Raw genomic sequence first — 144,179 nt, forward strand, 5'->3', positions numbered from 1 at the left:
TATCATCAAGCAAAGTCATGATGCTAAAGTTTAAAAAGTATGATTTAGGTAGTAATTCTGAGATAGAATGATCCAAACCTAGTGGTTCAGCTAAGCCCATAATTGCATTAACTTCTAAGTAATGCCTTTTATAGGGGACCAAAAGGGAAAGAGAAATTTGTCTATTTGAAAATGATGATTTTTAAATTCTTCTGAATTATAAAATCAGAATGTATTTGAAGACAGTTATTTTCAAAAGAACATATGGAATATGTTTAGTTGTTTCTAGACAACCAAAATTCTTAAAGCTTACTTCCTATGTCTTACATATGTTAATGATGACACCAAGCCCTTCTTTGACGATACGTGTTGGTGTCACATGGACAGAGCAAGCTTAAAAGTTATATGAATAGACCTGCTGCTGGCACACCAAGAAAACATCTTGTGCTGGATTCCCCATCTACAGAGTTCACAAGCTGGGGTGTAAAGTCAGAAGAACTTCCAACTTTTGAACATTACTGGCTAGACCACACTGTTCTAGTAGTTATGCATTGAAAAAAATGTGTATGTGTGTGTGTGTGTATACACACATGTACCATATATATATATATATATATATGCATATATATGCATATATTTGTATGTATAGTATGTGTATACACATTTATGTATATGTGTATGTATATGTATATATAACACATACATAATATATTTATATATTTAACATACATAAGTTTGGTGAGAGTTGCTGTGCAATGCATCCTAACCGAAATTAATAACTAACAAAGGTTTTCTGAATACAGTGATGATGCATGAACATTCAGCTTATGCTATACACTGCTTCCAAATCATAGTACTCACTCTGATTTATGAGATGAAAATAAGAATGGAAAAATATGGGCTATCGTGTGCATCACCAATGTAAAAAAGCAATTGCAATCCTTTAATGGTGTCATAGTAAGCCTCCCACTAATGAACAGAAAAAAAGTTTAAATGGTGCCTGTCACTAATACAATTCACCAGCCTTTGTTGGCTGGAATCCAAGGTTCAGAGCTGCACTTATATGGTCGCCATATACTTCCCGCGCAGCCTGACAATAAGGCTTCTCACCAGGTCAAGGGAGCCCTGGGCACTGACTTCTCTGGATCTACTTTACAGATGGCCTTTCCTCCCATCCTTCTACTGCTTTTCCTGCTCCATCAGTTTTTTTTCTCAGAGAAGTAAAAACCAAGAAGAGCACTCAATATACCTTAACCAGGATAAATAAAACCTCTTGCTATTTACTTATTTCCATAGCATCCTTTATTTCTTGGGCAAAATGTTGTTGGTTATCTATATTGCTATTGTCTTGCTGAACTGTGGGGAAAAGTATTGCTTTTGGAGTTGATGGACATATATTCAGATATCACCTCTGCCTGTTAGTTATTTAAGCACATTATATAATATCTCTAAGCCCCACTCTCTTCTCTGTAAAATAGGGACAATACTCCAAACATGATGGATGTCATAAAGTTTAAATGAAATAAATTGTGCAAAGCATGTTGTTCAAAGCTTAGCACACAGTGGAGCCTTTGTAAAAGTTTGTGTTCCTACCCTTCTCATGGTCAGATGCCAGGTGTGGGCTGTTTTAAAGACAGAACTGCTCTGAACAGTCAGAAAGCAGATGGAAGCTCAGGCTTTATATTGCTGGCTCTTCTGTCGAAGCCCCAACCTAGGCCTCAGAAAATCAACCTCCTGATACCCTGGCAGCTGAGAAGATAGAAACTCCCAGAGCTGTGGTGTCTGCTGGAGAGGTTCCCAGGGAAGTGGGGGTAATTTCCTCCAAAGGGTCTTCTAGAATTAGACAAATAGGAACATCGACCGTGATTTTAGGTTACAGAAAACTGGTAGCTTTGGCCAGGCCTTGTGGCTCAGCCATGATTCCTTTGGCTCAGGCCAGTCCTCAGAATAGTATCCAGGCTCTTAAGAGGTTATTGATCTAACCAAATTCATCAAACACCAACATGTGACCCACATGCCAAACTACTGTTTGTTGCGATATTCTTTACACCTAAATCCCTCCTTTCCAAATGTTAGCAGTTAGTATCTGTTGTGGTTTAGATGTGAGGTGTCCCCTGAAAGCTCGTGTGTGAGACAATACAAGAAATATTGAAGGTGAAATTATTGAGTTATGAGAGCCTTAACCTAATCAGTGCATCAATCTCCTGATAGGGATAAACTGAGTGGTGATGGCTGGGTCACTGGGGGCATGCCTATGGGGTATATATTTTGTCCCCGAGAGTGGAGTCTCTGTTTTCTGGTGCCATGCCCCAGCTGCTTTTCTCCACCATGCACGTCCACCATGATGTTCTGCCTCATCTCAGGCCCCCAGGGATGGAGTCGGTCATCTATCAACTGAGACCTCTGAAACTGAGCCCCCAAATGAACTTTTCTTCCTCTGATTCTTCTTGTCAGATCTTTTTGATTAAAAAAAAAGCTGACTAAAATAGCATCCATTCTCACAATCCTCAGAATCACCATTTCTTGGAGCTCCGTGGCACAATCAGTTAGCATGCAGTACTTACAAGAATCATTATTTATTGCATGTCCACTGTGTGCTGAGTACAAACATTATCTTTATCTTAGGTTTTTGAGTTTCCTCAATAGCTTGACCTGGGACTAAGGCATGCAGTTATCTCTTTTGGAATAGGAATGCAGAGACTGGAAAGAATATAATAGGAAACAAGAGAAGGTGATCCTTGGTTATGTTTTTGGTCTGATTATTGTGGTGGACAACTGGGTCTCAATCCCACTGGAGATCCTCTAGACACAATGTGCTTCAGAATTGGCTGCCCAAAACAAAGCTGTGTTCATTCCCTGGTGTCTGTTCATCACTGGACATACATTACTCCAGCTGGTACTAATTTCCTCCAGCTTCTAGGTTTGTGCATGGGCTAGAATGGCTAAGTGGACTCCTACAGGCTTCCCACAACGAAGGGTATAGGAGATCCAAGGAGACACAGATGATGCTTGGTGCAGCTCAGCTCAGGTGCCCTGTGTCTGCTCTTACTCTGTGTAACTGGTAGCTGCAGCAATGGTCAGACCAAAAAAAGTGATCTGAAAAGATGTGTGAAAAGAACATACCCAATATTTAATACAAAATGTATCCTTATAGTAATTCCACAAGGTAGATATCACCACATTGCTTCACTGACAGAGTAACTGAAGCTGAGAGAAGTGAAATAACTCACTCACAGTTGTGCAGACAAAATTTAAACAAACTCAGGTTAATTTTAAAGCTCTTGCCATGATGCCAGACTCTATACCTGCTATTTGATCCTCTAAATTCCCTCTCCAGTGTTCTACAGAGATTTCATCCAAGTTTTCTCTTCTCCACTGGCTTCTGGTTGGGGTGGCACAAGTGGAAGTACCCACAAGTGATCAGAGGGAGAGAGGAGGGTATGACCCCAGTCATTGTTTCCTTGCCTCTCTCCCTGCCAGGTTGCCTGGGGACTGGCTTTGTCCCTAGATGGAAGAGTGCATGGAAGCGCTCCACAGGATGTGTCCTCTCACACTTCTCCCTTCCTCTCAGTTCCCATGAATGATTCCCTTCCTTACCCCTTCAGTCCTGGGAAGGGAGACAATGCTATTAGTCACTTGTGATTTTTTTCCACCCTACATGTAGTATGTATAATAAAACCGCCTCAGATCATCCTAGTTTAAGTGTTTGTACCTCAATGGGACCCTAATGGATATAGTTGCCTCCCCTGAGTGAAATTTAGGCTAAGGATGATCTCAGAGCGCTTGCCTAGCATGCACAGGGACCTGGGTTTGGATCTCCAGCACTGCCAAAAAAAATTAGTACTAGTAAAGTAAGATCTAGCAGGGGGTGGTCTCAGCTAGAATGGCTGAGTGCACTCTTGAAAGCATCCCACAGCATGGGACATAGGGGGCCAGGGCAAGACACAGGAGATGCCCTATATCACCCACAGCAGACAGCAATCTCTCCAGTGGCCAAGACCCATCAGAGGCTTGGCCCAATCTGTCTACTGGTGATGCTGAGAAACATATATTATTGCTCATGGTGCCCCCTTATCTATGATCCGTGCAGGCAAACATCTTTGCATACACAATTCCTCTCACATACATTAACAATTTAACAACGATAGCTTAACCTTTGGCTATGCGTTGCTTTGATGTCTAAGCCCATTTCTGCCTTCTTTAGTTGGGGTGACATCTATTCTTTGAGGTGCTCCTGCATACAGTTAATCTCTTTAGTTCTGGATAGGTTTTGCTCATTTTATCCATGGGGGAATCAGAATATTTCCAAGTACTAGTGAGACAGAGAAGAGCCCCCATCAATTTAATTCATCAGGTGGCAATCGTGTTGCGCTGATGCTCAAATTCTCTCTTTGCTGCCCAGCACCTCTCTTCTGCAGCCCCAGGCAGCAGCAAGGGGAGAGGAGAAGTGTGCCTAGGCTTTCCCCCTGCAAATTCAAACTTCACTTTTATGCCTCTCCACTCCTCTAGGTGATGGAGAACTCACTGCATTCGTTTTGAATAAAAAAAGACCAGCTCTGGGTTTGAACAAACATGTTTTTATTCAAGGTTTAAAGCATTTCTTTTATGGCTCCCCTGCGGTGCCTCTGATTGTTTCCCTTTCCTCCTCCGAGCATGAATGATTGTTTATTAAACATAATAATAATAATAAAGTGGAGGCAGGGTCTCTTAGCTGGCATTAGTTCAGATTCCGATTTAATCTTTCCCCAGCCTCACTTCATTACAACTCTATTCGGTTGCGTATTTCATAACCAGCATGTGTCACGGTGAATGAAGTCAAGCTTCAGAATAACATGTCAGTAAGATGATTGTTCATGGAACACACAGTACCTCTAGTCTATAATTAAAAAAAGAAAGAGAAAAAAAAACAACCTGGCTCAAAAATAACCATAAGAAATTTGCTTCCCTGCATAGAACCCAGGAGCTTTGAAGTAGCAAAGTCTGCCTTCCTGTGCTAAGGCCACCAGTCCCATTGAATACCAGGATGGGGAAAAATGTTTCCTGACCTCCTAACCCAGTGATCAGGTCTCTTTTGGACCACTGAAAGGTTCAGAGGGGCATAAACCTTGATCCTTATCCTTCAAAAACACTGTGCTTAGACCAATGATATACTCTGTCTTTTATTAATGATATAAACTCAGCTCTTTCAACTACAAAGTGGGAGTGATAGTAGTTACATCTTGCAGTTGTTGTGCATGTTACACAACATGATATACTGCAAGGAGTTACCAAAATGCCTAGCCCACAGTAGGTGCTCAATGCTTAGTCGCTGTTTTTATTATCCCATTTCAAATAACATTAGCAATTGTCTGAGATATTGATTGTCTCAAAAAACTTGGTTCAGGATTGTGTGAAAAGATAAAGATTATGCCATTCAGAAGGATATAGGTCTTCATGAGCACATTGGCCCCAAAATGGAAGAAAATGCCATAAAAATGGTTGTGGGTTGTGATGGGCAAGGATGACAACTTATGTTTTGGGGGTTGGAGTCAACTCCTCCACAACATGTCTGAATAAGGACAGTGCCAGATTAGTATGTCTCATAGACAAAGATAGGAAAGAAAAAGAGGCAGGAGTCTGAACTCTGGGATTGGGTGGCTAAGGTGGAACAGGTGCAGCTGGGTTGTGGGCCTGAGGTTAAGGGTACTCAGAAGATTGGAACAGACTATCTAGGGGATGCTTTAGAAGTCCTTTGGCATAGAGTATGTAAAGTCAATTTTCCCTTATCTCCTGCAGGACAGCCTTAGGCTCATCTACTGAGTTTACAAGTTCTTTTGTGTGTTTTTGCTTTTTAGAAGAACTCAAATAGTCCCTGGGTTTCATGCAAGAGGTGTTGTAGGGGAAGACTAGTTTTGTGAAAAGGCAGCTGATCTCCGTGTTATGGAAGAAACCCATCTTCAATATCCTAGAGGCAGAGCTGAGCACTGGTTCTCAACCAAGCTCACTTGTCATAGCTGGAGGTTGGTCAAGTTTAGTTCCTAGTGAAACAGGCACCTCCTACCCTATCATCCTTGTATAAGTGGTAATATTTTGAAATGAGGTGGTCTGGGCTAGAATTTGTATATTTTTTTGTACTGAGGATTGAACTCAGGGGTACTCGACCACTGAGCCACATCTCCAGCTCTATTTTGTATTTTATTTAGAGACAGGGTCTCACTGAGTTGCTTAGCACCTCACCATTGCTGAGGTTGGTTTTGAACTCGTGATCTTCCTGCCTCAGGCTTCCGAGCCACTGGGATTACAGGCATGTGCCACCACACCCAGCTAGAATTTGTATTCTTGAGAATTTTTATTAAGTCTCATGCTCCAGTTAGCTTAAAGCCAGGAAGCCTATTCAAGGAAGAGCTAAAACCAGGAAGGGAAATACAGCAGTTATCTGTCTCATGTTATGGCCAGCTGTGAGTCCTAGCTGTTCATGCTGCAGTTAAGTCGATGGCACTCACAAAGTTCAGGTGACATGCCTGGAGCCATGACCCTCACGGCATGCAGAAAGCCTAAAGGAACAGGAAGCATAATCCAGAATTTAGATTTGGCCCACCTTTCTGACTGCATGTGAGTCTTTCAATAAACCACAATAATCCTGAATAATATCAAGTTTTTTTTTTTGAATTCTGATGCTCTGAATGCTTTATAAAGGAGATGAGATAGATTCAGTGGTCCACTTTGACCACACATCTGTGATAATCCCCAGCTAGCTATGTGGCATACAGCCATACTCCTTGTTCTGAGAGGAGTACATTCCCTGACATTTATCAGAGGCCCTAAGAATTTTGTTCTAGCCTACTGATGGCCCTAATGTCTCATAGGACCCACATTTTTCTCGAGTCAAGTTCAAAGGTACAATTTCAGTAGAACCTGTTTACGGGAATTTCACCCTTTCTCAGTAGGTTCCCACTTGGACTGCTGCTCTGCTTGGCTCTCAGCAGCCTAGGCCAGGAGACAGGACCTGAGCTTTGAAAGACATTGGACCCAGTTTTGATCTCTCTCCCTCCCTGAAAGCCTTTCTTTCCCTGTGTTCTGGTATATTACATGTCTGTGTGGCCTCATGCCTTACTGGCCATTATTCTTAATTCCTCTTCTGGGGCTTCTTCATCCTGTTGACCCTACATGTGGGTATGAAGGGCTCATCCCCCATCTCCTCTCCTCCTCATCAACATACTTTTTTGTACCCTTGCTGACCTTGTGTAGTCTGATGGTTATAAATCTGTATCCTGGTGACTCTCACTTCTTTGCTTCTCCTAGCATTTTAGACATATTCAACATATTCAAATGTAACTGTATATGTTATATTTCTGCTTCAAAGTTGCTTCAAAGTTTTCTATAACTCTACTTACCTTGAGCTGCATACTCATCCCCCCAACATGTGCAAATCCCATTCTTCCAACATCTTCTAAATTATCGCCCCAGCTCATCCTCTTGCTCAGGTCCACATAGTAAAGTAATCATTTACTTCTGTCTTTCCTCTCAAGTTGCTTATCCAATTGATGAGGAGATTTCCAGAGTCTGAACTCATTCACTAGATCCTCTGCTGTACACCCTGAGCCACAATGCCCTGTTACCTGGCCACTGGCCGTAAGCCACAGTCCTAACTTGTCTTGCTGCCTTCGGGTATTGACTCACCCTGTAGAGTAAGTCCTTCACACAGCATTCTCACTGCAGGCAGAAGGACGATCATAAATTGAACATGTGGACATGGCTGTCCCATCCAATCCTTAATATGACTCAAAGTAAATTTCAAATTCATATCAGACCCTCCAAAGCCATAAATGATTTGGTGCCTGCTTTGACTCATCTTCTCTCCAGCAATGTTAGAGTCCTCCCTATTCCTTGAGAACACTGTTATGGTTTGGATGTGAGACGTGCCCCAGAAGCTCATGTGTGAGATAATTCAAAAAGGTTTAGAGGAGAAATGATTGGGTTATGAAAGCCTTAACGTAATCAGTGAATTAATCCCATGGTTAATCTTAACCAAGAGGTGACTAGAGGTGGGTAGGGCGTGGCTGCAGCAGGTAGGTCATTGGGGGTGTGCTTTGGGGGGGGTATATATTTTGTATCTGGTGAGTGGAATCTTTGTCTGCTTCCTGACCATCATGTGAGCTGCATCCCTTGACCACACTCTTCTGCTATGATGTGCTACCTCATCTTGAGCCCCAAGGAATGAAGCTGGCCCTCTATGGGTGGAGATGAAAGTCCCAAAATAAAAATTTCCTCCTCTAAAATTTTTTGCCTGGTCTTTTGCCAGAGCAGTGAAAAAGGTGATTAAAACACACGCCAAGTATGCTTCTGCCAGCCTTGGGCCTTTGCCCTTGTTCTCCTTCCTACCAGGGTTGATCCTTCATAGTTCAGTCCCATACTTCACTGGACTGCTACTCAAATGTCCCCTCATCAGAGAGTGGCCAATAATCACATTGTCTGAAATGGTACCTCCCATTGTCTTCCATCCTCTTACTTGTTTGTTCTTCTCAGCCATGATTCCTCTCTGTGCTTGCATTGCATTTTGATCTTCACCTTTTCTAGAACACAAGCTTTGTATATTTTGTTTACAGCTAATATTATCAATGCCTAGAATAATAGCTACAAAATAGTCACTCTATACACATGGATAAGGGTACAAGGAAATTAGAGAATACTATAGTTTGGATCTTGAATGTCCCTGAAGGCCCAGGTGTAAAAGGTGTGCTCCTCAGGGTAGCACTAGGGAGAGGGGTGGAGCCATCAGGAGGTGGAACCTGGCAGGTGCTCTTCAGGTCACTGATGTCATGCCCTTGAAAAGGATTGTTGAACCATGGTCCTTTCCTGTTTCTCTATCTCTATTTTGCTTCCTGGCCATGAGGTAAGCAGGATTGCTTCGTCACATATTCCCTCCATGATGTGCTGCTACCTCTTCACAGGCCCCAAAGCACTAGGGCCATTTAATTATGGACTGGAACCTCCAAATTTGTGATTCAAACCAAATTTTGTCTGTTTACAATCTGATTGTCTTGGGTATTCGTTGTAGTAAGAAAAAGATGACTATCACAGGGAAGGGACCCTCCACCCCATGCAAAGAACATAATATTCAACAGAATTGGATTCATTTACCTTTTTCTAAAAGCAAACCAATCTTTTGGGTGAAGAGGCCTTACTGATATTCAATAAGGTCCCTGCATCTGAAATGGGTGGGCAAGGGTGGGAGAGCACGACTCTGTATCACTCTAAGCTCCTGGCAGCAGAACTGCTGTAGGTGTTAGTAAGCAACTTTGGATGATACATAGAAGGGAGTGACAGATTCTCTTCCAGCTCATTCATCCACTGAAGTCCGTGTTTACCCTCCTGACGAATCAGAAACTTAAAGGCTCTGTCATGTTCACAGTAGGGTCAATGGTCCTATAATTCATTCTCTCCTTCTCCTGCCCCATCTGTAGTTCCTGCCTCTGACTCACTGTGGCCTTTGGTCTCCTCTGTGTGTGGCCAGCCATGCCTTTGTCTCTTCCTGTCTTTCTTTTTGTTCCTCTCCTTCTTATCCTTCCTGCTTTACCCCTCAATCTCCCTCATTTTTTCCCCTTAATTTTCCCTCTTCCTCTTCTTCTTTGCTCCTCACTTCTATATCCTTGGAGCACTTTTTATATGGATCTCTTTATGTCTGTAATGTGGCTCATCATGCAATTAAATGGAAGAGACTTGTTCTATTATTAAACCCACCCTCCAAAAGCAGGCATTTTGATATTTACCTACACATTTTTCAGGGGACAAATTTCTCCAAAATTTTTCATAAGTATTTAAATAATTATAGTTGAAAATTTCTCATAATATCCAAAGAAAAATATTCAAAATACTTGCTTTCTTTGGTATCTATAAAGAAAACCGCCTGCCTATTGGAACAAACAACTTGTCAATGATTTGTATAGAATTTTTCTATTATCTTCCCTTCTACATAAAATGCTATAAAACATTTTTTGATAAAAAAAAAGAAAAGAGACTTGAGTGGGTACAGCTATCTTACTGAATGAGAAATAATTTTTCCACTATCCAATTATTTCCATTCTGCTGGTCTCGTCCAGTGTTGGGAAACAGAAAGGTAGAATATCTTTATTTCAAACTATTCTGGTAATTTAGATAATGAAAATAATTATAAGACAGGAAAAGATTTTATAAAGTAACCCTTTCCTAACTTCTATAGAAGGGCTCAAAGAAAATAAAGGAGAATTGGAATAAGTTATTACTCCCAAGTCCTATGATGAGTGCTCTGAAACATTTCTTTACCCAATTGAGTCTTAGAAATAATTCTCCAAAAAAAAAATCCCTGTAAACAGATACATGCACATAGACATATGCAAAAACGTCTACAGTTCACATCTGTGAATGGAGATGTTTGAAGGGATCATGTCATATACTTTATCCCTTGACATTGCTACTGATAGGGAAGGTCTGATTGGGAAGTCAGGCAAGGCTCAAGCAATTCTGGCCCCAGGCTGGGCCTGGCTGTAGCACAGTAGCTGTCCCTGGTGCTGAGAGGAAGTCATTAGCAATACCCAAATCCAGGCTTTACCTCCAGGGTTCCTCATGGTTAGCATTGTTGGAAGGTCGTTTCCTTCAACTTCAATTCAACAGACAGATGGAAAATCCCGTGTTAAAATTATGTGTGAGATGGAAGGCCAACAACCATGCTCAGGGGTTCCTATGTGGATGGTCCCACTTGGATAATTACACAGGTCACTTCCAAGATCATAGCTCTTCTTTGAACCTTTGGGGAACAAGATTGAAAATAGCTCTAGCCTTGCTTTCAGGAAGGTATTCAGTCATCCTATGTATAGGATTGGCTACAGGAAGAGCAAGGGAGGGGAAGGAGGCAGTTTGACAGTATCTGTGAAGAGCAATTTTAGGTGTAAGTGGTGGGATGATGTGGGGGACAAAGAAACTAGCAGTTGGCATAGCCCTATCTTCAGATATCTCCTGTGGGCCAGGCTATCATCACAGAGGGGCTTCTCTGGGTGGGCTTTCAGCATTTCAGAGAGCATCACTATCTGCTGTGCTGTGAGCCTGGAGCTATTTGGATTTCCTTGACACAGGGGTATCCATGGTCCCCTGGAATACAAATGGCTTAGTTTGGATGACCCTCTTTCTCTTTCCTGGAGTGTGAACAATGGTGACAGAGCAGCTAAATGGTGGGACTCTGTAGGATATTTCCAGCCTTTTGGGAGGAAGAGCTCATAGCTCCGGGAGATGAGGAAAAGATGGAAATAGAGTCAGAAAGATATGAAGCCAAGGAGAGGAAGAGTGAGGGGGAGAGTAACCGTTCAGGGAAGAAAGAAAAGGAGGAAAGGAGAAGACAGGAAAGGAAAGGGAAGGGAGAGTTAAAGGGAGGACAGAAAGAGAGATGAAGGAACTAGCACAGGAAAGTAAAGAGAGATCTGGGGGTCTGCTTTGGGAGGCCTCTAGTACCAGGGACAGCTGTGTCTGTGTCCCTCCCCACCAGGTTGTGACATCAGCAAGCTGGCTTGCACATAGCTCTTTCCTAAAACTGTCCGCGGCTGGCTCCAGTTACATAAGAAACTAGAATGTAGTCTATTACTCATTGATTCGTGATGCAGAGACTGGGGACTCAGACAAGCTCATAATTTATGTGACCCCAATAAAAGGCTTTGTCCTCATGAGGCTGAGCCCTAGAAGCTGTTAGAACAGTACTCTTTGTGCATATAAGAAAGGGGCTTAGTGGGGCCAGGGTTAGACATGCTGCTCTAGTTTGTAAGGCTTGTCACTGGTGAGGCTTGGGGAAAAGTCCAAAGCCAAAATAAGCTGACAGTAACAGGTAGGGCTATGAGAGTCCTGATAATTACAACTCAGTGTGAATCAGAAGCCCATTAGGTGAGGGTGGAGGGGCATAGAGCCCTAGGGAGAGGGCTCTACTCAAATCTTCCCAAGCTTACTCAATTAGGGAAACCTACCTTCAGTCCCTAAACCTTCCCAGGGTTCATTTATCTTTTAGAAGTTTTCCTTTATATCATAATATTTAAAAAAAAAAAAACTGTAGTTTGAACCAGGGATACCTGAGACCAGAGCTCATAATATCTTTGTTGAACAGGAAAGTGTCCTGTGGTGCATAAAGAGATGAACAATGTGGGGCATGAAGCATATGGGTCACCCCTGAGATTGTTTTGTGCCAGATGGATGGTACATGCCATGAAAGCAGATAGTCAGAATGGAGATTATGAGGGTGAGAGAAGGGAAACCGTAGAAACCAGAATCCAAAGTTCCAGGAAACATCAAAGAGTGCTGGCCAAGAGGAAGTAGGAGAAACACACACTCAGCCTTCCTTAAAGATGTAGGCACATCCATTGTTGCATCAGATTCACCACCTCTTTAATTCAGGATTCCTGCTACTGACTCCACTAAACCCCATTGCTCACCTCAGCTATTTACCAGAAACCTGCATTTCTCCTGCTGTCTCTTTAGGCACTGGGGGATTCCACCTGCAGATCCAGTTGGAAATGAAATTGCCTTTTCAGAGCATCAGGCATCTGTTTCCATGGAAACCTAGGGTGGGAGGGGAGGGAGGCACTAAGAAAGGCCAATAGGTGCTGCAGGCTTGGAAAGGACCTTGTAAGTATTCCTTGGTTTATTCAGTTTGCTCTCCAACTCACAATATAAATTATATACCTCATCATGCACTAATGGTTCTAACTGGGAGTCATTATGAACAGTGCCAGCAGCCTGGGGTCCAATGAGGGACAGACAATGATAAAAGTTTTCTTCCCCAGGGAGATGATGTGAGTGGGCCAGCACTACTTAATTTGGGGGTTAAGTGACACTGAGCTGTGCACAGAGGATCCAGGAACTGCCCTTGGTGAATTTGGTTGTCAGCAGACACGTGGAGTGGTTTTGGGGGAAAAGCCCATACCTAGGTTTCAAAGAGACCTGTCTTTCCTCCAAATCTCAACCATTTAGCGTCTGAGTTCTTTCAGAGAGGTCACTTACTCTCTTAGGACCTTGGGTATTTTTTATTTGTAAAGTCGTTCTATAGCAACCCAATATACAACATGATACTCAGCATTGCCTTTTTTTTTCTTTTTTAAATTTCTTCAATATCTTGTTTTGCTGTAATTCTCTGAGTTGTTTTACAAGTTTATTTTTAGGAAGGCATGGACAGTCTACTGTACTTAATAGAATTTTTTTTTTCATCTGAAGTGACAGAGACCCAGTTTTAATTAGTTATCATATTAAGGTCCCCAGGAAAATCTTTGGGGCACCTGGAATTTCAAAAATAAAAAAAAAAAAGATCCACTTTGTAATAAGATATCTTTCTTTGGTCAGAGTTTGTTCCTTAAAGTAACTGAATCTTGAAGATCTTAAAGCAATTCTGAGGCTACCTGATAACAACTCAGCAGAGGCAATGTGTGAAAAGTGGCACAAGATGAGTATTCTAGCTTAAGGATAAAATGACATTTAATGAGGGATCTTCAGGGCATTCTTAAAACCAGTGTGGGAAGTCAGGGGTGCAAATGGTCCCCAGGTCAACCAGAAACAGAGGCTTGCATGTTGCCGGAATCCTCTGTTTGTTCCTTATTTCTTTATTCCCTTCAACTACAAATTGGTTTCCTTCAGATTTGAGAAATTCAGTTGCTTATAATTACCCAGTCTACTGCCAATCCCTGGGATGACTTGCATTTGTTAGTTCCAATTTGAAAAATCTGGGGGATATTTATTAATGGCCAGTGGCTGGGCCACTTAATTGTAACCAAGAAATCTGGGTTGCCTGGCACAGATATTAATACTGAGACCTACCTTTGTGTTTATAGACATGAGGGACTTTTCACTAAGCACTAATAACAATTGGTTTCAATTCTAGACCCTTACTAAGCATGCCTGTGTTATATCCACAGCTGCACTGGACAAAAAATCCTAGTATAAAATAGAAGACCAGGATTTTAGAAAGAGAATTCAGAAAAATACTGAGAGAGGTGTCCTAAAGATTTGCATATTTTAGGAGAACTCGGTTCTTTTCTTGTGACTTTTAGTTACTTTCAAATGACCAAGTGAGTCTTCCTTCTTATCAGAACAGTTCTGTGGACCCACCAGCCGTTCCTGTTCATCCATATATCCTCCTTAGAGACTCTGCCTGACTCATAGCAAGGAAGGGCCAGGCTTACAGACCATGTTATTTCATTATATCCGGAGGTGCTGGGATCAGAGTGGACCTTGAACTGGAACTGTTCTAAATAGTAGCACTTGTCCAGCATGCTAAAGTTTCATTGCTTCATAAAAAAAGTAACTCAAGCTTAATGAACTAACATAGCCCCACACAAAATAACTTTGTATAACCAGGATTTGAGAAAAAGGACAGCTGTAGTTTGTGGACATTCCTTTAAGAACAAAGTCTTTCTACTTTGGGGCCATGACTCATGGTAAAAACTACATTTTTTATTTGTCCCTGAACAGATATATACTCAACTAAAACATAAACTTTATGAAGCAATATTTATTCTTACCGTGTTCAATGCACTGCAATATATGTTGATGTGATACATATTATTTAGTTTTATTTTTTGCCCCCAAATTCTGGTTATCATGATCTAAAATTTGAAAGCCACTCCTAGTCTAGAACACTACTTTTCACATCATTCAGTGCCAGTTCTTAGTCCTTAATCTAAAGTTCTATCCCCAAAATCTCAAGAAAGAGAATGTGCTTAGTTGTGCTCCAGTCTGGGTCTCCATTTGTCTTATTAACTATAGTTGTATACTATATATGGATGCCGGTGCTCAAACTTGTAGATCATAGGGCATATTAAGAAAGACTCTTGGAGCTAGACAGACACTTCAGATGGTTTCAGTAAATGCAGATATTGGGAACTGAGACACAGAGCCTAAGTCAGTCAAATAGTAATGGGGACCATAGCTCTAAGGTTAGAAACAGCTAGGGCCAGAGTCAAAGCCAAGGCATTTCAGTTAGACAACATGCAAGAGGAGCAGATATAGTCATATAAGAAGAAATTAGAGTGCAACCACATGGATTTTCAGGTTGTCAGGAGGCTGGTTCTGAGATTTCCCTATTAAAGTGACCAGAGTCATTTGGGATTCTGGGTTTTGATCCCATCTCTTAGTGCTTGAATAAAGCTTCTGTGGACTTCCGATTATGCAAGACAGGAGGAGGAGCTTAAAGTATTTTAACTGCAAAAATAAAGTGGGAAATTTCTCTATTTTTCTCCTAAAGTGGAAGAAGAAACTCTGAGACTAAGAGAATGTGGTAGTGCACAGCTCTATCATTACCTTGATTTACTGATGCTCAGAGTCATTCCTCTCATAGCTACATATATGTGCAGTAGTGGTGACCAGGTATGGTCAAGTCTGGTTGTCATGGCATGAGGATCCCCTGTACTAAACAATCAAAATGCCCAAATACCTATAATGATGGTGGAGAAAGTAGGGATGGAAGACCGTGTTGGTATAGTTAAGGACTGCAGCCAGAATGCAGCATATATAAGATGGAACATCATTCAACAACAACAACAACAACAAAAAAGGAATGAGTTATTGAGACATGTTAAAATATGGTAGGACCATAAATACATATTGATATGTTTACATGTGAAAGGTACCAATCTGAAAAGTCTGTATATTATATGATTTTATTTGTGTGACATTCTAGAAAAGATAAAACTCTAGGGGAGATTAGATTATAAAATTCTTAGAGTAGAACAAAAGTGGAGACACAGCATACCAGAATCTCTGGAATATAGTGAAGGCATTTCTAAGAGGAAAATTTGTAGCTTTGGGTGCTTACATTTAAAAAATAACAGAGATATCAAAGAAACAACCTAGTGATGCTTCTTAAAGTCTTAGTGAAATAATAACAAACTGAAACTAAAGCTACTAGAAGAAAAGAAAGGCTAGAGTTGAAATTAATGGAACTGAAATAACAATACAAAGGATCAATGAAACAGAGAGTTGATTCTCTGAAAAAGTAAACAAGGTTGGTAAACTCCTCATTAAACTAAAAAAGAAAGAAAAAAAGAAGACCCAAATTAATAAAATTAGAGATGAAAATGGACGCATTATTATAGACACAACTGAAATCAAGAGGATTAGTAGAAACTATTTTGAAACTTACATTGAAATGTATTAGAAAAATCTAGAATAAATGGAAAAATATTTAAACACATAAGATCACAAAAACTAAACCAAGAGGATATAGAAAATATAAGCAGACCAATAACAAGCAATGAAACTGAAGCAGTAATAAAAATCTTCCCTGAAAAAGCAAGCCCTAGTACCAGATAGATTCACAGTTGATTTTACTAGATCTTTAAAGAAGAATTAATGCTAATATTCCTCAAGTTATTTTGTGAAATTGAGATGGATGTGTTATGGTTTGAATATGATATCCCCCAATAATTCATGTATGAGACAATGCAAGAATTTTCAGAGACAAAATGATCAGATTATAGAGGTGTAGTTTAATTAGTGGATTATTCCACTGATATGGATTAACTGGGTGGTAACTATAGACATGTAGGGCGTGACTAAGGAAATGAGTCACTGGGGGCATGGCTTTGGGGTTTTATTTTGCCCAGAACTATGGAATCATCTGACCATGAATTGAACTTCTGAAACCATGAGCCAAAATAAACTTTTCCTCCTTTACATTGTTATTTTCAAACCTTTTTTTCCACATCAATGAAAAAGCTAATGAAACAGGAGGGAACACTCATCACATAAAGCCTATATCATTTGGATACCAAACAAGGTAAAGATACTTCAAGGAAAGAAAACTAAAGACCAATATTCTTGATGAACATAGATGCAAAAGCACTAAATAAAAACCAAATTCAAGGGCTGGGGAATAGCTCAGTTGGTAGAGCACTTGCCTTGCATGCACAAGGCCATGTGTTCAATCCCCAACACCAAAAAAAATTCAAAAACACATTAAAAAGGTCATATACCATGAAATGATTTCATCGCATGGGTGTAAGGATGTTGCAACATACACAAATCAGTAAATGTAATACACCACATAAATAGAATGAAATATATAAATCATATAGTGAATCTTGTTAGATGTAGAAAAAGCCTGACAAAATTCAATACCTTTTCATGATTAAAAAAAACCCCTAAAAAATCTGGAGAAAGAGGAAATCTACCTCAAAATTATAAAGGCTATATTTGACAAACCCAAAGCTAACATCATACTGAATGGGGAAAAACTAAAAACATTTGCCCTAAGATCAAAAACAAGACAATAATGTCCACTCTCTCTACTCCAATTCAATATTGTACATGAAATTTTAGCTAACGCAATTATGAAAGATAATAAATGGGATTTAAATAGGAAAGGAAGTACTCAAATAATCCCTATTTAGAGGTGATAAGATTCCATACTTAGAAGACCAAAAACCACCACCAGAAGACTTCAGTAAGAGACAAGTGAATTAAAAAAAGGAGCAAAACACAAAATCAACATACAAAAACCAAATAGCTTTTTAAACACTAATAATGGATCTGCTGAAAGAGAAATCAAGAAAAGCTTCAAAATAAAGTCAAATAAAATATCTAGTAATAAACTTAACCAAATGTTAGGGTCTGTAAACAAGTCAAGATGGGCGCCTGGCATTTTGCCAGGGGGAGTGGTTTGTGAAGTAACGCCAGCGAGCCATTAAGTGTGTAGATTCCTTATTGGTTGACTGCTGTATCTAGTTTATGTTAATTAAGATAAGCTGTGTGGAATGTATATATACCCCTCCTTTCCTACAATAAATGGCTCCCACTCCTGCTGTATCAATCTACACAAGTTGCTCGTCACCCTCCGGTTATTTTGCTGCAGCCGGACTGCGGCAACCAAAGAAGTGAAAGATTTCTACAATGAATATTATAAAACATTAAAGGAAGAAATTGAGGAAGACACTGGAAAATGGCAAGATCTCCAAAATAAATAGATAGGCAGAATTAATATTGTTAAAATGGCCATATTACCAAAAGTGATCTACAGAATCAGTATCATCCTCATCAAAATACTAATGATTTTTTTTTAACAGAACTAGGAAAAACAATTCTAAAATTCATGTGACAGGGTTGGAGATGTGGCTCAGTGGTAAAATGCTTACCTGATAAATCCCAGACCCTGGGTTCACTCCTCATTCTGCAAATAATTATCATCATCATCCTCATCATGTGGAAGAAGTAAAAATTCAGAATAGTCAGAATACCCAGAGCAATCTTGAGCAAAAAGGGCAAAGCTGGAGGCCTCACAATACCTGATTTCAAATTATTCTACAGAGCCATATTAACAAAAAGAGTATGATACTGTTATAGAAACAGACCAGAGACCGATAGAATAGAAATGTAAAGACAAACCTACACAGTCATTTGATTCTTGACAAAAGTACCAAAAACATGCGTTGGAGAAAAAACAGCCCCTGTTTTTTCAAATACTGAGAAAACTGGATATCCATATGTAGAAAATGAAGCTATATCTCTCACCCTGTAAAAAAGACAACTCAAAATGGATCAAAGATCTAAGTATAAGATCAAAAACTTTGTAGCCATTAGAAGAAAAAACTAGGGAAACACTTCAACATATAGGTGCAGGAAAGACTCCCTGCATAGGACTTCTATAACCCAGGAAGAAAGACCAAGAATCAATAAATGGAATAGGATCAAATTAAAAAGTATCTGCACAGCAAAAAAAAAAAAATAATCAAAATAGTGAAGACACAACAGAATGGGCAAAAATCTTTGTCAGTTACTCCTCCAACAGAGAATTGATATTCATAATATAAAAAGAACACAAAAAGTTCAACACTGAAAGAACAAATAACAAATAATAAAAGAGCAAGTGGATTGCATAAATACTTCTCAAAAGAACCCAAAATGGCCAACAATGATATAAAACAATATTCAACATCTTTAATATCAGGGAAATGCAAGTCAAACATATACTGAGATTTCATCTCACTGTGGTTAGAAAGGCACATCAAGAAGACAAACAATAAATGCTGGCAGGGATGTAGGGGGAAAGAAACTCCTATACACATTTAGTGGGATTGTCAATTGACACAGCTATTGTGGAAATCAGTATGGAATTTCATAAAAAATCTAAAAATAGAACTACCATATGATTCAGCTAAGCCATTCTTTGGTATTTATTAAAAGTATTCAAGTCAGCATGCTTTACAGATACGTGTATACCCATGTTATCATAGTATAATTCACAATAGCCAAGTGATGGAATCAGTCTCGTTATCATCAACAAATAAACGGATGAAGAAAATGTGGTATATATACAAAATGGAGTTTTATTCAGTTATAAAGAAGAATGAAATTATTTCATTTGTGGGAAAAAACACACGGAACTGGAAACCATAATTTTGAGCAAACTAAGTCAGACTCAGACAAGAATCATGTTTTCTCCCATATGTGGAAAACAGAGAAAAAGGGGATCCCAAGAAAGTAGAAGGATGACCATTAGGACAGATGAAGAGAACAGTAGGAAGGAGAAATGGAGGGTAGGGAAGTACTGGGGAGTAAAATTGATCGAATTGCATTTATAAATATATGAAAATGCCACAGTGAATCTCACCATTCTATACAAATAATGGGCATCATTTAAGAAAAAGAAAGAATACCTTGACCCCTTGGGAGAGCAAATGCAGAGCATTTGAGGTTGCCTTGAGAGTTTCAATTCCCATTAAACAATTATGGCATGCTTTTGACCATTTATTGCAATTTGAAATAGAAAAGTATTCTCCCTCTGTGCTTCTTACATTGTTAATTCTTTGTTTTCATATTGTTTTAACTTAATTTTGTTCTTCCCCTCATTAGTACCTTGTTTATGAGTATATAACTGACATTCTGTTACTGATTTTCTCCTCTCACCATTTACATTAATTTCTTTATTCCTAGGTTACCCTGTAATTGCTGTTGCTGTCATTATTTCAGCAAACCCACATATTCTAGTTCATACCAACTTATGGGAATAATAGGATCACAATTATCAAGCTGTTTTTGCTTACAATCTCAACCTTCATGTGAAGAATAATTGGAATGATTTTTTCCAATTCTCTCTCCCCAGATCTACTCCGTTAGAATGGTAACTATCTAGGAAGTGGCTCTTATGCATTTGAAAACAGCCTTCCTGGCTCTGGATCATATTTACATTTTCCCTCTTTTCATCTTTGCCCCTTGGTTCCCTTCATCCCAGGGAGATTTGTTTGATGATGCTTCCGGGTGCTCCTGAACCAGAATGCCTCAGCTTAATCTTGAATTCATTCTCAACCATCACCAGCCTTAAGTAAGACAAATGTAGTTAACCATTGTGAGGAACAAGTCAGGAGTTCAGTGTCTCTTTTCCCAATACCTTAAAGAGAATTCAGTGGCGTAGGTTTATGATATTTGTTCATTTAAAATTCAGTCTCTTCTTACCAGATCATGAACATGAGTCTAGGAGGGCCTGGACAATGGAGAGGTCCCTCTTTGTGAAAGTCACTATCTTATCCCGACTTCCATATCGCCCAGGGTCTTGTGATCATTATATACTTCAATCTCTATGCTTAGGCAAACATTTCCCAGGAGGCTCTCAGAGACAAAGGTTTTCTGATAGGGTACACCCTACCATTCTTACAGGTTATAACCCCCCACAGACAATGAAATCATATCTTCCATTCTCTTACATCTAGTTTTTAAAAAATTGATGGGTTTTGTTCTCAATCTATTACAGAACCCACTTGATGCATACAATAAGAGGCCAGCTGTCAGAACAGTCTGTACCTGAGCAAGGTACACCTGTGTCCTCAAGTTGATCTGCAGATGCCTTCTCAAATCTTCTGAATGGGTCTTTATTTTCCTATTGACATGGAACACTGACAAGAGGAAACCCAGAGGTATGCTACATTCGTCCATATTAATACAATATCTGAACCGATGAATCAACACCATTGTTTCAGACTTTGTGCTATCCTACACATCTCTGAAAATGGCTCGATCCAAAATGTGTCATCTCCATGTTATCCAATCACTATTCACTGACAAATGTGACTGCATAATAGGATGGAGAATCACATTTAGGGAAGAATTTTCAACATAAGGCTCATAGTTTAATTTTCTAAAACAACCAAGTCTTTTCTTTGACAATTCTGATAACAGTCACTGGAAGGCAAAGCAGTAGGTTCCTCAAATATTTATATTTTCACAATTCACATTTCCTTTAGTAGTTAATAATAATTTGTTGATTTCAATTATATCCAACTGATTTTTTGGTTTATTTATTTATTTCGTTAGTTATTTTTGAGGTACTAATAATTGAACCCAGAGGTGCTCTACCACTGAACTATATCCCCATTCCTTTTTGTAAAATTTATTTTGAGACAGGGTCTAAGTTGCTGAGGCTGATATCAAAATTTTGATCTCCCTGCCTCTGCCTCCCAAGTAACTGGGATTACAAGTGTGCACAGTGCACTCAGCCTTCAATAGGGTTCTTTACAGTGAAATAATTCTTTGTTATTATCAGAATTATGCATGTTCATTACAGGAGCTAAAAAAAAAAGTCCAAAATGAATCCCTTATAATCTTATCACCAAGAAAAGAATGGTGGGACTATTATTTGGAAATACTTTTATTATTTAAAAGTGCTCTGTTTTTGGACACCCTTGTAAACTTTCTGAGACTTAACTTCCTCTTCTTAAAAATGAGGATAATAGTAATCTAACAGTGTTAGGAGCATGGAGTGAATCAGTTTATATAAAGTATAAGAATACCCAAACATGGGCTGGGGTTGTACCTCAGAGTGCTTGCCTAGCACGTGTGAGGCCCTGGGTTCGATCCTCAGCACCACATAAAATAAATAAATTAAATAAAGGTATTGTGTCCATCTACAACTAATATATACACGCGCACACACACACACACACACACACACACACACACACACATATATATATATATAAAAGAATAACCAAACATAGTTGCTAATGCTTTATTGTTATTGTTTTCACAATGATGCTTATTATTTCCTACAGCTTTATCCTTTTTTCTATATATTCCCTTTTACATAGCTGAGTTCATGCTGTCTACATAATTTTTATATTGCTTAATCACAAATATAAGAAAATAGACATTGCCCAGGGTCATTGCAAATTCTTTGTACACATAATTAAAAATAGTGAAATAATATTCTACTTCAGTGCCAAACCTAATTCACTTAACTATTGTTGGATATTCGTGCTGTTCATAGTTTTTCAGCATTACAAATAATGAGACAAGAACCATCTGTGCATAAGCTCCTGTGAGAATGTTAAAATATATTCCTTCAAAGTAAAATTACTTGTTCAAAAGTAACACTTAGACCGCATCATGTAAAATTATTTTTTGAAAGGGTTGTGACAAATCATATTCTCAAGAGCGTGTACAATTGGAAATATTTCACTGAGCACTTGACAACATCTGAGATTCTTGCTATGATTCACTCAGGTTTATAGGTGAGGGTGTGTTATTCACAAAACACATATTTAATTGAGTCTACTGAGTTCTTGATACCGTGCTGGACACTCAGCTAAATGAAGGAAATGATAGAAAATTAGTTCTATTCTTATGGAACTCATAGTTTGGGGCCAATATAAACAGGAACAAGCAGTCACTGAATTGTGAGTATGACATACGATATTAAGGAGAAGCAGATGCTGCTATCAGAGGTGAAGGAGATAAGCTTCTTGAGAGCTCAAGAAGTCTTCTTTAAGACAGTGATGCTCCATCAGCTCCTTAAAGGATGAGTAGGGGTAGTGGCAGGAGAGGCCAGTGGCAGGGGACGGCGTTCCAGGTCAAGGGGATGAGATGTATGAATATTGGGAAGGAGAGGAGCATGGCTATCTGGAGGAGTGAAGAGACAGACATGGAGGTGGGGCCCTGGGAGGTAGGAAGGAGCCAAACACAAGACTGGGCTGAGGAGGTAAGGAGGACGAGAGATTTATCCAAAGAATAGGCAGAGGACTAAAGGGATGTTAATAAGGAGGTAACATCAGATTAGTGTTTTAAAGAGGCCAGTTTGGTTAGAATTTGTAGAGCATGGTTTGGAAAGAGGTTAGTGAAAAGGCCATGAGGTATATTTATGGAGGGACAATATATATATATATATATATATATATATATATATATATATATATTTACATATTTATTACATATAAATATTACATATTAATATTTATATATCATACCTATATATTATGTTAATACTTATGTTTGTTATATATAACATGTTATAATTATAATGTATAATTATATATATTAGATATATATCATCTTTAGACTGTAGGAAGGGTAGAATTGACCATTGAAGGTAAACAAAATTAGAAGAGAAGAATATGTTAGTTATTGTTTTCAAATTTCTGAAATGGGCAATGCGATGGACGATTATGATGAAAGGGAACACAAGAAGACAAAGTTCAGGGAAGAGACTGAGGTTCAGATTTGAAGATGCTGGATTTGATTTCTGGAATACAAGGGGAGTAGTTAAGTCATCATCTGAGGATATGTAACTAGACCCCAGATAAGAGGTCCAGGACGGTGGGACATTTAGGTTCATTGGTGTATAAGTGGTAGGTATGTTATACTAGCATATAGAAGAGACTTTGGGTTACAGAAGTTAATGAGATGATTTAGGGACAAGTGTAGTGTGAAAAGAAAAAAGAGCCAGAAATAGAATCCTAGATGATTCCAAAGTTTAATGGTCAGATACAGAAGTTGCTAGAACACAATAGAAAAGAAATAGTGAGATGTATGAAATTGGAAGTCTTAAATATGTGGGGCAAGGAAATTCAAGGAAGAGAATGCTCTTAGGACAGAGTCAGCATAAGTTCCTGGATAGAAGCAATCAAGAAAGACATGGATGAAAAGTATTCATAGGATTTAACAACAACCAGGTGATTGATAACTTCACAAATACTTTTTTTTTTTTGGTGGTGTGGGGGATTGAACCCATGTCTCACACATGGGTCTAGCACTAGTTAGAGTCTCATTCCTTTTTATTTTGAGACAGGGTCTTTCTGAGTTGTGCAGCATAGCCTCAAAGTTGTGATCTTGCTGCAACTTCCTGAAGGGCTGGGATTATGGTGTGTGCCATCATTCCCAGCTATAAATGCATTTAGTGGTGGAAGCCAGAGAGAAGTTAGTTGAAATATCTGTGGAGATAAAATATATAAATCTTAGTGTTTTCTATGGAGAGAGGAAAGGACAATGGAGTTGTAGAAAACAGTAAGGATTTTTTTATGATTTTATTAGTGCATTGTAATTATACATCACAGTAGGTTTCATTGTGACATATTCATATATACACATAACATAATTTGCTCCAATTTATTCCCCACTTCCTCTTTCCCTACTTTTCTTCTTCCCCTTCTTTCATTTCGCCTACTCTTCTGGTCTTCCTTCTATTTATTAACTATTTTCTTCATTGGAGTATTATACTTGTACATAAAAGTTGAATTTATTGTGATATATCCATGTGTCTGTATAGGATAATGTGGTCAATTTTATTCCTCAGTTCTTCCCTTTTCCTTCCCCCCTTCCCCACATCTCCCACTTCTCCTCTATTGTTCTTCCTTCTATATTTCTGAGATCACCCTTCTTTTGATTCTCTTTTTGTCTCTAGTTTCTGCATATGAGGGAAAACACTTGACCCTTGACTTTCTACACCTGGTTTATCTCATTTAGTTTGTTTTTCCAGTTCCATTCATTTTCCTGCAAATGACATGATTTCATTCTTCTTTATGACAACATAGAACTCCATTGTGTGTGTGTGTGTGTGTGTGTGTGTATGACCTTTTCTTTATCCATTTATATGTTGATGGACATGTATACTGGTTCTATAATTTACCTATTGTGAATTGTGCTATTGTAAATATTGGGATGTGTATATCAATATAATATGCTGATTTCAGTTATCAAAGGAAAGAAGAACTTGAAAAGAGGGACTATGAATTGGAAGAAAATCTTGGTCAGTTACTCTTGACAGAGATTTAATATCCAAAATGTATGAAGAACTCAATAAACTTAATAAATAAATAAATAATAAAACTTCATAAACTTAAAAACTTAATAACAAAAAAAGCAAAAATCTGATCAGTAAATGGGCAAATGAACAAAATAGATATTCTCAAAAGAAGAGATGCATATGGACAGCAAATATATGAAAAGAAATGTTCAACATCATAAGCAATCATGGGAATAGAAATCTAAACTACATTGAAATTTCATCTCAACCCAATTAGAATGGCAACCATCAAGAATATAACTAATAATAAATGCTTAAAGGAACACATACATTATTGGTGGTATTGCAAATTAGTTCAAACTACTATGAAAATTAGTGTGGAGATTCTTCCACTACTAAGAGTGGGTTTACCATATGACCCAGTTATTCCATTTCTTGGCATATTTTTAAAGATGGGAAAGATCAGAAAACATGAAAAGGATGCAGGAAAGGTGAAATTGGAGATATAGGATGGGAAGGAGATATTGATAAACAAGGTGCAGGAAAGGTAGGGGATGACAGGCCAGGTATTGGTAGAGCAATTTTACAGAACAGAAGGGACATTTCCTCATGGTGTTAAATGGGTAGAAGTACAGGACCTGTGCATTTGCAGACAGGTTTTCAAACTGATGTTGGGAACCATGTCCTGACTTAAATAAACTCAGTAAAAGTTGAAGCAGGTGATTGATTGAGTGAATGACTAACCAGTTGGATATTTGAAATTTATCAAGAAGGTGTTGAAAAATCTGATGTAGAAAACATAATTGGGCCATCATGCAGTTGTAGTTGGTTGTCATGTGTTTATATTACTGCTAACTTGCCTAAAATTGTGTGATTTTCATTAATTGTGCTTGCCCATGTGAAAGAATGAAGAAAGTTATCGTTAGATTCATCTATAGTTGCAGTTTCACCAGGTGATAGAAGGAAGGAAGAGTGTGAAAGTTTAGATATTCTGCAAGAGAGCAATGGTCTGTATATTGTATGAGGAGGAAGATGGAGATGGAGGATCAGGAGACTGTGGAGTAGTCAGTGAGCTGACTGTCAAGATTGAGGCAAAGCACAATGCCTATGAGAGACCATAGAGGAGGGACTGGTAAGGAAAACAAGGTTGTATCTGGGTCCTTGGGGGGACTGAAGTGGATTGATAGAGGTGTTATAAAAAAATAAGAAGGGTAGGAAGTAAAAAAAAAAAAAGCATGATGTTCACATGGACTGTTAGGAGTTAAGCAAGAGAGGAAGCAGGTGAGCTAAGCTTTGGGGGAACAATGATGAGTGACCAAATGGCAATCCTGGTCCCAAACTTGCAATCCTCCTGCCTTATCCCCCTGAGTTGCTGGGATTATAGAGGTGCACGATCACACCCAGCTCAATGGTACATTTCAAAGGTGTAAAATTTGTAGATTACAAAGTTACACTCTCCATGGATTGATACTTCTTAACCTGCATTGCACTAAATAGTTGTAGTTCTCAGTTCATGTTTTTTTTTCCCATTTATATATTAACATTTTAATAGGTTTTTTAAAAAACTTTCTGTGTAAATTACATGCTAGGAATATAAGACTTTTGTCTGCTATTGCAAATATTTTTCTAAATTCACTTTTTAATTGTGGATTTATGAATTTAATTCTATGTTAATTTTATCCATTAATTTATAATTATGGAAGAAGTTCTTAGCCTAGAAATTAGGAGAAAATAGAGAACTTGTGCATTTTTAAGCAGCCTGTTTTTCTTTGTTATGTCAACATTCATTAGAATTTTAAATGTTCTTCCAAAGCCAAATATTGAATTTAAATTGATTATATTGATTTTTATTATATATTTTTAAATGGTTGTGACATTCAGCATTTAGTTTCTTCCCTTTTCATTTTTGGTCTCAGGTAGTTTTCTATAATTTTCATTCCACACAGTCACCCAGAAGGAATTAACTTCCACATTGATTTCAAGCTATCAAGGTGACTTCTGCCAGATCACAAAATTTCTGAAAACTTGACAATATGCTCTTGAAAGCTGACATGTGGGGCTCCAGCTTATCCCTGTCACTTCCACTTCATTAATCTCTACTTAGAGAGATTCATTAGGCATTATCTTTGTTTTATTTGACCTGGTGAACTTTGGGATTATATCATCAGGTTTTCCTTAAAACGGGCTGGTTTTATGATGAGAATAAAATAAAATTCATGCATTAATCAAATAATGAAAATTATATAGAATGCATTAAATTTTAATTGATATAATGTTTTATAGTATATTTAATATGATTTTCACAAATCTCTTTCTAGGGTATTTATAGTGTCATTCCTTCAATTTTTATTATTTATTCAATTTTTTTAGAAACTGGTTATTCCTGTATGTAATGGATAAGTAGATTAATCTTGTACAAAGCTCTTTTGAGGGGTCCATGCTTATATTATTACTGAACTCATTAGTGGATGATAAAGCCAATTCTTTCACAGCTCATATACTTTTTAAGTTCTTTTTTTAGTTAGTTTAAGTAAGATTGCTATAGAGAGTTTTTGTGCACATTTCACCTACCTTTCCCCAATGATAGCATCTTATATAGTCACAGTACATGGTCAAAACCAGGCAATTGATATTGGTATAACTCAAGTATGGAAACCTTTTGATTTAAAATTGCCATTCCTTTAAAAAAAGTTATATAGAAGGGAATGGAATGGACTAGAAGGAAGATATCAAAAGGTACTATGAATAATAAGTATATGTATATTTTATTAAAATCTTGTTTACCTTTGCTAAGTTGGGTTATAAAATGTCAGGGCTGTGATTGAAAAGTTGGGAAAATACTGTGTTAGACTCTCTTATTAATTGTGATAATTTTTGGTAGTATCTGAGTAGAATTAGAATGAGGTTCCTTGTATCTTTGCTGTTTTGAAAATATTAAACAGTAGGCATTTTGTTTATTTGCTTGTTTACAAGGCCCTAGCCCTCATGCGGGGGGCGGGGGGGGGGGGGGGTCTCGGCTCTCATCCTGGCTGCCTGCTCTGCATCACATCACATAGCTCACTGAGTTAGTTATTTAGATGCCAATTTTCAAAATATGACAAAATTTTACACCTCCAAATATTTTTACACACTGGCCAACTAGGATAATTATTTCAGACTATATTAATTTCAGAATTGGAAGATCTTCAAGATAATTTGGACAGAGGGAATTGTGTATTTGGCCAACATCAGGCAGGTCTTTGTGATTCTGAAATTCACACTTTGTCATTTAAAATATTTTGATTAGAGAAATACCTCTTTTGCTTACAGCGAGTAAAAACTCAAAGGAAAATAGTCTTTAATTTTTTCTTTTGGTGGCTCCCAGAGGGAAATTAAAAACCTAGAACAATGGCCCTTGTGTATTATAATGGAAGGTTTTTGTTGGTACAGTGTAGGCATCCGGACAGAAGCCCTTGTGGTCACAGACTGGTGAGTGACCCCTGCAGGAGTCCCGAAGTCCTGTGCAAGTGTGTCCAGGTGGAAAGCATACTGACTGTGAAATGCTCAGAGAGCAGATTTTCCTTCTTGGGTACATTTATTGGAGAAAATCATACAAACAAGGAAGAAAATACACGGACCATGGAAGTCAGAAGAGAGGATGCGCTGGAAAAGGAGTTGTCCTTTGAGGCATCTGAACAGAACACCCTAATTACCACTTGACAAGGACAAAGGCAAATCTAGCAATGCAGAGAACCCACAAACCTCCAAAATCTTACAAGTGAATCAACTAATCATCATCAAATACTGAATTGGAAGCTGGCCAAGTCTGCACCCTGAGCACTATTCCTTCTGACAGAAACCTCCCAGGCCTGGCATTAGCATGCTACTGCCTTTGCAGTCACTCTGCTGCCTCAGCCTGTTCTGCAACCAGCATAAATCAACAGTAACCACCGGGGGCGCAGGGATTGTTGAAGGTGAGGCTCACAATGAGAGCAGAACAAGCCCCAAACAACAGACCTGCTGCCTAGACCCACAGGCATCGCTGAGGCCTGGGGAGCCAGGGGGCCATCCCAGCTTTCCAAGAGGGTCACAGGTTAAAAATAACAAATAAAGTCATCCACTGTTTAATCTGTCACCACCTACACATCCTAAAAACCTTGGGCAATAAAGTGCAGCTCGTTCGGGGACAGTGTGGGAGAAATTCTGGTGAAGCCTTGTGCTCAGATCTGTACAGTGAGGCTGATACCGCTGGTTACCCGTGAGGATCTGCTCCCTCACAGGTTGAAGTTTGAACATTAGAGAAGCACTCCAAGGCAAGCATACAAAGCAGGGGTTTAAAAGGGGGTAACATAGACTTCTCCTGGGAGGGAGAAGGGCGCCATAGTTGGTATCTTGATATCCTCAGAAGCAAGGTGTTCTGCCCTTTTTATATGTCCTAGGCTTCCTTTGTTCTCCTGCCCTCCTCCCCTTATGTTTCTCCTTCCTGAGTACTTGACTAGACCCAGGAATGCTTGGTGGGGTGGCCAAAAGGTGGGGAAGAGGCGGGCTGAAGGGGGAAGGGCAGGATGGTGCAACACCCTGACACATTAATTATTTACTTTACAGCTCCCTGTAGGAAGGGGCAATTTCTGGGACAGGTGACCTTGGCAACAGTTTGGAGCAGGGGCAGGTTCTTGATAAGGGTAGAGGAAGGGCTCTGAAGGAATTAACATATCAATCCCTCAGGGAACAGTCTCCAACTTGTTGGACTCACTCAAAATTGGCCTGACTCAATCTGCCCTGACTCAATGTGACCTGACTGCCTGTCTAATTCTGGCTTCAAGCACCCACCCCCCTCGTTCTGCTCCCCCCCACACACACACACTGACTGTGTGTACCCACAAGTGTCCAGTGAGTGAGACTAATGGTTTGGTTATTGATATAGCAAGTCACAGCCAGATGCCACCTGGGTGTGACAGCCACTCAGAGAGTCTGTTCCCCTTTACCCTCTCCTAGAACTTGACTCTGTTCAATCATGTGATTGATATTTGTTTTAAAAAGAAATACCAAAGACTTTTTAATTCTAGTGAATGTTGTTTGACAAAATCACTATAGGAGAGCTTGCAAATAACAAAGCAGAAATTCTTTTTTGCCCCTTGGAGAGAAGAATGACAGAGATTCAAGCATCTGCAGATTATTTCAGATACTAGTTGTAGGTAAAGGACCTCAGAGAAGAAGCACAGAACTGGAGATGGCCAAACTTTCATGCCCATGAACCAACAACTTCTGCCACTAGCCCTCAGTCATGAAAAGATTGAAGGACATAATTCTGTGCTGTTTGTTCTTCTCCACCTGAAATCTGAACTATGCTAAGGTCCTAGTCCTGTATTGAGAGGAGATTCCCAGCACAGCACCTGAGGCTGTAGAAAGGTAACTTTGGAGACCAAAGACCAAAACTAACAAGAACCACAGCTATCAGAGTCTGAGAGGAGGAATAGTTGGTCCTAATCAGGGAAATTTAAAACTTCTGTGATAAACTCATTTTTGATAATACACTTATGGATTTCACCACCCAATCTTAAATCTCTGTCATTCCTTTCTCCAAGGGACAGCCCCCTTCTTAGGCCAGACTTTCTTCCTGTCTTTTTTCCTGCCTAGAAAAATCTCCATTTAGTCTGAGGATAAGGGTTGAATGACTCTCACTGGTCCAGATACTTCATTTGTGGCACATGGGCTATGGTCTGAGATTCTTAGAATTCAGGCTTTCAGAATTCAGAAACCTCTTTGGTGCTTTTATGTTGTGCCAGTTTTCTCAATGAGTCAATACTTCTGCTGACTGAAAGGCATGGAGAAAATGCAGGGAGTACAAATAACCAAGGGAAGGAAGTCACCAAATACCACCCTACAACCCTTAATGGCCAGAGAGTAGCTTTCCAGGTGCTTGGATACCACAATTCCTAACAGTTGCTAATGCCATTTTTAAAATTCTTATAATAACACATGAAAAATAAATGAGACATAAATATTCAAATAATACAAACTAAATTGATGATTTGCTAGAAAATCTAAAGCAATCAATTTGAAGAATTACTACTACTATACTTTAATATATAGAAGAGTATCATTATAAAAGATATCTACAGATATATAAAACATATTTTGCATGATTGTGATTATAGCGACCTTGGAATTTTTAGTGCTTTAATTTACCATATAATCTATAATAAAAATTTTCTGATTTAGAGTCCTCAAAATGCCATTTTAATGGTTGATGGATTTTTTTCAATAGATTTTGTTTCAACATCAATAGGCTTTTTATACTCCATCCACCATCAATAAGAAGTATAAAATTTAAAACATTCTGTTAACAACATGAATCTACTGTGTTGGTTTTAGGCACTTTGATTTTTCCTATCATCTAGTATGTGACATGTATAATATTATAACTATTTTTCTAAGAAGAATCTTGAACATTAAAAGTTATTTTGTTTTTAAGTTGCCATGCTACCTTATCTTGGAATCAATAGAGAAACAGATTCTAATAGATATGTAGATTCTAAAATAAACCTCTGAATAATAGAGTATAATAAAATTGAGAGAAAAGGACTACCTACTAAGAAAATGTTTATATCAAATCTGACAGGTTAAGAAAAAATATAAAGGGTATAAAAACCTTATTCAAATGCACAAGCACTCACAACACAATAGTTTACTGTGTCAAGAATGGGAACAAACAAAAGTTCCTATACAATTAGGAAAGACTTGATTGGAAAATGCTCATCTTTTTAACATTCAAGGAATTGCTAATGTAAAATACTTATGGATATTATTTTTAGCTATTAAAGAAGCAAAATGAAAATTTATGTTAATAGAATTGGAAGTTGGCCAGTGAAAGGTCCTATTAACATGATTCTTGATTGCTGGTGAAGTCAGAAGTGGAAAGAAATCTTTGGATAATGTTGTGAAAATATTTAGTAAGAGACCTAAAGATATTGAAGTTTCTTAACAATTTAAGACCCTGTGAAATTTCTCTAAGGTAATATTTTCCAGGAAAAGCCTTTATATTTGCACCGATTAATTGTTTCAGCAGAGAGGGGTGTGGTGGTTTAGTGCATACACTGTGAACTTAATGCTCTTATATTCAATCACAAGTTCCTCTCTCAACTATCTGGTGATATTCTGGTGAGAATCCTCTGTGTCTCAGTTTCTTCATGTGGATATTAGTGATGGAGCCTGAACTGCTGGTGGTTGTGTGGGTCAAATGAGTTAATAAATGTGATGTATTTAAAAAATTTCTGGTGTGTGTCAATTCCTCTATTATGTAAAATATGATTATAGCAAAAACAATTTAAAAGAATCAACTTCACTACTTAGCATTAAAGATTATACTGCCCTGACTTGATGTCACTTTAAAAATCATTAAGATGCTACTTGAAGATTCTAAAGCAGAAAAAGAAGCTTATGATGAAATATTCAGTAAAGAAAAGTACTAAAAATTTTGCATGATAACAACCATGCAAAAGAGGTAGGAAGGAGACAGCATGAAAATTGTTCTGTTAGGGTAGTTGGATTAGGTGGTTAGTTTGCAGAGCATTTTCTTTTATTTCATGTTACCATTTTAACTAAAAAAATAATGCAAAGCCATAACAAAACTACTTCTTTTTAAATATTGCCTTTGGCTTTGACTGCTCTGGTGTGCAAAATAAAGCACATTTGGAAAGAGTTGGGAGACTTCGAGCAGCTACTACATACCTGTGCTGCATGTCTACCTGTACTGAATGTTTGGCTGTGTTCAATGTCTTTAGTCCACTTTACTTGGGCCCTATATAATAGGGGAGTCACATGATCCTTTCTAGCCAGAGGATCTCACCATAAATTATTTAGCTCTTTCTTTCTTTCTTTCTTTCTTTCTTTCTTTCTTTCTTTCTTTCTTTCTTTCTTTCTTTCTTTCTTTTCTTTTCTTTTCTTTTCTTTTCTTTTCTTCTCTTTCTCTCTCTCTCTCTCTCTCTCTCTCTCTCTCTCTCTCTCTCTCTCTCTCTCTCTCTCTCTCTCTCTCCCTCCTTCCCCTTCCTTCCTTCTTTTTTATTAAAGGTTGCAATGACTTTTTTCTAAAAACAGCTTCATCAATTTACAAAAAAACTGCCCATATTTAAGGTATATTATTGGATGAGTATGTTAGTGTTCAATCACTGTAACAAATATGAAATAAACAACTTATGAGGATGAAAGGTTCATTTTGGCTCAGAGATCTCAGGTTTCAGTCCATGGTTAGTTGGGCCGTTGGTTTGGGGCCTCTGGTGAGTTACTATATCACGGCAGGGAGCGCCTGGTGGAGCCACGTTGCTCACCTCATGGTGGCCTAGTGGGACACTGAACAGAAGAGGCTAGGGTGCCAATATCCCCTTTAAGGGCACATTCCCAGTACCCTAAATTCCTTTTAATAGACCTCTAAAGTTTTTTCCACCTCCCAGTAGCACCACAGGCTGGTGACCAAGCTTTTAACATATGGGCATTTGGGAACATTTAAGATTCAAATACTAATAATGAGTTTAGATGTATTCATGCACCCATGAAGTATAACCTCAATTCAATTGATAAATATATCCATCACTTCTGAAATTTCCTCCTCCTGCTCCTTTCTTTTTGTTTTTTGTTTTATTTGTTTGCTTTATTGTGGAGAACCAGAGAGAGAAATTGAGATATACAGTTTTAGTTATGCAAGATGTGTAAGTTCTAGAGATCTATTTTACAGCATAAGCTCTGTAGTGAGTAATACTGTATTACATGCTTAAATATTTGTTAAGAGGGGATATCTTGGTTTTTCTTTGAAAAGCACCCTGGGATTCTCCTATTTACCCTGGGAAAGGTGAGCTTGTTCCAGAATGAAGATTAGGACTGCAGGACTAGTTTATGAGGATGGTCAAGGTGGAGACAGTCTAGAATAGTTGACATGCTGGTCTTTTCGATAGAAATGTTCAGTATTGGTCTGCTACTGAGCTGTGTCCTTAGGGCCAGTTACTTTGCGTATCTGTGAAATTGAAACAATAAAGGTACCTTACTCTATTTTTTTTTTTAAAGAGAGAGAGAGAGAGAGAGAGAGAGAGAGAGAGAGAATTTTTTAATATTTATTTTTCAGTTTTCGGTGGACACAACATCTTTATTTTATTTTTATGTGGTGCTGAGGATCAAACTCAGCACCCCATGCATGCCAGGCAAGCGCCTTACTGCTTGAGCCACATCCCCAGCCCCCTCTATGTTTGTTTGTTTTTTTAAGAACAAAAACCATAATGGAAATAATATCAGCATGTGGCATATAGTGTTTAATAAATTTCCTGCTTCTGATACAAGTAATCTGCAGTGAGGTTAGGGATGCCGAGCAGAGCTGAAAGTGGGGAATTGAGGAGGAGCAGGCAGCTGTTCAGGGCAAGGTGCACAATGAGCTAGATTGTTAATTTCAGGGGTACTAACGGATCAAACCATCTGTCATCTGTAGTCAAACTACCCAACAAAAGCAGATATTTCCTCCCAGCTCCTCCTTTTTGATGACATTCGTGATGCTTGACTCATCAGTCCATGCAGCATCACTAATTCTCAGAAAAGGATGTTTTCTGAGGTTAATGAAGTGACACACTGTGAACAAGTCTAACAGAGAAGGAAGACTGCTGTTGGTTTGCCCTGCATGAGTAGCTCTGTGTATCTTCTAACTTGAGGTAAAGCTATAGCCTCTGAGGCCAATGGCCTTGGTCCTAATCAGAATGTATCCTGTTCATTCAACAAGTCTCTTCCATCACAGCCAGAGTACCCAGAATACTAGAGTCACTCTTGCCGAGACTTAGGTGACTTTTATTAATCTTATATAGCATTGATTACTGTAGTAAATACTTCAACAATGCTTGCCTAACAATTAAAACAGCAACATACAAGTATCATGACATTGTTTCCAATTCTGAAATCCCTAGGTCATAGACTGCAATTGGAAATCTATAGAATGCTGTTGATCAAGAAGAAAATAAAGAAAATATACAAGTGTGCAGAGCCAGAGCCCTTCAGTGAAACTTACGTTCTAAAAACAAAGGTCAAATTTGTGGCAGGCTTCAGAACAGGCTACTTTTTTGCTTTACCACTGAGATGAACCTGCATTACAGCAACTATGCTATATCCAAGACCTTGTGTTTATTGCTTGATATGTTAGGAACAGAATTTGTAGCTCCAATAAAATTGTATCAATTCATTTACTCAATAAAATTGGACCAATTCATTTAATAAATACTTGAGCAACAACTATGGGTCAGATCCTATTCTAGGCTCTGGAGACAGAGTTAGGACAAAGAGAAATCCATATCCTCAGGAAGAGAACAATTTATTTGGAGATGTGCACAATTAGCAGGTCAACAGATATATCTATAATTCAATTTCAGGTCCCTAAGACTGAATAAAAACAAAGTAGGTTAAAATGGAGAGACAGGGTATGAGAGGCTATTTCAGAGAGGGTGTTTGGGCAACTCTTGAAGGGGGTTGTATTTGAGCAGAGGGCTAAATGAAGTGAATAAGAAAGATATGACATCTGGATGCATATATCTAGGAAATCCTACTTTCCAAATATGTGTAGAATTCAGCCATTTCTTACCCCCTCTACTGTCAAATGTCTGCACCAGGTCCCCATAATATCTCACTGTGGGTCACCCAATGACCTCCCGACTAATATCCCTATTCAAACACCATTCTCTCACCCACCCACTCATCACACACATTCTATTCTCACGACAGGACATATCTTTAAAACTCTAAGTCATGCAATGCCTCTTTAGTGCTGAAAATCCTGAATGGCTCCCCATTTCATTCAATACCAAATTACAAGTTCTTACCATGGCTTACAGGGACTGATATGGGTTGTATTTGCTTCCTGTGGATTTGTGTACTGGGATGAATGCTCTGCATGATACATGAATGACTGCTTTTCCCCACTGTCATCCTGAAACTGGGAGAACAGACCCTTCTTTGCTTCTATTTCTCATTTTTTGGGCCTGTCGTTGACTCTGGTCAGTTTCATGGAGTCTGGGAACAGTTCAGACTCTGATAAGAGTTTAGGACTGGGCTGGGGATGTGGCTCAAGTGGTAGCACGCTCGCCTGGCATGCGTGCGGCCCAGGTTCGATCCTCAGCACCACATACAAACAAAGATGTTGTGTCCGCCGATAACTAAAAAATAAAAATATTAAAAATTCTCTCTCTCTCTCTCTCCTCTCTCACTCTCTCTTAAAAAAAAAAAAAAGAGTTTAGGACTAAGAGGGATTCCTAACTTACAATCTTCTTCCTATAAAGCAATGAGAAAGTTTGGTGAATCGCAAGGTCTCAAGTGTGTGTATTAGGGTAACTAAAACAAACAGTCTAATCTTAATATTTAAAGCCATGACTTTGAGAGCCGCAGGCGCTTTGCTCCCATCTGCTTCCTCTTTCGCTTCGCTCTGGGCAGAGAAGCTGAGTGTGTAATCTGCAGTGGATTGTAAGTACCCGAGGCAAAGAAAGCTCAGTGCGCCCCGCCTTTTTTTTCTTTGAATATTTTTTATACAGGGAGAGTTTGTGGATTGGGATTGTTGGCGGGGCTGTGGTTTCTGTGCCGAAAATCCACTCCGCGGGAGCCGCCATTTGCTTTCTGCTTGCTGTCTTGATGGCTCCGTATACATTGTCCGGCAGCCGCACCTAGAGGTTGGAGCTGGGCTGCTTGCCGAGCCCTGTCCTCCGAAGGCTGGACTGCAGCCTCAAGCGCCTCGGTGGCCTGTTCACCACTGCACCTTCGGGCAGAGCCTGCTCTGGGGTCGTTCTGCACCCCCCTGCCAGGGGACCCGTGCTCCGGAGGAGGGGGACGGAGAGCCGCGGTGGCAGCCGCTTGGGCCCCAGGGGCCGGGCACCGGGCTGAAGAGCTGCAGAGGCCAGGGCGGCTCTGCTACGGTCGCACACGAGCGCAGCGCCCGTGAGCGCGGCCCAGAGACGGAGGCGACTGCGGCAGGGTTTCATTCCTAGAAATCTGGACTGGAAACAGAAGCAGCAGTTTGTATAATCCCAAGAACTTGCTTATACCAGGAAGCTGTAAGGGCAACATGAATATTACTGAGGAGATCTAACATGGTGGCAGGTGCAGAGAGATCAAGTCTCTGACATCTTCAACTGCGCGGGCATAGGGAGCCGTAAACTGTCTAAATGCTGTTTGCTCAGGATCACTAGGCAATGCTGAGCTGGCGTGGATCTGGGGTGTACAGGCTGGGCCCCTCAGAACACACACACAGAGCCCGAATCGGAGGCAATTAAGCTCCAGTTCGCCTGCTTCGTGTGACTCAGCACTAACGATCCCACTGAAATAATTGGTCGGCCCTTAGGAACTTACAGAGGTAAAAGCCAACTGAGCCTTCATAGGCAGTGGCCACAGGACTGAAACGGGGATTGGGAGAGACAGTCAGGACCCACCCGTTGCATTGGTCACCCGGCAAAGGGAACGAACGGTCACCATTTGCATGGGAAACCACCATGGCAGAGAAATGGCGTCACGGGCGGAGGAGATAACTGCATTGAAACCAGCGCGACAGGTGTGTAATCCCTTAGTCATCTCTCTCCACACAGCGGGGAAACCTTAAGGGCCACTCCCAGCTCTCCTGTGAACGCAATAACCAGACCGAGGGAATCAGGAGTGGCGCGGGACTCGCGGCGCGGAACTCCCGGCTACTGCTCCCACCAGTGCTGACAACTGAGGGCTCTTGCACCAGCTACTGGGGTCGTGGCTACAGGAGGGCAAGCAAATTCGCTGGGGGATCTCAGCCCCAAGCTCTACAAACTTAGGGTCTGAGGGAGGCAAACAGGGAGAGTGAGCCCAGGTGTTCATGAAAACAGGGCTCCCAGGAGCAGCAGACCTGGCGTGTAGCCAGTATTGTGGTGAGCGCCACAGGTGAGCACGGCCTGGCTTGAGGAAACACAAGACAAGGCCCTAGACACTCAGGATTGGAGACCAGCCCAGTCTAGGAGAAAGAGCTGCTGCACAGTGAATCGTTCCCACCTACTGAGAGGAGAAGCTTGGCCCAGTGGGCACAGCTCCACCTACTGGAAGAGAAGTTAATAGAACTCTAGGACTGCATTTATTATTATTATTATTATTATTATTATTATTATTATTATCATTTTTTTTCTTTTTCTATTTTTTTTCTTTTTTTCCTTCTTTTTCTTTCATTTTCAATTTTTATTTGTTGATGTTCTTTTACTTTTTTTCAATGTTTCTATTTTTTTTAATTTTTTTATTTTATTATTATTATTTTTTTTAAATTTTAATTTTCATTTTTTTATTATCATTATTATTTTTGTTAAATTTTTTGTTCTCGTCTTTTCTTTCTTTCTTTATTATCTAATCTTTGTTATTTTTGTTCCTTTTGTCTTTTCATTTCTTTTCAATTTTCTTATTCCCCCTTCCTTGAATTCTACCTGCCTACTCTCATTCTCTTTAGTGATTTCTTCCCTTCCCTTCTAATATCTTTCATCCCAAGCATCAAATAAATCTATAAGAGTAAACAGAAACTCAGCAGTCAAACAGAACAAGAAGTAACATGAGCAGCATAAAAAAGCAAGGAAGAAAAGGAGTACAAACAATGAAGGACAGCCTAAATATTCAGGAGGACCTAGAGTCAGCAGAAAACTGGTCATATAAAGAACTCAAGGAATACCTTAGACAAATGGAATGGAACCTTAAAGAAGATACGAGACAGCAAATCCAAACAGTGAAAGAACACTTTGAAAATGAATTACATAAACAGATAAAAGAAGAAGTTAAGCATCTTTATCAGGAGATAGAGATTATAAAAAAAAAACCAAACAATAATTCTAGAAATGAAGGAAACGATAAACCAAATTAAAAACTCAATTGAGAGTATCACCAACAGAGTGGAGCAAGTAGAAGCCAGAACATCAGATAATGAAGACAAAATATATCATCTTGAAAAGAGCCTAGCCAACTCAGAAAGGCTGGTTAAAAACCACGAGAAAAACATCCAAGAGATATGGGATAACATAAAAAAACCAAACCTACGAGTCATCAGGATAGAAGAAGGTACAGAGATTCAAACCAAGGGAATGAGTAGCCTGCTGAATGAAATAATTACAGAAAACTTTCCAGAAATAAAAAAGGAAATGGATATACAAATTGTAGATGCATACAGGACACCGAGCACACAAAATCACAGTAGACCAACGCCAAGACACATTGTTATGAAGATATCCAATATACAGAACAAAGAGAAAATATTAAAAGCTACAAGAGAAAGGAGGCAGATTACATTCAGGGGTAAACCAATAAGGTTAACAACGGATTTTTCATCACAGACGCTGAAAGCGAGAAGATCCTGGAACAACGTATTTCAAACACTGAAAGACAATGGATGCCAACCAAGAATTCTGTATCCAGCAAAATTAAGCTTCAGGTACGACAACGAAATAAAAATCTTTCATGATAAACAAAAGCTAAAAGAATTTGCAGCCAGAAAACCAGCATTGCAAAGCATCTTGAGCAAAACACTACACGAGGAAGAAATGAAAAACAATAACCAAAACCATCAGTGGGAAGTGCCTCTATAAAGACAGAGGGCGGGGGGAAAGCTAACCATGGAGAAACAAACTAAATTAAAAAAAAAAAAGAAGAAGATAAATAATCAAACATGGCTGGAAGTACAAGCCATATATCAATAGTAACTCTAAACGTTAATGGCTTAAACTCTCCAATAAAGCGACATAGGCTGGTAACATGGAGTAAAAAAACAAATCCAACAATATGCTGCCTCCAGGAGACACATCTGATTGGAAAAGACATACACAGGCTGAAGGTGAAAGGTTGGGAAAAAATATACCACGCACACGGTCCTCGTAAGCAAGCAGGGGTGGCCATCCTCATATCGAATAAAATTGACTTCAAGACTAAATTAATCAAAAAGGATAAGGAAGGACATTATATACTGTTAAAAGGAACCATTCACCAACAAGACATAACAATTATCAATATTTATGCACCAAATAATGGTGCTGCGATGTTCATAAAACAAATTCTCCTCAAGTTCAAGAATCAAATAGATCACAACACAATAATTATGGGTGACTTCAACACACCTCTCTCACAATTGGATAGATCCTCCAAACAAAAGCTGAATAAAGAAACTATAGAACTCAATATCACAATCAACAACCTAGACTTAACTGACATATATAGAATATATCAACCATCATCAAGTGGATATACTTTTTTCTCAGCAGCACATGGATCCTTCTCAAAAATAGACCATATATTATGCCATAGGGCAACCCTCAGTAAATATACAGGGGTGGAGAAAATACCATGCATTTTATCTGATCATAATGGTATGAAACTGGAAATCAATGATAAAAGAAGGAAGGAAAAATTCTACCTCACATGGAAAATGAACAATATGTTACTGAATGATCAATGGGTTACAGAAGACATAAAGGAGGAAATCAAAAAATTCTTAGAGATAAATGAAAATACAGACACAACATATCGGAATCTATGGGACACAATGAAAGCAGTTTTAAGAGGGAAATTCATCGCTTGGAGGTCATTCCTCAAAAAAAGGAAAAGCCAACAAATAAATGAGCTCACACTTCATCTCAAAGCCCTAGAAAAGGAAGAGCAAAACAACAGCAAATGTAGCAGAAGGCAAGAAATAATTAAAATCAGAGTGAAATCAACGAAATTGAAACAAAAGAAACTATTGAAAAAATTAACAAAACTAAAAGTTGGTTCTTTGAAAAAATAAATAAGATCAACAGACCCTTAGCCATGCTAACGAAGAGAAGAAGAGAGAGAACTCAAATTACTAACATACGGGATGAAAAAGGCAATATCACAACAGACGCTACAGAAATACAGAAGACAATTAGAAATTATTTTGAAAACCTATATTCCAATAAAATAGAAGATAGTGAAGACATCGATAAATTCCTTAAGTCATATGATTTGCCCAGACTGAGTCAGGAGGATACTCACAACTTAAACAGACCAATAACAATAGATGAAATAGAAGAAGCAATCAAAAGACTTCCAACCAAGAAAAGCCCAGGACCGGATGGGTATACAGCGGAGTTTTACAAAACCTTTAAGGAAGAATTAATACCAATACTTTTCAAGTTATTTCAGGAAATAGAAAAAGAAGGAGCTCTGCCAAATTCATTCTATGAGGCCAACATCACCCTGATTCCGAAACCAGACAAAGACACCTCAAAGAAAGAAAACTACAGACCAATATCTCTGATGAACCTAGATGCAAAAATCCTCAATAAAATTCTGGCGAATCGGATACAAAGGCACATCAAAAAAATTGTGCACCATGATCAAGTAGGATTCATCCCTGGGATGCAAGGATGGTTCAATATACGGAAATCAATAAATGTTATTCACCACATCAATAGACTTAAAAATAAGAACCATATGATCATCTCAATAGATGCAGAAAAAGCATTCGACAAAGTACAGCATCCCTTTATGTTCAAAACATTAGAAAAACTAGGGATAACAGGAACTTACCTCGACATTGTAAAAGCTATCTATGCTAAGCCTCAGGCTAGCATCATTCTCAATGGAGAAAAATTGAAGGCATTCCCCCTAAAATCTGGAACAAGACAGGGATGCCCTCTATCACGACTTCTATTCAATATAGTTCTCGAAACACTGGCCAGAGCAATTAGACAGACGAAAGAAATTAAAGGCATAAAAATAGGAAAGGAAGAACTTAAATTATCACTATTTGCAGATGACATGATTCTATACCTAGAAGACCCAAAAGGGTCTACAAAAAAACTACTAGAACTAATAAATGAATTCAGCAAAGTGGCAGGATATAAAATCAACACGCATAAATCAAAGGCATTTCTGTATATCAGCGACAAAACCTCTGAAACGGAAATGAGGAAAAACACTCCATTCACAATATCCTCAAAAAAAATAAAATACTTGGGAATCAACCTAACAAAAGAGGTGAAAGATTTATACAATGAAAACTACAAAACCCTAAAGAGAGAGATAGAAGAAGATCTTAGAAGGTGGAAAAATGTACCCTGTTCATGGATAGGCAGAACTAACATCATCAAAATGGCGATATTACCAAAAGTTCTCTATAGGTTTAATGCAATGCCAATGAAAATCCCAACGGCATTTCTCGTAGAAATGGATAAAGCAATCATGAAATTCATATGGAAAAATAAAAGACCCAGAATAGCAAAAGCAATTCTAAGCAGGAAGTGCGAATCAGGCGGTATAGCGATACCAGACTTAAAACTATATTACAGAGCAATAGTAACAAAAACAGCATGGTACTGGTACCAAAACAGGAGGGTGGACCAATGGTACAGAATAGAGGACACATAGACTAATCCACAAAGCTACAACTATCTTATATTTGATAAAGGAGCTAAAAGCATGCAATGGAGGGAGGATAGCATCTTCAACAAATGGTGCTGGGAAAACTGGAAATCCATATGCAACAAAATGAAACTGAATCCCTTTCTCTCGCCATGCACAAAAGTCAACTCAAAATGGATCAAGGACTTAGATATCAAATCAGAGACTCTGCGTCTGATAGAAGAAAAAGTTGGTGCCGATCTACATATTGTAGGGTTGGGCTCCAAATTCCTTAATAGGACACCCATAGCACAAAAGTTGATAACAAGAATCAACAAATGGGACTTACTTAAACTGAAAAGTTTTCTCTCAGCAAGAGAAACAATAAAAGAGGTAAATAGGGAGCCTACATCATGGGAACAAATTTTTACTCCTCACACTTCAGATAGAGCCCTAATATCCAGAGTATACAAAGAACTCAAAAAATTAAACAATAAGAAAACAAATAACCCAATCAACAAATGGGCCAAAGACCTGAACAGACACTTCTCAGAGGAGGACATACAATCAATCAACAAGTACATGAAAAAATGCTCACCATCTCTAGCAGTCAGAGAAATGCAAATCAAAACCACCCTAAGATACCATCTCACTCCAGTAAGATTGGCAGCCATTATGAAGTCAAACAACAACAAGTGCTGGCGAGGATGTGGGGAAAAGGGTACTCTTGTACATTGCTGGTGGGACTGCAAACTGGTGTGGCCAATCTGGAAAGCAGTATGGAGATTCCTGGGAAAGCTGGGAATGGAGCCACCATTTGACCCAGCTATTGCCCTTCTTGGACTATTCCCTGAAGACCTTAAAAGAGCGTACTACAGGGATACTGCTACATCGATGTTCATAGCAGCACAATTCATAATTGCTAGACTGTGGAACCAACCCAGATGCCCTTCAATAGATGAATGGACAAAAAAAAATGTGGCATTTATACACCATGGAGTACTATGCAGCACTAAAAAATGACAAAATCATAGAATTTGCAGGGAAATGGATGGCACTAGAGCAGATCATGCTTAGTGAAGCTAGCCAATCCCTAAAAAGCAAATACCAAATGTCTTCTTTGATATAATGAGAGCAACTAAGAACAGAGCAGGGAGGAAGAGCAGGAAGAAAAGATTAACATTAAACAGATACATGAGGTGGGATGGAAAGGGAGAGAAAGGGAAATTGCATGGTAATGGAGGGAGACCCTCATTGTTATACAAAATTACATATAAGAGGTTGTGAGGGGAATGGGAAAATAAACAAGGAGAGAAATGAATTACAGTGGATGGGGTAGTGAGAGAAGATTGGAGGGGAGGGAGGGGGGATAGTAGAGGATAGTAAAGGTAGCAGAATACAACAGTTACTAATAGGGCATTATGTAAAAATGTGGATGTGTAACCGATGTGATTCTGCAATCTGTATTTGGGGTAAAATTGGGAGTTCATAACCAACTTGAATCTATTGTATGAAATATGATATGTCAATAGCTTTATAATGTTTTGAACAACCAATAAAAAAAATAAATTAAAAAAAAATAAATAAAGCCATGACTTTTATTTGGGGCTTGGGCAAAGTCCAGGAATTAAGAGTGTGTTCATTCCTAATTTTGAGATTCACAATGACCAAGGAGTCCTCTCCATCTTGGGGTCTGAAGAAGAAAGAGGAAAAGAATAATCTGAATAATCTGGAGACTCTGTCTAGAAAAGGCATATATCACATTTGGCCAGAAGTGAGCATAAGCGCCACATAGGTTCAAAAGGGCAGGGAAATGTTTACCTGGGTGCTCAGGAAAAGAAAGGCTTGGAGAAGATCTGGTCTTTGTTCTGTCACATCTATGTGAGTTGGATCTTGAGACATGAGTTTGTCTAAACGTTGAGAATTCCATGCAGAGATATGACAAAACAAGGCATGGTCCAGGACTGACACAAAGAAATCAGGACATTTTCAGAGATTTAGTATGTGTTCTGTGTGTTTATAGTGTTCTGTATGACTTGAGAATAGGGGAGAATGTCAAGAGCTGGGTGTCAGATCATCTGGAGCCTTCTGTGCTATGTCAAGGTATTTGGATTTTGTCATGTAGTAAGAGGGAGAGGCCATTAAATGACTTAGTAAAGGACTTTCATGTTTAGAGTGACATCTTGGAAAGTCATTTTGAAATGGAAGCCAGGGATGAATGTAAGAATACCAGTTAGAAGGCTGTTTTATCTGCATTCCCTATTCCAGGAAATCTCAAACTTGACTCACATACAAATTATAGATAACTTGATTTAGTATTCATGTAATTGTGTATACAGATATTTACATATCACTTCCACACATACATAAAACACTTCGAGGTACTTATATCAATGGGTCATCCAATAGGCCCTGAACTAATGTCACCCTTCATATTTATATTCAAGTCCATTTTATTTTTTTAAAAACAGTGGCTGTCACATTAAATTGAATTCTTTACCCTGCAACAGACTGCCAACTGCAGTTTGGAAAGCACTGTTGTATCTCACTAAAAGACATCACTCTACAGGCAGCATCCATGCCCAAATCTGGGCATTGTGTGAGATATCTCAGTTACTCTTACCACCCACCAGTCCATTAGTCACACTATGTCTGGTCTCTTTTCTTAAGTGCTCTTGATTTGATTTCCAATGTCATCACTGTTTAGATGAGTGGCTTGCAATCTATGTCCTATGGATCCCTGAGGATCTCCTAGACCATTTTATGGGGAACATAATCATATTTTCAAAAATTTATGATAACAGTATGATTTTTTTTTAACTTTTATTCTCTCACTGATGTATTCTGGAGTTTTCCAAAGGCCATGTGTGTACTGTGTAATTTTCCAGAGGCCACAGTGTGAATGATAACACCAATTTCTCTGATGGCTAATGAAATGGATGTTTGTCCTTCATTTTTGTCCTTTCATTATTCATATTTTTCCTTCATTTTTCAGTTTTAATTTCCAATATGTTAGATACTGATTTATATAACCCTTCTAATTAAAACCTCAATGATTTTAAAAAGTGCCATGGAGTCCTGAGACCAAAGTTTGAGAATCTCTACTTTTGACCTTGATGATTCTATATTCTCATTATCACCATTAAAACTGGCATGATTTTGTGGCTTTGAGTACCTCTGAACAAATTCTCATAGTTGTCATGTGGTCCTCCAAGTCTATATTCACACTGAAGGTATTAATCTCTTTGAAATGGTGACTGGTGTCAAAAGTTCCCTTTTTGATTATCCAGAGGAATATTTAGTATGATTCCTGAAATCCCATTGCTATCTCTGTTCTTGATCTTTAGCCTCTTGGACCAACTTTAGACTTCATCTTTAGGCTTCTAAATCTTAGAGCACCCCAGTACTCAGTCATTGGATCCTTCTGCTATTCTGTCAAAATGGTGTATTAATTACCTTATGTAATCCTATGATTTTAAATATTTTGTTTCCAATTCTGAACTCCATACTTGAATGTTGTACCCAGCTAGCTGCTGCAAATATTTGGATATTTAACATATCTCTCAAAATCAATATTGCCCAAACTAGACTCCAAGTTTCTTCCATAGCTGCTTTTCTCCCAAACTTGCTCACTTCCATAATAAACAACAATTCCATTCTTCAATGTCCTCAAGCCAAAATCTTTGTCTTCCTCTTATTGAATGATCTATTTGTTGATATCCAGTTCATTAGTACATTTTCCATAAATTTTCCTTACTTTTGCTAATGATACTTTGGACTTAACCATCATCCTCTTTTTTTCTGGTCTTTGCAATAGCATACTGGTAAATTTTCTTGTCCTTGACATTCAAATCTCTTCTGAAAAATAAATACCATTTTTAGTGGTCTGGATCCTGTTCCCCAAAGGCTTCCCCCACCCCTTTCCTTTTTAGAATCACTAAAAACCACTACTCTTTTTCTTACTAGGTCCAGGGACCTAGATCTCCAGGCTCTGGGTGAGAGGGATTTACACTAAGCCCTCATGTCCAGATAGATGGGTTTCTTCTTCTCCCGGAAACTGACCTATTAATACCATGTTCTAGGGATGGTACACATCTTGGAGCTGTCCAGATGTGTAAAAGTCAAAGCCCATCATCAAAACTTGAAATATATACTATACAAAATCATCCTTATTTTCAACTTCAATATAACTGTGAAAGGATAGACTAACCCTGCCAAATAAGGCAGGATCATATTGAAGGTATTAGTCTCTTTGAAATGGTGACTGGTGTCAAGATATAGAAGTTACAAAATTCTACTTCAGGGGTGGGCTGGTGTACCATAAGCTCATCCATATGCCCTGTCACCTGAATTTCCCTCCTTCATCTGATGCATAGTTAAGAACAATCTCCAGTCTTAAGTTTATTCTGAGGCTTTGATAAAATAAGTAGTTCTCAGTGTTTAGGGATACAGTCAATTAGGTCAAGCGGCAGACAGAATGTCACACATAGCATTAGTGAACCAAAACTTATTTCTTGGACCACAGAAGCAGGACTCATCTAGAAATGAAGGGGGGAAAAACAGCATTGCCTATTAGTCATCCTGTAGAACATATGTGATAATGTAGAAAACTGAGATTGGATCTTAGATATAGCCAGGAGACAAGGGTAAGTCAGGAACCCAGCTGAATAAGGAAGAAAAAGCGCACAAATTTCAAAGTCCAGGTACAGGCTCTGAATGGTGGCAGAATCCATGCAGACTTTAGAGTAAATCCTCTGGTGCTCCACTCAGTAGGAGTATTGGGTGTAGTGAGATGGGGATGAGAACTGCAGCTGCCAACTTTTCTGTTTTAAATGTCAGTCTTGGGCATTGGCCGAGAGGGCAGGAGCCAAGGAAGAAAATGCTTCTCATTTACTTGCTTTGTGTCAGTCCTGGTGTTCAGTGCTGCACAAGCATTTCCTCATCGATTCTTTACAGCCTGTTAGGGAGGAATTATTATCCCTATTTTAAAGGGGAGCTTACAATTCAGTCACATCTGTCAAATCATTCAGAATACATAGCCAGTGAGTTAGAGTCAGGTTATACCTGGTGTTTCTGATGCCACAGTCCATATTCTTAAGTATAGCACTATATTCTCAATGATGAGTCCTGGGGCTAGAAGACTGTCCATAGCTAAGTAATCAGACAGTGCACAGCTTGAGGGCAGAGGCTGATTACTTTCATCTGTGTCAATGGCATCTGGCACAGGGTCTGTCAGAGGTTGGTGAAAATGCACCAAACTAAATTAGACTAATCTCATGTTATCTCCCAAATAATCAAGCACACATGAGAGCAATTTGAGCTTCTAATATTTTGAAAATAGGCAACAGAGGTTCATGCCTCCATGTATTGTCAATTAATTTTCACTCCACTGTCCTCTTCTATTACTAATACTCTATATCTTATGCTTTGTATATTTTGATCCATCAGCCCCTTAGCCATATAACTTAGATGGACAGTTTTACTTTCTGGTCTTGGAAAATTAACAAGCTTGCTTTCACTTTAACTAATTGTTCCCTGAGCATCAAAGTCCATTGCCATGGTGACTAGACCACATACACATTGCCTCTTCTGCTGGGCTTTCTTCCTTTCTCACCCAGAGGAGTTTGAAAACATCTCGGAGTCTCTCTTTTCTCCAAAGAACAGGGCTCTTTTCTTCAAAAAGCCAATCTCTATATAGTGGTTCTCAAAGTGTGGTCCCTGGACCAATAGTATCAGTATCCAATAGGAATTTGCTAGAAATACCGGTTCTCAGTCCCCACCTAAGATTTATTGAATCAGTAACCCTGAGGGTGGAGTCCAATACTATGATTTAACAAGCCCTTCAGGTAATTCTGGTACACATTAAGGTTTGAGAGCCACTATTTTAAGCACGGAGAGAAGTTCATTTTGCTGTATTCAGGACTTTACAATAGAGAGGGAGGCTGGCATTCAATTTTGGCATCAAAATCTCTTTTCAGCAGCCATCACCACCCAGCAGAGTCAAAACCAGCATTGAAATTTCCTTTAGCTCTCAAGAGTTTTCAAACTGAGCCTTTGCCCTTGATGTTCTGTCAGCTTTGTGTTTCTTTCAGAAATGTATGCTCCTCATTGTAGGTGAATTCTGATGCTGCTTCACTGTATTGACAGGTCCTTGATAGAGTGCAAAGATAAGGAATTAATCTTTGATGTAGGATGTATGGCATTAGTCTAGATGGTAGCAGGAGTAAAAGTAGCCACAGGGAGGTAAGGAGGGAAAATGGCTCATTGGGTTGAAACTAGTTATTGCCTGGGGACAGCAGAGTGAATGTACCTGCACGGTCAGTACAGGTTGGTTTTAAAGCAGGTAGCTGTACCTACCTATGGTGGTGAGAAGTTGTGCTACTAGTCCTGGGGTCTGTGTTCCTGGAGCAGAGTGACCCTGGGCAGAACAGCACAGTGAAGGCCAATTCTGATCATGGAAACTCAGGGAAGGCAGCAAGAAATTTGGACTGAGGTGACTATCAGGAAGATGGAGACAGTAGCTGCAGAGGTGAGTGATGGGGAGGCATCTGTAGAGAGCTACAGAACTTGAGCAGATTGGGCAAGCTTTACTTTATGGAATCTGAATATGTTAAGGAGCATTCACTAAGTCTTTAGCTCCTTATTAGTTCTCTTAGAAGCAGGAATAGCATGAGTAGTGCTGGAAACTGGGATCTCTATGGAAGGAGGAAGGGAGAGATCAGGACTTGAGCAGATAGGTGAGTGCTTCAAGAGTTAAAAAGGATATGTTAGTAAGGACTGCCCTGGGTAAGAGAAATTGTTCATTCCATTAATAAGAACTCTCATTTTCATCACAGGTAAGGCACTGTGGCTTCCCATGGCTTAAGAACCGAAAGTTATATTCATTCTTTCTCCTTGTAGTTCTAACATGCCTTTCTCTTTTTTACTCTCTTATTTTGTGGGTCAGGTCTTGTTAGTGTCTGCAGATTGCTGTGGTTTGAGATGCCTCATGTCAAGCTGAGGTTTCCGTAGAAACAAATAGAGACCTTGCTTTCTGAGCCTTGCAAAGAGTATTTCTGGCAATTTATCAGAAACAGCACTGTGTTCTTTGGGGCAAGGTATTTTCACTCCTTGGAGAAAAAACATAATAAACAAAACATTATCCTAGAACAGAACTGTTATGTTTCATTTTTCTGTTTTTTCCTTCTGTATCACGTCTGGTTCTGCAAATCCACCTCTGAGTGTTTCCTGAGCATTTCTGAATGAAATGAGCCAGGCTCTGGCTGTTCTTCATCCAGTGCTGGTGCTGGCCAGCCTCCTCCAGGTATAGTCCAGGCAATATCTAAGGAGATAGACCAGGGAGGTGGGAAGGAAAGAGCAACATCGAGAGATTTGTTGCAACAAATCAAGAGAGTGGTGAATAGTGGACTCCAAGATCCATGAGTTGTGCTGTTAAGAAGTTTCATAGTTTAAGCTCTAAGTTGTAATGCTATATGTGCTATAAATCCTTGAGGAAGTTGACTTTTGATCAAAATATCTGGGCAATGGTCCTGACTATGGTCTGAAAATAACCAGATTTTAGAGACAAAGGCAAGATCAAAAGTTAATCAATCCAGATTTCCTAATGACCATGCCAGAAGGTCTTTCAGAGGGGATACTAAATTAGAATTGGAATCAGTAATCACCTTATGAGCATATGTTAATAGGAACAAGTCTGAAGTCAGCAGTTATTCCAAACTGCTTTGGCCTTTATGCTTAACCATTTTTCCCCTGTGGACAGTCCTTGAACAGCCCCCTTTCTATTATCCATGGATGGTGCCACCTGGAGATAATCCACAACCTCTTTTATTTTAGAATGTGCTTATAGTTTCCATTTGTGATAGAACTAGCTAGTGCTGGGATTACTTTCTGTTCCTTTATTTAAAGTGTGAGGGTTTATGTAAATTCACTCTTCATTTAAATCTCCAGTGTATGGCTGTTTGATGTGATGAAGGGCATATCATGGTTCAGATCCCAATATATAGTATCCTGGACAGGAATACCCCTATGCATCAGGAATTCATCTGTGGACTTTTTTCTAGAACTTATGAGTGATTGCTATCACTATGGGAGACCCCCAGGCCTCTTTGTGGTTTAACAAGTTCATTTAACAAGTTCCCCTAAGGATGGGTGTTTATCAGTCAGTGATGAGGATTGCATTTTTTGTTTTTGTTTTTGTTTTGTTTTTTTGTTTTGGCTTGCTTCATCCATCTCATCTGATGACCACCTTGCTCCACACTGTAGAATGCATATCATTTTGAGGACATGAGAATATAGGCCAAGAAGATATCCAAAATATGATGCAATGTGAAAAAGCAGCTTAGCTATCATAACCATTTGTGAAAATGGAGATCCACCTTTAGGTTTCAGATGTCACATTGCCTACAGCTGTATTTCCAGAGGGTACCACAAGATCAGTTAAATTACCTGAGAAAATGAAAATCAAATGGCTCTTTGTCCTCCTTAGGTTATGCTAGTGATTACTGGAATCACAGCGTGTAGAGACTTCATAATATTGATAATACAATAAAAAATATAACCTTTAAACAGGGAAGGCTAATTTTATTTGCACACTACTTTAGATTGGGTCATGAAGACCATGGAGCTTCTGCCTTATTTTGTGGAATACTCACCCGCTGAGCCACAAGTTATCATGTAATAAGTGTGACTAAGGATGCTGTGATGGAGAGATAACATGGAGGTACCCTGAGTCAAACTTCTAGACCTGTGAGTGAAGAAGACTCCCCAAGAGACCAGCCCAAACATTTGAATCAATGCTACTAATTAAAAGTCTTTCAAGCAGGGGCCTTTAATATTATGGAGCAGAGACAAGCCACTCTTGCTTTACCTGATTCAAATTTCTAACCCATGAGATCAGAGAGAATAATAAAATAGTTATTGTTTTATGCCACTAAACTTTAGGGTGGGGTTGTTGAACAGCAGTAGATAATCAGAACAGTGAATAAGTCTGGAATTGGCACAATAGCAATGACTATGTGCTGTTTGATTCTTGCTTTACATTTGGGAGAGTAGATCAATACATAGTATTTCTAGTTACTTCTGGTGGGGTGGAATAAGTAATACTGCCATCATGGGCAAATATTCTTTCACTTGAAAAACAACCTTGTGTCATTTAGTAGGAGTATCCCCAGGGAATTAGCAGGGTAACTGCACAGTAATCACCTGGATAGTAACTGGCCAGTTAGCTCTGGGAAAATCATGTACCTATTAACATTCATAGCCTCATTGAGACCATAAAGCTGTCTAATTCCCTCTGTGCCCCTTTGGGCAAGGATAGGTGGTATAGTAATCAGTGTTCACTAGAAAAAACAGAAAACCACATTTTATAGAGGGGATTTACATGAGTTATATAGGTTGTAACATTTATTTATTACCACGATAGTGCTGTGTAGCATGCCTCTCATGCTCCCAGTATTTGGTGACAATACAAATAATTCATTTATCTCATGAGTCTAGTAATGGGGATACGAAAGAAGAGTAGTGTGGACACTAGACCTGCAGTGGTAGCTTAGAGGACAAGCTTCTGCAGCCTTCACTTGGATTGTTCAGGGAGTTGACACGCTGCTGCTTATAATGGGCACTAAGTGTCCGTGCTCCAAAGGAGAGCAATGCAGCTTCTGGAGGCACTGCTGATAATGGTTGGAGCTGAGATCATCAAAGTCCTTGGAGGGGTGGAGCTATGGCAGTTTGCTGCAAGTGCCAGAACTGGAGGAAACAAAAATCCTTTCTTCTCTTTACCTTCTGATCTTTGCCTTCTAACTTTTACCTTCTAATCTCTATCTTCTTATCTACCCCCAGTGACTCCTACTAGTCAAAACCACCAGGAAGCTCTCTGGCAAAGGGTCCTGGGAAATGTAGTTTGTGGACTCCCAGAGCAGAAAGGGAGAGTCTCATAGCTGAGAAACAACTGGTTAATACCTTTCACTCTTGAAGTTCTCTCTCTCTCTCACACACACACACACACACACACACAATTCCAAAATACTGTCCACAAATCACAATAAGTTAGGATTCTTTTTGGTTTGACAAAAAGATTCTGAACCCACACCAACTTAAACAAAAAGTAAATTTCTGGACCCTATGACCTAAGAGTACTCAAACAGATAGGTTTAAATATAGAATTTAATAATGCAATCAGGAAATGGTCTCTCTCCCTCTCTCCCTCTGCTTTTTTCTTTTTTTAAATCCCAGTTTTAGGTTAATATGGTAGAAAGATTTTTCCTAATATATTTAGTATAATAATTTCACACTCACAAAAATAACAGAAATAAGGATTCTCTTTCTCCTTTCAGTTATTACCTCCCTGAGTCAGTTCTGATTGCTTCTGATATGTCATGTGCCAGATTATGCTAGGTTCAACAACTAAATAAAGTTTGGGTTCAAGTGGGCAGTGTCAACTTGGAGTCTGTTCAGGTGCACTTTACTTTGTAGCAAAAAATCAGCACAAAATAATCACACATACAGATAAGATGAGGATGTAACTGTGTCGATGAGGTTCCCCATTGCCTTTATTGTTATGTTCAGAAACAAGCCCAAAGTTCTAGCAACCTGTATAAATAAATGTTCTATCCACAAGGTCAGAGGATCACATGACTTTTACTTACACCACCACTTCAACATCCAGAAAAATCTTCTACTGTGATCCAAAGCAATAATTATGTTATACAGCAGGCAATGACCCGATAATAATATCTGGCCTTTGAAGTTTTTGCTCTACTAGCTCTTGATCATGCAACCTCCCCTTTCACACACTAATGGCAAAATCTGGGAGTTTCTATTTTAATCTACTTAGAGTTCTTGGGGTGGGGACTGTTCATGGTTTTTCATACCATCTCTGCGCCAGTTTTGTCCAGGGGACTTTGCTGTTCTGATTGTATGAATTAGTGTCATATGCCTAACCTTGAACCTCAGGTGAGATTAGTCCAGTTTAATATGCACTCAAAGGCAAGAGAAGAAGAGTATATTAAAAAAATACTGGGTACTATTATCAAAAGAAGAGAGATGGGGTGCTAGGGAGGAAGAACAGTATTTGTCTGCTTGTGGTTTCCTCTAATTTGGAGTACAAGAGACTCCCAGCCTAGGTTCCTACCTAACTTTAACAACTTGAGTTCTGGGAAAGGACAATTCTAGATACTCTTTCCCAACACCCAGCATAGTCCACCCTTTCCCAGTTGTCATACTACTGATGACTACTGTCAATATACCTCTGAATGTCATGGTCACATCAATGGCTATTGTTCCTCCACACTTGGAAGATGTCCACTCTTTTCCAGTGTCTGCTGCCTTAATAATGTTATCCTGACTATATGGAGGCCTTTCTAGGTTGGTTTCCTCACTAGCAGGGTTCTGAGTTCTTTCCAACTTCTGTGTTTTCCAAGATGCAATCCATTCTGCTTCTCTGCAGTTGGGAAGTTCCCTCTAGCCAAGAGTTACTTTTTTTAAAAAAATCATCCCTTCCAAATATTTTCTCTACAACCACTATAATGAACTGACAGATGGGTGTCTGATCTTCAGGAGATATAATGAAGATTTATTTTCTAAACTGTTAGGACAAACCAAGGTTATCATACAAAAAACTAATACACTGAGAATTGCACTTGATTCAACCCCAAATGTCAATTTCATTGGATATGACTTTCCCTCCAAATCATGTTGATAATATAGATAAATCTGAACATCCAGAGCTTATATCATAATATTGATGGCCTTGATGATAAGTAATAAATTTTTAGAAGACCAAAACTTTCATTAATTCCATAAATCTTATCATATGTAGGGTAACATTTAAAATTTTTGAACATTGAGTGAGTAATGGTTCTAGATGTTTGATTATCCTGTGTCCTTCAAAAAGAGATAATCTAAAATGCCCATAATTCCAAGATTATTAGGTCCAATTAATATCTTGCCATAAACAATGGACTTTAGAGACTAGAACTAATACTGTAGCTCATCTTTAGATTAGGAAATAAATCTGCTATGAAAAATTTCCAATTCATAGGCAACCTGTCACCCTTGTTAGTGGTTTGCCACTGAGTGTGCTACTTAACTTTCTGAAGGTCTCCATTCTTTTGCTTATATTGAAGCTTCTTCTTCTGTTCCTCTACTAAAGGTTGTTCCTGAACAGTTTGTTCACAGGTTGAATCCAGCTGTATTCCTACAGATTGTTTTTTCTTTTTTTAAAATAGTAACAGGCAAATATAACAAAATTAATATGAAATAATTGTCCTCTCTGTCTGAAATCTACACAGAAGCCAAAATGCCACAGCTTGGTACCCAACGATTCATGCTGGATGCTCTGCTCCATGAACTGGCTCTATACCCAGAGTGAACAGTGCAAGCAAACCGTTAAAAAAAAAAAGAAAGAAAAGTAATGTACTAAACCACCAACTGACATTATGGAAATAAGACACTGGCTGGCCAAAAACCACAGTGTTATCAATTAGCAGGATCTTAGTAGTTGGCAGGGAGAACTCTCAGTTCTGGAAACAGAATGCTACATGTTTTATGCAATCACATAATGTTTCCCGTGTATTCAAAGGAGGTATACAACACCTGCAGTATGCACTGGGAAAGCAAGCATTACAGTGTTAAAAGTTTGCATCAACCCAGTTGGGAGCTTCCATCAATTAAGTTTGTTTCACACAATGACTGCTATAATTACCTAATGGATCAGTTCATTTGCTTTCCTCTTCACAGCTCTCCATAGAAATTTCAAGGGCACCTGCCCCCCAAACACACACATCCTGTGGAAGGTAAAGTGATAAGCTAACAAGATGGCTCAATTCTTGTAAGTAAGACCACAGAAAATGACCAAACTGACAGCTGTTGAAACTGTCAATTCTCCAAACTTCAGAGGTTCCATGGAGAATGTTAACACCCGCCAGATTCACAGGGACCTGACCTTGGGGAATATTGCAGAGTTATAACAGATATTTGGATCATACTAGCAAGGATCCAAACTTTGTTTTTTCCAGGTATTAGTTTGTTAACTTTGGGAAAGTGCCTTATCCTTTCTGAATCTGAAAAATATGGAGATTACCTACCTAATATAATTATTATGAGGATGCAAAATAATAGATGAAACAGGTCCCTGCTTGGCATATTTAATAACCTCTAAACAATGTTATCCACTTAGAGTAGTAGTAAACCTCATGGGACAGTGGTCTGGTTAGGCAGGTAAAGTCACACCCCTTCAAGGTGTTTTACGCCATAAATTCGAGATAAAGATTTCTGGATGCCCTTTTGTGATAATTTGTTCCTAATTTGGGTTGTTGAGTTTTTTAAATAGTTGAAAACACTAACTTTTGTCCTTAACCACTTTGGAATCAGGCAGATTAGATTCTCTGTATGGATTTTGGAAACATCCTAGATTTTTTCTGGGCCTCAGTTCCTTTATAATAGAATAGAAATAAAAATTCTGGTTTTCCAGTACTGCTATAAAAATAAATCGATGATATATAAAAGGAACCTTGCATAATACCGGAATCTTTGTAGAATACAGATGATAATAAATAAGTACTGGCTACTTGCTCTTCCTTCTTTCAAGGGTGTTCTTTACTGATATTTGCTCCAAATTCTATGGAAGAGCCTATGCAGGTCCCACAAGTGTGCAGGCATTTATTCAGAACACTATCCTTGTACAGACTTGCTGCTGCCCTTATCTATATGTTTCAGGGAAGAGAAATACAACAGAAAGTAAAAGCAAGAATATTTAACCCCCCAATAGAATTATTAACTGATGTTAACATCCTTACTTTGGCTTTGATAAGAATCTCAGAATTTTATTTTATTATTTTTTTTAATAATGATAACCTTCCTCATCCTTCAGGGCCATATGTGGAGGAGATGGGAGAAATGCAGAATTCAACGTTAACTTTGATGTTTCATTTGTTGGCATACCAGGCAGGGTTTCTACAAATTTGCAAACCACCTTAGCTGGTCTGCCTATATTAGTTTTCTAGTATTACTGTGATAAATGGCCACAGGTTTAGCTGCCTAAACAATGCAAACTTAGTATACAGTTCAGTGTGTTGGAACCCTGATATAGGTTTCATTGAGACAAAAAAATAAAGGTGCTCACATGTTTATTCCTGTGTGCTGTAGGGAAGGATTCATTTACTTGTTCATTAATCACCAGGATTCTGTTCTTTGGTGTCCTAAGATTCTTGCTGGCTGTAAACTGTGGTCAATCCTCAGCTTCTAAGGTTTCTGTTTCTCCTGATTTAAAGGCAGCATGTCCTTCTCCAACCTAACCCTCAGATTTCTGCCCTTTCTTCCTTCGTATTCCACTTTTATGGACTCCAGATGATCCTGGATAATCTCCTCATCTCAAGGTCTTTACCTTAATCACATCTATAAAGTCCCTTTGTCATGTAGGGTGACAGATTCACAGTTTCCAGGATTAGGATGTTGATGTCTCTGTGGGGTGAGGGTGGGGGGAGCATGATTCTGCTGCCCATACCTCTATACAGACCTAGGCAAACAGGGAGAGTAAACCAGTTCCTGAGATATACTGATTTCACCAGAAGTGACTTAAATGTCCCTGGGAAAATCACAGCAAATAAACTGTAGCATGTAACAAAATTAAGATACCTAAAAGGCAGAAGGAAAAAAAAATAACAATAAAAACAGACTTTCTAGTACTTAGCTACAGGTCCTGCTAACTACAGTTAAATTATTCTTAAAGGAATTTTTGACAGATTGGTAAATTACAAGCTGCACAGCCTTAATTAATTTTGTCATATCTCCAATTCACTCTGATTGCCTGAGTTTCTTTCTATCTACATGTTTCTAGTGGCTCTGCGTTTAGTTGCTCTCCCAAGAAAACCAAGGCAAAACCAAGAGAATAATTTATTTCCCATTTCCCCCTATTCCAGCTGTGCTTTTCAGCTGAATTCATCAAGGCACAAAAAGATGAAATGATTGTGTTCACCTAGAATAATAACATGGAGCAATAATGTGGGTCAATATTGTGGGATAATAATGAGAGAAAACAACCTGGGGTTAAGTAGCTTTCAGAATCCAAACCCCAGAAATTTATTCTGAAGGGCATTTTGTTCTATGAAAGCTGGCCTAGGAATAGCTGGGATGGCATGGACTCCAAGATCAAATGATGCAGCCTGGGAGAAAGGAGCCCCAGGAGAGCTTTCCTCAGTGCTGGCCACCTAGGGACCATGTGGGAAACTTTATGAAAACACTGAGCCTGGTCTCAACCTCAGAGATTTCAATTTAATTGGCCTGGGGATTTTCTTACAGTTCCCCAGGTGATTTTAAGATTCAGTCAGGATTCTGAGGTGCAGCAGTGTCCAGGCTGAGCCCCACTGTATTCCTCAATCCCGACTGTTTTATGTGACCAACGAGATGAAGGTTGCATTTTGCAACTCTGGCCAAAAGATCATAGTTGAGGCTGGGCATGGTGACGCACACCTTGTCTGTAATCCCAGTGGCTCAGGCGACTGAGGCAGGAGGATTGTGAGTTCAAAACCAGCCTCAGCAAAAGTGAGGCACTAACCAACACAGTAAGACCCTGTATCTATATAAAATACAAAATACGGCTGGGTGCTAAGAGCCACAGCCAAGTCATATGATGCATGGCATTTTTGGTTGAAAGGTGATGCCAGCAAGCCATTGAGATGATATGATTATGTTAAGATCTGCATTCATATGGATATTGGACTCCTGCTGTCCACCTGGGCCTGCTACAGGACTCCTGGAGAGTTCCCATTGGTTGGGGAAGTGCGGTAGGAGGGAATTTCAGAGGAGGGACTTCCTGTTGGGATTCAAAAGAACGCTGCATGGGTCAGTCGGCAATCCTCCCAGGAGCGTACGGGGGCATTGGCAGCAGTTTCAAAAATAAAGTTTGTTCCTGCTTGAGTGGCTAGTGATTTTGTGCCCAGACAGACTGCGGCAGCTGGGAATGTGGTCAGTGGTCAAGTGTCCCTGAGTTCAATCCCCAGTAGCCATTCCTCACAAAACAACAGCAGCAACAACAACAACAAAGATCTTAGTTGATTTCTATTTCCAAAGAACCTGGTGTTGGGAGTTTCCCTGAGAACTCCCCGGGCCTTTCAAACATGGCGGCAGGCAAATTGCCAGTAGGCAGCTAGGACTCCCCGGGGCCTTTCAGATAAGGAGCCCTTAATGCAACATGGCGGCGGGCAAGTTGCCAATGGGTGGATAACAAGTTGTTTTGAAAACTTTCTAATTGGTCCTCCTGTCTTCCGCGCTCCTGGACAGTTCGTGCCCCCCATGAATCTTATGCAGGGCGGACATGCGTGCACAGTAAGGTGATGACCTGACCTTTACTATGATTGGCCCCGGGAGCTTCCTGGTTTAAGATAACTGACTCTTACTTTCTATATAAGCTAGCACCAGCTTGCAGTAAAGTGCTTCATCTTTGTCACTGCTATCTCTGTGTGTGCATTTTAATCTCCGACGACGAACCTTGGCCTTTCACCTGGGTCCTAGATGAGCTCATTTCATCCACACTTAGAAGAAAGAATCTCCTTCTGCTATCATTCAGGTGGCCATGAATATATTTATGGGAGTAAGCGAGGGCTAGGCTAATTCTTGATGTTGTGGTAAATATAATCCTCCAAGCTCCCTGCCTCCTTCCCTTTTGAGGATCCTGTTTGGTTCGTCCAGCACTAGCGGTCATCCACTCAGGGACCATGCTGCCACTTGAGGGACTGAGGTTCTCTCCTCCCAGCTGTTCAATGAGATTTCTTCATTTTGCCATTCGTTCTTCTGACTGTAAAAGCTCTAATCTGTCCCCAAATTTGGAGAGAATTGGGTTTCAATATCAAGACTTGCTAAGATTCCATAACTGATGTTGTGTAGTCTCCCCCACAGCTGGACACACTTCTGTGGCAGACCTATAGACTTTAGGGAGGCTCTCAGTAGCAAAGCCTTTTTTATGTTAGCCCTTCAATATTATTTTCTTATTCTGAGATACTTTAATCCTTCTTTCTCACTTCTACAGGTGTTGACCAGAGAAGACCTGTGAGTCTGTACCTAACAGTATTCCCTTAGGCACCATACCAGAACAAAGAGGGTGTGTTTCTATTCTCATACTTTTGTTCTCCTTTGTTTTGTAGGGTAAGAGATAATTTTTTGAAATGGCAACAATGTTCTGTTCAGTCTTCCCAACAGCACCCAAAACATAGCTAGAATAGGTCAGAGACAAATTCCACAAATTCTATTGTGTGTGGAGTGAGAAGACAATTTTGCTGGAGGTGTCTTGCATGCTGGGAGATATGAATATTTTAGGTTATGAATGTGATGGTCTTGGAATTGGAGTCTGAGAGAAGATAGATGCAGTAAATCCTAGGAATTATGACTTTAACACGTAATTCATTAGCTTACCAGTTCCAGAGAACTTGCCAGATGGGGTGTACTGATTTGTCCCAAGGTTTGTACTTGGGTGTTGAGTGAACCCCTGGATCCCTTTTTCGATCTAGGGTTGGAATAAGTTTGAGGTGTTCATGTTAATATTCTCATCTGGCATTACATTTTTCTGTATAATGGATTCCCATCTCCAACCCCCAGCACCTTGTACCATGAAGTAACAAAAGCTGAAATTTTAGGAATTGCATGCAGTTGGATACTTTAAAACTGACCTTTGAATCCTCATTCTTATTTACATCACTTCCCTTGTAGGCACGACATTTCCCGGAATGCACTAGCAACATCAATTTCCTTTACCCACAATTTTGCTTCAATATTTTCTTGGAATTTGCATTTTTTTATTCTATGTTCAAAATACCTGTCTGGATGAAGGAAAATTGGATCCGTTTGCAGCCTGTTTTACAGAGCACCATTTCGGTGAAAAGAGTTGGATTGTTTCCCAGTTTTCTGATTGTATTCAGGTCTCTGAATCAAGTGACAAATAGGAGAGAAGGCAATCATTGTTTTCACCCACATATTTGAAGATGGTCTCTCTTTCATAACATTAAAGTGGAGTTTTCCTTCTATGGAAGCCTGGGTAGGATTTTCTCAAGTCAGCTTTATCTACATCAGAATTAGAATCCATTACTCAAGAGTGTAGCATGGGTCTGCCTGTATGACTTAATTTACCTTGATTCGCTTTCATGTTTTCCCTGTGTTCTCATCTGTATTTTAGTCAGACGTTGAGAGAACCTGCATTTGGAGCCAGCCATCATTTTAAACTAGAAATCTTCAAGGCTATTTATCAGCCCTCTTTATTTCAAACTACCTGGCTCAAATGCTTCTTGCTTATATTCTTCTCTCTGCTTCTGATTTTTACATGGTGGAAATATCATACTTCTTGTGGTGTATGTAAACTGTGATTACTGATGATTGAAATCCTTCTCTGCTTGGGAAGATGGTGAAGGCAGAATGGGTTCCTCTCAAAAATAAGACAAAACAAAGGGTTATCAGGATCTTTCTTCACTAATAGAGACCATGTGGTTTAATTTCCATCATCCAAGCCTCTTCTAATGACTGCACTGATACTAAAGGATGCCATCCAACTTTATCTGCTTCCAAAATGTCTCAGGAGTTCCCTGGAAAGGGATCTGCGAGGGAAGGAATCATTCACTTTCTTTTCTAATGACCAGATGCTGCAGGATACTCCCACAAAAATAGAGATGCTACTTGTTGACTTGCATGATCCCCTGGTGGAAGGAATGGGAGCCAGTGTCTAAGCTTTAGACATTTAGAAACTCTGGGTTGTATAGGAGTGAAGAGTCTCTATCTCTAATAAGACAAAGGAGTAAAATCATTCCAGGTCATGTATAGACTTATGTATAGAGTTATGTATAGAGTCTAGGGTTGAGGAATTGAGTCTTCTATAGAAATCAGAGATTGGGAACAAGAAGTAGGTATGGGGATGGAGAAGAGTTTGAGGAAGGAAGGGGCCACCATGATGTTGGGAAGAGGATGTGAGGTTGAGACTAGCTATTAGGGCAGGGAGGTTGGAAGGTGCAGTAAAGATTGAAAAAGGACTGTGAAGACGGGAGATGAGTGTGAGGACTGGAAGGGACTCCAGGTTAGAAAGGAGGAAGATGTGAGAGCGGAGGATTAGCCTGGGGAGAAAGTGACTATGAATGCAACTGACCCTAAAGGAAACTATAAATTAAGAGCATAATCAACATGTAAGCAACGAGGAGAGAAATAAAATATCGATAGCTTGAAAAATCAAAGGGAAATTTAATTACACACTATTGGTAAAATATGGTGAAAAACAGTTCTCTCTCTGCTGTTTGGCATAGTTTCCTGTTTGGAAGTTCTGATATTAACAAAGCTGCTGGAGGAGGGAGTGGGCTCTCTGTCACTAGAGTCTAACTCAGCAAAGGGGAGCATCTATCTGGCCAGGATATCCTGACTATTATGCCTCTGAGGGCCCCTGTGATGTATTATATATGTTATAAAATAAACTCACAGAATCTTCAGGGTCAGTTACACACACTGGAAAGTTTGTTTTCAGGCACATGTTTTTTTCCAGTCTCTCTATAGTCATCTGGACAAAGAGGGAGCCCCCTCAGATAATTCATGATCTGGGGCTAATCTACCAGCCCATCCCAACTCGATCATAGGTACCTCTTTCTCTAACTTGAAGACTCTTTCCTAAGACCCAAAGTATGTTCTCTGCTCCTTTCCATGGCCTGCACCAGCTGCCTACATGGATGGCTTTAGTCTTCAGAATTGAGTAGCTACTTACCTTTACACAGGGAGAGATGGATAACACAAATGCCACATGCTATCCCTACTGAGGCCATCATTTCATTATGCCAACATCCACGCCTCCCCACCCCACCCTACCAATCTATAATGTTCAAAATGCAGCAGGTCACAGAAGATTTGCATGGGATCCAACTCTGCCTATGCTTTCTAAAACAAAATAAGTCTGGAGAAAGACTCTCAGTCATATTTCACCAAAGTCTCTTACTAAATTAATTATAGGCAGCTATAATTCATCATGCTTTCAATTAACAATTAATTATGTACAAGAGAGACAAATGTTTTATGGAGACCAAGAAAATACATGTATCATTTTCAGTGAAGTATTTTCCCTTCACACTATAGGGAAGGGATTGATGGGCTACAGATTGTGTGAACCAGTTTATTCTGTAAAACTCAGATCCACCTGGACCCACAACAGGAATGACAACCTGGAGTCAGGGAGGCTCAGGGTTTGGCATATGGAGAATTTAGGATTTGAGCACTGTTTTAGTTAGCTTTTATGTTGCTGTGACCAAAAAACATGACAAGAATAATTTAGAGAGGAGGAAAAGTTTACTTGAGGCTGTCTCAAAGGTTCAGTCCTTGATCAGTCAACTCCATTGCTCTGGGCCCAAGTGAACCCAAACATCACAGTGGACCAAGAAGCAGAGAGAATTCTGCTTCCCAAGGACAAAATATAAACCAAAGGCACATCCCCAGTGACCCGCTTCCTCCAGTTATACCCTACCTGTCCAGTTAATTCATATGATGGATTAATGCACTGATAGATTGTACCTCATATAATCATTTCACATCTGAATATTCTTGCACTGTCTCACATATGAGCTTTTAGAGTCACCACATATCCAACCATAATAGCACCTTCTTTCTCACCAAGAAAGAAGGCTTTGTTTGGGGGGACATGTATCATCCTAACAGGAACATCAGGATGTGAAGTCCCCTTTCTCAGTCAGTACAAGGTTCAGAGAAGGCTGTAATCAGAGGAGTCAGTGAGAGAGAGGCAGATCCAAGGGGCTCTCTTGATGCTTCACGGATTGCCCATCTTTGTGGAGAGCAAGTGGCACATGAAGAGGGCCTCAGAACATCTCTTATTCCAAAGAAGACCAGTAGAACTTTGTCTTGGTCTTGAATGGTCTTCAGGGATGTTATGGTGTGAACTGATCAATATAACCAAGAAGTTATAGGTTTAGGTATAGGTTATAGACTATAAAATTTTTTGATAAGTAAGACAACAGAAATAAGCAATTGCAAGACATAGGATTTAAGCCATAGGCAATAAGGTATTAGATAATAAGTATAAGATAGTGAATTAAAACCTGTTACAAATACATATAGGATAAAAAGCTAATATAGACATAGGTGAGGTTAAATCAATATAGCCGTAAGCAAATAATTCACATGATCATGTAGCTTTACATAGGATAAGGATATAATGTTTAAAGATATAAGTAACAAAATGATAGGTAAATATGTGTATGTAGGCCATAAGTTAGCTATAATCTTAAGTAAACACTAAATAAGTTACAAATACTGGTTATGTAAAGCAATTGCTATGGTAAAAACTATCTGATCTCTTGTAACAGTTACCTCCTTGCTGGAGCAGTGGGCATGGAGTCACTATGGCTACATGTGCAGACTAGTGTGGCCATAGGAACTCCATCTTAGCTCTTCTTGACTCCACCTTAGTTTTTCTGTTACTGCTCTTGTGAAGAGACAGCTGCAGGACCCATTTCTGAGAAAACAAAATGAAAGCTGTTTTCTGCTAAATCCAAAAAATATCTATTGTTTTCTATAGTTTTTACCCAACAAAATGTACTCAACCCAGGATACGGTGGTCTTGGTGACCTATATGACTTTAAAGTAGATTCTCGCTCCCTCTGACCACCTGCTCGACAGTTGTCTAGCACCTACTCAGAACCAAGATGCTGTTGACTGAGTTGTTCTGCTGACAGCTTCTTTTAGCTTCTGTAACTTGCTTGCTTACTAACTGAAACATTTGATTGGATGTGGTTTTCCTCCTTCAATAGAAAATTTCCCTCAGAGGGGGCTGCTATTCTTTCAGACAGCCACTTGGACTCTCTTAGACACAGCCCCTGGCCAGGTATAATTGGCAAAATAGGTAAATAAAAATTATTTGTTTCAAATTCGGCCTTGGTGTGTTTTCTGAGCAGTTTCCCCACAACAGGGAGAGATGAAGACGTTTGAAGCAGCAGTATGGCTATGAGGCCTGAGCACTGAGAGCTTCCTTTCCTGGAAGATGTCAATTGCTTTTCCAAAATTCATTCCCCCTTTCACCCTTCCTGACAGAGCTCCAATTTCTTGTAGGACTGACCTTACTTTAGCACAAGATAGGGTCTCTGAATACCTTGAACCAATCAGTATATACTAACTTTGGGAGCCTATAATGTGTTTAAGGAACATGACAGGCATCAAAGGCTCTCAGGGAAAACTGGAACATAGATTCTTTTCTGTGCTGTGCTTTGGTAGTAGTGGAGAATGTTACTCTATCACTGCTGCTATTACTGTTAATATAAACCATGACATAACACAAAGGACTTTTTTATCATAGACACAGTTGAAAGTGCTTTACGTATATTTTACTCATTTACTACAACAACCCTATAATATAGATGTCACGTATATTTACTCATTTAATACAACAACCCCATAATATAGATATTATTATTATCCTCGTTGCACAGAAGAGGAAATTAAAGCCAGAGTAGTTGAGGTTACCCCAAGGTAATAGGGTTCTTAAGTGGTAGGGCTAGAATTTAAATCTAGGTATAGCCATTCTGCTATGTTAATCTTTGTTATGGTTTAGATATTGATGTGTTTCCCCCAAAATTCATGCATGAGACAATGCAAGGACTTTCAGAGGTGAAATGATTGAGCTATGAGAGCCTTAACCAAACCAGTGTGTTAAACTACTTGAATGGATTGACTGGCATGTAGGGTATAACTGGAGGAATAGGTCACTGGAAGCATGCCTTTGGAGTATATAGTTTGTCCCTGGTCACCCAAGCTTAGTCTTTGCTTTCTGACGGTTGTGTCCTGAGCCTCTTTCCTGTTCTATGCCCTAACATCTGAACTACAATGTGGAGAATTCGTACCTGGAAATAGTAGCTGAAGGGTGTCAGGCACTGATGTGAGTCCACTGAACTGATGTATGGAGAAGTGAAATACTAGGAAACCCTGTATTTCAGGTAGAAGAATTAGCACTATTTGTTATGTTGTGATATATCCACTGGCTGCATTATCTCAAGTTAGTTTTTGAGATTTGAGTCCCTCGTCTTTAAAGTTCATAACATGAGGAATCTTGGGAAAAGTTACAGTGTTGAATGTGGCTACTTCATGCAGCCTTTAATTAGGCCTGTTTCAGTTTTCTAATGATATATTACACTCCAACACTCAGCAGTGTAAACATGTTTACCCTGACCTTTCATGGTTCTGTGCATTGCCTGGGCCCTCTCTGGTGGGTCTCACTGAGGGACTGTCACATTATAGTGCAGAGGCAGCTAAGCCTGCAGGCATGAGAAAGTTCAACTGGGTTGGACAAATAGCTCTCCCACAGGGCTGGATCTTGATGCTGTTTGTTTTCTGGGAGCTCTGCTAGGCTGTTGACCAGTGTGTTTTCCTGTGGTATCTCTCCAGAGCATGGCAGCTGGGTTTTAGAGAGAATGTCTCAAGCATTTCAGGCCCAGATATAAGTTTAAAGACTTCTGGTAACTTAGCTTTGGAAGTCACAAAGTATCACTTTTGTTTTGTTCTATGCTTAAGAGACAGTCAAGTGGACAGGGAAATGCTAGAGGAAAGGACTCCAGAGGGCCAAGAACACCACCAGGTAGAGTCTATTGAGATACCAATTTGGAGACCAGCTCCTCAAGTCCTTTGAAGAAATCAAAGTATTTACTTTGAATGTGGCCCAAGAAACAGAGGCTTCAGGCAGGAATGCCACTGTTACAAAGAGAGGAAGAGCAAAAGAAGATGCACATTCTCACAACAGAACACAGGCAAGATATGCTACTAGGCCTTATGGTCAGGTTATTGGGGTGCATAGTTAGGTGGAATGTGTTTGATTCAAAGGAAGCAGACTTTCCTTGGGACTGGGACATATGGAACAAGATGGTATTTCCCACTAGGGGGTGTGGTCTAGCATGTAGGTTTCAGTTTCCATCAATGTCTCTGAAAGTTGTTGATTTTAGTGAGGGGATGGAAGGTCAGGCTCCAATCAAATGTTAGCCCCTGGCTTCACAAGGTTAATAGTCTGTGTCTCATTTCTGCTCTGTTATATTCCAGAAAACTCATATAGACCTGGAAAATTTCAAAGTAATTATGGGCTATTCTGTGGGCTCAACGTCTTGGTTTCTTTCTGTCCCTTAGTCTCCTTTGTTCGGCTCATAAATTCCATATTCCAAAATGCCACTCGTTCCATATTCCAACAGTAACATTTCTCTTTTAGAGCCTCAGTTTTCTCTCTAAATTCCTAAATTTCTATCTCAGGAAAAAGAGGCTCCTTAAGCACAAAGGCTTCAGCACACTGGAGTGAAATAAATAACTAACAGCCTTACAAGGTTGACAAAGCCAATCCCTGAGCTACAGATATGCTAGGATGTGGGAAAGAAAATGGTATCGGGGTACAGAATGAACCTGACACAGCTTCATCCAGATCTTTTCTAACTGCTTTGATCCCTGTTCTCTGCACAGCACAGTGATGATGCCCTGCAACACTACTTTCAGGCAAGAGGAAGCTGTGAGCTGGCTCCCCTCCCAAGGCTTGTACTGCAGCCTTGGCTTGGACAGAGTGTGAGGCAAAAACTGAACACTACAGTGGAGAGGAATGGGCCAAGCACATGACAGAGGGAAGTCATTCCCCCAGGTCCATCTCAGCTAAAAGATAAGACTTGTCAAGATCTCTTGCCAGGCATGGCGGCACACACCTATAATCCCAGCAGATGGGGGGTAGTGGGGAGTGGGGCTAAGGCAGGAGGATCTGGAGTTCAAAGCCAGCTTCAGCAACAGAGAGGCACTAAGCAACTCGGTGAGACCCGGTCTCTAAATAAAATTAAAAATAGGGCTGGAGATATGGCTCAGTGGTTGAGTGCCCCTGAGTTAAATCCCTAGTGCCAAATAATAATAATAGTAATAATAAAATAAAGATCTCTGGCTGAGGCTGTTACTTCATAAACTAGCTGAAAGCAGAGACCAGAATTCCCCTAGACTGTAAAAGAGCTTTCCTGATGAAGAAACCCAAGTTCAACTAAACTCTTATGATTGCTCATCCCACATGAATGAAGCCAGAATTAGACAGGCAGGCAGTATAGATAGGTAAATTAAGTCAGGTCAGCCTTCAGAGCCCTATCAAGATAACCTGCCCCTGCTCCAACCTGTTGCTAAGGTAACCTGTCCCAGGAATTGCCCATCCCCATAGGGAGCTATAAAGTTGTTAATTGATGTGTCCTGGGCTGCTCCATCCTGCCCTTCCCCCTTCAGCCCACCTGTTTCCCACCTTTGGGCCATCCCACTGAGCATTCCCGGGTCTAGTCAAGTATGCAAGAAGGAGAAAGATAAGGGGAGGAGGGCAGGAGAACAAAGGATACCTAAGACATATAAAAAGGCAGAACACCTGGCTTCTTGGGATACCAGGATACCAACTATGGCCCCCTAAGTCTATGTTACCCCTTTTGAAATAAACCCTGCTTTATATGCTTGCCTCAGTGTGCTTCTCTAACATTCAGACCTCCACATGTGAGGGAGCAGAACTCCACCAATCACCGGAGGTATCATGAATGTGAAGAGATATTGTTATTTTAACTTGTATTTCCTAATGAGATCAAGGATTTTAGCATGTTTATTGGTTTTCTCTTCTATAAATTTTTCTTAGATTTCTCTCTATATTTTGTTTGTATTTCTGTTAGGTATTTATCTTTATGTAGTAAATTCATAAAAACTTTTGACATATAATAGGGATTCGCTCTTATCATCTATCTATCTGTGTTGTAAATATTTTCCCAAAGTATATTCTTTATCCATTAACTTTGCAGATTGTATAAATTTCCATTAAAATACTCAGTAATTGAATACATCTATTTTTTTTAAATCTATGACTTTTGGGTTCTTCTTTTTTGTGAAGGCATTCCTAATACCTCCAGGCCACTTTGCCTGTGGTCAGTCCAGAAGTTTTTTCATCAGTGTAAAATCTTCAGAGTTCAGCTCCAACTCAAGTCCAAGGAGACGCTCAGAAACTACCAGAGGGAATAAGGGAAATTAAAAAATAAAAATGAAGGGAAAGTGAGAAACAAGACACCAGTAAGCGAGAAATGAAAGACAGAGACCAGGCAGAGATATATACATGAGAGTTTATTTGTCAGAGCTGACAAATAAAGGCCACCTCTCTATAGGAGAGAGAGGCAAAACAGGCTTGGCTTCTGGGACTTTTATGGGGAAGGCTCAGAAATCAGAGCCTGGTGGGTCCTAATTCAGCGGTTAAGGGTGAGGTTGGTGTGAGGGAGTGGTGAGCCTTTCTCAGAAAGGCCCATAGGCGGGAAAGTGAAACTTTTTCCTTAAAATGTCTGCTGTCACTTAAGATGGCCATCCAGATGCTAAGCAAAGACCTTATTAAGGAAAAAAAAGAAAAGAAAGAAAGAAAAAGAAAAAATACTCTGACTCAAGCCATACCTAGATCAGAATAGGAATTGGGAAGCAGTTATTTCTTGCTTATACCAAGAAATAACTTCAAATAACTTTGCTTCAGTGCCAGCTGGAATCAAAGGGAGAATTCCAAAGAGAAGGCAAGATTTGGAGAAGACAGCAGGCTTTGTTGTGTGTTATCTTCAATTGCAGCCTCCCTGGGCAAAGAAGAGGGTGAGTAGCTAGGTGTGGTGGCACACACCTATATTCCCAGTGCTCAGGAGGCTGAGAGAGGAGGATCACAAATTCAAAGTCAGCCTCAGCAATTTAGTGAGGCCCTAGAAACTTAGTGAGACTCTGTCTCAAAATAAAAATAATAAATAAATAAATAAAAAGGGTTGGGGCTGTGACTCAGTGGTTAAGTGCTCCTGGTTCAGTCCCTGAAGGAGGAAGAGGAGGAGAGTACTTTGGCCAATGAGAAAGACCTTGACTGAGAGGTTCGCTGTGTGATTCCACTTCCTCTTTATCTCTTCCTTTTAGCCTCTAATTTTACTTCATTCTTCTTTCTCCTTTCTTCTTCCTCCTTGTCTCATCTCCTGTTGTTCTTATTTCTTCTGTTTCCTTCCTTGTATCTTGACTTCACGGGTTCTAGGTTCAGGGATGATCTGAGGACCAGGCCAGCCTTGGGACTGCCCAGAACAGACCTCAGTTCCTGTTTTGTCTCTCCTGTTATTTACAGACAAACAACTCAACAGGGTGGGTATGTTCCTAGGAACACTGTGGGTTTTTCTAAGGACTAGGGTCATGCCCCCGTCTCTGGGCAGGCCTTGAGGTAGAAGCTGGTTTCTCATTGCTACCACCAAGTATATTTCCCAAAGGTGCATAAAGTCGGTCATTACCTGGTGTGAAATAATTAAGAAACACATTTGTTAGGTGGAGGTGGCTGAGGAACAAAGCACCAAGCAACCCACGCATGCGAAAGAACCACTGACAGAACTACCTGTCAATCAGCAGGGTCTACTGGTCAATCCTGGATCTTAGCCAGCTATCCCAGACCAACCCCAGGAGGACAAGAGACCCTAAAAACTTTCCTGTCTGGAGCCCTCCCTTCCTGCCCTAAGCCCTCCCAAATTCCAGTCCAGTGGAGCCCCCATGCGCCTAGACCCACTCTGCTGGTCGGAGAGTTGCACCTGGGAGTGAAATCTCAATAAAACCTCATTCAGCAGCCTTTTAAAATCTGCCTCCTTTTGGTCACTGCTGCCTGACCTTACAACATTCATTTGCTTCTGTCCTCAATTCCTATCATAGAACTCCCAAATCCCTTATAGATTGGGGCACCAGGAATTTTTCTAATATTTGGTCTTTTGTCTCAATTCCTGACACAGAGCTTCTAAGAATCTGAATTTTCTGAATAACAGAATCATCTAACACAGAGCTCTTAAATCGTTTGAAATTTCCTAGGTGATAGAAGCATCTGTTATGCTAATGAGGCCACTCTGGGTAGGCTCCTGGAAAGCCTGGGGACTGGTTTCCAGGGGAACCAACCAAGTGGTTAAAAGTTTGCAACTTTAAGCCCCACCCCATGACCTCCAGGGAAGGAAAAGGAGTTGGAGGTTGAGTTGATGACTGAAAAACCAGCCTCTATCTCAGAGCAAAGCCTGTCCAAGGAAGGGACATGGCCTTTGTCCTTGGAAAAACCCACAGAGCACTCCTAGGCACATTCCCACCCTGCTAAGTTGTTTATCTACAAATAACAGGAGAGATCTGCTGCGCCAGGTGACTCAGTCAGGCTAGGTGGGGGTCCATAGCAGCCCCCTAGCAGCCACCAATCAGCATGAGACAGGGAAATACCTGGGATGCCAGATGACCCTCCCAGTAGTTTATGGTGGTTGATAACATGTTGGGAAACCATGTAGTTCAGTACGTACACCCCTCTTGGCTTAAACCAATCAGTTCAAATGAATACCCCTTTTGTACTGACCAATCACCCCTACCCAACTTGTTCCCTCCAGTGAATGTGCTAATCATGTTTTAGAGTTGTTATTTGATTTTCCCGCGGTGTGTGATGATTTGCTATGATGTATGTGAAGTCCCTGCCCTCTCCAAAGAATGTATAAAACTGCTGCAAACCCTGGGCTGGGGCCTCTCAGCATCACCAGTTGCTGTGTGTGTGCGCGCAGTGTGCGGAGGACCAAGCTGGCTCGAAATAAACACCTCTTTGCTGCTTACATCGATCTTGGGTCTCTGGTGGTCTTTGGGGGTCCCGAATTCGAGCATAACAATGACCAAAGAGCAATGCTGCAATTCATCAAACCTACATAATGAACCCTCCATAAAAACTGGGAAGAGCAGGGATCAGAGAGATCCAGATTGCTGAACAAATGGAGGTGCCTGGGGGATGGTGCACCCACCTGGAGAGGGCATGGAAGCTCTGCATCATCCCACATATTTTGCCCTATGTAGCGCTCCCATCTGGATGTTTATCTGTATCCTTTGCAATATTTTTTACAGTGAATAGATTAGCATATGTAAAGTGTCTCCTTGGCCATGTAAGCTGCTCCAGCAAATCTTAGGAGGGGCCCAATTTATAGCCAGGCTGTTGAAAGTCATGGAGATGACTTTCAAACTTGTGGTTGACATCTAAAGTGAGAAGCAGTCTTGTGTAACTAAGTCCCTAACTTGGGATCTGACTCTGCTTCTGGGTGATAGTGTTGAAAATGAACAGAGAATCACTTAGTGTGGGGGAAATTTCATACATATCTTGATAGCCAGTGCCAAAGAATACTGAGATGATTATTATATGGTATCTGGGAGAAGGAAAAACAATTTTTCCCCGTTTCATACCTTAACCATGTAAGAAAATTGATAGCCATATTATCAATTAGTTTACTTCATTATTTATTAAGCTCCTGTTTGATTTGACCTATGCTGGGTGCTGAAGAAAACAATGTTAGTACAAATGACGCACAGAGACTAAGGCCCAAGACTGGAGGCAAACCTCGGATCAGCAAGCCTTTCTTTATTCAGGATTCATCAGCAGAGTCAGTGGGTTGAACACCAGTCATGGTTCATTTTGGGGGCAGAAAATGGCGGTGGGCTGAAGGAAGGATCTGAGTTATATAGGCTTCCTTTAGGGTGGGACCCAAGGTAGTTCATGGGGTTCATTGTATTGGGGTAAGCTGACCCGTTAGGGTTGGGAGTCAGGTGCCAGTCAGGTGCAAGTTCCTTTTGTGTTCCTTCACTCTGGCTGAGGCCTGGGATTTTAAATGACAAAAGCTTAGGGAGAAATGTCCTTGGACTTATTTTCCAAATCCTTCACTTAATATGTAGTGTCATTAATCAAAGACAAGGCTTAAGGTCTAGGGTGAGCTCAAGAGGCAAAATATGTCAAGATGGAATATTAGTGCTCATATGAAAGCATTAAGAACTATGGGAACAGGGGCTGGGGCTGTAGCTCAGTGGCAGAGCACTTACCTCGCATGTGTGAGGCACTGGGTTCAATCCTTAGCACCACATAAAAGTGAATTAATAAAATAAAGACATTCTGTCCATCTAAAACTATAAAAAGTTAAAAAAAATAAAAACTATAGGAACAAAAGGAGAGAGAAGATAGTAACCAAGGAGTAATGCTACTTCAATTATAGAAGTAATATTATCAGGAATCAATATTTATTAAGTGTTTATCATGGGCCCTGCAATGTGCTAATCACTTTAAATGCACTCTCAATGAATTTCACTACCAATATCTGTGGTTTAAATGCCCTTGTGCTTTCCACTTCTGAAGATAAACAAAAAATGAAAGCACCAAGAAGTAGAATGAGTGTGTTACACAACATAAACCGGAAGGAAATGACCAAACAAGGGTCCAAACCCAATGTGATTTACCCTAGGCCTAGGTCTCTGGATCTTTTTCCTCAAGATGGTAACATCTGAACTTCCCATTACAGGATGGAGAGTGTTTAGAATTTGGGGTTAGCCTCCTAGGGAATGGAAAATAGAAGCAAGCACTCAGATAATGATAAATATAGATTGTGTTCTATTGTTGCTTTTTTAGAAATCCAAGTGACCTCAAAGGCTACCAAAAATGAGCACTTGGTACTGGCTTAGAAACAGAAAGACTAATCAATGGAATGGAATGAATTCCAGAGATTCCTACATGTATGGAATGTTAGTTTGAAAAAGGATGACATTTAAAATCAGTGGCTGAATGGTTTGACTGTTCTGAAATAAATGACTTTATAGTGTTTTTGGAAGGCTAAAATAAAGTTATATCATTATGTACTTAAAGAAAGAAAGAACTAAAGAAAAATTTATAAAGAAAAATTTGAAAGATCTATGAAAATACTTTAAGAGTTTGATAAACAGGCAAGGTATTCTTAACTTGAACACAGAACTTAAAAGCTCTTAGGAAAAATGTCTTGTAGATTTGACTATACATCATTTGAATCATCCAAACAGCAATAATTACTAAATTACATTTAAATATTTTGAAGAAAATATTCGTCATCAAAATACTTGCACATATGTTTACCGTAACAAATATAAAATGTGTTCTTATATTCAATCCAAATTAGATAGACATTAAGAGAATAAAAGGTAAAGGATGAACAGATACTCAAGCAAATATACACAACTAATACCTATTTGTTAAACAAGAAGACATGCTTTTTGAAAAATTTAATTTAATTTTTTATTTATATATGACAGTGGAATGCATTATAATTCTTATTAAAAATATAGAGCACAATTTTTCATATCTCTAGTTGTATACACAGTATATTCACACCAATTCATGTCTTCATACCTGTACTTTGGATAATAATGACTATCACATTCCACCATAATTTCTGACCCCATGCTCTCTCCCTTCCCCTCCAAGCCCTCTGCCCTATCTAGATTCGTCTATTCCTCCCATGCTCCCTCTCCCTATCCAACTATGAATCAGCCTCCTTATATCAAAGAAAACATTCAGCATTTGATTTTTGGGGGTTGGCTAATTTCACTTAGCATTATCTTCTCTAACTCCATCCATTTACCTGCAAATGCCATGATTTTATTCTCTTTTATTGCTGAGTAATATTCCATCGGGTATATATGCCACATTTTTTAAATCCATTCATCTATTGAAGGGCATCTAGGTTGGTTCCACAGTTTAGCTATTGTGAATTGTGCTGCTATAAGCATTGATGTGGCTGTGTCCCTGTAGTATGCTGTTTTTAAAGTCCTTTGGGAGACCAAGGAGAGGGGTAGCTGGGTCAAATGGTGGTTCCATTCCCAGTTTTCCAAGAAATCTCCATACTGCTTTCCATATTGGCTGCACCAATTTTCAGTCCCACCAGCAGTGTATGAGTGTATCTTTTTTCCCCACATCCTCAAAACACTTATTGTTGTTTGTCTTCATAATAGCTGCCATTCTGACTGGAGTGAGATGAAATCTTAGAGTAGTTTTGATTTGCATTTCTCAAATTGCTAGTAATGATGAACATTTTTTCATGTATTTGTTGATTGATTATACATCATTTTCTGAGAAGTGTCTGTTCAGGTCCTTGTCCGATTTATTGATTAGGTTATTTATTTCTTTGGTGTTTAGCTTTTTGAGTTCTTTATATGCCCTATAGATTAGTAGTCTAGCTGATGTGTGAGAGGTGAAGATTTGCTCCCAAGTTGTAGGCTCTCTATTCACCTCACAGATTGTTTCTTTTGCTGAGAAGAAAGTTTTTAGTTTGAATCCACCCCATTTATTGATTCTTGATTTTAATTCTTGTGCCACAGGAGTCTTATTGAGGATGCTGGAGCCTAATCCCACACGATGGAGATTAAGGCCTACTTTTTCTTCTACTAGATGCAGGGTGTCTAGTTGTATTCCTAAATTCTTGATCCATTTTCAGTTGAGTTTTGTGCATGGTGAGAGACAAGGGTTTAATTTCATTTTGTTGCATATGGATTTCCAGTTTTCCCAGCACCATTTGTTGAAGAGGCTATCTTTTCTCCAATGCATGTTTTTGGCACCTTTGTCTAATATGAGATAATTGTAATTTTGTGAGTCAGTCTCTGTATCCTCTATTCTATACCATTGGTCTACCAGTCTGTTTTGGTGCCAATAAAGGTGAAAGATCTATATAATAAAAATTACAGAATCCTAAAGAAAGAAATCAAAGAAGACCTTAGAAGATGGAAAGATCTACCTTGCTCTTGGATAGGCAGAATTAATATCATCAAAGTGACTATACTACCAAAAGCATTACACAGATTTAATGCAATTTCGATCAAAATCCCAATGACATTCCTCATAGAAATAGAAAAAGCAATCATGAAATTCATCTGGAAAAATAAGAGACCCAGAATAGCTAAAGCAATCCTTAGCAGGAAGAGTGAAGCAGGTGGCATCACTATACCAGACCTTAAACTATACTACAGAGCAATAGTAAGAAGACAATCTTAACAGTGATGGGCAAGGCAAAAATTAAAATGACAACATGGACCATAGATTTCCCCAGGACAGTCATATTTTCATAGAGCCTTATCAACCCCAGAAGGCAAGGGGGTACTGAAGGGGGAAGGAGAGTTTCTTTCAGGTATTTTGTTAAATTAATTTTTTGAGGTAATGATAGATCACAAGAAATTGTAAGAAATAATAAAATCCCTATAACTTATGTTTCCTCCAGTGGTAACATTTTGCAGAATCACAGTATATATCACAACCAGGTTATCATCATTGATAAAGTCAAGATTCAAAACACTTTAATCCCCAGAAGGATTTTTCATGTCCTTTCATAACCATGCCCATTGCCCTCTCACTCCCACCTCCTCCTTAATCCTTAATCCCTGGCCATTGCCAAACTGTTCTTCATGTCCAGAATTGTGTCATTTTAATAATGTAGTGTAAGTAGAATCACACAATATTTAACAGGTGGAGTTTGGCTTTCTTCACTTGCATATTTCTCTGGAGAGTCAGCCAGATTCCATGTGTGTCAATAGTTCATTTCTTTTTATTACTGAATAGCCTTCAATCGTGAGGATGTACCACAATCACAACTCATCCTTTGAAGGAATGGATGGTTTCTGGTTTGGGGGCTATTATGAATTAAGCTGCCATAAAGTTTTATGTACAGATTATGTATGAACATAAATTTCCATTTCAATTGGATAAATGCCCAGGTGTGTGATTGCTGAGTTGGTAAGTACTTACATCTTTAGTTTAAAAAAAAAAAAGCCAAACTATATTCCAGAGTGGATGTACCCAAACACTTTGACTGTACCAGTGATGGCAGGATTATAATGAAAATGCACAAATAGGGGCAAGATATGTTTACCACATTTATTTGTCTTCTTAGTCCCTTCTGGGACTGTGGCACCATTGTATATATTATAGTCTTATGGATCTCTGAGGTTCTCTTTATTTCTTTCATTTATTTTCTCCCTATTGTTCAGATTGAGTAATTTCTTCTCTTTTACCCAGATCACTGATAAAATCCTCTACTCCTTTCATTCGGCTGTTGAGCCCATCCATAGAGTTTTTATTTCAGTTAACATAGTTTTCTGTTCTGAAATTTCTACAGAGTCTTTATATTTTCTCTTTCTTTGCTGAGACTTTTGTTTTTTGTTTGCTTTTTCTTTTTTTTCAAGCTTGTTCATAATTTCTCAACAAAGCATTTTATGATGGCTGCTTTAGAGTCACTGTCTGGTAATTCTTATATCTCTGCCATCCTGGTGTTGGCATCTATTGATTGCCTGTTTTATACAATTTGATGTTTTCCTGGCACTTAATATAACAACTGATTTTTAATTGAAAGCTGGACAGTTAGTGTATTACATTATTAGATTCTGGGTCTTGTTTAAACCTTCTGTTTTTAGTTGGCCTTGTCCAGCCCTGTTCTGGCAGGAGAAGAAGGTACATTACTAAGTTGGGGTAGAAGTCCAAGTTCCCTACTTTACCTCTATTAATACCAGGGTAGATGGGGCTCTGTGTTATATTTGCATGAGACTGGAGGTTCTGAAGTGGCTCCTCACTAGGCCTACTCCCCCTCTGGCTGGGACAGATAAGAATGCCTCCTAAGTGTCCCTTGCATTGTTCCCTTGGCCGTCACAAGGTTGTGTCCTTGGTACCACTTAGGAATGGTGAAGCTCCTTACTCTCCACTAAACTTTCAGTGGGAAGTGGGAATAATATCTCTTTACTGGCAGTTGGGGATAGAGGAATAGAATTCCCACATGTGTGTGTGGGGGTGTGGTCATTACTGCTTGACAGGAAGGACTATCCATCTCCCTGCTTGGTGCCTTCTGATAACCATGGTGATGGGATTGTTGAAGGAACCTCCCTTTACCCTGGCAGAATGGATATCTAGGCTCTCTGTTTAGCCCTCCTACCAGGAATTGAGATGAGGCTACTCTCTTTTATAATATTTGGGGGAAGAAGAGTAGTGTCTGATAAAATTTTCTGATAATTTTGTGCTCTGCTTGGTTTTACCTTCCCTCATCCTCTGGATAGAGAGTGAGCTTTTGTTGGGGTTTTATTTAGTCTATGTTTATTGAAATTCCTAGGTTACTGCCTTCTTCCTCTCCAAGTCAAGTGTAGGTAAAGCAAAAAGAAAACCCAAGGAAATCACTGCTATGGTCCTCTTCCAGTCCGGAGGTCCCTAACCCATCTACCTCCTGCTTTCCAACTTTCAAAATATTTTTATATTTATTTTACATGTAATGGCCAGGATTTTTAGTTGTACTTAGCAGAGGGATTAGGGAAAATTATGACAGTATCATTCTGCTTTCTGCACAGTGACTTTATAATGCATTTGAACATCTACTCAGCAGGATCCCTCTCATTAGTCTTCTTTATATGTTTCTTGAATATTATCAGACTATTTCATATTTTGTGAAAGACCACTTTATCTTGTTTAAAAAAAAAACAACCACAAAATTGTAATTTTAATTGAAATTGAGTTAAATATATTTATACATTCTATATTAATTATGGGGAAAATCATAGTTTTATGATCATAAGTCTCAGATTTAAAATATTCAATGTTCTATTTATTTCCATTTTACACCCTTTAAGATCTAATAGTTTTCTTATATTAGGTCTAATGCTTTTTATTGTTAAATTTATTCTAAGAAATCTATTTAATTAGTTTTTGCCATGGATTGATTATCATCATACATTGCTTAATGATAGGGATGCATTCTGACAAATGTTATGTGATTTTGTTGTACAGATCTCACAGAGTGTACTTATACAAACATGAGATGTATACAGTTTACTTCTGGGATGACTATTTTACTGTAAACTATTTTTTAGTAAGTAGAAGGGATATACTTTAAAATAATGATAAAAATATGGTATGTAAAACAGTAACCTAACCATTTATTATTATTTTCAAATATTAGGTGCTTTATGTAATTGCATATATACTATATATAGTATATTATATAAATAAATAAATATATGTACACACACACACACACACATACACACACACTATACTACCATCTGACTGGCAGTACAGTAGGTTTGTTTATACCAGTATCATAAGCACACAAATAATGTGTTGTGCTTCTGTGTTATGAATGGCTCCACGATAACTTTATGAGACCACCATTATATATGCAGTCCACTATTTTTAAAAAATATTTATTTTTTATTTATAGGTGGATACATATCTTTATTTTATTTTTATGTGGTGCTGAGGATTGAACTCAGTGCCTCACGCAGGCTAGATGTGCACTGTACCACTTGAGCCACAAGCCCAGCCCCTGAAGTCCACTATTGATTAAAACATTAAGTGATTCTTGACTGTACTTTTTCTACCATTGTGTCTTGTGTAGATGGTATTGATTTTGTGTAGCTACCTTTTGAATACATACTTTAAAAGGAACCAGTCACCTTATCAAGTAACCTTACTAATTTTCTTAGTTTTTTTACTAGACCCTTTTGGGATTCTTAGCATGAAATAATATTATCAGTAAAGATATTTTTAATCATTTGCTGTTAATAATCATAGCAATGTTTTTTGCATCATTAATTTAGTGACCAAATAACAACTGAAAAAAAAAAAAAAAGCCCATCAACATGGGAGTACTTGAGTGATTCTCAACCTGTCCACAAAATTAAATGCTAACTGCCTATGGAAATAAGTTAACTTGGATCAATGTCAGCTAGGAAGAATGAAGTGAGAAAGGCAAAAGATGGTTATGATCCTATTTTTTTCTGAAATAACAGAAAATATCTGCATGCAGTTGTATATATGATGTGTACATGTGTGTTTATACAGAGAGGGAAGCCACGAAAAAATACTAGTTGGTTTATAATGGTAGTGGTAGATGAGTGGAAAGGGAGAGATAAGCATAAACAAACAGAACAGTATACACTGCAGTTAGATGTTATTCACCATAGAAACAGCATATACGATAGAATCTCATTCATGTTAAATTACAGAGCTGTGTAAAGAGACACCTGAAGTGATGGCCAAAGCAATATAGTGGTGATCCTGATTTCTGGGGGGATTTTAAGAGATTTCATTTTCATTTTTACTTTTTATGAATTATTCAAAATGTTTACTATGAAAATATATTATAGGATCATAAAAACACAGGATGAACCTTTTTTTTTTCATGGTATAAATTTAAAACAATAAAAGAAAATTGCCATAAAAGCAATTCTCGCTTAAGTATCAATCCAGGCTTTTTGCAAATCTGCACTATACTGGTGTATTTGTTTAATAATAAAAAATAAAATGCCAGAAACTGGAAGTTAAATAAATTCCAGAGAATTAATTGAAATATCCTAAATTGAAGATGACATTTTTGCAGTAGTCTTTTGGAAGGATAAGTGTCTAAGTAGCCCCAGAAGTCTAGAAAATGAGACCTAATGGGCAATTTCTCAGTACTGCCAGATGAATCTGCTCTGATTACTTTTCTTCTGGGGATCATTGTGGACAAGATTTAGTCAGTGGGAAAGTCCACCTGTCCAAGTGCAGGTCATATGCTCAGTACTTGTCCAGAGGTGGCTGCAGCTGGTTATTTAGTTTTTTCCAGATTATATGCAGTGGAAAAGGAAAGTATTTTCTTAACAGGGGATTGAGGTTTATGCTAACCAAAAAAAAAAAAAAAAAGGAATGACTAGTCTGAAAAGTTTAAGAAAAACACCAGATGTCCAGGCAGGGGCTCATGAAGCCTGAGGGTCTGCCAAAGCCTGGGCCTTCTGATGTGATGCCCACAGTTCAGTCTCTGGCCATCTGAGTTTCTCTTCTTCTTATGGGCAATGGAGCTTCGGCCTGTTTTTTCTGCACTATGTAATTTCTAATTTCCCAGGAATTTTGAAAGGAAAGTGACCACAACACTCGGAGCAACCAAAAGATCTTTATTGCAGCAGTGCAACAAAGAGAAAGGAAAGAAGGAGAGAGAGAGAGAGAGAGAGAGAGAGAGAGAAGAGATGAAGAGGGAGAGAGCAAGAGCAAGAGAGAGAGACAGAGAGCACGTGCAAGAAAGACAGAGAGCAAGAGAGAGAGAGCAAGAGAGAAAGAGCAAGAGAGAGGGGGCAAGAGAGAGGGATCAAGAGAGAGGGGGGCCTGGCAGGAGGGAGTTTTTATAGCCCAAATCTAATGGGGCCTCTGGGTCTGCAAGCTGCCTTGTTGGCCCAAGGGGGGGTTAAGTGTTCAGCCTTGAGCAGGGTTGAATGTTCAAACTTGAGGCAAACAGGTGATAAAGGACCAGATAGAGGGGGGTTTGAGTGCGTGGGCTATCTTGCAGTCAACATCTGTTCAGCCTGCCCTGCAGACAACAGAGTTCAGCCTGCTCTGCACCCAACAAATTTTTTCCCCCCAGAACTCAATCTCTGCCAATTGTCTCTTCACATCTGTCTTGCCTGTTATAGTTTTGGATCACTTCTTCAGATGGACACAATGAGACAGCAGTAAATTGAAAAAAATAAAAAGATGAAGATGTATTAAAAACTCAGTAGAATGATTAAATGACCTGAAGAAATTCAAGTTAAAATAAGTAACTACTTTGAAGAACTAAACTTTTATTGAACTACCAATTTATACATGGAAAATAGGAGAAGGAAAATACTATGAATGAAAATATTGTTAACTTGTCCACTCTGGTAATGGACAGATATCTATTGATAGATGTACCACCCATTCAAAAAAAGATGAGGAAGTTTTAAGAGCAAAATTCTTTCTTGACGTGAAAAGAGAATCCTTGTCCAGAATCTGAGAACTTGGTCTCCGAGAACTTTTCTATACGTGATTCCTGTTTACCAATGTGTAGTGGTTTTGAGCAGCAATCATTTATTCTTTCTCTTTTTTTGCAAGCTGAATCTACTTTTTTGCCTTAGGTGCCTAAGTTGCCTGGGGCATGTACCCAGGGGTGCTTTATCCCTAAGCTACATCCTGGCCCCTTTTTTTTATTAATATTTTTAATTTTGAGAGAAGGTCTCTAGCTTGCTATTCTCCTGCTTCACCTTCTTGTATAGCTGGAATTAGAGCTAGGCTGCAGGGAACCTTTTCATATGGGAATATTACAAGTAGCAGAGCAGAGTCTGCCCTTTCTAGCACCTCTCTAGCATTAGCATCACATTTACTGACATCTCATTGGCCAAAAGAACTCAAGTGTTGAGTCTGACATCAGTGGGCTGGAAATTCCTTCTTCCCTGGAGATTCTGGTTGGAGCTAGGGATTGACTGCCTTTGAATAACAATCAAAACCACTTCTGTCCCCAGAGCTCTTTCCTGACTGTTTAGGGGATAATTGGAGAGATCAGAGCTGAATATTTTGTGTGCTGGATTATTTTTGTTTTGTAGGCTAAGGAAAATTGTTGAAAGAATCTGGATGTGGTGGCTCACCCCTGTAATATCAGTGGGTTGGGAGGCTGAGACAGGAGGATCGTGAGTTAAAAGCCGGTCTCAGCAAAAGTGAAGCACTATGCAACTCAGTGAGACACTGTCTCTAAATAAAATACAAAATAGTGTTGGGGATGTGGATCAGTGGTTGAGTGCTCCTGAGTTCAATCCCTAGTACCAAAAAAAAAAAAAAAAAAAGAGAGAGAGAAAGAAAAGAAAGAAAGGTTAAAAGAAAAGAGAGAAGGGAGAAATCTGTAACCATACGCTGAAAGTTAAGTTTCATTGTCTTAGAATGACAATGTAATATCTATTTAGAATTTTCTATATCATTGTCACCATGTCCCACCTTTCTACAATGAACTTCTAGTATTTTCACAATCAGAAATAACACACACACAAAAGGAAGCAAGGAAGAAAGTAAGGAAGGGAGAGAAGGGGTGGGGGAGAGAAACTTCCAAGGAGTCTTCTTCTTCTGAACTGAAGGAAGCAAGGATATAGCAGTAATGGAGGGGATAGGAGAGCCCTTGTTTTTCTTTTTTAAATTTTGTTTTATTTTCTCTCTGTGGCTTATAAAGGAAATTTAATGCTGTAAAACTCCCATTTTTTCCTATCTTAGTTAGATTTTTGCATTCAGGGTAGAGGCTAAATATCACATTTTTTATAAGGCATTGATTTTTTTTCAGAGGGCAGGAGATAGAAAACCTTTTAAGGAATTAATGTCCATTCACCATTCTGTTAAGAGGGGGATGATTTATTGGGTCAAGGATGCTGACTTCCTTCTCCTATTCCTCTTCTTTGTTTCCTCATCTGCAAAACGAAGAAGGTAAATGCAATCAAGGAGTTTCCTTGAAAATCTAACTCAGTAATTCTGATATTCTTCCTACCACTCATTTACCTCCAGTTCTACTATTTGAGAATCCATGCTTCAAAATAAGTGGTCTAGTTCTTCACCCTGCCTCACAGTGACATTTTTATAGTATGTAGCAGAGAAGCACATATGTTTTTATTGTTTTCCAGTTTTAAAAATCATAATGGGTGTTATAGAAATGTTAAAACACAAAGAAAAGAAAATCACCTACAATCACATCACTATTAACCTTTCACAATATATTTTATACTGTATACAAGCATATAACCTTTCTGGTATATTTTCAGTACAGGTATATCTTCATTTATTTTGAATAAATATTGATTTCATTTTTCCACTTTATATATTGTGACATTTTCATATACAATTAAACCATCTTCTAAGCAATTGTTTTTCATGATTAAATGTGGCTTAATCATTTTTTATTTTTTTCTTTTTAAACTGTATTTTATATACATATGTGTGTGTATATATATATATACACACACACACACACACACACACACACACACACTATAGTTTGAATCTTAAGTGTTCCCTAAAGACCCATGTATTAAGGGCATGGTACCCAGCTTGGTGCTATTGGGAGGTGGTAGGACTTTCAAGGGATGGGGGAGGTGAAAAGTCTTTGGGTGACTGGGGTGTACCCTTGATACTGCCAGTTATGGGTGATGAGTCCTGCTTTCTCTCATGTTGAAGCATAACATTAGAGAAGCACACCGAGGCAAGCATATAAACCAGTGATTATTTAAAAAGGGGTTACATAGACTTCTCCTGGGAAGGAGAATGGGACCATAGCGGGTATCCTGGGATCCCAAGAAGTGAGAGTGTTCTGCCTTTTTTATATGTCCTAGGTTTCCTTTGTTCTCTTGCTCTCTTCCCATTATCTTTCTCCTTCCCGCGCAACTGACTAGTCTCAAGAGATGCTCAGGTGGGCTGGCCAAAAGATGAGAAGCAGATGGATAGGGGGAAGGGCCAGATGGAGCAGCCCAGGACACATTAACGACTTTTATAACTCCCTGTAGGGAGTGGCAATTCCTGAGACAAGTTACAGTAGCAACAGGTTGGTGCAGTGGTAGTTTATCTTGATAGTGTGGAAGAAGGACTCTGAAGGCATTTCAGTTCCTCAGGGGGCAGTCTCCAAGTTCCTGGACTCCAATTGGTCTCCTTGACTTGACCTGACTCGATTTACCTATCTATATAGACTGCCTGTCTAATTCCGGCTTCCTTCTCAAGGGGATTGTGGGACCCTGGTTTCTTCCTCTCTTTTTTACTTCATGTCTGTGAAGTGAGCAGGTTTGCTCCATCATATTCTCCTCCCCATGACAGCTGTCTCACCACAAATGCAAAAGCAATGGGCCAATCAATCATAGATCGGAACCTCCAAAACAGAGCCAAGATAACCCTTTCTTTATAGGTTGATCATCTCAAGGATATGTTATAGTGACAGGAACCCGAATAACCCAATAAGGTTTCTGACAAAGACTGAATACATAATGAACGTGTAAGAGGATAGTATGTCAATCAAAACCTTGCCCCCTATCCCATCTTCTATCCTCACTGAATTTCTTTGCTATCATTCCACAACACTCATCTACTTCTGAGTAATTAACACTTCACTCTCTGTGGTACCAGAAAATGAGGGTTGCAAATACTTGACAATTAAATTCCAGTATTCTTAATTTGAGGCAAAGAATGATAAATCTGTATATATGCACTTGTAATTCCCCCTGTCCCCAAACTGAAGAAAATCTAACATGAATTAAAAGGAAAAGAAGGGGTTGAGCCGTCCTGGGCATCACTTATATCTCCAGTACCTGACATCTTTGTGAAATCGGGTTGGGGAACATGTATCCTTTTGCTTTTCTATAGCAGGAGAATGGACAATAGATTAGGTAGAGAAAAGTACTCAAGAGTGACCCTGCTGCTTGGAACCTTTTGTGTCCTGAACTTCTCGTCCCCCCGCCCCCCCACCATTGCCGATTTATCCAGTAGGAACAACAACTTGTTGGGCAGTTGAGAACATGCATGTCCCTAGGTTCTGGACCCTTAGAAGTGGGTGGTGACATAAGGGAAGGCTGTACCACCTAAAGGGGATAGACTAAAGAGAAGCACCCATGTTCGCACATAGAGCAACATTCTACTCAGCTGCACATAAAAACTATTTTACAGCATATGAACTTAATGCACTTGAGTTATTTTTGTAGTACAATTTTTCACTTGATAAATGATGAATACCCGTGTAGATTACATTTATTTATTAATTGGTGCTTTTATTTATTTATTAATTTTTTTACATTTCAAAAATGTGGATAATTAAGGTTTACAGCAAGATGTTTTAATACATGTATATGTTATAGAATGACTGAATTAAGTTAGTGAATAGATCATTTACCTCACATGTCATTTTTTTGTGGCGAGATCATTTAAAATCTACTCTCTTAGTAATTTTCATGTCTCTTATTATTTCCTCAGAGAATTTTTTAGAAGTGTAATTATCTTTTTAACTACAGACATTTTTAAGGCTTTTAATAAATATAGACCATCTTGCCCTCAGAATGATTTTAAAAATTTACACTCTAATGAAGAGATCTGCTTCCCTGTATTTCCTCCAAAATTAGTTAGTATAAAATACATAGCTAAATTCCACTTTATGATTCTAAAAGCAATATATACATACTTTTTGAAAAAATATTCATTGCTTTAAAAAAAAAGACAAGTACATTTTTTTGACAAAATTAGCTCTACACTATTATTTTTAATGCAAGCTAGTATTCCATGATAAGGCAGCATTTTATTTAGCCAGTGCTGTATTAATATGCATTTAGGTTAGATATTTAATTTTGCTACTTCCTAAATTTTACAATGAATCTTGAGCATATATCTTTGTGAATCTGTCCAATTATGCCCTTAATATATTCTTGATAATATTGATTATTATTATTATTGTTAGTCTTTGCTAACTCTTAGAAATAAAAAGGTATAATCCTTTTTTGTAAATTACATTTCTAAATTTATTAATGTTTGAATATTTTTGTATATATTTATAAGCACCATTTTTAATTTCCTTCTGGGGAGTCCCTAAATTCTCCATTCTCCTAAAGCATTTATGTCTGCTCTATATAATATGAAAATTATTTTAGTAATGGTAATAATAATTTTATATCATATTATGTATCAGAGAGACTATTTTGGCACATAAATATAAAGTATTTCCCTAGTTTTATTTGAGTCTTAGTTGGCCTTTTGATGTTGAGTTTAGAATAGCTTCTTATTTCTAGATTACAAATATTTTTCTAAGTTCTCTTCAAGTTATTTTAAAATTTTCTTTAATTGAATCTTGAACTCTTTTGGAATTATTTAGGTGGCCTATAACAGAAAAATTGAATTTTATCTTGTCCAAATATAACCAGTTTTCCCATCACCATTTGGTAAATAATTCATTATTTATTTTCTGCATTTTAAATTCACCTTTATTATATGCTTGATTCTATTTTATTCCTTTGTTTTGGAAATCTCAACTCTCTTTTACTGTTATATTATTTGTGCCTACTCCATTACTGTATGGGCTAAATCACCAATATTTTGAAATGTGCCTAAAACATACTTTTTCATTATTCTTTGTGAACATTTTTTTCTCTATTCTCATGAAGATAAATGAGACCTGAGTATAAATCAAATTTTGACAGGTTAAGCAATATTCTTCTTTTATTTTTGGTAAAACTATAATGAATTTACAGATTAACTTAGGAGTTTATGACATATTTTCAATAACATGTCCTTCCACCCAAGAGCGTGCTTTTCTCAATCACTTCACGTAGTCAACTTCTATAGTTTTCTTCAGGAAAGTCCTGTTGAAGTTATTTTATCTTTTTTTATGTCATAGCATATTATGTTATAGAAATGAAGCTCATATGTGAGACATTGCAAGAAAGTTCAGAGGTGAAATGATATAGTTCTGATATAATCGGTAAATTAATTAACTGATATGGATTAAGTGAGTGGTACCTGTGGGCTGATAGGGTATGGCCAGAGGAAATAGGTCACTGGGGGTGTGACTTTGGGGTTTCAATTTTGTCCTTGAAAAGCCGAGGGCTGTCTACTTCTTGGTTGTCATATCCTGATCTGCTTTCTTCTGACATTCCCTTCCACCCTGGTGTTCTGCCTCACGTGGATCCCAGAACTATGGAGTCAGGCAGTCGTGGACTGAACTTCTGAAACTGTGAACCAAAATAAAATTTAACTCCTCTTCATTATTTTTGTGGGATATTTTGGTCACAAGAATGCAAAAGCTAACTAAAACACAGTGTTCGCATATTGCCTATTATATTATTGCATGTTACCAACAGAGCTTTTTTCTTAGTACTTTCAGTTTAGAGCTGAGGACAGTAAAACATTTCTTTCATCGTGGTTGCTAATCTTTGGTCATATTAGTGAACATCCTTAATCATTCTAGTATGTTTCCATCTGATATTTTTAGTTTTTCTTAGGTAAGAAATTATATTTACAAATGATGGTAATTTTAGTACTTCTATTTCATTGTTGAATTTTATTTTCTTTGTGGCATTAACTGGAATTTTCAGAACATCCAAACTAAATACAATGTGCTAACCTTTCCTTTTTTAACTTTAACATAAAAATGCTTCAAGACATGGACAATCTTTTCCTTTTTTTTTTCTTGTATGTATGTCTCTGTGTGTGGCATGCCCCTGGGATTGAACCCAGGGCTTCATACATACATGCTAAGCACACATTGAGTTGAACCCAAGACAATATTTTCTCTTGACTTCAGATAGATATTCTTTATCATACTAAATAAGTATCTTTCAATTCTTAATTTTCCTGGAATTGTTTTTTTTTTTTTCTTTTCCTGATTAGGAATGAATTTAAAAATTTACTGAACTCTTTCCTATTACTTATTGAGATGTTATGCATTTTTTTTCTTTAAACTATTATGTGATGAATTAAATAAATATATTTCTAATGTTAAACTCTTTGCATTTCTCGAATAAACTTTATGTAATTTTTTTGACACAAAGTTATAATAAGCTTCAGGACTCTGTCTCCTAAAATTTCTTTTTTGATGTTGGAACAATTTCTCTTTTCCTCCTCCTCAGACTTTGGCAAACATTAGGAGACACAAGCTGAGTATACAATGTTTTTGAACTTATTTACATCATTGTGTGTGTGTGTGTGTGTGTGTGTGTATGGGGGGGGTAGTTGGGATTGAATCTAGATATGATTTACTGCTGAACTTCATCCTCAGTTATTTCTCATTTTATTTTTTAGTCAGGATCTCACTAAGTGGCATTGAACTTGCAATCCTCCTGTCTCAGATTCCAGAGTCATTGGGATTATAGGTATGCACCACCACACCCAGTTAATTTACATCACTTTTTAATCCTCACAATTATTCTTAAAGTAAATATGATTGTTCCAGATAGAAAAAGGATTTAGAAGAATTAAGTGTCCAACTCACACTATACTTCTTTACAGTAGAGCAAAAATTTGAATATGGTTCTATTTAACTTCCAAACCTACAATTTTAATCATTTCATGTGTCCTTTATATTTAGTGGAAAGATTAGTCTGTAGATTATTTCTTAGTGTTCTATTTGTCAAATTTTATTATGAGGGTTATGCTAGTCTAGTAAAACAAATTGAAATACCTTTTATCTTTTCAAATGTTATTAAATATTTTAAATAGCATAGAATTAAAAATTTTCTTCGTATCTGAAACTATCTTTATTTTATTACTTCAAAAAAGTAGTATTTTCCTTTCCTTTTTCATCTACATATCAACTTGATTTTATACATCTTATTGGTCTTTCCAAAGAAAATTTTACTTTATTATAATTTTCCCCCAATTTGCTTTAGTTTGAGATTTTTCTTTCTTTTTTTTTTTTTTGTTTTAGTTTCTTGGATTGAATACTTGTTTCATTCTAAGATGATGATAAATCTGGAAACAAACTCAGATTCTATGTTCCCTCTTACTACCAATATCTGGATGAAATAACCATACTTTATTGGTCAGCTTTTCATCACTATAATGAAATATCTAACACAGAATGTTTATAAAGAAAAAAGTTTTATTTTGTTCACAGCTGTGAACATTCAAATTTCAAATGGCTTTAGCGCAGGCTCTGTTGTGAGGGCTGCCTCTTGGCTGTGCCACTTCATAGCAGATAGTAATGGTTGGGGAACAATTACACCTTGAGCCAGAAAACAAAGAGTTATAGGCTCCAGGCTTTGTCCTTTCTCAGGTCAAGAAGTACCAAGGATTCATACAAGTACTGCTTCCCTCTACTGCAACCCCCACACAGTGACCTAAACACCTCCTAGGAGGTGCCACCTCTTAAAGAATTTCTCACTTTCTAAAAGCACTACTCTGGTGACCAAGCCTTTAATATGTGATCCTATGGGGACTCACAAATCATATCAGAGCCATAACACTTGCCAATGTAACAAAGATAAATCCTACAGTCAATAGAACATCAAAAGAGTGGCACCTAACACAGTGAAAGTATGTCAGAGATTTAGCAATAAGTTGGTTCAAGACAGAACAAGGATTTGGAGGGGAGGGTGAGTATGAAGGAAAGCCAAAGAGGGTTAAGGAGAATTCTGTCCTTCCCACCATACCTCCACTAATGTGGGTCATACAGTAAATTAATTAAACCATGACCTCAATGGTCTCTGAATGAGTGGCCAATAGGTCCTCCACTATAAAGCAATGAATAAGATAAACTACCAGATAAAATGAACCGAATAAATTAGAAATTCAAAAAAGTAATATTAATAAATTTTAAAGATCATAATATCATTAAATATCTGAGAATAAGGAAAGCATCTCATGGATTAAATTAGAAATCACTGTTCTAAATGAAAGTTTGAGAAGAGGTAGTAGGTACTGCATAACAAAACAAAGAAAAAAGCACAAATTTAAAAAAACAAGTCTCAGGTGATATATTATCATTTTTCTCTCCTGCAGCTAGATGACCCTTTTCCCCTCTGTCATCAGGCACGGGCATTTGATTTGCCTGGGCCAGTGAAACATGAGTGGAACCTGCAAGCATCCCATCTGAATCAGAGTTTTCAGAGCCTGATTCCATTGGATTGGACATACAATAAGGGTGCATGTTAACCATGGGAGAACAGCCTTTATAATATTAAATGTTTCCACTTAGGAATGTGTCACCATTTGTTCCCTAACTTTTTCTTTGGAGCAGTTTTGCAGGTTTCTTCCTCTAGTTTCTGAATACTTTTCCCTTACATAAATGTAAGTTTAAAGCATTTGTGTTTTATAAACTTACCAAAATCAATCTGCCATTTGGTAAATTTGGATTTAACCTACTTTGACTGGAAAGTTTCCACGTATGTGAAGATTCTCAAACCTCAGTGTGATACTGTAGTCAATTGATGAGACTGTTAAATTTGGAAATTCTGGGACTTTACCCCCTCTAATTCAGGTGACTTGGATACAACATAGAAATCTGCAGGTTTAATAGAATTTCAGAAAATCCTGATTTGATATACTCCATTTTCTGAGGTTATAAAAGAAAGAAAGATCCTGTGCTTTTAAGTGTTTTCCAAAAATGTCTGATAGTGTTTATTATTTTCTTTTGAGTGGAGAAAAAACAATACTAAAACTTCAATTCCCCTCTCAGTCAAATCCTCACATTTTCTAAAATGTAATCAGCTTTTAATCACCTAAAATCAAGCTTTACTAAGACAGAAATCTTTATTTCCTGTTAACATCTGCTCCTAGTATTTAGAACAATGAGTGAGCGATACAAATCAATTCTTGAGGAAAGAATGGACATATTCCATAATAAATGGAAATTATTATTTTCCAAAATAATTCTGACAAGTGATCAGAGAATTCATGTCCTTTCTTTCTTGGTGGTCCCTGCTCCTGGGTATTCAGGAAAACAAAGCCCTTTGTTGTGGCTTCAACATGTCCCTGTGAATCCTGAGAATTCTTATGTTGAAACATAATCATCCATGTTATAATGTTAAGAGGTGGGGCTCTTAGGGGTGAGTAAGGAGGATTGAGCCATCATGTATGGGTTTAGAGCCCTTTCAAAGCTCTGGAGAAACTCCTCCCACCATGGGAGAACATAGCGTTCCTCCCACCTGCAGGATGGTAGACCAAAGCGCCATCTTGGAAGCAGAGAATGGCTCTCATCAGGCACCAACTTACCAGTATCTTGTTGTTCCACCTCTAAGCTTGTAAAGTTGTGAGAAATAGATTTCTATTTTTCACAAATTACCCAGTCTTGGGTATTTTGTTTTGCCAGCATAAACAGTAAAGACATTCCCTGATTTTCTGAATTTGAAGATATATTGCAAGATAAGCTCAGAGCCTTGGTCTTCTCTATAGAAATGTGCAGGAGTAAAACAAACAAACGAACAAACAAAATTAAAAGAAAAAGAAAAAAAAAAAAAGAAATGTGCAGGAGTTTTTTCACTTCTTGCTTCTAAGTAAGAGAAAAGAAAAACTCATAAAATTAATTATAGTTGAAAAATCAGTTCCTTTATTTTATGTAGGTATGTCATAATAAATGTTTAAGAAATCAGTTGTTTAAAAAATAAAAAGGAAACTGTACAATCTGTAAGGATGATATCTCTGAAGTTTTTATATCGTTATTTTAAAATGTATTTCACAGCATATTCTCTTAGCTGATAAGGAAAGAAACTTGTTTTTAAAAATAAAAACACATTTTTCAGTTAGATATTATATATCTATCATACCAGAGAAAAAAGTTTATCATATATCATATATCCAGAGAAAGATATTTAAAAGTTAAACTCATCTATCCATTGAAAATTAGCATCCCCCAGGTGCATACCTCTCTCCTCTTCACTGAAATCCCTATCATAGTAACTCACATAGTCTGGGTTCACTTCTTTAAGAACAAAAAATCACTATTATGTATGGTATCAGTATTACAAGCACACTTGACAGAATGATATATAATAAATATCCAAAATCTACGGGATATATCCTACAGTATACAACAAAGTACTCAGATAATAAACCCTAAATATATTGCTGTTTCTTCCTATGAATTTTTTTACATAGTTAAGCTCATGTTGCATCAATAATTTCGTATCCTACTGTTTGCTTGATAGCTTAACATAAGAATAACTCATATTAGTAAAAAATAGTTTCACTAAAAATAATTTATACTAAAAAAATTTTGCAAAGCATAATTTAAGGAATAATAACTATTACATTGATTAAAATTGAGATGGATGGTTTTGATGTTATTTTTCTTATCTATTTATAAATTAAAGTTAAATACTAAAGTCAATTGTTTTTTGAAGCAATTTACTGAAGTCAATTGTTTTTATTATAATGATTAAAAATAATCATGATTAGTAACTGTGTTAGTCTACTATTGCTACAAATTGGTGTGCAACTATTTGCTGTTATACACTTGACACCTTATAACACAAGTATTTATCTTCATGTTTAGTGGTCTTCAAGGGATCTGCACTGCATGACTAGTTTTGGACCCATGCTGGAAAAGTGAAGTCGTCCTGCTCTGGTAGGTCATTCTCAAGAGGAATTGTGAAATCTCTCAGGAGAGATAGTGGAATTGCATTTTTCCTTTTAGAGACTTAGACTCAGAACTGATTCAATGCCTCTTCAGCCTATACCCATTTTGCAAGCAGGTCATGTGATTAAGTTTAATAACAAAGGGTAGACTTTCTCTATGGAGATTGAGATGGGGAAAACAGGAGAGAATGTTTTCTAAAGTAGCAAATATTGCAATTTATCCTCTTATCTTTTTTTTTTTTTCAGTGGGGGGCAGGTACTGGGGATTGACTCAGGGGCACTCAATCACTGAGCCACATTCCCAGCCCTATTTTGTATTTTATTTAGAGACAGGGTCTCACTGAGTTTCTTAGGGCCTGGCCATTGCTGAGGCTGGCTTTGAACTCACAATCCTCCTGCTTCAGCCTCCTGAGCTACTGAGATTACAGGCATGTGCCACTGCACCCATCATATCCTCTTATCTTAATAGTAGTAACATGTTCACAGTTTCTGTAAAACTGGTTTAAATTTGTTAAGGAATAAAATTGCAAGAAGAGGTAATAAATATCCCTAATTTTTAATAATCGGAATTATTTGATTTGTCAAGAGGTCTTTGCTGATTCCCAAAATAATATAGAAAACATACAGTGCAAATTTTGTAAAACTGGCAATGCATGAGAAATGAAGGCATGTATGCAGAATTGAAGATTAATAGTTGTTACAAACATTCTTATGGTTCAGATATCTCCATAAACTGATAAATGGGGAATAGTGATGCTTGAATTCAGATTCTTTTTAATAAGGAATTGAATGGGAGAAACTATGATTGAAAAGAAAACTGGGAGGAAGTTTGAGGAAATATCCAGCAACTGAATGCTCTTTTAAGGAAAGCTTTTCTTGCAAATGCGAGACAAACAGTAATTTGAGTTGATCTAGGATGGATGGTATGGTAGGCTGAATAGTGACCTCCAATGATATTCAAATCTTAACAACTGAAATCTCTGAATGCTGCTGTCTACACATGTGTAATTAAATGAAGGATCTGGAAATAAGATAATCTTGGATAATCTTCGTTGGTCCTAAAAGCAATCACAAGTGTTCTTATAAGAGAGAAGCAGAAGGAAATGTGATGACAGAACAGAGACTGGGGTGGTGCAAACTGAAGATAGAAGAAGAGGCCCAAAATAAGAAATACAGATGTCCACTAGAAGCTGCAAAAGACAAAAAAGGGGATTCTCCTCTAAAGCCTCCAGAATGGATGTAGTATTGCTTACACCTTGATTTCAATACAGTAAAATCAATTTTAGACTCTAGACTCCAGAGGTATAAGAGAATAAACTTAGTTTGTTTTAAGCCACCACGTATGTATTAGAGTGGGAGCATCCATGGGACACTCATACCCATGGTAATTTAGAAATTGACTTTTATAAATTGACTCTAAAAAGTCTCCTCTGCAAAGCAATGTGTGATTAAATGATTTTATGTTGTGGGATCTACATTTGTCTTAGGCACTGTTCATTTGAGAAAATCATTTTTGTTGAAGCCTAGGATGGTTCTTTCTAGTCATTATGGGTTGAGTTGTCCCATAAAAAGAAGTTGATATCCTAACCTCCAGTGCCTGTGAATGGGACCTTTTTTGAAAATAGGGTTTTTGCAGATAATCAAATTTAGATGGTGTCATTAGAGCAGTTTCTAATCTCATATGATTGGTATTCTTTTAAAAAGGGAAAATTTTCATTCAGAGACAGACATGTATGGAGGAAGATGGTGTAAAGACACAGAGATAACACCATCTGTAAGCCAAATGATACCCGAGGCTACCAGAAGCCAGGAGAGAGACATTGAACAGATGATTCTCCTTCCCAGCCTCGGAAAGAACCAGTCCTGCTGATTCCTAGGTTTCAGACTTCCAGCCTTCAGAACTGTGAGGCAATACGCTTTGCTTCTGCTGTTTAAGCCATCCAGTCTGTGGTACTTTGTTTTGGCAACCCTAGGACACTATTCCTAACTAGCAATGAGACTTTGTACATCATAATTTTTTGTTTTATTTTGTTTTTTGTAACCAAAACCATACTATGAGCATTTATATTCTCAGGTTATCTTAATTACTAGTACTAAAGCTAAGGCCAAGACTTCCCACTGGAATCTGCTTAATCATTTTTTTTTAAGTTTGAATTTAAAATTTAAATGTATGAATTCATAAGTAGCTAATTCTATGTTTAATTTGGCAAGCTGCCTGGCTCACAAGTCTAGCCAAGTTTCTTCATCTCTTTCTATGCCTCTGCCTTTCTCTTTCTCTCTGTCTCTGTCTCCTTCTCTCTTTTTCTCTTAACTAGTAACTGCAAAACCCACATTTCGCGGAACATGGCATAGACAGGATTGCTTTAAACACAAATGGATTGGTGAGGCTATCAGTAAAGCTTCTCTCAAGATTCAATTAGAGGAGAGAGCTCATCAGATAATCTGGAGATCACGAATGTCTAGTTACAGAGTTGTAAAGACTGGAATTCCATCTCTTCATTTCCTAACCATCTGTATTTCCAAAAGCCTGAACCAAATAGAACGAGAGTAAAGTATGCAATTCCTCTTTTAGTGACTGAGTGGGCTCCTTTGATCCAAGTTGAATCTGCTGGACTGCTGAGTGTTATTTCTGTTTCTGTAGCCAGAAAAAAAAAAAAAAGAGAACATCAAGTGAAGACTCCACTTCATCGAGATGATGCAGGTCATCCCCAGAGGCTGCGGGAATGTGTCTGTCCTCCAGGATTGTTGTTAGGGATTCTCATGTACCTTGTGCATCTTTACTTGCATGTAGTCATTCACATCCTTCTTTTTTAATGAATGGTTGACCTCCCATCTGAAGTTTGGAAGCTGACCCCTAAGGAATATCTGAGGCTTGAGAAAGATGTTCTGGCAGGACAGGCTTACAAAAGCTTTCTTAGCACCATGTTGCATGAGAATGGGTCCCAGGACCACGTACTTCTGTGATTAGGACTTTCAGTAGCACTTTGGAAGAAACGATCTGCAAGGGTTGGCTTTCGTTTTAGTCTTACATAGCTTTTTTTCTGAACATCATGGTTTTTCTGAGAAGAAGAATTATAGATCTGAAATGTATACAGTTATTGCCACCAGTTTTAGTCACACCTATTGCTGATAGATGATGTTCTTGGAGGGTTTAAAGAATAATTTGATGGGATTTGAAACATAGAAAAATTCTTGTCATCTTGTAGATTCAACCATTTCTCAAAAGCCAGGTAAGTCACAATAGCTAATAGTTTTCAACTTGCATGTGCCAGATACTGTTCTATGCATTTTTTTCTGAAATAATTATTTAATACCCCATAAGAGCCTCTTAACATTGATATTATGACTACTTTTATAAGTCAGAAAACTAAGGAAGAGTTTGGGTAATCACTGAACCAGCAAATCAGAGACCAATGGAGCTTAGCAATTTATTAAAATGTTTGTAATTGTAACATGGTTTTTAAATGTTGGAAACTTGTTTACCACTGTTGAGAGTATGAAAAAGTAATGAAAAAAAAAGAAAGAAAAAGAAAACATGCTTGCAGAGCAGCAGTATCCCTGTTTGAAGAGATAGGCCCTGCTATAGTTTGGATCTTTAATGTCCCCCAGAGGTCTATGTGTTAAATAAAGGTTTGGTCCCAGTGTAGTGCTACTGGGAGGTGGTAGAACCTTTAAGAGGGTGGAGCCTAGGGTTGGGGATGTGGCTCAAGCTGTAACGTGCTCACCTGGCATGCACGGGGCACTGGGTTCGATCCTAGCACCACATAAAAATAAAGATTTTGTGTCCACCAAAAAAACTGAAAAATAAATATTAAAAAAATTCTCTCTCTCTCTCTCTCTCTCTCTCTCTCTCTCTCTCTCTCTCATTCTCTCTTTAAAAAAAAAGAGGGTGGAGCCTAGTGAGAGGTCTTTAGATCACTGGGATCATGTCTAAAGAGATTGTGGCCCCTTCCTCTTCCATTTTGCTTTCTGGCTGATGGGGTGAACACTTTTGCTCCAACACATACTCCTATACTGCTTCACCATAGTCTCAAAGCAATGGCCAATTGATCATGTACTGAGATCTCCAAAACTGTGAGACAAAACAAACTTTCTCTTTCATAAGTTGGTTATCTCAGGTATTTTTTAAATGTTGATGAAAACTTACTAATACAACCACTAAACCATTTTTAATTTCCTAGTACACTGCTATGTGTTTCTCATATCTAGAACTGGGGTGTTTGTAAATGTGTGTGTATATGTTTGTATAATTCTATTAATTATTAACACTAAATTTGTGTGCATATATATACACACACACATATACATATGTATGTACATGTGTATATACATATGTATATGTGTTTGTGTGTGTATTTTTATATTAAAACTATTCCCCTAGGACAGAATGATTGATTCAGTACATATTGATTAAGTACCTATTGTGTAGCAGATAGTGGGTAGGCTTTGAAGACATAACAGAAAAGAAGATACACATGTTCTTTGCCTTCACTATCTTTATAGTATAGCTTGATTTTGACTATATCTGCTAGAGTAGGAGGACAAAATGTAGCATTGATACACCCAGAGAAAGAATCCAAGAGAAAAATGAGGCTGAAGGAGAAATGCAGTCCTTTGTGGGAGCCACCCCCAAAACCCCACAAATCAGGACATTGGGCTATGATAAGTCATTGCTTAAGCTGCTTTCTCTTTCTCTCTTCTTAAACAGGATGCAAGTAGCCCCCAATTCACCTAGCTAATGGAATTCCCTAACAACTCCATGCTTTGGGGAGCAGAGCCCAGAGTGGGCTAGAACAGAACGTTCCCTTGCTTATTTCGGCAGCTGGAAGTGCATCCTGTCCCTTTGATCACAGACTTTGTCCTAAGCTGTAGCCATTTGCTTTATGAATGCAGATGTGAGCCTTTTCATTTATTTCTCTCCATCCTCCACTGAAATACAATTAAAAGGTCAACAAGGATCCTGAACAAATTGTGCTGGGTTGAGGGAGAGAAAGCAGAGGGAGTGCTTTGTCCATGGATTAGCTTGTTTACGACAGAGCTAAAAAACATTTTGTTTCAAGCCCCAGCCTTATGCATTTGTCAATAAAACCAGGCTTGGAAAGGGCAAAAATCAGCCTGCTTGTCACAAAGTCCCCACATGCCTGAGATTCCAGCCCCAGCAGAGGGGCTTGAGAATGCCCTCATCCTAATAACTCTCCTGCTCTGGCCACCACCCAGAGGAAAAGAGATTGTGAATCTTTGCCTCAGTTGACCCTGAAACAAGGACTTGAATGCAAGTCGTTGTTCCAGGATGTACTAGTAAGAGAGTGAGGAAATAAGATTAGGAAAGGAAGAAAGTCATCATGTTAATGAACAGGTTACTTCTGTGGGCCACTGAGACTTTACCTGGGGACCTCTGGGAGGCAGAGTGGAACATATACACCTCAGAGTTATCACAATAAAGAAACAAGGACGATGCAGTATACATCCACCAATTTCCATTTGTCATTGATAATGGCTGTTCTCAGGAGTTCAGATTCCCCAGAACTCTTTTACATGCAGAGAAAGCTTTGCAACAGAAAGTGCAGTGCTGGTAGTAGGAAATGGGACATACAGGAGGTATACAGGGGAGCCACCACCCTTGTTGCTATAATTACTAGCTCTGATGGAAGAGGAAGAATAAAATCTGGTGTCTCATTAGATCCTCAACTGCATTGCCCTGATAGAATTTCAAGGACCAGAGCTGCAAGAGGGCCCAGTGTTTTGTTTGTTTTTTTAATCCTCTGAAGGTGACTAATGGAAAAAGAAAAGCAAGGAAAAGGATTATATCCTGAGACGATCTGAATATTTGGCCTCAGCACTGAGAGACTGAATCTGGAGAGCAAGGAATGCTCACCATCTGCATTAGAGGTTGGAACAAGCATCTCTTAGGCTTTTAGCTTCCTTCAGTTGTATTTTGGCTTCGTGTGTTTGTGTGTGTGTGTGTGTGTGTGTGTGTGTGTGTTTAAATAGATTACTTGCCAACTTATACACATCTAGAGCATTCACATAAAAAATACAGATTTCTAGCTGTATTTTGGTAGGGCAGGCTTTATGCCTTCCTGTGTTATCTGGGGGTTAAATAGCAACTTTCCCCTGTGGAAGGGGCACTGACTTCTTTGGGTCACAGTCTTGGGCATTACCTGCATTCTTCCCTGCCATGGTGACCAGGAGTCATTTGCATTTATCAGAGTGCTTGTGCTTTTCTCACACCTGTTTCAGTCATTTCTATTTACTGCTTAGCTGCTGTAAACATCTGAATGGCTAGCCCTGGATTTTTGTAAACTGCTTGCTCCATAGCTATTCTCTCTGAGATATGAGTAGACAATTAGATTCCAAGAATTTTATTCATCCTTTGTGACCCAATCCCCACAGCTGGAGAAGTGTTCAAATTTTTGGCTGTGGTATTTATTCAAAAACCTCTCATTACCTTGCTCCAGTTCCCCTCATTTGATGCCCCACCTCTCTTACCTCTAATGTCTTTCCAAGCAAATTGACCAAACTGTGATATTCAGGCTACATCATTGGGGGCATGTTTTCCTTTCCCCTAAGCCTTTATCTTCTCACCCAAACTTGATTGTCCTTCCAAATATATGACAAGATGTGTGATATGGTTTAGATGTGAGGTATCCCCCCAAAACTCATGTGTGATACAATGCAAGAAGGTTTAGAAGTGAAACAATTGGGTTATGAGACCCTTAACCCAGTCAGTGTATTAATCCCCTGATAGAGATTAACTAAGCTGTAATTGAAGGTGGGTAGGGTGTGGCTGGAAGAGGTGGGTCATTGGAAGTGTGCCTTGGAGATATGTATTTTGTTCCTGGCAAATGGAGTATCTCTCCATTTCCTGATGTGATGTCTTAAGCTGCATTCCTCTGGCACATTCTTCCACCATGATGTTCAGCCTCACCTCGAGCCCTAAGGAATGAAGCCAGTTGTCTATGGACTGAGACCTCTGAAACCATGAGTCCCCAAATAAACCTTTCCTTCTCTAAAATCGTACTTGTTAAGTCTTTGATCATAGCAGTGAAAAATCTGCCTAAAACAGTATGAAATGGTAAATTTATTCTCACTCTGTATTTCATGGCATACATCCAATGTATTGGTAATTTTTTTTCAGAATCACCTCCAAAGTTTACCCAAGCTCCAAGGGCTGTGCTCCACACCACATCAAAAGCTACCATAATAGGACAGCCCACATCCCCCCCCCCATTAGATTCTGTTAATGGTCTCCTAATGGATTACGGTGCTTCTGCCATTTCCCACTGACAATCTGTGGTCAACACAGCAGCCAGTGTTACTCTTTCAAAACACAGGCCAGCTCATGTTATCCTTTGCTCAAAGCACTTCCTTCCATTTCTTTTCCCATTTCACCTCTACTGCTCACCCCACCAACCTGCTCCAACTCCCCTTGCCTCCTTGCTTTTCTCATTTATGCATTTGCCACCCTCTCTTCCTGGAATGCTATTGCCCTGTCTTTTGGTGAGACTTACACTCACCTCCTTTAAGACTTATGAAATATCACCTTCGGCTGAGGTCTTCTCTGATCACACTATTTAAAATTGTAACCCACTCCCCAAAAAAGAGAAATCCCAATGTTCTTTACATAGGTTTTAGCACCATCTGATACTCTTTGACATACTTATTCACTCATCACTTAATGCCCCCCCCCCAGGAAATTTGCCTCTTATTTACTAATTTATCTTCAATCCCTAGAATGTGACCAGACCCTGAGTAATTGCTTGATTTGTTGGATGAGCCAATCAATGCCTTTCCTTTTCTGACTCTCCCTTCCCCAGACTAGAAATTTTCTCTCACTACCTAACTAAATCTAACATAGGTGCCTTTGCACATCTTCCAAGAAATCTTTCTTACTATCCTTGGCCAGCCAGACTACTATATTTCCTGAAGTTAAAGTAATAAATGAAAAGACCATTAGAAATGATTGCATATTTGGGCTGGGATTATGGCTCAGTGGTAGAGTGCGTGCCTAGCATGTGTGAGACACTGGATTAGATTCTCAGCACTGCATGTAAATAAACAAAACAAAGTCCATTGACAACTAAAAAAAATGTTTAAAGAAAAGAAAAGAAATGATTGCATATTTACTGAAAAAAATGGAGAAAGGGTTTGTGTGGTCTTCAAGGCAATTTTGACAAGTATATGGAGGCAGAGGCAGAGAGAATGACAAAAAAAAAAAATCTATGATGGAACCATCTGTGATACAAGCTATTCTCTTGACCTTACTAAGCTACCCCCTGACTCTAGCATGCTGGAATTAAGACATTGTGGATATTTTGAATAACATAGGCAAAGAAGGAGTAAAGAAGAAATGAGAAAATCATCATATATCTTAGTTGTTGCATCACAAAATACCCCAATATTTAATTGCCTAAAACAGTGGTGTTCATTATTGATCATAAGTCTGTGAGTAGCTGTTGACCTTGACCTGTCTTCTGGGTCAGTATAAGAGTCTGAGTCAGCTGATGAGTAGTGAAGGGCCGGCTGGTTGAGGATGGCCTCACTCCCTTTTCTGATTAGCTAGAAGTTGAGTGGAGTGATGGGGGTGACTGAGTCACATATCTGTTGTGCTTGTTTTTACTTGTCTATTTGGGGTACTGGGATTTCCCAAAGAGTGTGTGGATACATATTTAATTTTTGGGAACTGTTTGCCTTTTTATAATTTAATTCTCATAGAAAAGTTGGGAACAGAGGTTAATTGTAGGACCAGCATATTTGCAACCATATAGATATATTGGTGGAAATCTTCAAATAGGGAGCAAACAAAATTCAAAAGGCAATAAGCTACTTTGCTTATAAAGAGCTTAAAATTCTTTTAGGTGCTTGTAGCAGTCTTCAGGTTTAGGCATGCCCCTTCAAGCTCCCAGAGAGAAGTCATGAGCACCAAAAGCATTCTGTATCCTTCAGGCATTAGAACCTTGCAAGGACTAGAAATTCTTTAAACACTAGGGTTGGGGTAAAGGAAACAATATGTCTTATACTTTGTGCAATGAAGCAAAATGAAGATATTTTTGTGGGGCAGAAGGAGGACTCTAAGTGGACTCGAGGACACTGTGGAATGAAGAAATTCAGTATCGGTCAGAGGGGCAAGGAGGCAAGTAGGGTTGAGATCTGGTTGTGTTTAGAGCTATTTGACTTTGGGGATATTATAGTGTGTATCTGGAATGTCCCCCAAAGTCTTTCATTTAATGCATGGTTCCCATTGCATTAAGGTTCATAAGTGGGGTTTTTAGGCAATGATTGGATTATGGGGGCTCTGAATTCATTAGTGCATTAAGAGACTGAATCAACTACTGGGAGATGGAGTCTAGTTGGAGAAAGTAGGTCACTGGGGTCATACTTTGTCCTTGGCCCCTTTTTTGCACCCCTCTGCTTCCCAGATGCTGTGAGCTTAGTGACTTTCCTCTTCCATGCTCTTCTGCCATTATGTTTCTGCCTTGGAGCCCACTGACCATGGACTGAATCCTCTGAAACCACAAGCCAAAATAAATATTTCCTCTTCTAGGTTATCAAGCATTTTGGTCAAGGTAACAAAAAGCTGACTAACACTAACAGGGACTTCTTAGTTTTGTTTTAGAAATATGTTGATGAAACACTGTTTGTGCTGCAGGATACGGTAGCTCCCCAGATTGTCAAGTGGGGACCAATTCTAGGTGTAGCACAGAATGTACAGCACAAGTTCCGGAAGCTGTTTTCCTTTTCTTTCCCACACTTAATATGTTACCAAATTGTTTGATGTCAGCCATGCTGCAATTTAATTTTCTTCAAAATTAGCATGTTTAACTGTGTTTTCTTTACTCTTTGTTTTGGAGACAGCCTGGTTAAAACCTTCCCACTCATGAAATTGCTAGTCAAAATATTTTAGGAAGGAAGCTCAAACATTCATTGTTTGCTTTATTAAAAATTAACTCAGGCAGATGGAGATAGAATACAATGCATGCTCTTGTCTTTGTCCCCCTTGTCATCTGTTCCTACCTTCATTGGGCACACCAGTTCTCCCATAGCCTTACCCTACAAGGGTGTGGGGCCAGGCACATAAATTCTTTTGGGTCTGTTTCACAGGAACGAGACTCTGTCACACAGGTTGAGGAGGTGGTGGCAAAGCTGGAGCCAGGCAAGATCTCATTGTACCACAGCAGGGTGACAGTAAGGCTTTGTGTAGAGAATACTGTTCTACAGTCTAACCAGTTCTTTGAAAATATATCAGAAAATGTTTCTTGCCTTTCCAGTCACTATGCCCTCCTTCTGTTTTTGAGTCCCCTGCCTTCAGAATCTCTTGGACTCTTTGCTTTAACTCAGTCATGTTTCCATTTCTACAAGGGCTCATAGAGCCATTACTATGTGCCAGAATCTCTCTTGGATGAGGCAACAGGGAAAAATAACACACTCCCTGCTCTTGTGGTGGACACAGTCTTACAGGGATGTGGTTCTGAAGAATATACTGCAGCAATCGAAGTCCACTGATGGGGCAGATGCAGGGTGGGAGCACATAAGAGGGGCATTTGACACAGCCTACATCTGTGTTAAAGCCATCTGAATTTGGGAGTACAGTTTCCATCTTTACCTCTAGCATTTTTATTCAAGAGATAAGCAACACTAGAAAGGGTAAGAAATTACTGGGAAGGAGACCATCATCCTCCACCTTAGTTGGGTAAGCTCCTGAGCTGCCATGGACCACTCTCCACCTTGGACACAGTCCTGAAAGTAGTTCCAGGCTCAGAGCATTGAAGGAAAATACTTTCCAGAGAGAGAACTCCTGGAACAAGCCAAGTGGCAAAGAAGTGCCATTAGGAATTCTGTTCATCACTGTTTGAGAATAGCACTTCTTTAATGCCTGTGGTATGTCAGGTACCTGTTCAGCAGTATCATAGACTTGACATCATTGAATCCTCCTAACAGTGCTATGAAGGAGTTGTACTCTATCCTGACTGTTTTAATCAGCTTTTTCACCTCTATAACCAAAAGACCTGACAAGAACAATTTTAGAAGAGAAAAAGTTTATTTGGTGCTCACATTTTTACAAGTTCAGTTTCTAGACAGCTGATTCTGTTGCTCTAGGCCCAAGGTAAAGCAGAATACCATGGAGGAAGGATGTGAAGGAAGAAAACAACTCAGAACATGACAATCAGGAAGCAGAGAGACTGTTCCACTCCCAGATATATGCTCCCAGGGACCTCTTCCAGCCACACCCTACCTATTTACAGTTACTACCCTGTTAACCCATTTAAGTGGATTCATTCACAGATTAGGTTAAGGCTCTCATCACCCAATAATTTCATCTTTGAACTTTCTTGTATTGTGTCACACATGAGCTTTTGGGAGACATCTCATATATAAACCATAACACTGACTTTACAATTAAAGAAATGGAAGACAGAGAATATTGTTGATTTACTCAAGGCCACACTGCCAACAAATGACTAAATTCAAAAGAGGGGAAATATTCAAGGTCTAGTGAGAACAAGGTTATGCTGAAATCATAAGGTAGGCCAATATTCAATGGAACAACTATAGTTCATCATGCATTTTAAAAGCTTGGGAACCCCTGGCTAAAATGGGTTGATATTGTTAAGCAAGGAGTCTGATGTAGTAGTTACAGGCAAAACAGCAGGATGCCAGGAGTATGGGGTAATAGGCATGGAGGTGTAGAACTTGATCTCACTAAGTCTGGTTCTATCCAGAGAAAATAAAACCAAACTTACCCTTCAAAAGTTTTGGAGGGTTGGGGAGGACCATAAAAGCCAAAAAAACAAGGTAGTTTGGGAAAGTGTTCAGAGAAGGGAGCCAATACCTGGGTGTAAACCTGGTTTGGACACACTTAGGGTTTCTGGTGTGAAGGCTATTCTTCTGTCTATTGAGAGTCCACTGAAGATCCAAATGTGGCCCATCTACTAGTGGTGAGGAGTCACTAAAGAGACAATCAAGCCAGACTAGAAATCCATTACAACCACTTAATTCTGATGTTCAACTTGAACTTCTTATCCTGGCATTAGAACATGGGGTATCAACAGGTGGCAGTACCTGAACTTTGTGAGGCAGAGCTCAGCATCTCCTTGTAGGTTGTACCACTAGTTGGCTCAAGTGATTAAGGTCTCTCTCTACAAAATAAATTCTATTGTCAGGAAGAAGAGAGAGCCACTGCCCTTAGAGACTCCACTTGGTTCTTCACTATAACCCAGAACACGGAGATTTCCTTACGCAATTGGGTATTTTAAGTCTTGTCCTGTTCCTCAAACATCCTGCCCTACATCTTTAATCAGAATGTTTAACAGAAGTACCACTTCAAGGAACACCCTAGAGCTTTCAGTCTCCATCTCAGGTAGTGGTAGACAGACAAACCAATCAGAGTAAGACAGTGAGAAATGGACCCATCACTCTCACTCTTAAGTCAGTGAACACACTCTTTAACTCCCAGTTCTCTGATTACTCTGTTCATTCTCTATGTGGACACCAGACAAAGCTCTCAGAGCTCCCTTCAGAGACTTTCTGGAGCTCCCTAGTATGCAAAAAATACAGTCCCAAACTAAGAATATGCTCTAAGATTATCTTGAATATAAGCTCCTCTATTTTCAGCTAATGTTGTTTTTAAATCCAAATCTATTTTTCTAGCCTCAGCTCCTCTCTGATCTCCTTATACTTCCTCGGCTGCAGTGATTTCCAAATACTCACTTATCCCTGAATACGTCCTTCAGGCTTCTGCCCGCTTGTTGTTCATATTGTTCTAACTGCTTGAAAGGTCCTACATATTGCCATTTCTTGAAATTGCCTTTCCCTTCAGAGACCAGCTTTCATGATAAAAGTTTCTTTTATGCCTCCCAGGAGAATAGGAACTTATTGTCTTTTATGCTCATAAATCTTTGCAATAAACTTTTATTATACCCCTTCTCATGGTTGGATATTTACTCCAGAAATCTTTCCCCCTAGATCAGTAGCTCCTGGAGGGCAGGGCCAATACTTATTTATCTTGTATCCCGAACAATGTGAATCATGGTGTCATCCTGGCACATGACCCAGTTTGTGTCTTTGGGTTGCAATGATAACCTATAGCTAGCTCCTGAACCGAAGCCTGGCAGCAGGAAAAGAGAAAATGAACTTTAGATTCCGACGGACTTGGTGCAATCTTGGTCAATCACTTACTGGTTTTAACGCTACTTATCTTTCAGAACCTCAATTTTCTAATGTGTAAAGCTGGATTACAATTACTTGATGAGAGATAATGCCAGAATCTAGACATCTGAATACTTGATCCCTATTATGACACTTCTCACATGGGAGAAGTATTATAAGGAGGATTCTCCCATATGTGCTATAGGGAAATTCCAGAGATGCAGTCTCAATTTCTAGTGGAAGATCTAGTTTCAAATGCTCCTATGGCTCTTCTTCTGTTGACCTTTTTGACCTATGTGTAGACTAAGCAATATAGCTGTTCTCTCTGTCCAAGATCTACACTTAAAGGCAGACTTCAGAAGCCTGTCTTGCAGAGTTCCTTTCTCCAAAGCCCCTTCTTGATTCTCCTTTGGTCTTATCAAGGTAAGATAGAGAAGCCTGGCACAGGTGCAGTCTTCCTTAATTGGATATGAAAGACAAGAGCCTTCTCTTCCAAAGGCAGGTTTTCTGAAGTCTGTTTCTATAAAATATTTGCTTTCCTCTTAAGAATTCTTACCCTTACTGAACCAACATGTTTAATTAATTCTTTGTCCTTGAGTGTGTCATTTAATGTTCTACTCATTGCAAAGACCCCCTCCCCCAATTGGTGGTGAAATAGTATGCATTTATGTGTTTGGGAGTGGGCCCACTCTTTATAAAGCAGTTATTTGAATAAGAACGTCATGACCTGAACTAGGCAGATGCATAGTGGGAAAAAAAAGAATATACTGATATTGGTGCTAGGTTTTGCTGCCTACCAACTGTAACACCTTGGGAAGGATTCTTAACACCTTTGAGCTCAACTGTAAAATAGAGATGATCATATCTGCCACCTAAGGTTGTTTGACCATTGAATAAGATAATGTGTGTGAAGATTCTATCATAGAAATCGGTATGAAATAGGTGTTTGATACACACTGTACCTTTCTTTTCTTTCTTGAATTTTAACCCAACAAGATCCTTTTCCCATTTCACTTCAAGTAGTCAGTTTCTTATCAGGAAGCCGGGAAAGTCAGCACCAGAGACCAATACTAATTTTATTACCTTATCATTTTTTTTCATAAGAGGAATGAACACTGTGAAGGGCTAATTCCACACTTCCACAGAAGTGAACTTTTTATAATCCCCTGGTACCCAGAAGCATTTCTAGCCAACTTAGCATTTGCCCACTTAATAAGATCCAAGACTTTACTCATTTCACTTTCCTAAGATGCATTATCTACCATAGTTTTACTCAAAAAGTTCTTGGGGAACCAAATGATAGATTTTTCTTTCAACACACCCAGGAACTGAACTGAATTGAAGTTTACCTTCTGACCCCACATACACCCTGAGATGGGAAGGGGGCTTGGGAATTCCTCCTCTTAAGAGGACCCCTACAGTGCCCTTATTGAGAGCATGGGTTTTAGAGACAAGCCTCTGCACTTGTAAGCCTGAAATCTGAGCAAATGTTCAGGGCTCAGGTCCTGAATTACTCCATGTTCCACTTGCCTCTTCTTTGCAATGGTCATAATACTAGTCACTTCATGCTATTATGAAGATTAAGCATGTTGAATGTGAATGTCGTATTTAGTACCACTCAGTAAATGCTGCAAACACCCTATATGTTTAAGTATCTAGAATTACTGAAAGACAGAAATCCAAATAAATTTGGTTTGAATTGACTTATTAAATTAAAATTATAATTTTTCTAATCAAATGTTAATTAAGTAAAGAAAAATTGAGGAATTTTCTCCTTTTATTAAATCAACATATCACCTTTATTTATTATAATCCTCAAGATTTTATCTCCATCAGACATTGGGCTGGTTGCAACTAGGAATCTATCAGCTGATTGATTTTGCCAATCTGATTCCCAGGCTTGTGCTTCCTTATTGATTCATTTCCACTGGCTGTTTCCCTCATCTCTTCCACTATGACGGAGGATGAACTTATCAAGACAGAGAAGCAGTTCTCTTGTCTTCAAAGGCAACACTTTATCTCTGTGGAACAACTTATGTGGATATATTGTATGAAACCACTCTGCCATGACAGCCCCCTTTGTTCCTCTGGCTATGGATTATTTCTGTCACCCAGTGTTTAGTCTTTCACATACACCGAGAACCATAGCACATTATCAGTCACGTTAACTCAGTCTAGATACATGGACGAATATTTTTCTTTACATACAAATCACATAAATATCCAAAGAAAATGCATATATGGATGTTCACAAAAACATACATAGATTAAGTCAGAAGCAGTCATATAAACATACATACCTACAGGGAAGCCACATTTAATAGATATAGAAAACAATACTTACAAACACACTCATACCTACTCTCAAACAGAAATCACACATGCATATTTTGATTATGTGATTTCTTTGAGAGTATGTGGTATATATATAGTGTAGGGAGATCTTCTTGTTCTAATCACGTTCTTTTTATGAGGAGATTTCTCTAGATCCTAGATCAGCAGGACAATTCCATATCCTATTACAATCTGCCAAGAAGAAATAGATAAATCTATTAGCCTGCTCTTTGCTTGTTTCATCATTGTGACAGCCTCTCATGAGTCTACATCCATCAGGCTCCCACACCACCTGACAGCCAAGTCTCCAACACCAAGCTGCAGGTTAATAGCTCCTTAATCTTTATTTAATTGCTCATTAATAATTCCAATACTGCTTTCCTCTGTTAATTGATTAAAAATGGTTTCAGGGGAAGTGAATGATGAAATTTGTACCAACCAACTAAAGAATGAGTTTTCTTGTCATCAAGATAATCAAGAAGAAACAGTGACCAAAACACTCCTTGCTTCATTTGCAGATTTCTAGAATGCTACAACTGGCAAGGCCCTTGGAATTCAACTAAAATCAGCATTTCCCAAACTGAGATGAGTTTAAACAGTTTTCCAGGGAGAACAAGTATTCTTTGATCAAATGGGTCTGGCAGATGTGGCATACAGATATCTCTCACACTTTGGGGTTTTAAGCCAATATTTGCATATTAAAAGCTTTGAAATTCCTCAATTTGAGAAACTATTTATGTTCCTCAACCAATCTTCATTCAAACTTATTTGACAATAAAGCCATGCATCTTACTTTTGAGCACCTTTTTAATAATCAATTGCGGCATTACAGAGCATTACGAAACTTAAGGGCTTAAAACAACAAAGGAGTATTTTTCATAATGCTATTAATTTTCTGTGTTGAAAGGTGGAAGATGGTCTGGCAGTTGGTACTGTATGGTGGGTGACTCATTTCTCTTCCATGTGATTTCTCATCCTCCAAAAGGCTTTCTTACAAGGTGGATTCAAGACACTATTTAAGTAGGGCAAATAAACAGATAAAAAATAACAAGGATGCTGAAAGCCTAGCCTTGAAAGTCAAACAATATTGTTTCTGCCACTAGACAGAGCAAGTCACAAGGCAGGCTAGATTCAAAGCACATGTAAACTGATGTTCCCTATTGATGGATGGAGAAATAAAATGACATTGCGAAGAGTCACTTCAAATGGAAGTAGGAATTAGAACATCTTGGTGTTGAACAGGTATTGGAACACAATTTGTAAAATGTTAATATGGAACAATTCCCATATTTTATAGATTAGATTACTGAAATTTATGGATGTAGAATGGGCTGTCAAGGTCACCTAGCTGGTAATCATCCGAAATGGGTTTAGCCTTTAGGATCCACACTCCAAGTCTTTTCTCTTCACCATGGTACTTGCAAGGAATGTTCCACTGATTGTGAATCACTTAAGCTTTAACATCAAATCACTTGTTCTTTGAAACAATTTTTGGAGTCCTAGTTACTCTTCCTGGTCTTCTTAGAGAATGTAGCTGGACTTGTTAAAGCAACAATAACTCAGTAGACCAGAGACTATACTTTCTGTGATTTTATTCTACAAATGATAGGCTCAGAAAGAGCCAAACTTGGAGATTTTGAGTGATATGAGCTAGGTCAGGTGGCTCTCTAATATTCCTGTAAGATAAAGTAAACTGAGTATTACTTGCCAAAATTAGTTATATTTCCTGGCTCTCTATTGACTCTTGCACATTTATGACCCATAGTCAGATCTTCAACTCTTAAAAGTTGAATAATTCAGCCCAACTCTCTGATACCTCATAAATGAATTTGCTTTAATGCTCTCTGACTTAGCAACTTATCCCCAACATGCCTTTCATGTTATTAAAATGCTTAAAAGCAAATCCAAAAATAACAATTCATCTATGAAATTTTCTTGAACTGGTCAAGATAGGCATGAAACCTTAACCCAGGTATTATGTCTGCAAATTCAGCTCAAGCCCCATCTGCTAATTTATCATTATTTTGCATGCTCCACAAGATTTTATTTAGTCTACTAAAATATGTTTGCTGCTTGAATGTATTCTACTTAAATTCAGTCTTTTATTTATTTATAATATGTTTGAATTTTACTTTATTATGATGCCAGCACTGTAACTCTTGAGTTCTAAGCCATCTGATGGGAGGGGCCATATCTAAAATGCTTTTTGCAAATACCTAAGGTCAAATCTGCTGCCTTGGTGCCCAGGGAATGCTCAGTGGTAATGAGTTGATTAATATCTCTAGGACAGTGGGCTCCTAGCAGCATTGCTTAAATGTTTTGCATTAACTTGGCTTTCACTGTTCCAGCTTTCTTTGCTCAGGAAAGATAGTGAAAAAGAAACATTAAAAATAAGGCTAATGATTATAGAGGAAAGTTATGTAGTACACTTTGTAGACAATACACGGGACTGAAGCTTCCTCATTCTGTAGCACATTTATAATGAACAGAACACAACCTTTCTCTGGATAGAATTTCAGTTGATGTGTCACAGCATGAAAGGGTCTGAAGATTACATCTACTTTCCATTCTTAGCTCGTTACAAGGCAAGAGGAAAAGAAGGATGAAGGTTTTTGTGGATGTGATTTATACCTGAAGAACAGGGGTGGGTATTAAGTCCCTATCCTGATATTTAAATCTATGATTACCTGAATAGTAAACAGGAGAAGGAAAAAGAAGCAGGCTATATTATCAAACATAGCCAGTATCAAATAAACTTTGAAAATTTATTTGGCAACGCTGTTAAAATTCAACTCAAACCTTTATTTGTTTATTTGTTTGATTTTCACCAAGGCTGAGGCTATTAGAAGCAGAAAAGCAAATACCCCATGTGATGCCTGTATTTGAGGACTATAGAGAGGCAGATTGACTGATGAAGTTCAAGTGTCAAGGAGAAAATCCCCTTTGAGCCATTTCAGATCTTTGAAGGTGCCAATCTTCCAGGGCCCTGATATTAAAGTCCTCTGAGTATAAAACTAGGTCCAGTTGGCAGAACAGAGCAGCAAATGACATTTTGGAGACTGGCCTAATCTGATGAACAATTAAATCACATTCCTCTCAAATATGCTTTTCCAAATATTGTCCATGTTCAAGTCAAGATGAAAAGTCAAACTGTGAAAATGTATTAGTTTAGAAGTGAAATGACCTCTAACGTGAATTGGAGCAATGCCTCTGTTCATTGAGTCACCTTTCTAGAATTCTCCATGTGTCACTTATAAACTCTGCTTTCCTCTTAAACCACCTTTCCCTTACATTCACCCACTCTGCTTCCTACCTATCTTTCTATTTATTGACTCACCACAATTAATCACTCATTTTGGTACTATTTCTGCTCCAGGGTTACCCACGTTAATATGTATGTAACCATGCTTGCTTGTAGTTCTTTGGAATTAGAAAAATCAGAGGCAAATGCTGAAGCCAAGAGTTAGGGGACTGGTAAGGAGACAGCAAGGTTACTGTGATCTCTTAACAAGCAGACTTTCTTTTCACTGGGGATCAGGACTGTTTCCTGTGAAAATGTCAGTTTTCATGGAAGCACATTTACCAAGGAACAAAGATCAAAATGCTTCAATTTGCTCTTTTAAAGAAGTGGGACACTAAAGGGAGAGATGTGGGCAATCCTGGGAAAGGAAGGTTGTTTAAAGGTATGTGTGAGAATATGGGTTGAGGTGGGAAGATACTACAGCTGATGTATCCACTCCAGGACCAAGACCATTAGAAAGACACCCAGGGAGCATTTATGAGGACATGGTTATATTGTATCAGATAAAGTAGGCTACAAAACCAAAGCAAAAACAAAAACAGAAAGAAAGAAAGTGCCAAAGATTGTGATTTTATAAGATAACAGGTCTCAATACACTAAATGACATAACAATTTTAAATACGTATGGACCAAATAATTGAGTTGCAAGTTATGTGAAGCTCACTGACAGAACTGAAATAAGAAGTAGAAAAATCCACAATTTGGAGACTTAATGTCCCCTCTCTTAACATTGGTAAAATAAACAGAAAATCAATAAGATCATAGAAGAATTCAATAATGCCATTAATAGGATCTAATTTTGCATTCATAAAACTCCTCCAACAACTGAAAACACATTTTTTTTAAGTGTCTAAAGAATACATACCAAATCCTAGGCCATTAGAAAAACTTCAACAATTTTCTTTAAAGTTGAAATAATGCAGTATGTTCTCCAACCACATGAAATTAAACTTGAAATCCATAACAGAAAGTTAATAGGAATGTTTTCAAATGCTTGGAGACTAAATAACACATTTTTAAATAATCCATAGGCCAAATAGGAAATCTCAAGGGAAAATTAAAAGTATACTGAGCTATGAAATAAAAATACAGTGTGATGAAATTTGCAGCACTAAAGCTTTAGTGAGATAGAAATTTATGGACCTAAATGCACAGATTAGGTAACAGGAAATCACTCAAAGCACTAATTAAATTTCCTAGAGATTTGGATGGATCTGGAGATCATCATGTTAAGTGAAATAAGCCAGGCACAGAAAAACAAGTACTGCATGATCTCACTCAAATGTGGAATGTAAAAAAGTTGGTCACATAGAAGTTAAGAATGGTGGTAACCAGAGCCTGAGGAAAGTAGTAGGGAGGGAGGGAAGAAGCTATGGAAAGAAGAGATCAATGGATACTTAGTGACAATAGATGGGGGCAAGATGCTCTTGTGTGCTATTGCACAGTAGATGACTGTAGATGACACTGATGTGCTATATATTTGAACAAGCTAGAAGAAAGGATTTTGAAAATTTTTACCATCCAACAATGCTGCTGGATGCTGCGGTGTATGCCTGTAATCCCAGCAGATCAAGAGGCTGAGGCAGGAGGATTGCAAGTCCAAAGCGAGGCCCTAAGCAACTCAGTAAGACCCTGTCTCTAAATAAAATAGAAAAAAGGGCTGGGGATGTGGCCCAGTGGTAAAGTGCCCCTGATGAGTGCTACAAAAAAATTCTGAATGTTTGTGGAGATAGTTATGTTTAACCTGTTTTGAATATTACACAATATGTATATGTATATTTATATATATAAATATACAAATTACATATATGTATACATATGTTTATATATACACACACACATATTGTGTAATGTTCACAATAAACATTGTTTATATATATATATATATATATATATATATATATATATATATATATATATGAATACACACACACACACATTTTATGTGGTTATAAAATTTTCTAGACTTTGTTCCATGCCTGTGTAAGTGCAAATGTATGTATTTTCTTTGAAATGGGATTTTAGCATTTCTAGTCTTCTATAAGCTGCTTTTTTATTCAAATTTACCTGATAAATACTTTTTTCATGCCTATAAGTATTTCTTCCACAATTTTTATTTATGAGACTGCATGATGTCATAAGATAGATGAAGTATCAATTATCTAACAAACAAACTTTTGTTGAACATGTGGATTAGTGTATGTGTGTGTGTGTGTGTGTATTTCTACATTAAACATCCTTGTTTATAAATGATTTTTCAATATTTTCGGTCAAGATATATAACATTGTCATATTTTCCCAATTTATATTTTCATTTGTAATACTTCATATGTACATGTATTTTTAAATGTTCAAAAATAAATATTCAGTTGCACAGTTAAATAATAACACCTGCAAACCTAGATTTACCTTCCTATTTTTATTGCTTATTTGTATATATTTCTTAAACCCAACAACTATTTGAAACATCTCTTCACAATGATTAATATTCCTTTATTGCATAAATTAAATGGAGGGTTCAATGCAAAACTTTAAGTTGTAATATTATTGTATTTTTAACCCAGGATTTAACATTTTAGGTAATAAATTCCTTAAATGTTATTGGTAGCAGAAAGATCAAGGTATCCACTAGGATTTTGTTTAATCTGGGGATGGGGCAGTCAGTTTGCCAACTAGAAAATCTGAATCTTTGATGAAAGGAAAGTTGATTGCCTTTAGAAAGATGATAACATCATTTATGGCATAGATGAGCCTTAAATTTCTCTATTCCCTTTAATTTTGTTCAATGACATTTCTGTCCAATAACCATAGAAGCCATGGATATAGGAGTAATGATTTCAGTATACAGAAAATTATAAAGCCAAGCTCTTCTCTAACTATAAACCAGTATTTTGCGAAGTGTTTCCACAGACCTCCTCCATCAGAACCTCCTAATATCCTCTTACTTGGAGAACTCCTAAGGCTTTGAGATTCTGAGAACTGAGACTGGAATTCTTTATTTCTGACAAATTCTTCAGACAATTCTTATGCAAACTTATGTATGAGAAGCATTGCCATAAATCAGTGTTACCAAATGCCAAGTATAATTTTGCTCTGATCTTACTTCATTTATAATGAGGCAATAATTAGCTTTTTCCTTGGTTCTCATCCAAATATGAAAGATGAGCTTAAGATAGAAATTAAAAATGGTCATTTCTTTCATAAACACCAGCCTGTCAATATTTTGAACATTAAAGATACCATACTGGCGTGATGAGTTGAAGAAGTCAAAAAGACTGAGGTGGGAAGAAGGCCTATGCCATTTGGGGTTCTCAAGAAAGATTGCATATCCAGCTATATGCTGCTGAGTTCAATGAAGGTCTGGAGTAGCCAACAGTGGGAGAGAGCTGGAAGACCTTGGAGATGGATGTGCTGAGAGGAACAGGGGAGAGAGTGTAGAAGACCATAGAGTGATTAACTAAGGTAGGAAGCTATTAATGATAAACCATGATCAAGCAGATGCTTTTCAAATTCAGACCATTTCTCAGTAGAGTTTTGAAACATGAGTGAAGTCTTGACAGAAAAATATGTGTATATGTGTGCTGTGCATATGCATGTGGGTGTTAGAAATAGGGGCAAGGTAGTAGGAGAATTAGGTAGCATAATATTACATCTAAATATTTCCATTTTGGCTCCCCATCTCTCCTGATCTGAGATGGACACAGGTAGTCAAACCCACAGGGATGGCTCAGCAGGTGGACCTACTACCAAAAGCACTCTGCTCACAGATAATCCTACCCTAGTTACAGTTCTCTAAAACAATCTGAATTGTTTTAACTTTATAGTCCATTTACCTCCTATAAAGAAATGATTACCAATTATCTTTACAAGATGTGAGGCTGAGGATGAGGTGAGGTAGATGCAAATAGGCCAGTCTTTATTCTCAAGAGGAGTTATGACACATCTCAGGAATAGAGTTCCTGAATCCAGAAGGCAACTAGGATAAGTAGGCTGTGGAGGGAGATCTATGTGCTCTTTTAATATTTGGATCTACTAAGTCAGAAAAAGTTTCTCTTTATCATGGATATCTTATTGTCTTAAGACATGGGCCTCTTAATGCCTGACTCTCAAAATAAGCCCATAAATCAACATCAAGGAGCAATAATAACAAAAACAGCATGGTATTGTCACCAAAATAGACCTGTAGACCAATGGTACAGAATAGACCACACAGAATCTAACCCATATAACTACAGTTATCTTATATTAGACAAAGGTGCCAAAAACATACATTGGAGAAAAGATAGCCTCTTCAACAAACAGTGCTGGGAAAACTGGAAATGCACATGGAACAAAATCAAATTAAACCTCTACCTCTCACAGTGCACAAAACTCAACTCAAAGTGGATCAAGGACCTAGGAATTAAACCAGAGATCTTGTGCCTAATCAAAGAAAAAGTAGGCCCAAATCCCCATCATGTTGGATTAGGCCCCAACTTTCTTAATCAGACTCCTATAGCACAAGAATTAAAACCAAGAATCAATAAATGGGATGGATTCAAACTGAAAAGCTTCTTCTCAGCAAAAGAAACAATCAGTGAGATGAATAGGGAGCCTACAGAATGGGAGCAAATCTTTACCACAAGCACATCACTTACAGCACTAATCTCTAGGATACATAAAGCACTCAAAAACCTTAACACCCCAAACAAAAAAACAAACAAATAATCCAATCAATAAATGGGCCAAGGACCTGAACACACACTTCTCAGGAAAGGATATACAATCAGTTAACAAACATATGAAAAAATGTTCAACATCTCTAGCAATTAGAGAAATGCAAATCAAAACTACTATAAAATCTCATCTCACTCTAGTCAGAATGGCAACTATTAAGAATACAAACAACAATAAGTGCTGGCGTGGATGTGGGGAAAAAGGCACACTCATACATTGCTGGTGGGACTGCAAATTGGTGCAGCCAATCTGGAAAGCATTATGGAGATTCCTTGGAAAACTTGGAATGGAACCACCATTTGACCCAGCTATCCCACTCCTCCATTTATACCCAAAGGACTTAAAAAGAGCATACTACAGGGACACAGCCATATCAATGTTTATAGCAGCACAATTCGCAATAGCTAAATTATAGAACCAACCAACATTCCCTTCAGTAGATGAGTGGATAGGGAAACTTTGGTATATACACTCAATGGAACATTACTCAGCATTAAAAAACAATAAAATCATGACATTTGCATGGAAGAAGTTGGAGAATATAATGCTAAGTGAAGCTAGCCAATCCCCCAAAAACAAAGGCCCAATGTTTTCTTTGATATGAGGATGCTGACTCATAAGGGTAATGGAGGGGAGAATGGGAGGAATGGAGGAACTTTAGAAAGGGCAAAGGGGAGGAAGGGGAAAGGAGGAGGCAAGGAGGTAGGACTAATGGTGGAATGAGTTAGACATCATTACCCTAAGTACATATATGAAGACACAAATGGTGTGAAATATTTTGTGTACAATCAGTGACTTGAAAAATTATGCTCTATATGTGTAATATGAAATGAATTGCATTCTGCCATCATGTATAACAAATTATAATAAATAAATAATTAAAATGCAAAAAAATGTTGAGACATGAATGATTATGATATGGATTTTATCATATAGATATATTGTATATTAAATAAATCCACTATATAGTAACTGACCATTGAATAGATTGATAGTCAGACTATCACAAAATTAAGCAGCTTGGATTAGGTTGCACCACTCAGTACAGTGGGAACACCGATCCACTCCCAGGTCTACAGCCTCCAAGAGATTGTGTTCAACAGACATGACAATTTTATTTGCACAATGTTGCACATATTGTAGGTGCTCAGACTAATATGTTAAGTAAGTGAATAAATATCTAGAAATCTTTGGTTCATGAGCTGATTGCTTAATTCTCTTTTTTTGTTTTGATCTGCCATGCAAGCCTAATAGGTGGTCAGTTTTTCTCATGAAAAAGTTCCACAGTCATGTTTTACCCCCTTGGGGGCTTTCAATAGTTTCTCCATTATTAAACAGGGATGAGAGGTGGGAGCTAAAGGGAGAGAGAAGGGAAATTGCATGGAAATGGAAGGAGACCCTCAGAGTTATACAAAAGTACATACAAGTGGAAGTGAGGGGAAAGGGAAAAATAATACAAGGGGGACAAATGAATGTCAGTAGAGGGGGCAGAGAGAGAAGAGGGGAGGGGAGGGGAGAGGAGGGGGGATAGTAGAGGATAGGAAAGGCAGCAGAACACAACAGACACTAGTATGGCAATATGTAAATCAATGGATGTGTAACTGATGTGATTCTGCAATCTGTATATGGGGTAAAAATGGGAGCTCATAACCCACTTTAATCAAAGTGTGAAATATGATATATCAAGAACTATGTAATGTTTTGAACAGCCAACAATAAAAAATTTAAAAAATATATAATAAATTAAAACATGAAACAAGGTAATAAAATAAATATAAGATTAAATTTAAAATATTCTAAAAAAAAAAAAGGGTGATGACATTCATAGTTAGTAAACAGGTAGAGAAATATGAGGCTCACTTTTAGGTTCCAAAGCTGCAAGCCTATGATTCTTTCATGGTCTGAAATTTATTCTCTAGTTTATAAAATTTGCCCAAATTAGAGATAGCTTCAGTTTTTTAGCCTTGTAATAATTTTTATTTATCTACAATGAAAAATAAGGCAGAAGACAATTGAAGGTAACAAGAGACTAGAGTTTAGCTGAATGTGAGGGCCCATGCCTGTAACCCCAGCAGCTCAGGAGGCTGAGGCAGGAGGATCTTGAGTTCAAAGCCAGCCTCAGCAACTTAGCAAGGCTCTATGCAACTTATTGAGACTCTATCTTAAAAAATAAATAAATAATTAAAAAGGCTGAGGATGTGGCTCAGGGTTAAGAGTTTCTGAGTTCAATCCCAGAGAGAGGATGCTGAGAGCCACAGCCAAGTCGGAATGACTCATGGCATTTTTGCCAGAACAGAGTGGTTGAGAGGTGACGCCCAGTGAGCCATTGAGATGATGATGGTTATGTTAAGCTGTGTATTCAATTGTATATTAGATATTAGACCCCTGCAGTCCCCCTCAGCTGCTACTTTGGAGTTCTCCAGGGGATTCCTGGAGAGTTCCCTTTGGTTGGGGAAGTGCCGGAGGAGGGATTTCCGGTTGGTGGTGTTTCCTGGAAGGGCCAAGTGGGTGGTGTTCACTGGAGTTCGGGACTAAAGGAGTTCCTGTTTTGAACCTACAAGTCCCTCATGGCGGCTCGGTTATTTTGTGCCCAGCCAGACTGCAGCAAGACACTAGAGTTTAATCAATGGCTTATATATTTGTATTCTCCAGTCTCCAGGTCTACAGCCTCCAAGAGATTGTGTTCATTAGACATGACAATTCTATTTGCACAATGTTGCACATATTGTAGGTGCTCAGACTAATATGTTAAGTAAGTGAATAAATATCTAGAAATCTTTGGTTACTAACAGTTCTGATAACACAACCTTTGAATCAGTCCTACCGTTGCTTGTCAGAGTCTTTTGTTTTAAATATTCACTTTTTAGGAAAAAAAGACAACATAGTAACTTTGATGATGACTATGATTTTTCTACAAAGGTGGGATGTTTTCCCATCTCTTAAACAGTTTTTTCTGGAACAGAAATGAATGGTGACAATGATGTGCAACCAGAAATCCATGATTCATTTAAGGGAGATGAAAAATGCATTCTTTTCTTTCTGTTCTTTCATAGAAATATTGAACAAGGAACTGGTATGGCTTATCAATGGGTATTTCTTACATGAACTCTGTAAGTATCCCATGTTATGTTTGAAGAAATAATGTGTTAGTCAGCTTCCCATTACTGTCATAAAGTAATAAAGTACCTAATGTAAATAATTTGTGAGGAGAAAATTTTATTTTGGTTCATGGTTTCAATCTATGGTCACTTGGTATGTTTCTTTTATGGCACAGGAGACATATTTATTCACCTCATGGTGGCCAGGAAGAAGAGAGAGAGAGAGAGAGAATATCCCTTCAAGGGCGTGTCTCCAATGACCTAACTTCCTTCCAATAGACCCCATATCATGTAGGTTCCACCATCTCCCAACAGCACCACAAGCTGGTGACCTAGCCTTTAACATGGACCTTTGGGGGTACATCTATCTGAATTACATCATAATGCAAAACATTTTTGGGGGGGCGGGAAGCAACACACATATCTTGTGATTTAGTTGAAAATAATAAACACAATTTATCATTCCCATCGTTTTCCCCAAAACATAATTTTCTCTTCTTCTTTTGTTTTTAAATACAGGATAAGAATTAGAAAGCTTCACACCAATGGTGGTGCATTAACCCAAAGAACTCCTGGAAGATGCCCACATGGAAAATTATCACAGTCATTAATTTATGATTAAAGATGATACTGAGATGTGTGTGAGAGACTCTGCTAAGACCTATCTTAGGACTTTTTGAGGGTTGTATACTAGGGATTGAATTCAGGGGCACTTGATCCCTGTGCCACATCCCCAGCCTTATTTTGTATTTTATTTAGAGACAGAGTCTCACAGTTGATTAGTACCTTGCTTTTGCTGAAGCTGGCTTTGAACTCCTGATCCTCCTATCTCAGCCTCCCAAGCCACTGGGTTTGCAGGCATGAGCCACCGCACCTGGCTATCCTGTGATTTTTAAGTTGCTAGAAATCTCTTCTGAAATGTGGCTATTTGTGCTTCTAGAATATGATGCCAACTGGACAGGCTGTCACAGAGATTAGAATAGAAAAGGAATATTACCAGTGGCAATTATATGACTCTTCCAATTGTTAATCGACTGGTTTTCAGACAGAGGTGTGTGTATGTGATGCTCCTATTATATCCTCAACACATCATAACGTCTATTCTTTTTAACAATTTATTTCAAGGACAGTAGAAGTGAGTTACATTTGTGGATCTTAAGAGAGACCAGACTCATAACCCAGAAAAAGGACAATGTCTTTATGGCAGAAACAAAGCAGAGAAGGAGAACAAAATTAGGCCAGGAGGGAAAACAAGGCAGCCATTTCTGCAAAATTTGATTCTCACAGCAATAATAATTAAGGGTGGCAGGCCCTGATGCTCCTGGCAAAAGTTCCTCCAGAGATGGCCTTCTCATTTTTACAGCAATGACTTCAAGAATCAACTCAGAATCATTCTCTTCAGTCAACTAGTTTTGTTTTGGTCCTTTTCATACCCCACTATTTAGCCTAAGCCACCCCAAAATATACCAGGCATGAACAACCATGCATCCTCCCTTAGAGAAGATAAGTCAATGATTTGCCTCGTCCCAAGATTTTCTCAGTTAATTACAAGGAATAAAGTGAGAGAAAATTCAAAGGAATATATTTGAGATTTTTTGCTTTGTTGACTCTTCTAGTTCTTTTTTATCCCTGGAGGAGAGTCTATGATCACAGTATTCTGTAAACACACTGCAAATGTTTTTACCCAGATCTGGGCAGAGAACTTCCAGGGGTAAATGCCTTCCAGGGAAGATTAGGGCTAAAACAAGTTCTTTCTAACTCCTTCTCCAATCATCGTCCACTTGGAAGGCTCAGCAGGTATTTGGCCTCTCACTCAATGGGGGATCAGAGTTAGGAAAAATACTGTGATTTACAGCATAGCACAGAGGAGGGCTTTGTTACTTAAGGCACTGTGGGGATAATTTACATGTACAGTAATATAATAACTCTATCATAATTATATGCATATGACTTACATGGGTGAGTGATGTACCCATAGGTTATAGATAGAATGGCTACCTGCAGAAGGGCCCAGGATTCTGAGATTGAAAATAGAGTATGGATTTCAAAAGTGCTTTCTAAGTCTGGTGATATGTACATTACCCCTCACAGAAAGACATGGTTTTACTACAAGGAAATATTACCTAAGGTCTTCTCTACAACTTGGAAGAAAACAAAGAGTAAGCTGCATAAGATTTTCTAATAAATAAAAGTCTTACCTCAGGTATACGAGGCTTGCTGGTTACTTAACCATGATTGAAATAATCAGATAGAAGGTGGCGAGAATAACAAATTTATTCTGTTCCTCCAGCTGATAAGCAAATGCCTCCTTTGGGTTATTGATTAGAAATAAATAAGCAGCTAATATTCCTATGAAAGTAAGGTTGCCATTTTCTCACAAATGCCAAGATCATAAGGTAAAGAGTCAGAATCTTTTATTCTTCTCTCAAGTCCCACCCTTGGGTGATCTGGGCCTTTCTCTGAGAAATCTCTGACAAAGCTAACTAATCACTGGAGGTCATAAATAAAGACATTGCCACTTGTGAAGACATATAGCTCCTTCCTGGAGTTGCTGGGAATTGGTGATAACAAACCACAATAACCCGAGCTTAGAAATGGATTTGAATTTGTTATTATACATTTTGCAATTTTGGCAGTTTTGAAGGTAAAAATGTGTCAAAGGGTAATATGTCTCAAGGACAGTCAGTGTTAAATCAATATTAATTAAATAGACTTATTCTTATTTAACAAAGCACTGAACTGTGGAGGAAGGGATCCGCTGTGACCATTTTCTTTAATTTTCTTTTGCCATCTGTCAGGTAAAGTAAGACCTCCAAATTCCATACATCAGCATTTTAAAAATATAGCCAATTTTCAGCTCAGGTTGCTTACCTAATGATGTATTTATTATATCTCAGTCATGATTTGCCAGAGATAAAGCTGTATTATTAAGCACGCAGGAACTAAGATGAATACCGACAAAGACAATAGAAGATCTGAAGCAAAAACAATATTGGGTTTAGTTTTTTTAAGTCAACTCAGAGACCTCAAAGGATGTAACAAGATATTCTCTGTCTCTCCGTTTCATGTCTGTTAAGGACCAGGGTCCCTTCTCCTAACCTAGGAAAATATAAAGGACATCGAAAGAAAACAACTGCTTCCATAGTAGAAGACAATCCTGTGGATTAATTATATCCTTTTGAGGGTGCAGATATCCTGATAGAGTGGCCAGTAAGAACTAAACTTCATTTTTTAATGAAGATGTTATTAAAGCTGTTAATATGGGGTGAGAGAAAAGTAATGAGATAGGACCCCCAAGGGCATCAAGGAGAAAAAAAAAAAATATATATATATATATATATATACACACACACATATCATTAAAGTTGTTTTACCAACCATGGATCTTTATACCATTATTCTGAGCTTTTTACACATGAAGTCTATCTTTAAAAATCTAAGAATAATTCCTCTCACAGCCTCCAGAGAGCTATCCACGGTGCTGGTAAATTTAGCTAGTATTAAAGACTTGACTCAATTGAGGTGAGAATTCTTTACCTGGGGGCCTGACATCCTACCCTACCTCTGTCACCTCTGGTCTTGTGCTCCTGGCATCAAAAAATGCTAATTTTGAACTCCACTATATAAATTCACAAAATTGCATTGATTGAGAGTAATCCAAAAACTGTTTTTATATCCTTATTTCTATTACCATACCAAAGGATAATGAGATGTAGTGCTTGCAATCAATGACGTTATTATCTGAAAGGAGGTATCAGGCAATTAAACAAACAATTATAAGCACTTTGCTAGGGGCATGCATAGAATGTGCTATGATCTCAGAGGATGAATTTCTCTACCTACATGGGGAAAAGAGGAATCATGGTCTTAAATATGCTTTACTAGTATAATAAAGTTTGTCACTACTAAGTTAGACTTGGATTGGATTAGTGCACAGATGGATTTGTCCCTGTTATGGCATTAGTTTTCCCACTTGAGAAAAAATAAATTGTTGACATGGAACCCATCTAGAACTTCCCAAGAATGTGTTAATCAAAAATAATGATCTACAGTACTTTTCTTTGGGAAAGGCCCAAATATGTACCCTTATTCCACTACCACCCCATTTTTCACCCTATGATAAAGAGAGATTCTAGCACATAGTTTGAACTGTTTAGTTTCTAATGAATGCAATTTTTTAATTATAGTAGCTTCTCTCTTATTTGTACCTAAATTAATCTACTCCAATCATCAAGAGTAGTTGCCTATTTTGTAGGGTCATAAAAGTACATGCTAGAATTTTTCAGGTCATGATTTAGGTATAAAATTTAGAATTAAATCCAATATAAGTTATAAAAGAACATGATAATTTCCACCATATACACGTACAGCTACTCTACTGCCTTTGAAGGAGCTCCATTTGCATAGACATTTTGCTTTAGGACCCATGCATGAACTACAATAATGAAATCATATGAGATTTTCCACAAAAGTATTTTGGGAAAATAATATAAAATGCTGATAGAAATCAATTTTTGTTCTTATGTCACCTCAACATTAAACATATAACTAGCAACATACAAAGAGAGTCAGGAAGATGGCGATTTTCTGATATTTGAACACTGTTTGCATTTTACTGTCCTGAAGAAACAATTTTAGATTTAGTAAGAATCCAGAGAAATGTACTTATAGTAAATGAGCTCACATTAAATTAAGTGGGGTCCTAATTTAATGGGATTAGTAGTCTTATTAGAAGAGGGAGTTGATTTAGGGTTAGTTGATTTCGGGTATTCCATCTAATGACTCTTTCTCTACTTCCACATATTAAAAAAATCATGTAAATAAAGCAAGACTGTGCCCATCTACAAGCTTGAAAAAGTACTCCCCAGAGACCTACAATGCTGGCACACTAACCATGGACTTACAGCCTTGAGAACTATAAAAAAGTAAACTTCTGTGGTTAAGCCACCCAGTGGTATTTTGTTAAGATAGCTCAAGCTGACTAACAAGATTTCCCCTCTCAGGAAACATACTCATACCCGATTTTGATTATTTGAGCAATTACTAACATAATTTCAAGTCATAAATTGGCTCTTTTAAAGAAGCACCCTCACCCCTATAGGCCCGCAGTAGTCCTGGTCTACTTTTATTGTCTTTCATTGACCGGACAACTGCTCAGGTATATTGAACTTATGATTTTTTGTTTGGTCCCTGGTTATACCCTTTCCATGAATAAGCATTCATAGGTCAAAAAAGTTTCAGTTTTACATACTTTTCACAGATATTGAGTAATTAATAAATGCCATAAAAGTGAGCATTAGCAGTTGTTCTAGTTGAAACTTACCAAATTCCTATGTAAGATATCAAATGGAAAATTTCCATTTTCTAAAAATATTGTTGGGATCAGGTTGTGAGAACAAACCCATCACTCACAAATACATGGTTTGACAAAGTAGAAGACTCCCTTTGGGGAAAATAGAATATTATTTTGAGTTTGGGAAATGTGCAATATATGAAAATAAGTAAAAATAAATATGTTTGCAACTTAAACCACAAGAAAATTTAAAACAGGAAGAATATGATCCATAGGTTAGTTGATTTAGGGTTTTCCATCTAATGACTTATGGTTGAGGAAATTACTGATTGTGAGCTGAAGGTACAATTTGTTCCAATACTAAAACTCTGGGGGAAAAAATCTAGTACTTCTAAGAATCTTAGGTCATACTGTCTCTAAATCTACCTACATTTTTTTTTTATTTTTTAAAATTCTGTTTTTAATTGATACATGACATGATATATATATATATATATATATATATATATATATATATATATATAATATATGTAAATATATATAACATGACAGTTATATATATTTACAGAATACAGTATGATGTTTTAAGACATATACACATTAATAATCAAAGAAAGATATTTAGCATATCCATCATGCTATACATATTTTTTCAGTCAGAAGGAATGAGTTATATTTTTCACTTATCTGACTTCCATTGACATTTATCAGTATATGTACATTCAGACAAAAGTAGAATTACTCCTACATGTGGTCTGGTGTTGGACATTATTTTTTTTTAATTAGTTTCTTTTTGTTATACATAGTGTTAGCACCTTCTTGTATATCGTCATGTTGTTATTTTTGTGTGTGTGTGTTGAGAACTTTCAAACTTCTTTCTTCTAGCTAATTTGAAATATTAAAGCAACATTATTAACCATAATCACCCTACTGTGAAATAGAACATCAGAACTTATTTATCCTAGCCAGCACTTTGTAGCCACATACCAGATTCACTCTATTCCCCTATTCCTCCCTCCTCCACCCCCACCCCACTTAATAACTACTATTCTGCTCCCCATGAGAGCAATTTCTTTAAAGTTCACATATGAGTGATCCCATGTGGTATTTGCCTTTCTATGCTTGGCTTGTTTCACTTAACATAGTATATATGTAGCCATAAATAAGAGGACTTTCTTCTTGTTAATGGCTGAATAATATTCCATTGCATATATATGCCGTATTTTCTTTATCTACTCATCCATTGACAAACACTTAGGTTGATTCAATATCTTGGCTATGGTGAATAAGTCTTGCAATTGACGTAAGAATCCAGATGTGTCTTCAGCATGCTGATTTCATTTCCCTTTTATATATGCCTAGTAGTGGGATTGCTGGGTCATATGTGACTTAGTCCTTTCAATGTTGCTGTAAAAAAAATACTGAAGGCTGGGTACTTTATAAGGAAAAGTGGTCTAGTTAGCTTCCATTTCTGGTGGTTAGAAAGTTTAAACAGCATGATTCCAGTGTCTGGTGGGGACCCCTATCTGCATCACAGTATGGTAGTTGGCATCACATAGCAGGAACATGTGCAAGAACGGTGAGTGACATGTGTGGACAAGATCACATGACAGGGAAAGAAGCAAGAGAATGTGGAGGGCCAGATTAACTCTTTTGTAGCAACCCACTCTCACAGGAACTAATTCACTGCTGCAAGACTAGCATGGATAGCTTCACAAAGGTAGTCATCATCCTGTCACCTGCCCCTAGATTCCACTTCTTAAAGGTACCACCAACTTTAAACATTGTCACCCTGGAGACCAAGCTTTCAGAACATAAAACTCTGGAAGACAAACCATACCTAAACCATAGCCATATGGTAGTTCTGTTTTTATTTTTTGAGGAACATCTATGCTATTTTCCATAGTAACTATATTAGTTTACTTTCATGTCAACAGATAAAAGAGACAAAACAAAATGCTGGCATCCATACCCATATTGATTACTTTTGTCCTTCTGATAAGAATTATTCTAATTGGGATAAAGTGATATCTAAGCCAGTTTTGGTTTCCATTTCACTAATGACTAGTGATGTTGAACATTCTTTTTCATGTACCTATCAGCCATTTGTATGTTCTCTTTTAAAAAATACCTATTCCAGTCTTTTGTCTATTTTTAAATTATTTACTTTTATGCTATTGAGTTACTTATATATGCTGGGTATTAACACCTTTCAGATGTATGGTGTGTGAATATTTTCTCCCACTTGTAGGTTGTCTCTTCACTCGATTATTTACTTTCCTGTAAAAAGTTTTTTTTTTAGTTTGTTGTCATCTCATTTATTTTGCTTGCCTTTGCTTTTGAGATCTTCTTCAAAACCATCCGTGTCAAGATTAATATCATGGAGCGTTTCCCTTATGTTTTCTACTAGTAGTTTTATTCCTTTTGTCTTATACTTACATCTTTAAACCATTTTGAGTTGATTTCCGCATATGGTGAGAGACAGGAATCTGATTTCATTGTTTTGCATATGGATCTTCAGTTTTTCCAGCATCATTTATTGTACACCTATTCTTTCTCTATTACGTATTCTTAGCATCTCAATCAAAAAGAAGTTCAATGTAAGTGAATGGGTTTATTTCTGTGTTTCAGATAAATATAGATACAGATATGTAATTGTAATAAAATAATCATACAACTTACATGTAGGTAGGTCCTGTACAACACTCCCCATAATAAAGCTAATTAAATATTAATAAATGGGGTCTTGTTTTATTTAAATGGACTCTACTGTCACTTAAAATGGAATCAAGCTCTTCCTTTGGAATGTTAACAAAGGGGACCCAAGAATGTGTTATTAAAAATCTGTCATTTCTGTGTAAAGGTCACCCTGAGACCCAGAGAAAGGGATCTGGATAGTGATCAATTTGTAAGTTCCTATGGATTTCTAAGAAGGCAGTTTTTTACCTAAGAAAGTCCTATTTTTTTTTTCTACAAGAGCTATCTTTCCAAAGTGTTGCAGTCTTCATTCTTAATATTCTTTGCAGGATTATTATAAGCCTAGTCAGTTCTCCATGGCTCCTCTAAAGAAAGGAAAATATATATAGTTGTTGTTTTTTTTAAAAAAAAAATTTCTCTAGGGGGGACTATTCTAATGAGAATCTTTTGGGGAAATTATGCTAATGTTAATTCAGTATATTACATATGCTTGTCCAGGGGCAAAACCTTGACATTTGGAGTTATGTTTTGCCTCACAGCATAATAAAATCATTCATGGTCCCAAATTGTGGGAATGTAACAATGTCATACAGCCTTTCCGGGGAGGAAACAGTGGTGCCCAGTTTCTCTAAGGGCAAGGAGCATTCTTTTAACTCTTCTTGTCTTCTGCCAACTCTTTCATTGAACTATTTAGTTAGCTAAGGAATTAAAAGGAAAAAAAAAACTTTTAATGACAGATAAAATAAAACAGAGATGAAAATTTTTAAAAGAAAGAATTTAAGACATAATCTTGACGCCCAGTCAATTCATAGAGGAATAAAAATGAAGAAACTCAAGAGCTGCTTAAAGAAAAAGAGTGCAGGGCTAGCTATGTAAGTGTTATATAGAATTTAAAAATAAACTTATCATGTAATGCATGGAATTTTGGAAGAGTTTGGGAAAGTGAAGAAAGGCCAATTTCTTTATCTTTTGTAGTAGAAAAATAAATGTTACTGTCTGACATTTAAAGATAATATTAAGAAATGAGTAATGACTCCAGTTTTTTATTTCATTTTTACCCACAATATTATTTATTAAATTAAAAAAGAATATTTCAGCTGCACATTATGGCACATGCCTAGAATCCCAGCTACCCAAGAGGATGAAACAGGAAGATCACAAGTTTAAGGCCAGCCTTAGCTACTTAGCAAAATCCTGTTGCGAAGAAAAAATACATATATTAAAAGAGCTGAGGGTGTAGCTCAGTGGTAGAGTGACACTGGGTTCAATCCTCATTAGAGAGAAGTTGGGGGAGAGAAAAAAGAGGAATAATTCATAAAATAATGTCTTTTTAGTGAAGCAATACTTATTTGAAGTTGACAAACCCTTTGGTTTCTCATTAGCATACTTTTTTCTTATGAAAATCAAGTAGAATAGAAATTCCCTCTTCATCTTTATATTTTCATTTGTGCAGAAAAAGACTTCTGAAATGATATGAAACCAGTATTAATAATGGCTTTGGGGGATATAAGAGTGGTGAACTCTTACAAGACAACTGGATATGGACAGAGAACTGCTTTTTTATTATTATTATTCTTTAATTTTCTATACTGTTTGAATGTTCTAATGTTACACACACTGGATACATATGTGTTAACAGAAATAACCTGATCTGAGAGCTCATAGCTGCTTTTTAATCTCAACTTTGTGTATAACATGTATACACAAATATATGTCACATTGGGATACTTTTATAGATAAATATATGAAAATATAGAATATAATCTAAATTAAAATTAAGAGTGAAACTAACATTAAGCAATGCAATAAATATTCAAAGGTTTACAATAAAAGGTAGACACAGAAAAATAGATCTTATATGGTCAGAGGGAAAAAGTGAGAAACAACATTCTTTAATGTATTACATTTTGTGTATACATATTATATATTTTATACAATATCTACCTACATAAAATCTACACAACTTGTAAATCATTATATATTAGGTAAATATGAATTTTAAATAATATTTACAATACTTGAATAAAATAATCTAAGTGTATAAATATACAACACAAAATTATGCAGAGATATATGATTGGAATATATTAAAATTCAAAATAGGATAAGATAAATTAAGGCAAAACAAAACTAAAACTCCAAGGATTAGGAGATTTAAAAAGGGAAAAGGAAAGAGAAGGGAAATTGCATGGAAATGGAAGGAGACCCTCATGGTTATACAAAATTACATACAAGAGGAAGTGAGGGGAAAGGGGAAAAAAAACAAGGGGGAGAAATGAATGACAGTAGAGGGGGTAGAGAGAGAAGAGGGGAGGGGAGGGGAGGGGAGGGGAGGGGAGGGGGGATAGTAGAGGATAGGAAAGGCAGCAGAATACCACAGACACTAGTATAGCAATATGTAAAACAGTGGATGTGTAACCGATGTGATGCTGCAATCTGTATACGGGGTAAAAATGGGAGTTCATAACCCACTTGAATCAAACTGTGAAATATGATTTGTCAATAACTATGTAATGTTTTGAACAACCAACAATAAAAATTAAAGAAAAAAAATCAAGAAAAAGGAGATTTAAAAGAATGAAGAATTAAGATAAGCCAAATAGAAATAAAAAAGATATATTTACACAAAAAAAGAACATCAAATGTTTGTGTAAGACAAATATAAGTTTTCAAATTGGAATGGAAAAGTGTTTTAGAAATTACTAATAAATATAAAGAAAAGATTAGAACAAAAGATTATACTAACAAAAAAATGCTGAAATGTGCTAAAATTATGAAATGACAGAAAGGAAGATGGTTGGATAAAACTCAAGAAAAATATAAAAGAGAAAGTATCCAGAATTACACTGATGCTAACAAATTGAACTAAGAAGGAACAGGATCTCAAATGCCCGGAGTTTGCAGGTTTGGATGATACAAAGGCGAGCTGTTTGCCTCCTAGACTGATAAAGAGTGAGGACAAATTTCATCTTGACACTTTAGGGTTTTTTTTTTTTGTTGTTGTTGTTGTTGTTTGTTTGTTTGTTTTGCAATTAGTCCAACAAACAAACCAAATTCATATAAAGAGAAAAAATATATAAAGCAAAAGCTAAAATGATGAAAAGCAAGAATTTTTCCTGTGCTATTTCTTGAAGCCCTAATTCAAGTTCTAATTCAGACTGTCAGTAAAGAAGAAAAAAAAGGAAGCATGCAGAAGAAAAATTAATATTTTACAAGTCAATAAGATAGTGAAGTATGTTAGATGTAAATATTTTAAATCACAGGAAAATGAGATAATTATAATAACATTGCAAAATAAGCTGAATTACTATCGAATAGTGGTAAAAAAATAAATGCTTAAAAATAAATAGGAGACAGGTGGTTATAAGCAAAACATTAAATGAAGCAGCTGGCAATGTCCAAATTTTAACAGCTTGATGATATGAAATACAAAACGAATGTGTTATTTCAAATTCCTCTTATTTCTATGGAGGTTTACAGAAGCCATGGGCACAGGACTATGTGGATTGACCAAGCAGGACAGAGCTCAGTTTCTTGAAATACAGGGGTGAGGATGAGCAGCAAAGATCACAGCATGAAAAATCTAAGTTGCATGAGAATTAGAGTTTGCAAGAATGGGATTTTCAACAGCTGGAGTCCCAAATACCAGTGACCAAAGAAGGATTTGAAAAACAGAACTGTCTTCTGGCAGCTGTTATTAAATTGCTTGCTTTTTGATAGGAAATGGAACAATTTGTCTTTCTACTTGGAAAACACACACATACACACACACACAGAGACACACATACACACAGAGAGACACACACAGATCACCGATGATTTGGAGACTCTTACTGAACATTCAGTGCTTTATATGTATTGACTCATTTTATACTCACTTTAACCTGGAGGTGATAGACTTTATTACTTTCTCCACTTCATAGATGAAGAAAATGAGTCAAAAGTAGGTTAAATGACTTATCCACGAGGGCAGAATTAGTGAAGGCAGAACCATGCTGCAACCCCACTCAGTGTGTGCCAAAGTCTCTACTCGTGGTCTGTGATGCTGAGGTTCTAAACCAGACACTTCCTGAAAACAACAAATCACACAGAGATTTATAGGTAAGAATTTAAAGATCCCTCCACTCTATTCCTCTCCTAAAAACTCCAGATTAACAGGGGACCTCTTCCTGTTTCTAATTGAAGATAAGGTGTTAGATGTCTCCTTCGGAATATTTATACTAAGACTTTGGTCAAAATACTCAGAAGATTCAATTTTTGGGCTTCCCCCCCCCCCCACTCTCAGATTCTTTCTTCCTCATTGTACCTCTCCAGGGCACATGGCATGGCTTAACAGAGCACAGAGTGGCTTTCAACATCTGGGAGCTGCTTGCCTCTTTAAGAGCATAAGTAATCCCAGTGGCTCCAGAGGCTGAGGAAGGAGGATTGCAAATTCAAGGCCAGCCTTGGCAGCTGAGCCAGGGCATACGCAACTTAGAGAGACCCTGCCTCCAAATACAAAATAAAATGTGCTAGGAATGTGCATCAGTGGTTAAGTGCCCCTGTTTTCAATTTCTGGTATCAAAAAAAAAAAAAGCATAAGAACAGAAAGTCAGTTTCCATCTTCACTTGACATCTTCCAAAACCTTTTACAGGGAGTTTGGCAAATTATCCAGGTTGGAAAATCTTTAATAGTATGGTCGCTCATTTCATTTCAGATTGGCACCCCCCATGAATGGAAGTCATTTGTCCAGTGCTGATCCAACTCAATGGCAAAGAAGATGAAGGTGTCCTTCTATGGGAAAGGAAGTTTGCTTTTTGCCTTCACTGCTGCTTTCTTGACCTGCTGGCTGGATGTTAAGTGACTGCTATCTCTGCAGACTTCCAAGCCCTCCACACTTACCCTTGCTTATGTTTAATGAGGAGTGTCAATGCAAAGCAAGGAGAAACAAATCACAGAAGATACAGCATAGGAAGAGGTTTTTAAGTTCTGGTCCATCGTTGCATCTCTTAATCACAATTTTCAGTACCACATGCCACCATTGCCCATAAGACAAAGTTCTAATTCCTTCTCAGCCTTCTGTGGTCACATGAGGTCTTCCATGATCAGCTGCTGTCCTTTATCTTGTACCTCTGGGTAATTACAGTTTTTTTCTACAAGTGTTCTAGCAGCCAGATTGGTATCTTTATTCTCTGGAAATCTCCACCATATCCCTCTTCTCTGCTTTTACCCTCTTTGCCTGACAAGCCCCTGTGGCATTTCCTTCATCTGTCTTTTGCTTGTGATATTGTAAATGCAGCATCTCATTCCCAGGTAAGGGCCTCAAACCCAATAGAAGACCAACTTGTTCAAGATAAGAGAGTCCCCCCTAGGCCTATATGTGTGCTCTTATTTGGAAAAATGTTCCCCAAAGATGGCAAGTGTTAAAAGCTTGGTTTCTTGCCTGTGGCACTATTGGAAGAGAGTAGAACCCTTAGGAGTTGGGGTCTTGTAGGAGGGATTTGGGTCTCTTGGGGAATGCCCTTGAGGGAGATGTGGAGACCCAATCTCTTCCTCTTTTTGCTTCTTGGTGACCAATGAGGTGAACAGACCTCCTCTGCCACACACTCGTACCATGTACTGTGCCACCACTGGTCCAAAGCAACAAGGCAAATTGAACAGGGACTGAAACTGCTAAAACCATTAGCTAACATAAGTCTTCTGTTTTTAAGTGGATTGTCTCAGGTATTTTATAACAGTGACCAAAAGCTGACTAACACAATGTACCTAGGTTTCAGGACCAGCAATGCCCCAGAAATGCAATTAGCAATTCTTCTTGCCAAGGCCAGTGGTGGAGAAATGAGCGCTTTAAGTTGCTCAGATGGAGATGGGTGCTGCAGCCCCTCCTGCTTACCATAAGGAACTAAGCTCTCCATGGAGAGCTGGGCCTTCAGCCAAGAGATGAAACTGTGCTTTCTAGCTGTAGCCCCTCGACGCCCCCCACCCCCATCTCTGGGCCCTAAGTGGCACATTAAACCCAAACACCTTGCTTCTATATTAAAATGCTTTCTACTTATATAGGAGTGTTGTAGAACATTTAGAAATGGTGTTAAACTATACTCAGAGCATTGCAGTAGCATCTGCCTCTCCCTCTCCTTCTTCCTCTACTTCCTTTTCCTCCTCCTCCTCCTCCTCCTCTTCCTCCTTCTTCTTTAAGAAGCATAACTTTCTCATCCTCTTAAAAGGAATTGCTGACCTTATATTTGGCAGAGCAATAGGACACATTCCCTTAACTACTTTACCTTTTCTCCTGGCTTCCATTGGCAGTAAATCATTCTACGTTTCCTCTCATTTTCATTATTACTTGGAATTTTCACACTTAAAAAAATTTTGTCAATTTGCTGATGTGGAATATTATTATATATGGTTCTAATTTTAATTTCTCTAATTACCATTGTATTTAAGCATCTTTTGTAACTTTCTTAGCCATTTTATTTTTCTGCTTTGTGTGTGTGTATGTGTGTGTGAGTGTGTGTAAGTGTGTGTGTGTGTGTGTGTGTGTGAATTCTTAAGACTTGGTTCTTGGTCCTTTTCTTTGCCATGAAATCCCTCTTTCCATTTGCAGAGTAGTTGAGCCCCCAACCCTTGGAGGTTCCCTCCTGTTTTTCTTATTAAGACTCAAGCCCATTAATGTCTTTCACTATGTGTCTTTGCATTGGTTCACTTATTCTTTCCCTCTTCTTATCCATTCCTACATGAGTGCTTAGAATAGTTAAGATCATAAAGACAGAAAATGGAATGTTGGTTGTTAGGTGCTGAGGGTCGGAAGAATGGGAAATGAGTATTTAGTATGTAAAGAGGTTCAGTGTTACAAGACAAAAAGAATTATGGTGATAGATGGTGGTGTTGGTTGCATATGATGATTGTATTTAATATCACTGAACTTAAAATGGTTAAGATGGTAAATTTCATGTTATGTATATTTTACTACAATTAAAAACAAATGGGGAAAATCTTAGTAGAGGGACCAAAAAGGCATTCAAAAATGAAGATTGAGAAACTCACAGCCAAGAGGAATCCAAAGAGACATGACAGCTCAATATTATGTGGTATCCTGAAGAGAATATTCAAACAGAAAAGGGACACTGGGTAAAACTTAAGGAAATTTGAGTAATGTGTAGACTTTAGTTAAAAAATAAAAGAACGAACTTATTGATGCTTAGAAATTTGCCTCACTTCTATCTCTCTTGCCCCAGGAGCTGAAGTTTCTCATATAATAATTTACGGAGGAAATGGAAAGGTGATAAGGGCTGAAGAATGGAGGTCCCTGGTGTGGCCAGAACTAAATAGCTCGGCTGTTCTTATTGCAATAGAGAAGGGACAAGGATCCATGACAACTGAAATGATTAATCATGAAATGACCTTATATTTCAATCAGCAATTCTTTTTTGCCTCAATCTAAATAGAGTTTTCTGAAGCAGATGATTTAATAAAGTATGCAATAGAAAACAGAGATATTTGGAGATGAGCAGAGCAAGGACTGTAACATTTTAGTCAATGTGTAAGTTTTTTTTTGAATTCTTGTTTCCTGGTATCTGGTGATGTAACTCATCTGTAGGATAAGTGAATAGGCCACTGTAAAGAATATGCAATCTCACTTTTTTTCCTTATTCCTTTTGAGGTCTGGGTTAACTTTGCATTGATATTTAGGAGAGAATTTACAATACTTAGCCAAAAAAATCCAAGTCAGTAAACACATGAAGAATCTGGAAGGTGGGTGCATCAAGGAGGAAGATTAATAGGGACAAAGAGCCAGCATGTGAGGTCAGGGAGGGGTGTTGGGAGCATGACATGGATGTTCTGGGTCAGCTGTGGGCTCTGGGTTTTCTGTAGTGAAAGTCCCATAGATTCATCAAAAGCACAACTGAGGAACATTATTTAGATCCCCTTTGTGTTACTTGAAATGAGAACATGAAATTGCTTTTGTAATTACTTTAACTATTTGTGACTTTGAAAAAGGATGCTCTTTTAGGAGTCTAACCTTTGTTATGATTACATATTTATCCTAACATTACATCACCCAGGACTTCTTGAAATTCTACCTTCATGTTCTTGAAAGATAGAAACTAAATTATGACTTCTTGAAGGTGTAACTGTAGGGCCATTCATCTTGCATTTGTATACTCTCACATTTGGGACACAGTGTGATATAGTGGAATAGCACTATAATTTGATTTTAAAAACAAACACTCTTTTGGGGTCTGGTTATAGCTATTAACTTATGAGATGATTTTAACCTCTCTGAAGAAGTCTTTTTGCCTGTGTAATGTGCCACTAATTAATTACCTTTTCCCTGCCAGCCTATAGGGTTGTTGTGAAGATCAACAACTGAAAATGTTTATGTGAACCCAAAAACTACACAGAAGTATCTCCATGGAAGGTTAATTATTCCTTCTATAATTAGCAGGGGTGAAGGTGCCTTGCAATTTGTGGGGGCTGTGGCACTAATGAAGAAAGGTATATACTGGGAGACTGCCACTGCTTTATCTCCCAGTTGACGCTGAACAAACAATTTAGACCCCAGGAAAAAAACAGAAAAAAGAAAATCACCTATGTACAATAATATTTTGTGTTCTGGGTTTGGAAGTTTATCACATGAGAGGATTCTGTCCACATTTATGAGGAGACGTGATAAAACTTCACCCTTCCATTTAGATGGTGTTGTACTCAGAAGACTGCTGTAAATTACCAAGGGTGACAAAGGGACTAGTGTGAAGCATGGACTCATATAGCTGTGCCCCCTGCCCTCATCATCTTCTCCCTGGAGGCAAATGTTTTTCCAGAAGATGAGGGGAACACAAAGTGAGGAAGACAAACTGTGGTTTGTCTTCCTGTCAGGGAGGAATATGACAAGTGTGAGATTACTTTATTTAAAAAGAAAACCTGCCTTGTTGGGGGCATCTCATGTTCTTGTGACACAGACGAGATAAGAGCACAGGCTCTCTTGCCATTAATACCACTGGAATGAGAAATGCAACATTTCTTTTGAGTGATAATTTGGGCCAGCAGGTGTGTTTGCACACAGATAAACAGAAAGCCTGGAGAGGGGCATAGGAAATAGGGAAAGAGAATTTCAAGTGGAGCAAAAGAAAAACATAAAATGTCCTGGATACCCTAACCCCTGAGGATGGAGACAACTGGTAAACCATGAAAACTACAAAACAGCAAGAAGCTGGCATGTCCAAATGAGCTCATGAGAGCTGAATTACTTCTCAGACTCTTGCTTGTATACCACTTTGTGTTTCAAACCCTTTGAGAAATTGATAAAAGGTATGGAAATATTTCCTTATTAAAAAATGAAGATATTCATGCAGACAGAATATTTTACATAAAATTTCAGAGGGTTTGAGGATTCTTAAAATCTAGCTGTATACTCCCCCAGGTTTCTGTTGCTGATCTTTCTCACTTCTCACATGACATGGCATGACGTTTTATGATATGTGATATGATGTAAGAGGGACTTCTGGTAGCATCAACTTGGTTGGAAATATAACTTCAAAGTCCTGAGTACAGGAAGGTGAGGCCTTATACCGAGAGCTTGTTCCAGGGTAGTCATCTCTACTATTGATTCTTTTTCTTCACTAAGGGAGTGTGTCTTTGGAGGGCACAGGGACATTTATTGCTCCATGATAGTCAAATATCAGGCATCAGTGTAGTGTGGAATTATGGACACCTCTTGTAGTCTGTTCAGACTGAAAGTACCATAGACTGGGTAGCTTAAACAAGCATTTATCAGAGGCTCAGGACTGAGACCCACTGAGATCTCTGTTGTTCTTCTAGTTTATTTTTTATTTTTTAGTTGTATATGGATACAATACCTTTATTTTATTTATTCATTTTCATTTGGTGCTGAGGATGGAACCTAGTGCCTCACATATGCTAGGATAGCGTGCTACCACTGAGCTACAACTGCAGCCCTCTCCTAGTTTTTGGTAGCTCTATTGAATGCCTTTAATAGTGAGAAGGTGGTCCCAGAGGAACTGTTTCTTTAGAACATGGTCCTGAACATCCTCAAAACCACCAGTCACATTAAAACCTGTCTGAATTTCCCTGAAATTGTGCCACTGATAGTCTCCAGGAATGTCTTTGGAACCCCTGTATCGGGGGTAAAGGGCTGGTCTTTTCTTTAACAGAAGTTCTATAGACTGAATACGTTTATCATGTACTGATACGCTAATTCCCAATGTGATGGTAGTAGGAAGTGAGGCCTTTATAATTAGGTAATGAAGACGAAACCTTTATAGTAAAATTAGTGCCCTTAAAATGAAACTACAGAGAGCTCCATTATCTCTCTACTATGTGAGAATACAATGAGAACATCACTGATTATGAACTACAAAGAAGGCCCTCACCAAACACTATTTCTGCTGGTGCCTTGATCTTGGACTTTGCAGTCCTAAGCTGTAGTGGGTCAGTACATCATCACATAGTGATATTCACACTAGAGGGTGGATTTTCCTACAATGAGCCCAAGAAAGAACTGAAAACAGAACTGTAGCACCCATAAGAAAGAAAATACCTTTGTAGTGTACTTGGCTCTGGGGCTTCCAGAGCTGTACAGATGGGTTACTGGGTAAGAAAAGCATATGGAATACTTGGCACAAATACAACTTGCTGGACATACCTACAGACTCCTTTCCTTTCTCCCAAAGTCCCTGTCAAAAGGCAATCAGTTTGTATATGGACCCTGTGCCAAAACGGCTTCTAGCGAGGTTCAGGTTCCAATTCCAGTGTTCTGTAAAATGTCAATCAAAATCTGCCAGAAGATATTTCTTGTCTTTCCAACAAGGTTTTGCCCCCTGTATAAAACTCATCATAAAACCAGATACAAACCACGAGGTGAACAGCATTGACTTCTCATTACTTTTAGCAATTGAATCACTTGGGTCAATTTCATGATGCTGGAGCAAAAACACTTCTCTCCAGAGAGGGCACTATAGATTTCTAAAACTTCTAAGTGTCCACAGCTATTTTCTGCTGCCACCAGAGGTAACTTCAACAACTGTTAGAACAGCTAGATTTGGGTTCTGTAATCCAGGACCTCTTGGGGACAAGTGAAGACAAATGAATGCTTATTGACCACCTGCTGTGGAAAGTTGATGGTGCTAAAACTTGCCTCCCCAAAGTTGTTAGAAGATCATCTGTCAAAGGATAATTCTCCATCATTTCTTCTTAAATAAATGCTCTTAACCTCTCTGTCCTCTCTTTGTTTAAAATAACTTATTGGAATTCAAACCTACATGTCAGTTTAATTGTGGAGATCAATTTAGAATAGAAAATGCATTTTGAAGATAGGTGGCCAGCGTAGGTGTTTGTGACAGTGACATGGTTTTGTAAAGTGTCAGATTAATGTCAAGGGTCTGAGGTTGTAGAGCCTCCAGGCACCTATAGCAGTTTTCTGTTCCACAGAATGGATTTTATGTCCATTATCCACTGCCACCCAGAGAATAATAACAGAGGTGGAGGAGTTACCCAAGCAACAGCCAGGCCACCAAATGCAAGGCAGGCGTCCTCTGAGAATGTCCAAAAGCCCTGGACCATCGGCTGCTGTTTCACCTATATTGCACCCACTGCTGAGTTACCAGGGGCCCCTTGTGCTTATCTACTCACTTAGGCATTCAGAAGATCTTAATGGATTCTTTAAGTCCAAGATTTGAAGAAAGCATGACAAGCACCCCATCTTCTACAGCTTGATGTCCACAGGCATGGATGTGAACAGCAACCACACAGTGTGACAAAAATTCAGTGAGGGAGTCAGACCTCAGTGCTCCCCAGAGGTAGCTATGCTAAGCGTCTTGGGTTATGAAAGGCTTCTAAGGTCACATCTGAGCAGTCATGACCACAAAGGAATTTCCTTGTACAAAGAGTGGGTTGAAGCAAGTTGGGAGGCGGAAGGGCTGACAGGAGCTTAACACAGTGAGAGGTCAGAGTCTTTGTCTAAGGGAGCAAGAGGTGATGCCTCAGAGAACCTCCTATAGTTTCTTCTTCAGCTTTGGTTATGTTGCCCTTGTTGCTTGGATAGAAAACCTACTTCTGACTACAAATAAAGGGAAAGGGGGAAGAATATGGGAGGAGAAAACAGCACATCCCCAGAGACATGGTTGCCTGAAAACCTGTTGGAGAGAGGAGCCTTGCCTTGTTTGAGAGAAGGTAGCTCACAGCTGCAGCTTCTGAACAGCAGCCTTAAATGGACTGAGCTATATGTTGTGATCGACAGAAAGAACTCCCAAGTAGAAGGAGTCTACCACCTGTTTGTAAGGCAGGTTTTTTTTTTTTTCCTGAATGGTAAAACAGGGAAGATGGAATCTTATCTTTCTGCATTATATTACATCGAAAGCTGTGCCAAGGCATGATTCCAACAAAAGCTGTCCAGCTTCTAGACTTTTAATTAATGCGATCATATTTCTCTAAAATTAGTAAGATATGAATATTGGCTTCACTGGGCTATTGTAGGTAATAAGTTAATTACCTACACAAAAGTGCCCATTACAGGGTCTGGCAAAGAACACAGAACCAGAAAATATGCTTCCTTCTTTCCCCCTTCCCTCCCTCCTCTTTTCATTTCGACTTTTCCTTTCCTTGATTGTTTTGATGGCCAAGGGAGATATCAATCTAGCTAGGGCTTTTCACAAGAGAGCTGCTGAATTGATATGTACCAAAGTCCATGCATTGAAATAACAGTGACAGACTCTTTCAAATTTTTCAGCTCATTTTCACTCTTATGATTGTTGATGGTAAACTCTTGGAACTGAAATATGTTTCCCAACCGCATCTCCCCTCCTGTCACACGTGGAGGCCCTTGTTTGCTGTGAGAACTTGTTTCTGAGTCTATTACTGAGAGAGTTGATGTCAAGGTTGTAGAAAAACAAGCACAGACTATTTTATTTGGGAAAAAAAAAAGAGATTTGTGGTAGTGAAGCCTCCAGAGACCTGAGAACTCAATTTATAATCATAAGAGTTTTGACTTGAGCTCTTACTTCTGTTTGGAGTGCTGTGTGTAGCCCTCTAGTATCAGACTGTGTGATTCTCCCAGGCACAGCAATAGAGAATAAAACTGAATGCTACCCAGAGAATGAGAACTGCTGACCACAGAGCTTGCACATTCAAGGGGGCACTTAATTAAACACAGAGATGCACGAACCTCATAAAAAATTGGGTGTTTCAAATGAATGAACTCTAACAATTTGGCATTCTTCCAAGAAAGCCACTGCCAGAGTTGTTGTTTCTAAAACATAGGTCTGATTATGCCATGCCTGTGTGCACAAACCTTCTTTAACTGTCCATTGCTTTCAATATAAAGTTTTAAATCTGTTTGCATAAATAAGTAAAACTCCTGCATTTAAAGTTAATTACAAGCATCTAAGACATACGGGTTAAGTACCAATTTTAATTTCCTGTTAACTTTCCCTGGGTTTTGTCTCCAAGATTTCTGTAAAACTGAAGCTAGGAATGGAGCGATAGGTGATTCTAAGAGAGAGCTTTCTCTAGCAGAGCACTATCCCCTACCACAATGTGTGTTTGACTTATGTGGGAGACCTGTGGGGAGCTCAAGTATTCTGCACAGTTGCTGTGAGGTTTTTAGTGCTCCAGCGAACTGGGACTCAGGCTCATGCATTCGTCACTCAGGCCTTGCCTGAAAACAAGACTGGCCAGACAACTTGTGTCCAGGTCTCTGTTCCTAATTTCTGGACTTCTGTCCCCAAAGTTAAATTTATATCTTTCCTTGCTCACATCTTCCTTTATTGAAGGTTACTAAACTACAAGCAGAAGAAGTCAAAACAGTCTTTTGGGTTCTGATTTTCCAAAGACGATACCAAAAAACAAAAGATCCATTTTCCAGGCAGGATATGGGGCTGTGGTTCCATTTAAGCTTTATCTGAAAATGCATTCCATGGTGGAGATCATGGAGGAACAAAGGGAGCGCAGTTGTTATTTAAGAGCCAGGAAGGGTAGTGAACCAAGTCAAGAACTAGTGGGGAAAACAAAACAAAACAAAACAAAACAACTTTGTCTTCTGGGTCCATGGTGGGACATTCCTAACCTGAAGGAAGGGAAGCAATGTGCTCCTACAGCAGTTTCCAGCATGGTTGTACACTTGGGAGGTTCTCAAGATCATCTATTGTGATAGGAATAGAAAGCATTAGAATTTCTATTTCTGTATGTTCTCAAAAAAGAACAAGAATGAAACTTTACTAATATAGATAAAGTATCTCTAAACTAAAAATCCAAAACTTTTTAAACACAGACAAGTGGAAAATTCCACACCATGAAACATTTTTCTTGCCCCAAATTATTTAAAATAGTGTATAAAATTACCTTCAAGCTATGGGTAGAAGGTGTACATAAAACATTAGCTAAACTTTATTTTTGGATTTGGGTCCCATTCCTAAGATATCTTATTAGATGTATGCAAATATTTCAAAATCCCCAAACACATGAAATTCAAAATATTTCTGGTCCCAAGAATTTTGGATAAGGTATATTCAACCTGTGTAACACATATGGAATGACACTGGTGTCCTATTTGGTCCACATGTCATATGGTCCCACCTCAAGGTTAGCTGATGAAATATAAGGGTTCCCAAAGGGGAGGGTTTGACCAGTAGTGCCTTATACTTGATTAACTTTTGGTGCATCGTGATTATTTGCAGTCCATTTGTCTGGTTAATGGATATAACACTTATCTAGTTTTAGCTAAACTAGTTTCCCCACAAAGAAAAAAAAATGTTTTTGTTTATTAACTTACATTAATTACACATTATTAATGAAGTTCAGTGTGATACTTCCATACTTGTATACTGCAAGAACTGATCCAATCAAACCCACTCTTCCCTCCCTTTGCATTCTTCCCAGTCCCTGGTAATCACTATTCAACTTACAGGGGGAATGTTCTGGTTTCCATATATGAGAGGACGTGTGTTATCTGTCTTTATATGTCACAATTATTTCACTTAACATAATGGTTTTTAAAATTCTTGCAAAGCAACTGAAGACTGAAGATATCATACAGAATGCAAGCAGAAAGGAACAGCCATAAAAATGACTATGTAGATACTTATACTCCTAATGAGCTTCTTGTTATCCATATTAAAAAGTAAAAGAAGTGGCAATGTAAGAATATCTGAATAGAATTAGCCAAAGATAAAATCAAATTTATACAGAAGGTTATTTGAAACGTCCTTAAAAATAATATCATCTAAGGAAGCTTTGCCCTAAGTCTGTACTTTGCCTTTGGGTATTAATTAATGATAGTACAGAGCCAGCATGTATGAAAATATTTTTTAAAATGGTTTATTTCATCTTAACTTAGCCTCTCAAAATTTATATTTTATGTATATTTGTAAGAGTCATAATGTGTAATATAGAAATGTATTATACACATATATATTAAGTTAAAAATACACATACTCATATTGGAAAAATATTCATATTGTCTTACTGATTCTCAGCTTATTTGAAGCTTATTGCTCTAGAAGTTATGGCAATCAGAAGAAGAAAATACACCAATGTCAATGAACTTTAGTTCTTGTCAGCCCAATTCCCCAACCACCTGATATTATTGTACTTGGTATTTTATGAAATAGTGAAGATTATTTTAATCACTTTCCTCATAAAAAATTACAGAAGAATAGGTATGTCTGAGAAAATTCAAATTCTCTAAATGGAAATATGGACTCATTATGATGTTTTGTTACATTGAATTGTGTTTGGCATAGGACTTAATTCACTGCTCCATGCTCAGAGAAATGAATGGATCTCACAGAAAATGGGAACTTCCACAGAGAAAGGACAATTGCCCTTCTCCATACAGGCTGTGAAGGATCGAGACCTCAGTGAACTCCTGATGTTTTCAAAACATACTAATTTTTCTGGAGACTGTTCCAGGTGGGATAAGAGGGAATAACAAGCTCCACTGTGGATGAGTGGGAAGTACCATGGCTAGCCCCAATCTAGATGAGAATGCACTAAGGAGTGAGTTCAGAACCATTAGTTTTAATCAAGGGAGAGACATGGGATTCAGAGTTCCAGAGTGTTTTGTAGCAACATTAGCTTGATGTGCTGGTTCACCCATAAAGGTCAGTAAAATGTGAGATGTTTTTCAAGAGGAAGACTGGCAACAACTTCCTCCTTGAAATCTAGATTCAGCAAATCTTTGACTGAATGCCTGATATACATCTCTGTATCGTAAATAAGGTCTACCTGGTGCTATTTGAAATATATTTAGATATTTGTCAAGATACATCGGTAAAGCTGGGAAAAATAAAATAACAGGTTCAGAGAGTAGGAAAACTCCAGGAAAATAACAAGTAACATAATCACTGTAAACCACCTAATGAAGATAGGATGTAAGTAATTGTAATTCCTTGGAAAAGGGAAGGAAGAAAAGGGGTAGGAAGTAACTTATAAGAAGATATCAAAACATAATGCTCAAGGAGAGAAGGAAGCCAGTTGACCCAATTATGTTTATGTGGGTACAATGATAGTTTATCCAAACTCCATATTAGGCTGAAAGCGTAGGGTATCAAGAGCAAAACTAACCCTACATCCCAGGAAGATATGATAAAATTTCCCACATCTTTTCCTCCTCCATATAGCTGCTTCTTTCTTATTCAGTCCCCTTAATGTCCCAGAAGTATTCTGCTTCCAGCTGGGATTTGGTTGAGAAAAGAGAAAGTACTGTAAAATTCCGACCAGGAATGTGTTTCATGGAAAATGACCATTTCATTGGACTTCTCACAAGAATGATGGGGAAAGGGAAAGCTTCTAAGAAATTAGCGTGTAGGGCTGGGGATGTGGCTCAAGCAGTAGCGCGCTCGCCTGGCATGCCTGTGGCCCGGGATTCGATCCTCAGCACCACATACAAACAAAGATGTTGTGTCCGCTGAGAACTAAAAAATAAATATTAAAAAAATTCTCTCTCTCTCTTTCTCTAAAGAAAAAGAAAAGAAAAGAAAAGAAATTAGTGTGTAACACAATACTCAGAAAACTCCACCAATTACCTCAGCTATATGCAGCATTAAAGGGAATTGTTCCCTAGAGTTTGCTCTAAGCCTCTCACAAACCTACACACAATTGGCTGAAATTAAGGCATCTGCTTTATATCTCCCACAAATACAATAAAATAACTTCTGCTTCTCTTCCACCTTCCTCCTTTCATGTGTGTTCCTCTCATTGACAGGATCTAAACCAGAAGTCTCCTGCTTAAGAAGTGTATTTCCTAGGCCCTTGTGAGGGAAGTGCATCAGCTTTCTGTCATTGAAACAAAATACCTGAGATAATCAACTTAAAAGGCAGAAATATTTATTTTGGTTCACAGTTTCAGAGGCCAAGTCCATGGTCACTTGGCCTTGTTGTTTTGGACCTAGGTTGGCATAGTGCATCATGATTGGCATACATGGTAAAAGAGACCTGTTCACCTCGTGGTAGTCAAGAAGCAGAGAAAAAGGCAAGATCTGGGTCTCAGTATCTCCTTCAAGCTCACACTGCCAATGACGTGTCCTTCCACTAGGCCCTACTCTTAAAAGATTCTATTATCTCCCAATAGTCTCACAGCCTCCCAACTGAGCCTTCAACATGTGGGCCTTTGGGGGAAAACTTAAGATCCAACCATAACAAAGAAAATGGCGCTGTGCTT

The sequence above is a fragment of the Marmota monax genome, unplaced genomic scaffold (assembly GCF_021218885.2).
Source record: "Marmota monax isolate L192 unplaced genomic scaffold, Marmota_monax_Labrador192_F-V1.1 WCK01_AAM20220418_F8-fsc00004, whole genome shotgun sequence".
Lineage (NCBI taxonomy): Eukaryota > Metazoa > Chordata > Mammalia > Rodentia > Sciuridae > Marmota > Marmota monax.